This window comes from Drosophila mauritiana, chromosome 3L (genome assembly GCF_004382145.1).
Source record: "Drosophila mauritiana strain mau12 chromosome 3L, ASM438214v1, whole genome shotgun sequence".
Classification (NCBI taxonomy): Eukaryota; Metazoa; Arthropoda; class Insecta; order Diptera; family Drosophilidae; genus Drosophila; species Drosophila mauritiana.
The window spans coordinates 21,262,276-21,384,171 of record NC_046669.1 but is presented as its reverse complement, the minus strand read 5'-3'; the positions used below and the strand labels follow the sequence as shown (position 1 = coordinate 21,384,171).

Genomic DNA, 121,896 nt, shown 5'->3' with positions numbered 1-121,896 from the left:
ACAATCATTAAAATCACGTGCACCACTGTGTGGACTTTGTAACAAATTTAAAATTGGTCTGCAATTAATTAAAAAATGTTTGCTAAAGAAATGCTATAAGGTATTTTGGTCTTAAATCAATACGTTGAGACTGGCGATTTATATATTGCATTTAATCATGACGACCTTTAAAGCTCGTCAATGGGTCAGTGTCCATTTTTTTTTGCGATCCAGATCGCTCAACTTTGACAGCTTGGCGACCGCTCTCCATTAATTCTCCTTCCTTGAGGGAAAGGAAAACCGACCTGCACCTGCTGGGCATTAATTGGATCCAAGTTTAAATTACTATCAACTAAGACAAGCGAGTGTGATGGAGTCGCATGTGCGTGTGCTAAAGTTTTTCCTTTTTCGGGAGCGTGTCAGTGGCAGCCATTTGGCGTATAAATTTAAATTTGCAGCAGTCGGCAGAAATTGATGGTGATGGCCAAGATGTTGATGGAGTCGCCTCAATTACGAGGAGGTCTGCGGCGGTCAGTTAAGCTCAAAGGATGCGGAGGAGGGCCATTAGGTGGCCAGCAGGATGTGAGGAAAACGCCTAGGCTGATGAAGATTGAGGGGACTGGTATCATGGTGGAGCCCTTTTCTTTATTAATTTCCTGTCCGCATGTGGTGCACCTCCAGCCAGGGAAAACAATTTGTTAGCTTGTCAAAACCATCGACCATCAAGTCCAAGTTTTTGTGGGCCTCCAACCCTTTTCCCCCACGACTCACGCCCACAGCTCTCGGCAGACGAGAGATAACTCGTTAACTTTGGGCTTTAATTCCAGCTTGTTTGTTTTGCGCCTGGGCAAATCTGCATAATGAAAATGGCAAATACATTGAAGTATTTGCCTTCGGAATTAACACCAAATTATAATGGTATCAATGGGGCGGCGATAGGGCGAGTGCATTAAATTAGCATAAAATAAACAGGGCGCACACAGAACTTGCAGCTCGGTGTTGCAGTTGCAGTTGCAATGCCAGCAAATGCAAAATGCAAAACAATTTCCGCAAGCTGAAACCGACAGACAAACAAACAATCGACGCAGCATTACTCCGAGGATGAGGATGACTCCGGGGGAGAACGAAAACCCTGGCCGGCCTGTAATTAAATTCAATTTGATGTACAGACAAGTGCAGCAAACATAACAATACGAAACCAGAGAACGGATTTTGGCCCACTGTTCGACCTCCTGGTATCCTGCACTAAAAAAAGAAAATACTACTAAAATTATCTGCAAAAATTTTATTGTTAAGTTTAACTGTGCTATCGGTTAAAGAATTGTTCTTCCTAACTTAAGTTCACTAAACCACGGAAATATATAAAAAATACAGCCAGGAATCAAAAATGTCCTTTCTAGTGACTTCTCTCAGTGTGGGCCAAATGGACCCATTAGCTGCGTAACCCATTTCAACCCCTCAGTTGTGGGGCTTTATGGCCAAATTTGTTGACCTGCTGCGTCCACTGATTGATTGAGTAGCGATTTCCAGCCAGGCCTTTCCAATCATTTCGGACCAGTCAGTCCTCAAAACATTTAGTTGTACTCTAACGGGCCGCACTAATTTCTCTGTTTCCGCGCTCCCTGCCTGGACGGCGGATAATGAACCGCACTTGGACCCAATGACCCATGGACCACTGAGCAGCGGCGTTGGTGCAGGAACTATGGAACAAAAGTTCAATTGCGTGGGTCAATTGATATCTACACGTGCCAGAAGCCCCAGGACTGCATCTCTGAAATCATAATTGGCATTTGTTTGGGGCAAGATTTTGGGTGGCCAAAATCATCAGGAATGCAAGTGTTGCTCCCTAGTCATTAGAACAGTTTCCGTGTTGCTGACGACTTAGCAGCAGACATTAGACCAATAAACCCAGTTAGACTCTTTTCTTTGGCGACTCCAGCAAGTTTGGCCCTAACTAATTAAGCAACAGTTTTCGGCACCTGGTTTATGCATAGTTTGGCGAAACCTGAAAAGTTTGCAGCCAAAAGTTGAGCACAAACATTTATGTTGGCGGAAAGTTCTGTGAGCAGTTGGGCGCCAGTTAAGACTGTCGCTGCTCCTTGTATTTCCGACTTCTGTCCCCCAGAAGTCATTCCTCGCAACCTCGCCGCGTGTGGGAAATCCATCTGGATTTGTGGAAAATGTGACAGAAGAGCATGCGGGGAGATAGACGCACAGATACAGATACAAGCCCAGATACAGATACAGATACCCGCACTGGGAGATTGCCATGGCAGCTGTTCGAGAATAAAAGTTTGTGCCGGCCAAGTGCCTGATTGACATTCGCCGAGGCCTAATTAGAAAAGTTTCCCCAGCACGCATTCCTGCTGCTCCTGTGACGTTCGACTTGGGTTCGATTCACATGGGTTATTGGTTTTTATTGTACGTACAACCGATTGTTTTGGCCACTTTACGCGCTGGCAAGCGAGTCAAGCAGTACAAATTCCGAGTCAAATCAAATAAAAATAGCAATAATAATAAAAAAGAAGGCGTTGCCGCTCGTTTCCGGTCTTTTCTCGTCTCTTTCTCTTGTTCTCTCTATCTATGTTAAAACTTCTTCATCAACTAAATGTAATTTAAAGATACTTTTCACTGAACTGCGTCCTCATCCTTGGCGCCGGTGCCTGGTCGGATGTCTTACGCTGGAGACAAACACCAGAGCCGCGCTCGAGGAGATGTTGATCTGGTTGGTGGCTTGGGTGCTTAGAAGCACTTGCGGTGGACGATGCCGGGGCCGGACTCGTCGTACTCCTGCTTGGAGATCCACATCTGCTGGAAGGTGGACAACGAAGCCAGGATGGAGCCACCGATCCAGACGGAGTACTTGCGCTCGGGCGGGGCGATGATCTTGATCTTGATGGTGGACGGGGCCAGTGCGGTGATTTCCTTCTGCATACGATCAGCGATACCTGACGAGATCAGAAATAGAATCCATTAGTGGTGCTACAGAACCGAGGAGCTTGGGTGTACTCATTACATGACATTTTAATAATAGCATGCATGAATATGAAATATCGGGAAAGGATATATCCTTTTATATGGTTTATAAACCATTCTGTGAATTCTTCTTTTTTTGTAATAATGCGTGCATTAAATACTTTTTTTTTAAATATCTTGCATGGTTTCGATCCCATTCCCTCGGAAGAATTTCCTCTGATCTTTATGGTCCTAATTAAAAGACTACGCACCTGGATACATGGTGGTGCCGCCGGACAGCACGTTGTTGGCATACAGATCCTTGCGGATGTCCACGTCGCACTTCATGATGGACTGGTAGACGGTCTCGTGGATGCCGCAGGACTCCATGCCCAAGAACGAGGGCTGGAAAAGGGCCTCTGGGGTGCGGAAGCGCTCGTTGCCAATGGTGATCACCTGACCATCGGGCAGCTCGTAGGACTTCTCCAGGGAGGTGGAGGCGGCGGCGGTGGCCATCTCCTGCTCGAAGTCCAGGGCGACGTAGCACAGCTTCTCCTTGATGTCGCGCACAATCTCACGCTCGGCGGTGGTGGTGAAGCTGTAGCCACGCTCGGTGAGGATCTTCATCAGGTAGTCGGTCAGATCGCGACCGGCCAGATCCAGACGCAGGATGGCGTGGGGCAGGGCATAGCCCTCATAGATGGGCACGGTGTGGGAGACACCGTCACCGGAGTCCAGGACGATACCGGTGGTACGGCCGGAGGCGTACAGGGAGAGCACGGCCTGGATGGCCACGTACATGGCCGGGGAGTTGAAGGTCTCGAACATGATCTGGGTCATCTTCTCTCGGTTGGCCTTGGGGTTCAAGGGAGCCTCGGTCAGCAGGACGGGGTGCTCCTCGGGGGCCACACGCAGCTCATTGTAGAAGGTGTGGTGCCAGACCTTCTCCATGTCATCCCAGTTGGTGATAATGCCGTGCTCGATGGGGTACTTCAGCGACAGGATACCGCGCTTGCTCTGCGCCTCGTCACCCACGTAGCAGTCCTTCTGACCCATACCCACCATCACGCCCTGGTGACGGGGACGGCCTACGATCGAGGGGAATACGGCGCGGGGCGCGTCGTCTCCGGCGAATCCGGCCTTGCACATGCCGGAGCCGTTGTCTACGACCAGGGCTGATGCTTCTTCGTCACACATGTTTGGTTAGTTTGGTGCGGGCGGCACTACAAGGATACAGACAGAACGGTTATCCCTTATGCGGGTTACGGATTTAGGATGGGCGGACAAGGCGACACTCACGACGTGTAAATCCAACAGCGACAGCGATCAGAGTGATTCGTTCTGCGCTCCGGCAGCTGCATTTAAATAAGTTCTGTCCCGCCCCGCCGGCCCCACGCCCATGTCCCTGTCATCTTGAACAATTGTTCATCTAGTAACATGTTGATGAATTCCGCGATATGCTACGCTGGCTGGGGATCAGGCGTTTCCGGGGAGGGTGGCGAACCGGAGGGTCGGATGCACATCATTTCGATTTCACAAAAGTGTTCTGATTTCGGGTATTGCGCCTACGACAACAAATTGGATTACGTATTAAAGAATCCTAGCTTAGCCGCAACATAGAGCAGAGAAATGGGTACTACGTTTTGGAGAGTTACAAATCAAAAGTCGATTTCAATCTAAAATAAGCTTTTTTGGTTTATTCTTAGAATTTTAATCCGCAGCTTGTGAAATTTGGGAAAATAAGGGTTGTTCTGGTCTCAAATTGTTAACAAATCAAAAAAGGCTCATGGAAAAGGCGGTCTTCGTTGTTATATCAAAGATATTTAAGCCCTTAAAATTGTAGAACGCTGAGTTTTAGCTAGTTAGTATTGATAAATATGAAATATAATATATTTTTTAGAAATACAATATAAATATAAGTATAAATATACATAATATATATATTTTTTTGACAAATAGCAAAATTGGGTATTCCAATTACTTTTAATTTAAGCATCAAATGACAAAAACAAAGCTGACAAATGGACTTATCTAACGAGCTTCGATTAAAGCTCTGACAATAGGCTCCCCGTTTTTTGATAGAATAATTTATTTCCATCAGGCCCTAAGTCTTATTAGTCAGAGCATTATCGGGATTTTGCGCTCGTTCAGAGTATTCAATTTGCTCCATTCCCAAATACCATTTATCACTTAGTTTCATTTCGTTTTCGCTAAATTATGTCTGGCTGCCAACTTTGCTATGACTTCGACAAAGAACAGAGGAGAGAACATATCGAAATATGCGCCAGGACTTGTATAGGCATCTGTAGATATATTTTTAAGTTTTTATATAAATAAACCCCCGCAAAACGGCGGCGGCAGCAACAAGAACAACCCGTGAACAATGCAATGCAGTGGCCAGCCTTTCCCCCAAGTTCTTGTTCTTGGTCTTGTGGGCAGCTTTTCCCTGCTCGAGTAAGAGAAATTGGTGCCAATGCTCTTCGGGGCCCCCACTCAGTCCATAGATGGTGTGGCCCGAATGTTGTCACACTCAAAAATGCAGCCAAAGCACTTGCGTTTATACATCTTATAAATGTTGACGCTGTCGTGTGGATTTCATTGAAATCAAATTGAAAAAATAGAATCAAATAATTTTGTACGGCTATGCACGGCACATAGCCCTGGGAGCCCAAAAGGGAAGCGACGTTGGGGGGATAGCGTAGCGAGTGCATGCGGCCAACAGCAATTTTGCGCCTGTCCACCGATATCGCTCGATCTCATCGTGGCATTAGCCACAAGATTAATGCCCGCTATTCTAATTAAGTGTGCCCCATCCGAGGAGCTGCATGCACTCTGCTTCCACTGCAGCGAGTGCATTCCCCAAAGGAGCAAACTTCTGAGCTCCAACTTTGGCCCGTTAACTTTGCCAAGTGCTCGCCAACTGCGGAACACTACGTGACCACCCAGCGGATCAGGTACAGACACCATCCACGTATCATTGGCCGTACGCGCGTAGAGCAGTTGAAAGAGGTAAAAATAATGCCCGCCAGCAGGGACTTGTGGTTCCTCCGACTCAGTAGATAACTGCAACCAGGGGTGGTGGAGCACTGAATACTTCGATATATTGCAACTTTTTCAGTTCACAGCTTAATGTGGCAAGGGATCGGATCAATTGGGTGGGCAGATAGAATTTGTAATCAGTGCTAAGTAAGTCTTAATTAGTGCTTAGAAGGTCTTGTTTCGATTAACGATTACCTCTTAGGACATCACATTCTAGTTATTTCTCTTTTTAATAGATAGTTTTCTTAAAGTAGATATAGGCAGATATACCTCCATTCTGCGCTTTTGGTACTGCTCAATCTTCCCTTGCACCCTTACGGGCTGACCCCAACATCAATTTAGCTTGAAGTTTCAAAAGGAAAATTCGGCGAAAAAGTTGGCGCGTTGACAGGACGAAGGAGCCACCTTTGGTGGCAGAACCAAATGGCACGCCCTGCCCGTCCACAGCTCCACCTGCTGCTCCTCCACGCCTCCTCCGGCCAGCACGCAATGCAAAAAGTTTTTGGGCGGAGAAAGGGGGCGAGGGGAGCTGAGCTGGCCTAAGAAACTTGCCCCAGTGCACAGAAAAATTAAAATACTTGCCACGCGGTTGCATTCCAAGCTGGAGGCGCCTCCGAGTAGCCGCGGTGCAGAACTATGCTTAGCTGCATTTCACGTTCCATGGCTAATTTATGATTTGTAATAGGAATACGCGTTTATATAGTACATAATACTTGCGAGAGATTGAAACTTAAAGCGCAATTCCTCCAGCTTTCTTCCAGTTAATTTTATTTTCTTGTATCCTCCATCTGCAGCGCGGAACTTTCGCTGCAAACTTTGCGGGCCCAAGACAAGGGCTGACAGTTTTAACAACCTTCGCCCACTTTCCCCCCTCACTTTATTAATTACACAAGTTGTCTCGGCAAATATTTTTCACTCAAATTAATATATCCCATGTGGCCACGACGGCAGCTGTCATCGGAGCTGCACATCCTCGTCCTCGCCCTCATCCACATTCGGATCCGTATCCGGATCCACCTATCCCCACGTAATTACCCTTCGCTCAAAATGCACTCCTCTAAAAGATGACGAAAGAGCAATCTACTTCGGAACGCGATTCGGTATGCTACATCTAAGTACAGTTCAGTTTAAGGTTATTTAGTCCAACGGCAGGGTCTCGTGCAGCCACGTGCGGCCACCTCCCTCGGCAAAGTCGGCGGCGGCGTGGTCCTGCCCCTCGAGGATCCACTTGGTGGTCAGCAGCCCCTCCACGCCCACTGGCCCGCGGGCGTGGATCCTGGCGGTGGAGATGCCCACCTCGGCGCCAAGGCCGAACCGGAAGCCGTCCGCGAACCGGGAGCTGGCGTTGTGGAACACACAGGCGCTGTCCACGCTGCCCAGGAACTGCTTGGCCGCCGCATCTGCGAATGGAAATGGAAAGCGGGGGAGAGTGTGTGTGGAAATTTAGAAACTGCACAAATTGTGGCACTACGGCACTTGGAAGTATGGAAGTGCGGCAGTGTGGCAGTGCGGCGGGGAAAAGTGTTGAATAAAATTAATTTCCCAAATGATTTAAATTTGTTGTGGTGAGCTGCGGGGAATGGGTAGAATGGCTGAGAATGCATGCATGCAAAAGTTTGCACGCTAAACTTGCCCGACTTGAATTAGGATTCGGCTTTGGTTTCGGTTTCAAGTCGGAATGGCTGAATCGCTGAAGAAGTGCCTGGTTGCATGGCATTGAGGGCCAAATTGAATTACTGGTGGCGGTATGAAGTGGTCATGCCATCCCCCACACGAAAATGTACGCTCAAGTAAACACTGGCATTTAGAATAATAGCACTGGAATTCTTGAAAACAAAATTAAATATTAATTTAACACTGTCGTGCATTACGGACCTTCAAACTATTGCATAAGGTTGTGATGAGAAATAGTAAAAATTCAAAAGATGCACTTATAAGCGGATACATTACCGCAAGTAAGTTTGAGTACCACAACTACGTGCTAAGGAATTTCATAAGCAGTTAGCACGCTATTTCCTATACTATCTCATAGGTGGTGTGACACTTTTTACAGACACTCTGTGCCCTGGTGCATGTCACATAGATACAAACACATTTTCAGATGCAATTTTAGTTGTTAAAAACCCCGCCTGTCTGTCACACATAAAATCGGACATTCTACCTACTAACGCGCAACTGCAGCAATAGCCATTATGATGACCATCCCGACAGCCGTTTGCGATTCTCATTACCCCACAAAGCCCCAATCAAATCGGAGTGGAATGAGCGCAACAAGGGCTCAAAATGGGGGCTCGCAATGGGGGAGACCATTTTTCAACTTCGATTGCCGGCAATCGAAATTAATTTTCAATTTTCGAACATTTCGTTACCATTTTCCGTAACAATGACATCCGTGTGGCTGCTGCCGTACGTATGGATGTGATTAATGGCCTCGTCCAGGCTGGGCACCACCTCGATGCAGCACTCGAGGGCGCCGTACTCGTGCTTCAGGCTCTTGGCCGCCGGCGGGCCAAAGGTCAGCTGCTGGTTCAGCCGGGGTCCGGCATAGATTTTGACGCCCTCACGTTTCAGCATGTTGCAGACATCGCCGAAGATTGCGCCACTCATCAGGTCCTCATGGATCAGCAGGGTCTCCATGGCGTTGCAGGCTGAAACGAAGGACAGCTGCAGCCGGCTTTATGGGTTAATTGAGTGGGTGGTGGCCTACCAGCCGGATAGTCGCACTTGGCGTCGCGTGCAATGCGCAGGGCCTTCTCCAAATCCGCATCCCTGTCAATATAGACGTGGCAGACGCCTTCGGCGTGGCCCAGCACGGGGATGTGCAGCGACTGCTGCTGGATGCTGCGCACCAAGTCGGAGGAGCCGCGCGGGATGATCAGGTCGATGTGGTTCTCCATGGACAGCAGATCACTGATCTCCTCGCGCGTGGAAACCTTTAATGGAAAAGCAAAATTAATTGAAATATAAGTCATATTCATAATCAAGTATATAAGTTTGAAGTTATTTTAAACAAAAACGAGTTATCTTGTCTTAATCCCAATCGATCTCACCAGTGAGACAGCGTGCTCCGCTCCCACGGTGGCCAGCGCCTCCTTGACCAGCTCCATGAGAGCCTTGTTGCTGTGTGCCGCCTCCTTGCCGCCCTTGAGGAGCAGTCCGTTGGCCGAGGCCATTGCCAAGGCGGCCACCTGAGGCAGCGAGTCTGGACGGGATTCGAAGATGACCAGCAGGACGCCTATGGGCACGGAGACCTGCTTGAGCTCCAGCTGATCCGCAAGGCGGGTGCGTCTTAGGACACGGCCAACATTCTGCAAGAAAAGCAAGTCCGGATGAGATACGGAATGAGGGATATATATTATTATTGGGGTGGAGCATGGGATGGCAAAGTCAATTCACAAGTCAGCATAAATCGCATAATGCATACGCCATGTGGGACCGGGCCATAAAAATAACTCGATATTTATGCGACAGTTTCATTCGCAAGGAGAACCGGAAGGTTTCTCCTCCCACCGCATCTCGATTCCCCTGCGTCCATTTTGAGGCGTTACATAAATCAAGTCGCTCAGCGCGTCGTAATCTTTATTTATTTTTAATGGCCTGCTGTCCAACGCCCCCGCACTTCTGCTGACCCGCCCCTTGAGAGGGCCCTTCCTCCTCCTCCTGCCGTCGTGAAAAATCTCTAGAAAATTGGCTGCAGATAACATAAAGAGATTGCGGGTTGGTCTGGGCTGGACGTCTGCCGACAGCAGTTGGCTGGCCTTGTTTACATAGTATGGATGGAATGGATGGGATGAAGTGGTCCTCCTGCTCTTGCTTAGCCATTAAACTCGACTCGGGCCCTGGGTAAATTTGGTTATATGGCCATTATTATTGACTCCGGCATTGCAGGACGTCAAACTTTAAATTATATTTGCAAAGGGCAATTGGATAAGTCAGAGCTTATGTACGAGTAGTGGAGCCAAGCTTAAGTAGAAGTATCCAAAGAAAAGTTTGATGAGGTTATGGGGACCTGAAATATGCTGGAAATACATAGCTTTATGAGAAGTCCTCACTGGAAATGGAAAAATGAGTGAAAAGCAATTTCGTCGAGCCAGCTCAGTATATCCAAAATGCCCCGGCCTAACACTATTAAATTATTCAGTATTTATTGTGTATTAAAACTTTTCGTGCGATGCGTAAGTAGCCCGTAATTGAAACTGAAGCACTGCCAGGACACTCACCTATCCAACATGCGAAGGCTTCTGTGGGCCAGAGGTCAAACAATGTTCGTGGCATTTGTTTGTCGCAGTATAATAAAGGACAAAAAGAGGGACAAAAAACAAACAACACTTTTCGCCATCCGAGCGACATTTATTGAGTGCGTTATGGTTTTTCAGTATTCCCAGTCCGCTTCTTTATGAGTGTGTGCGCGCTCGCCTTTTTATGATTTTTCACGCTGCCGCCATTTTGTGTCACAATTTCGCTTGCCATTTTTACAATAAACTCATGTCCCAGCTCCACGACCCGCCCCTGAACCCAACGGAAAACTTTTTTTCTAGAGAAAAACATGAAGGAAAACTTTCTGCGTTTCCGCACAATCACATCCAATAAAACGGTTGGCTTGGGAGGACCAAACTCGAGCCCCCGGACCTCCAACCTCCATACCTCCCAAGCGATATTCGATCAACTCAGTCTGCTCTAAAAGGGGACAAGAGCAGGGTGATGGCCAGGACCAGGACCAGAAACAGGACCAGGATGCGGGCTAATGTCACTGGCAAGACACCAAACGAGTGCGCATACAAGAAAGTGTCTTTTATCTTTAACTTGCTTAGCTCCAGCCCCATCCCGAAAACTTCCGGGCATTTAAGGCTGCTCCGGTGGCTACTTCCCGGGTGGATTGGTTAGGTCACCAGCAAGTCGAGCATCGCTACCGACTGGGGTGTCAATTTTTGTTGAAGTGTAAAATTGCTCGGAGATTTCATAATGCTGTTAAGGTTTGGAAACTGCATATGGCTCTCCAAGTCCGCCTTTGTTGCAGCTCATGAAATGGCCATTTTGCCAGTTTGCCATCTTGCAGGCAGACAAATCCCAGCCCGGGGCTAACTCAATTTGGGGCTGACTTTTCGACACTGCAACAAATGCAATTTGCTCGAACTCAGGTCCATTTCCAGGTCCAGGTCCAGGGCTGGTCCCTTAGCCACCACTTTGGAAAGTGGCCAGTAATTAAGTTCTCCTACCTTGTGACTGTCCTCGGCGATTTGCTTCAGGCCAACGGAGAGGTTCTTTAGCTTGGCCGGGTTGAGCGAAAGCCGCGACAACAACGGCTTGGCCAGTCCGCTCTTTTGCGCCTCGGCCAGGTCCTTGGCATTGGCGTCCAGGATAAACTTTTCGCGGCTCAACAGCAGATCGGCCAGGGTGTTGACAGCACTGGCCCTCTGAGCGGGCGTGAGGGCTTGCATCTGGCGACTCCCGGTTCGTGCTGAAAAAGGGCGGATACAGGGGGTAAGTCTGGGACAACAAGTTGCATCCGCCTAATTAACAGGCACTTTCGCCCAGCTGCTGCAGTTAGCCCTAATAACAATTAAATTATTTTCGCCCCACTCGAAATAGCAACAGCACCGCACCACCACCTAGGATTCTTTAGCAGACCCAGTTCTGGCTGACCCACTTTCTATTTTTACCACCCCTTACGGCATCCTCCTGCTGGCCTTCTAACGACCATTTGCCTTGTCACTCTCCGTTACCATCTTGCAAGTTGTGCGCCAGTAAACGTTACTATCTGTATGAGCTGATCCGGCTTTGGTCCCCGCTCCGGATGATTGGCCATCGATGTGGTTGGAAGCCCGTTTGCAAAACCGCTAATTATGCGCCCTACTTGAGAGCTGAAAGCCCTTGCTAAACCTCTTTTCATTGTCTGGCCACATCATTCTCCGTCATTATCCTGTCGTCCTATAAGCCATTTGCCCTGCGGTCCACTCACCGTTCTCGGCCATCACCTCGACGGGCACTGCATTGGCGCTCTCGGTGGCCTCCGTGAAGAAGGTGCCCACCTTCCGGCCGCCAATTATGGTCTTGATGGCCTTCTCCTGCATTCCGTTGCAGATGACCACGCTGACGCCCCGGTCCAGGGCCCAGGTGGCCGCCTTCACCTTGGAGTCCATGCCGCCAGTACCCACCTGTGGGTGTTCAGATAAGTGGGTTAAGAACACAGAGGACGAGGCTGGATTACCTTTGACTTTTTGCCAAACTCGATGCTGTTGCTGTCGTCGCTGGTGTAGGTGTGCATCAGCTTCGCCCCGTCCTCCCACGGCGGCTTATTGTAGATACCATCGACGTCCGACATCAGGATTAGCAGATCAGCCTGCACCTCGGCGGCCAGCATGGCAGACAAGCTGTCGTTGTCCTTAATGGGAATACCCTGGAACAAAGGACCTGGTCACACGACGGCATCCCCGCACTCCAGCATCCAACTCACCCTCCTGGCTCCGCCGGCTGGCTCGTCGTCACGTATGAACATCGGCGGGGAGACGGCGTCGTTAGTATTTATGATTGGCACAATATTCAGGCTAATTAATTCGGAGAGCGTGCAGAAGAGATTGTTGCGTGTCTCCTCGTTGTAGAAGTCCGGCTTGGTCACGAGCACCTACACCCAAACAGCCATCATCTCGCTTAAATCTGTGTGTTCTAATTAGCTGCTGGATGTGCACCTAGGCTTACCTGGGCTATCTTGACTCCGTACTGGGCAAACATCGCGTCGTAGAGGGACATCAGACCCGACTGACCCACCGCAGCCGCCGCTCGCGGTTCCAGCGTGGCGCCGTCGAACTAATTTGGGATAGCAAAACATTTGAGTTTATGCTCAAACTTGGCTAATTCCAGCAGATACCTCTTTGCTATCTTTTGGGTTCAGGGTCTCCCGCATGGACAGCGACATGAGCAGCTCCTGGGCGAGCTTCTGCTTTCCGAAGGCCACCGCTCCGCTGGTGACCATCATCACCTCACGTCCCTCCAAATGGCACTCGGCAACCTATCGAGTTGTTGGGTGAAGAATTGAAGAAATTGCGAATGTAATAATATATAAGAATATTACTTTGTGCTAGTTGTAACTTTTACTGGTGAAAATTAAGATATAACAGATATTTAATGCCTACCTGCTCCACAATAGACGCCAGTCGGCCGAGTGCTAGTCCATGGTTGTCCTCTCGAGTAATGACTGCACTGCCCAACTTGACCACCAGCCTCCGGGCGTACTTCAACTGACTCCTTTCCGTGAAGGTGGGATGCGCCTTTTCCAAGCGCCGCTCCGGCGACACCAGCTGAAACAGGTCGAAACATAAGGCAACTTATTCAGGGCCAAATCGGTGTCTTATCGCCTCAATCGGCAAAGCCATAGAACTGAGGGAGCTCATAAATTGCGACAGCAGAAGAGTAAGCCATAAAAACAACAAATCGAGGCATAAATTGCAATCCAATTAATTAAACAGTCCGCGTCGATTGCACCTAATCAGTGCGTAATCAGCTAAACTGAAAACTGCAATCCCGAATTCCCTTCCCCTGTGGCGTGGCTCTTTTCGAATTTCTAATATTCGTTGTGTGTTAATTGGTTTTTTAGCCAGCGGCGTGTGTTCCAGAAGTCAGTTAGCCCCACACGCAGTGCATAATCTATTTTAAATCGCGGCTAATTAAATTGCACAATTGCAACATGGGATCATTACTACATAATCAGATCTTAAACACGACGGCCTCTGATGTGAAGGGCTTTAACCTTAAATTCAAACTTTTTCACCTGCCTTCTGGGTATTCGGTGTTCTGAAAATTAAATGCCGAAAAGAAACCCCAGATTGATTCGTGGAAAATAAACTTAAAAAAGTCTTCTCCAGAGTCCCGAACTGAGGCATAAGAAAAGAGATTATTTTTTAAAAAATTAACGACGAGAAGTCTTAATATGAGACTCGATAGTATTTGTTTAATTTAAAACCTAAAGTTTATATGTATACTCTTTCAGGGAACTTTTCAATTTACTGACCGTGAAATTATTAACAAATATTTGCGGCTGAAATTGGATAATTTTTTAACCTTCGTTCGATTCATCAATTTATTTTTCAAAAGCAAATAAGAAGAAAGCGACTTTCAAAATACCCTTTCAATAGAGTACAGAAGGAGGATAAGATTAGCGCGTTGAAGAGATAACTGCTCAGAAAACAAGAGAATAAACAGCGAATTTGTTTTTCCTACCCCAACAGCTGCAGCTCATCATCCCACCTCGCTCGTCCATCAATCAAAAGTGTTTTTATTAGCTTTTTCTTTTCTTTTTGGCCCCAGCTCCATCGGTTTGTTTGGGCGGTGGCTTTGATTGCCTTTCAGGCGCAATAACATCAAATCGGGGCTTTTTGTACGTAGAACTCGTCGCGTTTGTCGTGTCGATTATTTCAGGAAAAATCAAGTCAAATTGAGGCGTAAATATTTTGATTTCGTTATGTTCGTCAGACAATTCTGATGGCAAGTGTCAAGTGCAGCTCAATAAAAGCAAACGTCGACAATCACGAATGCTCTGTTTGTTAACTTGGTTTAATTGTTCGCCCGCGTCTTATCACAAAACAACTTTTTATCACTATCGCAAAGAAATCCAAAGCAAAACGACCAATAAGTTTTACGACTGCGTCTGCCTGAAAACCGCCGCTGGAACCAATTTTTGTTTTGGCGGCTCTCATGGCCTATGCGTGATACCGAATGCAATTAGTCGAAGGTCAGGAGTCGCCTCGGGCCTCGGCTCCCATTTCGATTGTTTTCTAATCGAAGTGCAGATAGTGACCGGAATCGACTGCCCGCCCCATCTTCTGCCCCTTCCGTCCCGTGTCTGAGGCCTGTCAAATGCGATGACAGTCCGTGTAATTACTGAGCAATTAATGCTGGTGCTGCCACATACATGAGTTGTGGCTCCTCGCGGGCTTCACACTTATCTACAGTCCGGCCCAACCTTGACGATCTCTCGCAGCCCTCGACAGATGTTCGGCAATGATGTTAGTGGATCCCCTGACACGATGTCTCCCCTTCGCTGGCTGCCATTTCTGATGGGCTACACGCATGTTTGCCAGTGCTTCATGTTTACACGACATTTTTTGTTTGACTTATACCTGGTACTCGTACAGCAGTAGATGGGAGTATTAGAGGCAAAGGAACTTATACTGGAACTCTAGAGTTAAACGGGAAATGTGAGTCCCAAAAATAGTTTTAATTCTATTACTAACCAACGACAATGAACTTTGTATATTTGCTACCCATTACCCAAAGAATTTGCTGATTTTGGGAAATACAATGAGCGGAGGCTTGAGTCTAGCACAAAATATAAGTTTAGGTAACCCATTATTGAGTTGAAGTAAAGGGTATTAGCCCTCTTCCTCGTTTAGTTATAATATTACCATTAATTGCCTTGCAATGTAAATAGTAATTGTAAATAGTAATGGTTTATGAGCCATCACAGCCCTGGAAGTTGGAAATTCCACTTATACAGCTCACTAATGGGTAATAAAGGTCGGGAGGGTGGACCCCCAATACAGACTTTCATTCTTTGCAGTCGGTACATTGACAAATGAGATTGAGAAAGTATACGCATTTATTTAACTTAATGTGCACGTTATTTCTAACTGGATTTTGAGAAACTGTTCCTAAACTAAATATTGTGTATATGGGTATGACCACCAGAACCCTAGACTATAAAACACATTTGCTTCCTGTATTTTCAAATAACAGCAACATAAACTAGCTGCCAAAACTATAATGAAATTTTGAAATATATGCATTAGTGCTTAGGCATAAGTCGCAGTGTTCTTTTTTACATTGCTCACATGATTCGAGCGCAGGGTATCTAATAGTCGGGTGCATGTAGCTTGCCTGTTTCGGTAGACTTTTTATGATGTGCCTCACACACGCACAGCTTGAAAGAGAGTCGAGACGAGGACCAAAGGCGCCATAACTGCCAACACGTGTCAAAATGAAGTGAGTCAACGGGGAGGTGGCGCCGCATGGGAATGGTGTGGCATGGAAGGGGTGGCTGGGTGGCCTGGGGTGGCGGGTAAAGGGTGCTCCACGACCCTGACCTAGGCAAATCGTTTTGAGTGTCAAAGGCTGGGCCTGATGTCCGACATATGCAAATGCGGTGGGGAGGGGAAGGGGCAGCCCCAGGGCAGGACACACTCGCAGTCCTTGCCTGAGGCCAAGCGTCACCAGTGTTGTTGCATATTTAAAGGGGTTTTAAGTTTATTGTGAAGCCACCCTGCCTTTCATTTCCCTTTTCCCCCTTCTGTTGTGTGCAAATACAATATTTACACTTTTAGAATTTATTTGAACACGTTTTTGCATTTGCTGACCCAATGGTCCTGGCGGTCCACCAGCTGTCAAGCTGTGACAACATTTTATCAGCTTGTCAGCCACTTTTCCCACTCCCCACCTCTCGACAATCGCCTGGTTTTCATGTCAGTGGAAATCAGACCGAAACTGTAAATGATTTACAGCTCCGATGAGTGGGAGTCCTTCGCCCGATGCTCATTCAATTAGCCTGACTCCCCGCTTTTGACGGCCCATTTGCCCCAGTTTATGACCTGGTTTAGGGTTACTCCGAAACCCTTTCAAGCTGTTGTCGGTCGACCATAAAGAACTTAAAGTTAAATCGCACTATAGTGTTTTGCCGCTTCGATTTGGCTCTGATTAGACATAAGTGGCAGGGAAAATTTTCAGCAGGAAGGCATAGGGTGTCCCCCCAATCAGCAGAAGCTGTTGAAAAGCTTATGCAATCAAAACAAAGCACTAGACTGAGAAGGGCCCCTTTTTGCTCATCATTACTAAAGGCGTGTGTTCGGTGTATCTGGGGAGCCAGAAGCCCCCAGACAATGGCTTCACGTTCAGTCGTCATGACTCGGGCTGTTATAAATTTCTTCACTGAAATGTACATTAATCGACGCTTATCGGTCAATATACTGTCAATTCTTAATAGCAAATAAAATATGTTTCTCTGTGTGTGCAAATGTATGTCTGCTTAATAGGGTGGACCTTAAGGGGCAAATCAAATATACATTTTTCTCAATGTTCCTTTTCATCAGATCAATAATTCTTTCTCTTTTATTAGCATCAATTTTTATGATGGGCAATTTTCCCTTGTGGCTAAGGACAAAGACTCCCACTCTAAACAATTTTCCAAGCAGTTTCGCCACTGCACACATGATTCTCCTGACCTAAACACAAAGAACTGATAAGGATTGATCATCATCCAAAGGTCCATTCCCACTAGAACAAAACCGAGACGGACTTTGCATTCAAGAACTTTTCCATCGCCACCAGACGTATCATTAGGTCGTAAAATCACTGTCATCGCACTGCGGTTATATAAACCTCACTCACTGGCTGCCGGGGTCCGTGGGAGCTGAACGCTCGCCAGGCGTTTCTGGAGAATCCGTTTCGGAGGCTCTGGGCCAGCTTGAAACTGTTTTGCAGCATTTTTGGGAATCAAGTTAGAGGGGAGGTATTTTTAAGGAGCTATTACAAATCACGGAACGCGCACGGAACCGCTCCGTTAAGCCCGACGATTTCTACTGAGGCGAACCAACGGACTGACCGCCTTGGTCGCTGGTCGAGATAATGTGGGGCAAACATGTGTAATTGTAAGTGTTCATTGCGATTGCGATTAAAATTTGGTGTACGGCGGACTCTCTCAAAGTGTTATCAGTCAAGCAGCTATCACTCTCCGGTAGCTTGGACTGGGACAAACATTGAACCGGGGAGAGAACGGGTCTTATCAAGTGGAGCAGGCGGCGGAAAGTGGGCTTATCTGGCGACTGGGTGTTTGCCAGGTCAATGGAGCAGTGCGTTTGGGTAGTGACGATGCAAGGTGTCACACGAAAACCCCTTGATGCAGCCAATCATCGTTGGGCCTCCACTTCAACGCAAACTCAACTTGGTGTTCTTCACAGTAAATTACCCATCAAATATCACTGCCACTCGAGCACTGAAAAGTACTTATAAAAAACGGGCCGTTTCAAATATTAATTAACTGCTGCAAATGTCAACTTGTTTACTTCGATGAAAGCCCCTGACCTTGTGCCCGCAAATTGACAGTCGCAGAATTTCAACGGGCGCATAATCAGTGCACATTGTGCAATCATCCTGCAGCCTTTATTTAATTATTTTCAATGAGCACCAGCACCAGTAATAAGGGAAACGACTGTCAGATTACCTGTGAAATGCAGGCTCTTCTAGCTCAGAACGTCCGGAATGGATTCCGGTGAACAGCAGCAACCAGTCTGGACTGAATGCCCGACTGACACCCGGACGCAGAATTATTTTCATAATTAAGTGACATTAAAAAGTTTTGTTGCAGCTTTGTTCATAGTTGTGTCCCGTCGTGTCCTGTGTCCCGTGTCCTGTGCATTGTCCTCGATTGCCATTGCAGTGCATAGAAAAGCCATAAAGCACAATGCCAAATGGCAACAGGCTTCTGGAGGGGCGGGGTTAGTGCTCTGGATTGTTTTGGGTTGGGCTGCCTGGGGTCAGATAAGTGCTGAATTATGTCCCCGCTTTCTTCAACCCCACAGAATCTGGCACAAGTTTTTCAATCGAATTGTGCCATTGTTTATGACTCGATCTGGGTTGTGTTTGTTGCACCAGCAATCCAAGAACAGTCGCAAGAACACTCTCAATCTATATGCCTCGGAGCGAGTAAAAGGACGAGAACATCACGCATACGCCAAGTAGGCCACAGGAATGCTAAGAATAGCGAAATAATATAGTTCAGTTTCTTCTGTTTTTGCAATACGAGGTCGTCATAACTCATTGCTGCTTTTGTGCTTTTTTGAGCCCTTCTTTGCCAGTAGCTATTCAATTCTGGAGTTCTTTCAAATTAATATGTAAATATCTTATCTGCTTGTTGTATGCAAGTTTCCTCTGGCTGAATGCATTTCGGAGTGCGCTTTCAAAGAGCTTCCCAATTTAAATCCGGTTCTGAATCACAGTATTCGGCAACTGCTATAAAGCCAACAAAGTTGTGCCCACCTTCATGAATATCGGTGCGCCATCGAATCGATGTCTACCTTCCGTTTGACCAACCGAATTCATTACTTAGTCGTGTTCTTCGCCTGTAATCTTGGGTTTCAGCACTTAGCAAACCAGAAGCAGAGCTGGCTGCTGGTACTGCGCTGGTGGAACTGCCGTCTTACCTTCTATCCCTAATGTATGCGCATTGCCAAAGTAAGTCCTGCCAGTCCTTGGCGAAAGGACTCTTCTTACGCCTTGGCTCGCCTGGCCCGCCTGCCTCCTTGCGCCTTTTTTTGCGCAGGCAGTGAAAAATTCACTTACAAAACACTTACGCTGACACCTTGCCACGCCCCCGCGCACACACACCAGCATCGAATGGGCGCGGCTAAGGGAACTTGTGCATTGCTGCAGAAACTTCATCAAATCCAAGCTAATCACACTTTGATTTGCATTTTGTAACGAAGAGGAGCAAGAACTTTCCAAGCAAAAAGCGCATCGCCACCACGAGCACTTAACTCTAAGCGTTGCCCCGACATTGATGAATGAAGTAGCCCCTCCTCTGTCCTGCTCCTCCCCCACCCCCCGACATTGCCGTCGACTGCATCTGGTAATTATGCTAATGAGATGTCTTCAGTTAGAAGGGAAGTAGACTTGGCTGCCTCTGCCACTTCAGTTAAATGCAATTAATTATATTTTTTATGCCACCAAGAAACTTGGGGATTCGATTATATAAGCGCATAAGGATATGCAAATGTAAGGGTGTTTTGATGGCTTTGAACCGTATAATACATATTAATTAGGGTATTATTGATTAATGTGGGTATGTACGGATAAGAAATGTCAGCTTGGCACTCTATTCGTGAAGATTGTTTAACGAGTCCAGAGTGGAAAACACCTAGATATGTACAATAGTACTCTACAAGATTCTCTGGTTAATACTTGGGTCATCCGCTTGATTTTAATCTAGAACTCGGTGTGTTCGTACCCGCCGTTGTCGTAGATAGCCATGCTGTTCTGGTTTGAGGCCGTAAAGCTCACCTTCTTGGCCATCGGCGCCACAGGCGGTCGCTTTCCTGCCTTCGGGGTGGGCGTGCCCTCGGGCGTGGCCGCTGCATTGACCTTGGCCGCCGAGCGACGCGCCTGCAGGAGCTTCACTGACTTCCGGTTGAGTGCCAGATTCTTGAGGTTCAGCTCGTCGTCTCCGAAGAAACGGCGTTCAAAGTTGAACACCAGATTGCTGTAGTCGCTGTGCTGCTTGTCCCGCGTCTCGTGAAGCCGAAAGATCGTCTGCCGTCGCACCATGCTCTCCCTGTGCTCCCCTTCCAAAGAATCCATCATCACCTCGTCGTAGTGGGGGTCCCCGTCCTCGTCGTCGTCGAAGAGCCTCTTGGGTCGCTGCAACTTCCGCGCTATACTGACAGCACTGCCCTTCAGCTCGGTGGCGGCATCCTCGTCAGTAAATTGACCTCCTGTTCGGAACCAGTCCACCTGAGTAGTGGCCAGTAGCTGGCACAGGGTAGCGAAGCGGTGGAAGAACATCGCCAGGAACTGGATGATCAGGATCAGTCCAAAGAAAATCACAAAGCACAGGCCAATGGGATCCAGTTCTTTGTACTGCCTGTAAATGCCAACCATCAGGTTGTCCCTGTCGAAGGACACAAAGTCTGTGGGATCAATAGGCCACTCGAGGTGCAGGAACTCCTTCTTCAGCTGCAGCAGGAACACAATGAGCACAAAGATCGCATTCACCATCACAAAGGCGAAGGCGATCATGTTTCTCAGCTCCTTAAGTCCGTCGGCCATCGCCTGCTTCTGCTCCCTACTCAGTTCTAGTGGCTTCAGATACTGCTTGATCAGATCCTTCCAGAATCTCTGCTCCATCAACGACACTTCGCCCAGCTCCGAATCGATCAATAGCGGATCATTTAGCCAGCCTGGCAGGTAGCTACTCGCTTCATCGGCTGCGTCCTTGCCGTCGTCCTTGAGCACTGGAGCCTCTCGAGTGCCCCACGAAACATCGTTCATGTTGAACACAGAAAAGATCATGAGAAGCATGTACATCGAAGGGATGGTTATGTAGTAGATGACTCCGCAAAGCAATGCCCAGAACTCCTGCGGATGCATAAAACCTGGGAAACCGGGAAACGAAGATTAGAATTGAGAACTTCAAACGAATTGTAATTTCTTAACGTTACTTTTTTTAACATATTATTAATTCAAAATTCTACATGGGCCAATCCCTCACCTGCAATTGTGATCTGCACAGCTACGAGCAGGAAGAACAGCGATGCAGGAGCCAGGGGTCCGTCCTCCAGCATCTGGACAATGATGCCGATGAGGACAGCCATCATGACCAGGCAGTAAACGGAGCTAATGACGAATGCTATCAGCAGTTGAAACTTCTGCTTAAGGTAGACACAGGCCAGAATGAATAAGAGGATCGGAAAGAAATTCCAGAGGAAAGCGGTCCAGATGTCAATGGAAAACACGGCCACCAAGGCGCCCACCATCATGAGGAATATGGTGCCCGGTCCTAGCACGGTTCCGATCATCAGCATTCCCTGATACCACACGTACATCGTTGATATAGAGTTGTTCTTCTTCACTACGGTGTCCGCATCAGCCAGGATATCGAAGATGTTGGCTATGGTGGAGGGCACCCAACGACGTCGTTGGTTGTAGAACTCGTTAAAGCTCTCTGGTGCGTGGGTGTACGCATCCGAGGCGGCGCAGTACTCCACCCGGGAGCCGGCCTTCAAGAGCAGCGTGCACAGCCAGCGGTCCTCGCCCTGGTCGTACTGCACCATCTTCATCGCCTCCGAGCTGATCATCGTGTACCGCTTCATCACACTGTTCTCCATCAGGGCGCTGGCCCGGAACAGACTGAAGCATCCCGGACTGCAGAGCACGCAACCGATGACATGCTCCGTCGCCTTTTGCAGCCAGTGTCCAATGGCGTACTCAAATCTCTGGTACCACACCATCGGACCCCTGCCCACCGGGTGAATCCGACCGCAAGCAGCTCCCAGCTCGTCCACGGCCTTCATTCGATCGATCAGAAGCTGCACAGCTCGCGGCTGGAAGTCTATATCTCCGTCCAGGGCCAAAATAAAGGTGTTCTCTGCAATAACCGCCTTTCGACGGGGCGACAGCTCCTTCGTCTCCATAATCCGATATCCCAGAAGATAGTACATGTACATGACCTGCGACCAGCGCTTCTTGTGCCGGATCTTGTCCTTGTTCTTCAGGTGAGCCACCATTTTAGTACGTCCTGGCAGGGTCCACACCAAGCGGCCTCCGTAGGGAGTCTCGATCTTCAGAGGGGGCTTTATGCGGATGTTCACTCCGTAGACCTCAAAGGCTGCCTTGTCGATGGTTCGGGTTAGGGTCTTTACATACTCGTTGATGGGTGGGTTACGCTTGTTCTGGCACTGACGCGGATCCGAAACGAATGCATCGTCGAAGAAGATGTTGGCTATGAAAATATAGGAAAAATAAAATGTTGAAAAATCTAATCCTTACTGTCACCTCAAGCTAGTTTAAGCTGCAGAAACATTTGGCTTCAAATTAGGTTCTTGTTACAGAATTGATATTCAAAATTTTTTTCAATTCACTTTCCATTTCGACTTTGCGTTATGATCAGATTAGTCCATTTTAAGTAGACGCGCGATATGATTCTCACAGCAGGTTTAAATTAATGCTTTAAATTAAACAAGAAGGGGAGTTAGCTTCGCAGTCAATTTCTATAAGAAAAAGTCTGATTTATACCGAAAAAGGAAAAGAATTGGTTTGGTTTCCAAAAATTCTCAATTACTTTATCATCTGAAATTTTAAAGGCAATAAAATATTGCCATGACTAAAAGCAACTAGCTTTGGTGCACAGACACTATATTTCGTAAGACGGACAGACGGACATGGCTATTTCAACTCGGCTGTTGATACTAATTATGAATATCTATACCAAATCAATATACCCTGTGCAAAGGCATAAGAATTTTCGAGTTATAATCCGTTTTGAATTGAATGTTTGCGTTTAAGCCCATTATTTATTCTCCGTGTAGGGGCGGTGTTACGGAGATCGTAAAGTTGCCGCCGACAGTTGCCGACGCTTGGCTTAAAGCCATTTTGGCAAGCGCGGAAATGAAGTCGCCAAGCGCTATAAATAGAGCTGCAAGCAGCGTGCCGAGCTGCATAAATTCCCACTTTGACACATTTAAATGTGCAATGCAAATGTAGCCAGTGAGGACTGGAGAAGACACCAGCTGCTTCTGCATCAGCATCAGCATCTTCACCCGCAAAGTTTGGCCCATTTACATACTTTCCAATTCATAGTACTCGTCGTCCGCCTTGCCGCCGTTGAGGTGCGTCCTGGCCATGCGGCGGGCGCATTGATCCTCATCCAAGCGGACAATTGACTTGAGGAACTCCATCATCTCGTCCTCGGTCTCGTGCCACATGGTGGCGCACACAATCAGCTGCGGCACCTTGTCCTCCTCCTGGATGTCCCGGCTGGCATTGATGTCGGCTGCCAGAGCCACCACAGGATCCCTCGGCGCGGTTAGGTCGCTCTGCCGGGAGAAACAGATGCAGGTGGGTTTAGTTTAAGCTCCGAATGATTGCAGTGCATACCAAGTGGGTATTTGAGAAATCCAATGCGGTATTTGCGGAGCCTCAAGAGCACGAAAATTCTTGGCAAGGGCTCCGGCATTAATTTGGCAACAGAGCACAACTGCACACAAGATAAACCTCAAAATTCATTTCAAGCTAAGCAACGTATTTGGTATGCAATACAGCAGATTAATCCTAACTAGAATGAAAGTTTTTATTAATATTTCACGGATTTTAAGGAGTTAAAGGTCGGTTCAGCCTGCCTAATGTAGCAAGGCTATTACGAATGCACATAATTCGCATGACCCCTAAATTATGCCCTTAAAATCAACTCGTATGCCCTGATTTTAATTACTTTAATGTCTTTATGCTGGGTAGGCCCCGAAAACATGCGAGTGGAGCTGAAGCACTTTTAATTAAGTTTACACCCACCGAAAACCCATCCCAGTGCTGGCATCCCAGCCGTGCCCCTCCCCGAAAAGGACGAAACGCAAACATTTCCTGAACTTTGCAGTTTCCCCGTCATTTAACTTAATTACATTGCCTGACATTTGAAGCGCACATCAGTAGTGCCGGCAGTCCGGGCCCCTCCGCCGGAATAGTCAAAAATGGATGTGGGTGCACGGATTGGCACAAGAGCTGCAGGAAGCTGCGAACTTGGCGAGATGATTGATGCCAGGCAGGCGCCTGATTACAATAATTCATTAACATGCCCTTAACTTGCCTCGCATCTGATTTGGAGCACTCAATTCTGCAGGCAGCGACCCCCGCTCACCTTGATGGCCAAATACTCCTCGCTCCAGTCCACGATCCGCCGGTTCATCATCGAGCACTGGTCCACCAGCAGGCCGCAGTACCATGGACACACGAAGAGCTTCTCGGTTGGGGCGTTCCTGTCATTGTGGGGCTGCCAGATGTGCAGGCAGGTCCACACCTGGGCCAGCCACCACAGCGGCCACAGCCAGAGGGCGTAGTCGAGGCATCTCTGGCCCAGCTCCTCCACACTCCCGCCCAGCGCCAGGAGCGAGAGGTAGTCCGGCATGAGGCCGTGCAGGGAGCACGGGTCCGAGGCCCGCAGCTGGGCCAGAAAGGTGGCCAGGCAGACGGTGGCGGGTCCTGCCAGGCTGAGGGGCAGCGCGTAGCTGAACTTCTGGATCTTGATTTTGCAGGCGAACTTACCGAAAATGTGGCACAGGTACGCGGCACCCACCTGGGCCGCCAGTGCGTAGAAAACCGCATTCGGACTAGACTGCATGGTGAACAGTGTCCTGCGTGGAGGCGCTGTGATTGATACGTTGGCCTGTGCTGAAAGCAGCGCATCGGGGTCACCATTAGACTGCTAAAAGTTCATAGAAAATGGGAAGCTTAAACACCTCTAGCCTTAAATTTTACTATCTGTATTAAAATGAATGGTAACCTCGGGCCTTAATGACTGGACTACACTTACCACCAGCGTAATGAGATGTGGTCGCCAGGCATCCCGGAACCTACTAAAGTACTCCACAAATTCGTGGCCATGCAGGATGAAGCCCATCCCCGCGAAAACCAACACCTTCAGAGGCGCCAGGTACAGGTAGGTGTGGTATCGGGATCGGGTACAGCGGATGGTGCGAATTATATAGGCTGCCGGAGGAAGAATGTATGAGGAATCAGTACTTTCGCACTTAGAATTCTCTGAACAATTACGCTGAGCCTAATGCATTTTGTGTTGCATAATTTCAAAGGAACAATGCCGCATACAATGGAGTATCCGATGCAATTGCTGACAGTCAAAAACATAACATATAACTACTACGGCTAATGATATTCCATATAATATAATACTAATTAATATTGAGGCATATATGATAACCCCAATCCGGACGAAGTCCCCCGTGGAATTGCGATTATTCGGTCTAACTTTAAATCGGCACTTTACGATGAAAGTAAATGTCATCTCTGACCACTATAATTAATAATAAACTAAGTGCTTAAGAGTCGTTGAGTGATAACTTTCAAAGCGCCTTTGAATACCAAGAGGGCCTAGTAGATATCTATATCTATATATCTATATATGTATGTATCTATATATGTATGTACGTATTGTCGGGAACTAGTCATTGAGCAAGCACATACCGATGGCCTCGTGAGTGTTGGCGAAGTTTTCCCACCAGCGAAACGAGATGAGGAGCAGCGGAATGGCCAGCAGCTGGACCTCCAGACTGTCGCTCAGCGAGGGCCAGACCAGGAAGACGCTGCCCTGCGCCACCAGGGCCAGGATGGAGAGCCCGAGGACCAGGCTGTCCGCCGATCTCCAGTGCACCCGCGTTCCCGTCAGCAGGTCTGAAACGTCGAGCAGCCGGGGCAATCAATTTAATTATTGTCAGTCGGTGCCTAGGCACCGATAACATCTGGGCTCTGGGCTGGTCGGGAGGGGAACTTACTAAGCAGGGCAGGCACGAAGCAGACGCAGCAGCCCAGAATCGCTCCGCGCGTCACATCCAGGGCCGGCAGCACGGTGAAGGTGAGCAGGGCCAGACCAACGACGTGCAGGAGTTCAAAGAGCGTGACCTGATTGGCGGGGGCTTATCAATCAATCTACGTCGGGGTTAGGGTGGCTCGAAGGCTCTAGTGAGTTGGTGGCGCCATTTGAGGGGCTACACTCACTTGGGGTTTTTAAATCTAGTGACTTTTGCAGCTTAATTGTTAGGCGCTGTGATATACTAAACTTGACGATTTAAGACGGCTAAGCTATTTCTTTTATGAAACGAATGATATAGGGGTAATTTGAATCGTATCGAACTTATTATATTATTTAGCTGAATATTGTGATTTGACACTACGAGTATTTAACATTCCAATTTCCTTTAAGTTATGCAACGCACATAAAACAAAATATTTATAAATATTTAACAAAGTACAAAGCTTTTATCTAGCAAAGAGATTAGTCAAAAGTGATTTACTTCACTTCGAACGTATAGGTAAACATATTACTCGGAATCGAGCCACCCTATCTGTACACCCACGGAACAAATACCCACCAGTCCCACTTCCAGTCCGCTGGGTCGCTGCTCGCGCTTGAACATACAGATGCGCAAGGCGCGCAGGAAGGTGAGCAGCTCGGGGGCGGTGAATGCAAAGATCAGGGCCCAGACCCAGGCGATTTGGTCCAGCTCGCTGGCCACCGCCTCCACTTGGCCGTGCCGGAGTACTGCGAAGCGGAAGAAGCGCAGTGTTAGTGCTACTCAAGCAAATAAGTTAACTGTACTCACGATACTTGCTGCACACTTGCACGCGTGGCCCGGTGCCACCTGTGTTTCCGGCCATGTAGAGATAAACCAAGTTGGCGAACACGCTCGTGGCAAGAACGACCGCGAAGACAAGGAGGTAGATGCAGAGCTTGAAGAGCTTAAGGCAGAACTGGAGCTTCTTCCAGTCGGCATCGGATCCGCTCGTCTTCTTGGACGGCGGGTCCTGGAAAGAGTCCCATAGCGACGGCTTGTCCCGCTGCTTCCTGGAAGCAGTCGGAAGCAATGGTTATCGGTGACATCATATCCCGATTGGGGACGGACCCACCGACTGCGCATGAAGTAGTCACCGCTTTCGTAGTCTCCTCCGCTCATGTCTATGTGGTCCCATGGGCACTCCAAAACTGATTGGCACTCGGCATTTGGTTCTCCGGACCTGGCCATCCGATCGGGCGATCGTCAGATCGGAGATAAGGTTGCGATATCATCGATGCAAGGCGCACAAGTTGTCATCGAATCCCGATAAGAAACCTTCCGAAGCCACAGACCCACTGACTATAATTGCAATTACAAATGCCATCAAATCGAATCACAGCAGCGCTAACCATTCATAAAATTCACAAGGCGTGTTTTAGGGTTACTATTGTTCCCATTTATTATAACTCATTGTGGGTTTGGCTTTGTTTGTACTTCTTATTCCGACAAAGAACTCGGTGCATGTGTTCTTCACCCCTGCTATTGGTTACACTTAGTTGTTTGGGTTGTTTATTTGTTGTCCGACATGGCACTTCAAAGTTTCTACTCACCTTCTCCAGTATCTACGATATCAGCGGGCTACAACCGAGACAATGGTGGGCTACTCGAGTTCACTACAAACATTGAATTGTTTGTAAAGTGTGTTTGATCAGTTAAATGATCGTTACATTTACACAGTTTAAAGTGCTTCTCGCCATGAACAGATTACACTGGTGTCATTCATGGCTGAACGGAATTAATATGAAGTCTAATAGTCTGATTTTTGTTGCCAGATCTTTTTATTGCTATGACTTATTGCTATAAAGAAATGTCCAATTTTTATGCAGGTGTAAACCTGATTATTACTTAATAATCTAGGTTGAATGATAATTACGTTGCGATTTCAAATATTTCTATATATTTCAAAAGAATTATTATAGATAAAAACTCTTTGATCGTTTTATTGAAATTATGGTAATTTTTCAGATTGATCGTGCTTCTAGGCATATCAAGATGTCCCTGCGTATGTACTGAACTTTAAAAGCTAGAAAGCTGATATTAAGCATGTATTTTCGAAAGACACAAACTGACCAATATCTTTTATTCATCGTTTGTCTTGCCAATTTTTATCGATTTCGCCGAAAATGTTTTTCTAGCGTCCACAAACCGGTTAAGCTGTCACTTGTGTTTTAAAAAGGAATCAAGAGAATCGAGTTCCCCGACTATCAGATACAAAATGTTTATCAAATTGATAGAAACTTACAAGACTAAAAAAATATAAGAATTTTAAAACATTTGCAGTCTTGGGCGGTTTGTGGGCGTTAGAGTGCGCGTGGCACAACGATTTTAAATAAATAAAAATAATAATAATATATCAAAACATTGCCGTTTTGGGTTGTTTATGGACGTTTGAGTGGGCGTGGCACAACAAACTTCCGCTAAATTGCTAAATCGCAATTCGAAAATAACGTACTTTTGGGCCATCGCATATTTTTGAGTTGCCACCCCGATTTCTACACTTGTGTATTCGATACTAATCGACCATGGATTCTAGTATAAATAGTTCCTCCACCTCCCGTATGGGGGCGCCACAATTCATGTAGATGTTATGTATAACTACACACGCTTACATGTGTTTTTAAGTAAAATATTTTCCATACATTGTTTTAAAATTAAGCACGCAAAAATGCACTAACTTGCAGCCCCGTTTAAAATCTATTCGCTTAAGGTACGCTTACCAGATCCGAGGGGAGTTCAATTTTATTACTTACTCATAAATAAAATAATTGCATTGATCGACAGAGATACTTATGCACGCGCAATAAATTTAAACCTACATACATACATAGATAAGTACAACTTGTGAAAGGAGGAGACTCCCGATGTATACATATAAAACAAACAAACACACTAACAAGACTAAAAAATGGCTTCTAAGACTTTAAAAAGGTTGCTAAATGCTGATAAAAAAATATCACGGATATCACGACGCTTTCTCACCACGCCGCTTGGCCTGGTTCAAGTCGCGTGCCTCCTCCATGGTCGTTGGAAGCACCTTGTCCGCCGTCTCGGGAAAGGCCAGAGTCAGGAAGCCACTGATCAGAGCGAAGGTAGCGAACAGGATCTGCGGGGCGTAAATGTAGTACTTGGCCTGGAAGAAACAAGGGCATAGAATTAACTGATCGAGCCCGTAAAGATAATTCCGTTCTAACCAGTAGAGGGGTTTGTGGGGCCAGCATGGATCCTATGCGTCCCACCATGGAGCAGAGCGACAACAGGGTGTTTCGCACGTTGGTGGGAAAGATCTCCGAGGTGAAGAAGTACAAGATCTGGAAGCTGCAGGTGATGGCCAGCTTTCCAATTAGGAACAGGGTCAGAGAGCCCGCGTAGTTATCTAAGGGGAAATCAGACACATTATAGAAAATTTTTAGCTGGAAGATCATGTTCATTCACCTGCGGGCACTGCGGCAGAGGCGCCCATGCAAATGGCACAGAGCAGCATCGAGGCGCAGAGGGAATGCCTCCTGCCGACGCGGTCCATGATGACCAAGGGGAGCAGCAGGCCAGGGATCTGGATGAAACCGTTCAGCATGAAGTTGGTGTACTTGTTGCCGCCCAAGTTAACCGAGTTCAGGCTAAGACCCAGGGCGATCAGCGTGTGCGTGAACCAGCAAAGGCAACAGTTGGCTATCCGCAGCGAGAAAAAGACCACGGCTCGCATTATTGGATACTGGCTCTCGTTGGCCTGGCTGAGCTTCTGTCGATTGCTGGTCAAGAGATCGTTCACTTGCTCCTCCGGCAGCGGCCGCTTGTTAATCCGCGCCGCCCGTCGCAGCACATTGGACGCCTTCTCCTCGGCACCCTGGCTGAGCAGCCAGCGGACGCTCTCCGGCAAGATCCACAAAAATAGGATCTGCAGCACAGCCGGAGCGTACAGCACCCGGAGCAGCCAGCGCCAGTGCTGCACTTGGGAAGCCAGGAATCCGAGGAAGGCCTCGCCCAGCGCGTAGAAGATAGTGATGATTGTGGCCGCAGCCACTCGCCTCTTCGGACCAACCAGCTCGATTGCCAGCAGGAAGGCGGTGGGGAAGAGGGTGCTACCCACGGCCATGTCCAGGAACTCGAACACCAGGAACATGGAGTAGTTGCTCGACAGCGACCGGATCACGCCCATTAGAGCACTGAGGGATCCGGCTACAGCTAGCATGGTGCGTCGTCCGTATCTGGGGTAGATGAAGATGCTGTTAGACTGCAAATACTCTTACCAAACAGGGACAGGTACTTACCGATCCGCAAAGTATCCTCCCAGGGGTATGCCCACGAATTGGCCCACATTGTTGATAGTGCCCACCATGGAAAGCTTCCACTCGTCCTCACAGTATATTCCAAACTTAGGAGATGGTATGTTAATATTGTTACTTTACTAGTTATAAGGTTTCCACACTTCATTAATTAAATTCATATATGCAAAGAAAATTATATTTATATCAAATACGGAACCAGCCGAAATACGATTAGTTGTGAAAATAATATTTGAATTAAATATACTTTTAATACTTTTAGTTCTTAAACCGCAAATATTATCACGTACATTTATGATACGTGTTTAATTGGGTATAAAGTAATATAGTTACTGAAAATTGCACTATGTGTACAAGATTGAGTTATTTACCTAGCCAGTAATTTGCAATATTCGTTTTAATGATTGACACCGTGTTAATAACTTCCTCCTGAAGATAACCCACTCCAACTTGTTATCAAATTAAAAATCTCACACTGAACTTCCACCAATTGAGTCTATCAACACACCTACGCCCTTATCTTCGTCTACCCACCTCCGTTGATATGGTCTTTTCCTCGTCCCTGAACTTGAAGTCGCGTCCACAGGTCTCCGGCGTAACAGTGAAGTACTCCTTGAGGCAGTATTGTCCAGATGGGTCCGTGTATCCCGAGATAGCCCCCGATAGGTTGGTGGCGTACCGATGACAGTCGTCCCAGGCGGAGTTCTTCTTGGGGATGGTGAAGCCCAGCCAGTCCTCCTCATAGGCGCTGCTGGGACTATCACACTGCGGAACAGTGCACCTGGGACAATTGGGAAATCGGAGATCTTGACCAGCCAATTTATTTGATGAACTTATTACCTACCTGTGCACAACGGTGCTCGCCGTGAAAACATAGGATATGGAGAAGAAGGCGTTGAAGAGCATGGGAACGCAGAGCAGAACATAGTTGATGATCTGATAGCGCCCGAACTGCCCGATTCGGACTAGAATCGCATCCAGAGAGTTGTCGTCATCCCCACCAGCCGTCTGCGTCGCCGCCTCCGCATCCGCATGGCCATTGGTCTTGGGATCGCTCGGCCTGTTTCCATTTCCCTCCTTCTGGCTGGTCATAATGTGTGTGATATTATGTATGTATATCCGTACAATCAATTGACCACCAGCCACGTGGTGGATGCACTTCTTCTAATCGCTGTTTTATAACTCGCGGCGCGCGATCTTTTCGCCCCGTTAGTTCTGCGGTGTATTTATAGACGCTCTGGAGCGTCTCGCTGGGAGCAGTGCCACTCAACGAATGATTTAACCACATCAACAGTGCTGTGTTTTGATTCTGGTCTTTGATTCTCTTCCGATGGCTCGCTCTCGCGTTCTATTTTTAATCCGTCCGCTCTTCTCCATACTGCCCTCTTATCGGGGTCTTATCAGGCCCCAATCCGAAACTATATGCATATGTGTACTTTCATGGGATGGGAGAGCTTCGACTTTTTATACCTGTTACTCGTAGACTGAAAGGGTATACTAGACTCGTTGAAAAGTATGTAACAGGTACAAGGGAGCATTGAGATAATATATGTATATAAATTTTATGCTTAGCAACCAATTGAATGGTTTTATAACATAGAAACTAATAGTAGCAACGAAAATAACATAGAATGATAAAATTACAATTTTTATTAATACTTAGATTGGATGAAAGTTCAGGCTACACTGACGTTCATTGCCTAACTCTTCAAAGATCTCATGGTCGTTGGGTTAGCCAAAGAAGCCGCTAGGTGGCTGGTGTCGCCATCAAATCAGTCGTTGTAGCGACTTGAATTTCGATTGATTGTGGGGATGCTGAGGTCGTTAGAGATCTCGCATAGATTCTCGCATACCAGGCTCAACGCTCGGTTTTTGACCCTTTGCACTCTCATTATGTTGGAACTGTTAGCTGGGACTTATTTCCATTGATAGTCACCTCGCTACAGAGGTCCAAAAAAATTTGGGTTTTACCAGACGCTTCGAATCTACACGTCGAGCAGGCGATAAAGGCTGTGTTAGCCTACGTTTCCAAAGGAGAACCCGGTTCTCTGGGATATGGCATGTCAAAGGTGTAAGGGGTGTATAATTCAGCACCCAAATCACAACCTTGCGGAACGTTAACTCGTCTCTTTCGCCTCTCACTTCCACTATGAATTTTCGCTCATTACAAGAAGACATTACGAGAAGATATTGATCAGGAGGAGGGTTTTTAGCATAAAAGGCAATCTTCCTTCACATCTAAGAAGTTTAGCAGAGCTGTATTGACCGTTTTCAATGGCATCTAGGATATGCTGTGTTACTCGATAAGCCGAGCACTTTAAGTTTTGAATGGGTTAGCAGATATCAATAGATATCAATGGTGCGCAGCTATGGCTTATCTCTCAGACGACGAGACATGGTGTCTGGTTTTGGGTGGTGGGTTGTAGCCAGCAGCTGTTTAGCCTGTTCGCTCCACTGGGTCAACAAGTTGGCCAGCCTGGCACGTTGGCCGCCTTATCTTACGCCATTTGCGCCATGTCATTGACTTTGGGTGTATGATTGCCTTTACACTTGGCTCGCACTACCCGCCCGTGTGGTGATTAAGTGGAGGGGCAGAAACTGTGTACCCAAGACCAGAGCCCGAATGACAGTCTATTCGATCGATCCGCCGATTGTTGACCAGATTGATAAATCAATGATAAGTTTCGACGAAGCCACAGTAAGTGGTAGGTAGCTCGTGAATTATTGGCGCGCTGTAATTGCTTGATAGATGTACGACACAACCCCTCTGAATGGCAGCCATAAATCGAAAATATCTCGCGGAAAGGCTGGTCATCCAGCTGATAAGCCCCGATTCCAAACGGAATTAGATAAATACCCAAAATGAGCAATTGTTGATTTTGTTAAGCCCTTCTACCGTAAGCGCCATTACAATAACAAATTTAGATAACCATTAATTAATATGTATACAAATGTGTTTATGTATAAATATATATATATATGTATAAATATTAATTAGAACAGTGCTGAGGGCCCCGCAATTCTTGGAAGTTGATTCATTCTCGTAGCACGTAAATCAGTTTGAACATTGTAATTGTAACGATTTAACTTGTGGCGCCATCTGTTGGTCATGAAGGCTGTAAGTTGGCTCCTTCCCTCAGCAAATTTCGTAAATGAAGGAGCAGATTCATCAGCGTGAAAAAGTAGACGCGTATTAGTGCATACAGAAAAATGGGGTTTTCTATAAGAAAGGTGCGGGGCGCAAGTTCGTCATTGTAAATAATTGTAGGACCGCAATTCTTTTTGTTATTATATATGTACAAATTCGAGTCCCAATAGGAAAATAGTTTTGTCTCTGCCCCCCATCTTCGAATTTTTTAGGAAACCGCCGCCACACGAGAAAATCGCTTTCGTCGTTGGAAAAGGAAACATTCTGTGAGTCTTGGAAAATTTTAATTGATGTGAAATGAGATAGGGGAAAGGAAGACCTAAATATGAATGGATAAAGAGGTCAGAGAGCAAAGCAAATGAGTTCGATCACACATAGGTCCATCAGACATCCACTCAGTCTTGAAGACGGTGATGTAAATGTTTGTGAAGCCTTGATGTCAGAAGAAAGCATGTAATAAGCCGAAAAGATAAAATTTAATACATGCTTATTATAAAAAAATGTATTTACCCCTCATAAACATATTAGCATTATTAGATTCATGCATATATTCACATAAAGAGAGTGCTTATGTGTAGTGAAAATAGATTAAAATGTTTTAAAAAATTCTCGAGTTGGTCGCGGCTAGCTACATGAACACTTTAATTAGGACTCGCTCGAATCATAGTGCTCGAATCCTAGCGAGCATAAACATCACTTCCATAGCTGGAAGGATCATTGATTTTTCACGTGTACTCGTATTACGTCTCGCCTGAGGATTATGTACAGTGTGACGATTCGTTACATAATATGATTCAAACCTATATATTACTTAAAATACAACATGAAATTCTGCTTTAACTCGGACGACATTATCAGAGGAACAATCAAAACATGACAAGCTAATTAATGGAAAATAAATCGTTGCTCAGTTCTTTTTGGTCATTAAGTGTTCTAATTCAGGTTTAAAATAATATAATTTCTTTTTATTTTGATTTTAATTTTAATTACTTGGAAATAGTACGACTATGTCGCAAATCTGACATAGAAACAGCTGGCAAACAAATTGAAAATATGTTCTTTGCTATATGTAAATAGGTATTTGTATTTAAAACTAACTAAATTCTTGTTTAGTCTGTTTTTACTATATCTATGTCTTTTTACATTATACTTACTAACGTTTTTATTCTTATTCTGCTTGCTTTATTTTATAATCAAAATCAAGACTTAGACTTGATAGACTTAGTAACCAACTTACTATCATTACATCCAATTAAACCGTTTCATTTTTGCACTGCGTTTTTATACTGTTGTGGTCTCTGCTGTAACTGATTTTTACTTTGGTGTATTCCCAAGCACTTAAAAGACATTAAGCTTGGTTTTTTTTTGCTTCCATACAAAATTTAAAGTTTTAGAAGTGCAGTTTTCGCTCCTGTACACAATCAAGCACGTCACATAAAAGTTGAATTTTTTATTTGATTGTTTTTGTATAAGAAATGATAATATATTGCTTAAAGTTTGAACGTAACCTTCGCCACTGTCAAATAACTTATTAATAATTATTAAAAATTATTCTAGTGTCTTTGTTTTTAACCTGTACATAATTTTGGTTCCAAAAACATGAATGTTGTTTGCCCAAACTTGACTTGCAAGTATTTTACTCGAGAAAAACTACAAACTCCAATGTGAGCGACGCGATAATGTCGATTAGTTAGTACTTTTTAAGACTTTTTCCTAGGTATACTCTTGTCCAGGGCGCAAGATTCAGCCAGCGTGGTGGGCAGCACCTTGTTGGTTGTCTCCGGGAAGAACAAAACCAAACCCGAGCAGGTGAAGCCGAATAGGGCGAATAGTAGGTGAGGCGAATATTTATAGTAGGGGATCTGTACGGGGAATTGATTGACACTGGTTGGATATATAACCTCTAAGCGAAGGGTTACTTACCAGTAGAGTAGTCTGGGGGGACAGCATGGAGCCAAAGCGACCCATACTGGAGCAGAAGGAGAGCATGCTGTTCCTGCAGTTGGTGGGGAAGATCTCGGAGGTGAAGAAGTACAGGATCATAAAGCTGCCCGTGGACGTCATTTTGGCAAGGAAGTACAGGGTTGAAGAGGTCACAGGGTACACTAATCCAGCAAACAACATTTTAGTCTCAGTTAACCACGAGTTAGGTCACATGCTTACCTTCATCCGTGGCAGCCACTGCAAGGAGGAGGACTGCACAAGTGAACTGGCAGGAGCTGAGCGCCCGTCGGCGTCCTATCCAGTTCATGAGTGTGGTGGCCATCAGGATACCAGGCAGCTGCATAAGACCCGTCAAGCTGAAGTTCTCGAACTTGCTCCCACTCAACTTGGCTGAATGCAGACTCAGACCGAGGGCGATCAGGGTGTGGGTGAACCACACGAAGCAGCACAGGGTGGTGCGGCAGCCCAAGGCCTGGAAGATCTGACGGAAACTGTAGTGGCCCCCGGTTGCTGCTGGGTCAGCAGCCGGCGGTTTGAGAGTATCATTGCGTTAAGCTGGTGCTCCGGCAGTGCTTTTCGGTTTACTTGCGCCACCCTCCGCAGTGTGGTCTGGGCCTCCATCTCTTTCGACTGGCTGAGCAACCACCGCACGCTCTCCGGTAGGAGGCAAATGAAAATCAGGTGGAGCAGAGCTGGCGTATATAGCACACGTAGGAAGACACGCCAGTCTGTCAGATACTTGGCCACGAGGCCCATAAGGGCCTCTGCCAGGCCGTAGGTCAGGGAGATCACTGTAGCCGCCAACACGCGGTGCTTGGGGCCAACTAGCTCCACGGCGAGAAGGAAGGCGGTGGGGAAGAGCGTGCTCCCCACGACCATGTCCAGGAACTCCAAGCTCAGGAAGCTGTAGTACTCCGGCGCATGCGAGCGAGCCAGTCCAGCAAAGGAACTGAGGATTCCCGAGGCTACCAGTATGAATTTGCGCCCATATCTTAAACAGGAAACGAATTGGGCATCAATTAACAAGTCTTTGGTTACATTTATTTAGCCGTTCAAAAATAAAATTGCATGGCTAGACGGCCGAACTGAATGAACATTTTAGTAACATTTAATTCCGTTTCGATGATACAAAAATAGGTGTAAGCAAAGACATTCGAATTTGCACTTTTTTGGTAACGGCCAAAATTACCCTCTCTCCGCTCACTAAAAACTGAGAGCGTAAGAAATCTAAAAATAGAGCTTACTTGCTTATGTAAAAACAATAAACGAGAACGTGTATATGTGTGCGTACTTGTGGTAAAAGATTTTGGGGCCGAAAAACGAATTTACATATTTTACATATTTACATATTTATTCTAGTGTCTGTGGTATAACCCATTAGAAGCCCCTTAAAATATTTGGTGTTTTGAACATTTTCTGGGGCATAGGAAAAATGATTTAATTTAAATTATCAAACAGTTACCAAAATCTCTTCGATATAATTTTACCAATGATTTTGATATGTGCCAAATTTGTATACTTTTAAGAAAGTTTATTATTGAAGTGAACCCAATCTTATCGTATCACTAAAACTTTAAAATGTGATTTTTTGCTTTATTCTTACCGATCGGCGAGATACCCCCCCAGTGGTATTCCCACAAACTGTCCAATATTGTTGACGGTTCCTACCATTGACAGCTTCCACTGGTCAGCGCAGAAAATGCCAAACTGTGGTAATATAAATTAGATTAGGGTTGCTGGAAGTCACCTTGAATCATACCTCAGTTGCTATTGTCTTTTCGCCGCTCCCCAGCTTATAGCCAGCATCGCAGGGGACACGCTGACCCACATCAAAGCTACTGACATTGCATGAAGGTTCACCCACGAGGTCGGATCGTACGGCGTACTGCTCACATTGAGCCCAGTTGCCGTGGCGCTGGGGAGTGGTGAAATTTAAGAATGGTTCTTCATACCTGGAGTCCAACCCATCGCACAGGGTGATGTTGCACCTATGAAGAACTTCCGACGTAAAAGTACAGCACCATAACCATTTCACTGACCCACCTGTGGGGCACATCGCCAGCGGTGAAAACGTAGGAAATGGAGTAGAAGGCGTTGCAGATAATGGGTAGGCAAAGCAGCAAGTAGTTGAAGACTTGAAAACGTCCGAACTGGCCAATCTCAACGATGATCGCGTCCAGCTGGTTTTCCTCCGACGTCTTCGGTGGGTCTATGTCACCCGGTCCGGATTTAGGCTTCTCCGAAACCGCCTCCGTTTGTTTCAGCTTTAGCATGCTGCTGCCGATATCGCCAAGCGCCGACAAGTGACTGACTTCCGGCTTGGAATGCCACACGCGCGATGTCTAGCTCCCTTAATTGGCTAAGTTATTCACGGCGGAGAAATCTGTCCGCAAGCAGTTCCCCTGGCGCTTTCGCACGTTAAATTACCTTAGCACGGCTACCGAAGTCAGAATTTAGTTGCCAGAATAAGTAGTGACTATGAGCGGCTCCAATGCAGCCGTATTTTAATGCTGGTAGGTGAATAAATTTTCAGGTCATCGGAAAATAGTAGGGCAATTATAATGTAATTATGCTTTATTGTTTAGATTCAATGAAAGAATTAAAAATATCACTAGATCTTGTTGTTTTTGTCGTAAAATGTGCTTTAAGTGGGCAAATAAAACGGTCGAGGAAACCAACGTATAACTAGGTTACAAATACTGCTTAGGTTTTAAAGCAAAGTTTAAAGAAAACTCGGTTAAAGATTTAGTACATTTACAAATGCATGTATGAATGAATTTCTAACAAGTATCGGTCGCACATCTGGTTATATATGGCAACTAAAGCATAAGTGCTAGTTATTTTTACAACCTACAGCTCAGGAGTTTTCCCCGTCAGCTCAGTTCCATAAATCACCGAAAGCTGGAGTATTCGAATGTTGTTTTTTGTGTCAAACATAATTGTCAATAATTAACGCCCTGTATGGGTGTGCCCTAAAATTACAAAATACATTTCGATCGATCTGTGGCAAAAGTGGAAAAGCTTTGTGAGTTGACTACTTTGCTACGTTAATATCAATCTTATCAATTTTCAATATGATAATTTTGGTTTAAACTATTTTAACGAGGAATGTAGATCGCCTACAGGTTATACATGGGATTACTAGTAGCGTCGAACAGCTGGGTTCCTGTTGACTCGATCATGGACCGCAGTGCAATACTCCGCTGCTTGGCCACCGCCTTGCGTAATGTTAACTCAAACACATTTTCCTCGTCTATGTTATCCATCGGCATATGATCCCTGTGACCCTCCTTTCGATCAGGAGTTTTAAAGACAAGCTCCTCGTTTTCATACAAGATACATGTCTCGGCAAATTCCGTGGCGAAATATTGTGCGGTGTTGCGATTTTGAATCGCTTCGCTGGGAAAGCATTGCAAAAGTTCCTCAAAGCTAAGCTCAGCCACCAGATTGTTTAAAATCTCTGCAAAAGTGTAAGCCATTGAATTACGTAAGTAGTTTAACATGGTAAAAGCAACAAACCCGTAATGTGTGCCTTCCAATTGGGCAGCGCCTCCTGCTTGCTTAGTATTTTCCGCAAGAGACTCTCCCAATGCTTTGGCGTAAACCCGCAGGACTGCAAGTAAAGAAATATTTAAAAGTCTTAATATAAGTTAATAACCAAACATTTTGGTTTGTTTAATTTTGATATCCAAACGGCATCATCCTATATACTCTGTTCGGCATTTTTTAATTAACGTTATAAACAGTTTCATTATTTGAATAAGACACTACAAATTTTAGATTGTGAGCCTTACCTTTCCATACTGCCACAAAAAGGCGGGACAGAAACTAAGCAGGTAGTTTATGGCCAAGTTCTTTGGCAACACGATCACCAGAAAACTGTCTATGCCGATTAAATTGGGCGTCTTCTGTATGAAGGCGAGGAACTCCGAAACGATTTCACGATCCACCTTGGTAGAAGCTAACAGACTCTGTATCTTCAGGGTGAGGGTCAGCAACTCGTTATGCCAGCTAAGGAAGCGCACCTCGAACTCTCCGTCATCCTTGTTCGGATAGCTAAAATCGCTACGCTCGAAAGGCGGAAGGCGGTTCAGATATTGCGGTCGCTCCAACAAGCAGGGAATTGGGCGAATGTAGGCCTTGATGTGGCGATCATAATCCTCTCCCTCAGGCAGCTTATAGTCCGGAATTAAGGGCACATAAATAAGCTTGCCGGCCAACGGATCGTTGGGATTCCTTACAATCGGTTTTGGGCTGTAGTTAGGTGCCATTCCCACCATGTAGGAAATGCATTCCATTCGCAGGTTCATAAATTCCTCGCGGCTTGTTTGTTGCTCAACGTCCGCTGATTGCAGATCTGTGATGAGATCACTTAGAGCCTTTAGCCGTCCCATGTACATTCGAAACAGTATCTTGAGACCCTTGAGATTAGTCGCAGCCACATCGTCGTCAGCCTGAGGCTGTGAAAGCGAGGCATTTGAATTGCGCTTTTGAAAAGGCGAGGACTGTTGTTCCTGCAGCTGGTCGTAGACGATTCGCTGCTGCCTGCCACTGATTGACAGGCTTGCCGATCGCTCTTCGTGCGCCGAACTGGCGCAAGAGCTGGACAGTGATTGGGCATCCGCCTCGCTGTGCAGCGAGGGAGCCCGCGAACTGCTGCACTCCTCGTCGTAATCGTCATCCAGTTGTGGCGGCGTTTGCGAACGAATCTCGTGGGGTTGCAAGGATGAGCTAACATCGTAGAGATCATAGAAGTACACTTGCAGAATGTTTACGAACACCTTCTGAGAGGTCTGGTTCCCCTTCTGGCCAATGTGCGAGGCGATGTAGTTAAGAAAGAGCTGCAGAATCACGTCCAGCGTCATGCTGTGCTCGATGCAAAGCGCATGAATAAAAGCATCACTGATAGCTTCAAGCAGTGCTGGCTGCTCGTTGGCCAACAGAATCGTCTCGCAAAAGTCCGAGAAGGATACTATGGTACTCGGAGCTGGCGTTCCGACTGGAGCTGGTTTGCTCTTCGCCGCCATCCGTCGACTTTTTCTAGCTCGCAAACTTAATGCCTGGGAGTCAGCTTGCTGTTGATTGCGTCGCTGATAAATCACAGTACTGTCGTCGAACAGAACGTTTTTGTGCCGTATTAAAGCTGTGGCTAGGTTGCGTCTCGTGGATTTTGAAACTACCTCCTGAGCCAGCAAATAGTTGGACATACGGCACGCAGTCACGGCCAGCAGAAGATTTTCATCGGGAGAACTAAATGGTAAACATATTTATAATTAAAATAACATATTTTTACCGAAATAAGTCTACTTACAGTTTGTCCAAGTATTTCAGGTAGTTTATCAACTCCCCGCTTATTGAGTCCGCTACAATAGGTGAGACTAGCATTATCTGCGGAATTTCCGAGGGTGCATGTTTGATGAACATGTTAAGGAACTCCAGCGAAATTGGAACCTGCTTGTAACCTTGCTGGATCACCCTAGCTGGTGTAAAATACGGACGAACTGTCTGGTTCAAAAAGGCCGACTTCAAACGATCCGTTCCCAGGCAAAGCAGAAACAGCTTAACTGTGTATATCAGACCCGAGAGCTCAAGTGGGGTCACGTTTTCCTCGGTGTCCATTAAATTCTGTACGTAGTTATTGAAAATATCTACAAGATGAAGCTGACACATTCTGTAGAACCCTGTAGCCTGGAGATATACTTCCTTTTTGCTTGAACTGTTCGAAAGTTGAAGGATAAACAATATGAATATATTATGAACAGACAAAGCTATTATTTCTAATAATCAAAGGTTAAAGTCAGAAGAGGCAATTTGTTTATAATTTCAAATTTAATTTACATTAAATAAAAGTCAAAAGAATTTAAATCCAAGCCAGGTTTTTTTGGTGTATCAAATCAATCAATACTGATAAAGAATATACGTACACCACTTATGTGGTTTCTCCGTTACTGCGTTGGAAACTACTGACAGTTTGGGACGGGTTGTAGAAAGACAGACGGACACGCTCAGATCGACTCAGCTAGTAATCCTAATCAAGAATATACATAAACTAATAGGGTCGGAAACGCAATCCACCTGTTACATACTTTTCAACGAATCTAGTAAGCGTTTTGCTCTACGAGTAAGATGTATTAAGCCTAAGAAAGTTATGTTCGGCAAGTCCAAGTGCAGTTAAAACCAGGTGATAAGCCTGCGTGCTGATCCTGATCAACAACATTTTTAATAAGTTTAAGTTTTCGTACCGTATTGAGAAATCCGCTAGTTTTCTGCAGTTTGCCATGAACATTTTCCGAAGCTGCTGCTCCCGGTCCGCTCCCAAGCGCTCGCCCTGCAGTGTGAGACTTAATCGCAGCATGACATGCGCCTCCTCCATGAGATCGAAAAAGTTTGAGCTGCTCGCGCTGCGGTACGATTCCGCAATGCCCTCAAGATCCTCTATGACGCACTCCACCCTAGGTACCTCTAGGTTGTACAGCGTCCACTCGTTGGCCACCGTCGAGGATTGGACTGCACTGCTGCTCCTTAGCAGACTATTGTGTTTCGCCTTCGCTTCGGCCAATAGGCGTGCAGCAATGTTTCTCTTGACAGCTACGACTTGAGTGCCAGGCACTTCGCTCATGCTCCGCCGCTTGTGCTGCTCCAGAGCTGCATTCGTAATAAGCACTAGCTGCTCTCGGTTCACGCAAACGAACTGAACATGCATAAACGCTGCCAGACCCACGACGGCGATGGGGGAACTCACATCCGGAGCGGACTCCTCTGGGAACAAACCTCCAATAGAAGGGTACTCGAAGCGATTGTGAAAGAGCCTGTGACCAATTCGTGAGGTGTGCGTTTCGACAGACTCGGAGGTCACTGCATACATGACATAGTCGTTGATTTGGACCTGGATAACAGGTGCCGTGAAGCTGTAGCTGGCCACTGGCTTTTCGTTCTCACTGTACCACTTTCCTTGCGCAGAGAACTGGTACAGAAAGCCGTCCACACTGCTGGCCACGAGGAGGGCGTGTCCTATGCACCTCTGGTGCTGCGAAGACTTAAGCGTCCGGCGGTTTACGTGCTTAAACGTGGTCACAGCACTGGGCACCTGTTGGTTGCCCATGTCATACTCGTCGTCCACCTGGTCTACTTCCTGGCTGTTCCTTTGGTAAATGGCCTTGAGATCCATGCAACGAAAGATGTCCAGAACGCGCGGTTGATTCTCCGAAGTCTTCATGCAGATCTGCAACAGCTTGCGCACATCATATTGCACCGACGCATCATCCAGATGACTGCTCCCGGCTATGCCCCTCACATTCATTGCCTTGGCCTCGTTAACGAGCTTGATTTTAATGTCTGAGGCGCGTTGAGGACTGATGGTGATATCTAGGTTTTCATCCTGTCCCTTTCCTGCTCCGTAGTCCGTAGTCTCATCCCACTGAGATCGCAGTTCCGGCTCAAATTCCCTGCCGTACGCATTGTTAACCAGCTTGGCCACGTTGAAGTCTAACGGTGACCGTCCAGGCAATGCACCATTCATGACAACCTGTGGTTTTGCACTACTCGTCGATTGTAGGGAATCGCTGTCGCAGCTCTGCTGACTGTGACTGGAACTGACCACGCCCCCACCTGCACCGCTGGCACTGGCCTTACTGCCCAAGCTTAGGGATTCCGAAAGCGGCTCGTCTCCGCCACCGTAGTCGTTATCCAGACAGCTTACATCCTGCCCTCCACTGGCTCTGCTAGTGAGTGCATCCACCACCTTGAAGGCCACGCAGTAGCGATTGCTGAGACAGGCGATTACGTTCTCTGCTAGACATAGACGCACTGGGACGAAGTTTAGTTGCACGAAGAACTTAAAGGGCAGAAAGTCGATGAAAGCGAACCTAGGCTGCGTGTTCTCATGAACGCACTGGGTGTATTCGTAGAGGTAAATCCTGTCACGACTGCTCACAATGATGTTTCCGGATGTCTGGCAGCATTGCACCAGCTCCGGCGGACTGCGCAACGGCAGCTCAATCACATCGATGCTCTCCACCAACGGCGTCTTGGGCGTGGTCATCGATGCTATTCGAATGGTAATGGGCAACTCGTTTAGCCGGCTGTCCGGGAACTTCCAGAAGTTGGCGTAGATGCGTACGAACATCTTCGTGTCGTCCTCAGAGCAGACTGTATTGCTGTTGCTGCTTGATGTGCAGCTAATGGTGGAGGAGGAATGCACCGGACTGCCCGCCTGTTCCTTTTCAAGAGTAAGCAGGTATTTGCCTGAGGAAGATTCAGCTTTAGTAGCGTTTTTAGAAAGATATTGATATATACTCACCAGCTTCACAGTAAATAAGTTGCACCACTTCGCCCACCGTGGCCAGCGTGCTCCTGCTCGGCGTCCTCTCATCACCTGCGGTGGTGGTGGATTCTCCTGCCGTCTCATTGGATTGTCCAACGTCCTCCGGTGCCGTTCTTCTGGAGTCCTCAGATTGAGCCTGCTTGGCACCTATGTCGTAGATGTCGATGAACTGTTCAGCACTGCTGATGGCTATGCGGTTGTTCCCGATCAGGCTGGCCGCCAGGATGTCACCGTTGAGGGCATACGTCTGCTGCCTGGCAAAGTTATAGGCCTGCAGGATCTTCACCATGGTGGCTCACTATAAAAAAGACGAGGGATTCTTTCACTACGGCACTCCAGAATTGCAAACTACGCCCTCAGCTTAGTAAAGTGACTTCATCGCCGGACGTACACAGACTGATGGCCTCACCGTGAATCAGACACTAGAGTAGAGAGTTCTCTAACTGAGCGTGGGACAGAGAAAGGGAGAAGTCCGAGTGACAGTGGATTGGCGGACCGCTTAGCGGGGCTCAAGTGGTTCTTGTTTGGGCATGTGAACCATTAGCATAATTGTGCGCTTATGCTGGGGTCAGGGATCGGAAGAGTGGATAAGCGGATGAGGGCTAAGGCTAGCGCATATGGGGTAGCTAGGCTAGGATAGGCCTTTTAAAGAGAGAAGCAATTAAATTAATTTAGACTTAGCGGTAGAATATTTTGTTATACCCCAATGGTGCTCACAAATATCTTTCGTGATTGCAGATACAGTCGCGATCAAAATGAACAAATGAGTTTGTTACTTCCTTAACTACAAAAAGTAGGGAAACAATAAAAAAACTGTGTGTGATAAACACATTTTGTATTGCATATTCAAAAATATCAGAATTAAAGATGTGCAACCGAACTTTTGATCACCTTTTTTAAAAGATTGAATATACATAAGTGGTACATTTGGTAAAACAAGAACCCGCCCTAACGTCGTTCGGCGTCAAGGATTCCAATAGGTCAGTGCTGCACCTTCACTTCAGGTGGAAGTCCCGCGGTCTCATACGCTTTGACCATAAAGTAAACAGACAAGAAATTAGGTCACGACAGTATACAAAAACACGCCCTTCCTGATTTCCGCCGCCCAATACCACAGGCATACCATGGGCGATTAAAGTGGGCCCGGTATCCCAACCCCGATTCCGAGTAGCTATACGTGAGTTAGCCCAATTAAGCCATTGGACATTCGCTGGACATACACTCGGCGCATCAATCAAAACAGCCGGCCAGGAGGCGGAACACGGAAGCGGCGTAGCCGGAAATAGAGCGCCCCCTACATGGATTGACATTTATTTCTGGTCGCTCGGTCAAATCAATAATTCCCGCGGCCGTAATCCGTGCATTAACCCAAATGAACTTGGGCAATGGAAACGCCAGGATAGGCAAATGGTAGTTGGATAAGGGGGAGGGGGGAGGTAGTCACTAAGAGATGTGTGTGTTTCCAGTTGCATTTTGGCAGCCGCTTATATTGAAAAATCAATATCTAAGCATTTTGTTAGGAGTAGCCGCTGGAAACTTGGCAAATAATTTACACTTTGCAATGTCTTACGTATTAACTTGTTTTAATATTCCATTCAGAAAAACAGAAGACAGGGTTTAAGGATTTTTGAAACGCATCATTCTTCGGGGTAGATGTTCGGACAATGTATGTTACTGTGTAATAGGTGGTAGTTATGCCACGTAAATATAACTTCTAGCCGGACTGCACATAATATTCACTCGTTTGTTTATATTTTTTCCGAGTGAGAAACGATAAACTTAAGAATATTCAATAAAGTGTGGCCAGGTTTTGCTCTCTAGAAAATATTGCGAAGCACGAATTGGGTAAACTACACTAGAGTACAAAGCATCGATACAAAGGAACATTATTTAACATCCTCTAATTTTAAATTTCTAATTAGCTTATTTGTAAGAGAGTCTTTAAATTATAAAGCCCCACTACTATCGAAGATATGTTGTCAACAAAATTCTTTACTTCTATTTATTTGAATATCTAAATAAGAAATGATTTAAATCGAAGAATTGAAACCGCTCTTCACAACTGCTTTAAAATGAGTTATAGAGCACATAATTATTATTATTATTCAAACTTTTTTCAAATTTGAATATGGGAAATACTTTAGTGTATCTAGTATTCAAATGCATCTAATCGGTATTTTAAGAAGTCCCCGCCACGGCCACACTCTTGGCGCGCAGTGAAATTCGCGTAATAATACGAAATGAAATCATGTCCAGCGCACGCAGCCATGTTAGCATGCAGAGCAAGTACGACCGCGTGGTCCTGCTGGTGGACATGGACTGCTTCTTCTGCCAGGTGGAGGAGAAGCAGCTTCCGGAGTACCGCAACCGCCCGCTGGCCGTCGTCCAGTACAATCCCTGGCGAGGTGGAGGCATCATAGCGGTGAACTACGCGGCTCGTGCCAAGGGAGTCACTCGCCACATGCGCGGCGACGAGGCGAAGGACCTGTGTCCGGAGATCGTGCTCTGCCAGGTGCCGAATATACGGGAGAAGGCCGACACCAGCAAGTACCGCGATGCCGGCAAGGAGGTGGCCAACGTGCTGCAGCGCTTTACGCAGCTCCTGGAGCGCGCTTCAGTAGATGAGGCGTACTTGGACATAACGGAGACCGTTAATCATCGCATGCAGCAGATGCAGAGTGTAAGCGCTGGCACAAATTAAAAAACGTTTCCTTATTCTTTTACTCGTTGCAGGGAGCCTTTGCTCTGCAGCCGCAGGAATTGGTAAACACCTTTGCCGTGGGCTACCCCAACATTGGCGACTACGTCAACAAGATAACAAATCGCTTTGCCAATCCCTACATGGACGACGAACGCTACCAGATGTCCTACGACCAAAACGACCTTCCCGCCGTCCGACAGAGCGACATTCGGCTCCTTATTGGCGCCTCTGTGGCGGGCGAAGTCCGTGCGGCTGTAAAAAAAGAGACAGGCTACGAGTGTTCGGCTGGAATAGCTCACAATAAGATCCTGGCCAAGTTGGCAGCTGGAATGAACAAGCCCAACAAGCAGACCATTTTGCCGCTGGCGGAAACCGCCAGCCTCTTCGACTCTTTGCCTGTTGGCAAGATCAAGGGGTTGGGTGGCAAATTCGGTGAGGTGGTGTGTGAGACATTAGGCATAAAGTTCATGGGCCAGGTTGTCAAGTTTTCGGAGGTAGAGCTGCAACGCAAATTTGACGAGAAGAATGGGTGGGTTCCTCAAGAGGAGTAGACCACGTTCAAAGTAACTTATTTCCTCTTGTTCCAGCACCTGGCTATTCAACATCTCTCGCGGCATAGACCTAGAAGCCGTGACTCCCCGCTTTTATTCGAAAAGCATTGGCTGCTGTAAAAAGTTTCCAGGTAGAAATAACATTACGGGATTGAAAACCCTTCAACATTGGCTTGGTGAGCTTTCCTCCGAGATCAACGACCGCCTTGAGAAGGACTTTATCGAGAACAATCGCAGGGCCAAACATATGGTGGTGCAATATGTGCAGGACATTGACGGCGAGGAGGTGGCCAGCTCCCGCTCGACTGCTCTTAAAGATTACGACCAGGAATCCATCGTAAGATTTTCTTTAGACCTAATCAGGGCAAACACTAAAACGTTTCTGCGTCCGGGCAGCGAGTCTGCTTTGAACAATGCTATCAAGTTCCTTGGCATTAGTGTTGGCAAGTTCGAAGGCGTCTCTAGTGCGCAAAACAGGCTGCAGGAGATGTTTGCCAACCAGGCTGCCAAGAAACGAAGGATCAGCGGAGAGGAACCAGGGCAACCGCCTCAAGTTCAAATGGAGAAAAAGCAGAAGCAAACGGAGGAAGTTAAGATGAAGAACTTCTTTGCAAACTATTTGCAAGGAGCTAAGAAAGAGGATGCAAAAGCAGACGGAATTTCTGTGAATCCCTTGGCTGCTGCATCAGCTGCTCCAAAAAAGAATTTCGTAGAGGAGTACAAACAGAAACTTCATGAGGCCGTAAGGACTGAAGCTGCCGCCGAAGGAACTGTTCTCACATCAACACCACCGGAGTTTAAGGAAAGCTTTTTTTCACAGTACCTAAAACAACAAAAAAAGACAGGAGATCAGGGGTCGGTGACATCAAAGGAGGACTCCTTGGATGTGCAGGGGCTGGCCGAGGAATTGGACGCCATTGAGGCTGACAACTCGAAAGATTTTGAAGAAGACACTGAAGAGGAGACGGAGTTAACTAGTGATATCCACATGTCTAAGCCTGAAGGACAGTCATCCGATGCCGGGCAAGAACAGGATCCAAACACCTTGAGTGATTCAACAGGGAAAGACGTATACGTTAAAACTGATATAGTGCCTCCCCCGCTTACTGAAGACGAATTGAAGCCTTCAACGTCAAAAAGAAAGTTCGATGAGATCGAAAGTTCTGGAAGTAATTACAAGGAAAGTTACGTAGAGTTTGCAGTACCCAACCTTCGCATCGATCTTTTGCCTACTATTAAATGCGATCAGTGCGGAGCAAACATTCCCGACGAAGTTAAGTCCCTACAAACCCATAGAGACCATCACTTCGCTCAGGAACTAAGCCGAACGCTGAGAAGCACCGAGCGGGAAGAGAGGACGCAGATCCGACAGAAAATATCTCCTAAGCCGACGCCACCCAAGAAGAGCAAGAAGACGGCTGGTTCTGGTAGCAGTTCCAACAGTACGGCACCACCGAGTAACAGCATAATCAAGTTCTTCAGCGCAAAACCAACTCAGGAGCAAGCGCCCAGTGATCCACAGATGCAGCAGTGCACCGAGTGTAAGGCTTTCATCAAGTGTGTAGACATGCCAGAACACTTAGACTACCACGTAGCCAAAAACCTTCAACGTGAACTAAACCAGCAGGATCTGCGAACTCGAACCGCGGCTCTGAACAATGAAAAAACATCTCCAGCTCAGACAAAGAAACAAACTCAGAAAAAACTGAACTCAACCATTTCTGCCTCTTCAAGCGGAACAAAGACAATTGCCCAGTTTTTCAGCCAAAGCAATTAGAGAAACCCTTACACCGCTCCAAGTATTGGAACCTATATAAGTACCTACAAATGGACCAAGGACAAATTTACTTCACTTTAAGATTTAAACATTTTCTCATTCAATTCCGAATCAAAATCAATAATTTTTTGCTTGCACATATCCTAGTTATTAAAATCTCAATCTGGCTCTGGACAGCAAATTGATTGGACTTGTTCATTTTTTTTTCGAGTAATGAAACTCTTAGATTTAATTTTTTTGTTTTATTTTTCCAATTTTAGGCTTAAGTATTAATGTTGATCATTACCATCCATCCGTTGAATAATAAAACACAATGCTTTGTCAATGCTAAATATTATATATGTATAGTATTGTTTGTTCTTAGAGTTATAACACATTTGAAGAGAAATGTCTTTGTATTTGCAGGCTGCCTTAAAATAAGATTACGTTAGAATTACTGCGCTTGTGTTGCCGTGACGACTAGATCGAGATCCTTGCTCTTCGACTGCTTCTTGACGCCTATGGCGTCCGCTTCCTGCACTGTTGTCGGCAAAACTACGTTGGTGGTCTCTGGGAAGAACAGCGTGAGCAGGCCGCTCACGATGGCGGCGCCGGCGAAGAGCATGGCAGGAGCATTGGCATAATACTTGGCCTGTGGAGAAAGGAAAAGGAAAAAGCAATTAGATACAGGAGGAGATCCTTATAGCATTGAGCACCCACCAGTAGAGGCGTCTGCGGGGCCAGCATGGAACCAAACCTGCCCATCATGGAACAGAAGCTAAGCAGACTGTTCCTCAGATTCGTGGGATAGATCTCTGAGGCGAAGAAATAGAGCACCTGGAAGCTGGCAGTGATGGTCAGTTTGCCAACAAGAAATAGCACCAATTGAAGCACCGGCTGATCCGCGCCGGTGAAGATCGTCCCGATGCAGCAAAGACCGCTGGCCAGCATCAGCCCGCAGAGGGAGTACCGCCGGCCGAAGCGGTCCATGATGAGCAGGGGCATGAAGAAGCCGGGAATCTCAACAAGGGCGATGTAAGCGAAGTTATTGTACTTGTCTCCATCCAGCAGCACAACATTAAGGCTCAATCCGTAGTAGACCAGCACGTGGACAATCCAGCAAAAGGAGCAGTTGGCAATGCGCCACTTGAAGTTCTTGAAAGCCTCGCGGATGGGGAAACGGCTTTCCGACGACTGCTGCAACTTGTCCCGATTGGCCAGCACAAGCTTGTCCAGCATGCTCTCCGGCAGCTCGCGCTGGTTCACATGGGCGGCTCGCCGAAGGATATTCTTGGCCCGCTCCTCCTTGCCCTGACTGAGCAGCCAGCGCACGCTCTCCGGCAGGATCCAAAAGTAGGCCAGCAAGATCAGCGAGGGCCCGTAGGTGATGCGCAGTAGGATCCGCCAATCGTGGAACGCCTTGGCGGACATGGCGAGCAGCACCTCACCCACCGCGTAAAAGACCGTAATCACGCTGCACGCCAGCACGCGTCGCTTGGGTCCCACCAGCTCGATCCCGATCACGAAACAGGTGGAGTACAGCGTACTGCTGGTCATGTTGTCCAGGAACTCGAACACAAGGAACCAACCGTAGCTGGGCGAGAAGGAGCGAATTACGCCAAGCACAGCTCCCAATATTCCGCCCAGAGCGATTGAGAAACTCCGTCCATATCTGTACAAAATTTTGACAATGTGATAATCAAGGAGCATAAAGTTAAGTTGTGGTGTACCCTTACCGATCCGCGACAAAGCCTCCGATGGGAATACCGAAGAATTGTCCCAGGTTGTTTATGGTTCCCACCATAGATAGCTTCCATTCATCATCGCAGAAAATGCCAAACTACAATGGAACTGTTTTTCAAATCTTTTGTCGCCCACACGTACTTAGAACTTAGAATAATTGAATTCGCTCATTTTGAACATTCACGTTCTTAGCAATGGCGTACACGAAATATTTATTAAGCTACGAGAGGTATTTCGAAATTAAATGCTGAACTCAAAATTGTGATATACGTACTGTACAAAATTCCTTTTATGCCGAGCATAAATCAACCTTGTGAAAAATTAATGGAAATTGGATTCAGTCAAAGCTATCAGTCCCACTGAATATTTACCTAAATGGTAACCCAATTTGACAACATGTTTTCATGTTGCAATTGCTGTGCCACAAGCCTGGCAACTGTGGCACTTATCTGCCAGTCACTGTGCTCGCATCTACGTGTCCAATTGTCTGATAAAGAATGTTTTAGCAAGAAAGCTCATCAGGCCACTTAGGCAACAGCTTCCGACATTATCATAGGGCACATAATAAACTGTCCAAAGACCAGGGTAACAGATGTGACCGCGAAAACTAAATTTGTTTACCCTATGGGTGGTAAAATTCCTCGATTATGCCTAAATTGCTGACTAAATATTATGAATTCTGTTTACCTTTGGACCTTCACACTGGTCTTTCTGTTGATTCAGCTGGCATACTGGGCGTATGCGTTATACTCACTACTAAATATCGACTTATAAATACGTTAAGAGTTTTACGACCATTTACTGCAATCCCCTCTTCACTTTCCCAATTCGTTTCAGGCCCCGTCTGAGTGCCCACTATTTGATTACGTTTGTCAACTACTCAATGTCGGTTATCAGTAAAGTATTTACCGCTCAATTTAGTCATTGAACCCGTGTGAATGGACAGGTTTAGTGATCCTAGGTTTGGTTTGCTCCCATTAATCCTAACACAAAAAAACCTACAAAAATCAAGAGAGTTCCTCACTGTCAGGCCAAAGATATTAGAATAATTCTAGTGTCTTTGGTCAGACCCCTTCTATTCATCTCTATTTTCTAACTTTTATAGTTCCCGAGATTTTGAGGTTCATACGGACAGACGGACATGACCGATAATATGTATACTTTATAGGGTAGCAATTACTTTCTTCTTCAAGTCTTGTATACCCGTTACGCGTAGAGAATAATATCTCTGTAGCTACAATGATTGTTTATAAGCCTAATTAAAGAAGACTCAAATTACCAAAACGCGTAACGGCATAATGTGCTAAAATTTTTGAAGAATGAGGAATCTAGTATGTGAGCCCACGTTTTATAAACAAGCACGTTTTTTATACCACTCGGAGTTATTAGCTCCACCAGCGAGCTAATCAATCAGTAATCAATCCAATTTGGGATTTCATTCTGATAGTTCAAAGATAAGAGTTGGTTTGTTGTGATGAAACTCTTTTATGAGTGTGTAGCGGGGCTAATCGGATGACTTATTGACAAAGTCCAACGTCTGCCACATCAAGATTTAGTCGTCTAGCATGCAGTTTTCGTAGCCCCCGATAATAGCACCCCCCTCGGTAGCTTTGGAACTCACGTCATTGGAAATGGTAACTTCATCGTCGCGGAAAACGAACTCGTTGTGGGCGCAGGCCTCCTTGTTTCTTGTGAAGTGGTCGGCCGTGCAGATGTCCACCGAATGGTTCCATTGGGGCAGCTCCGAGTTGGTGTACCGATTGCATGAGTCCAGATCCTTGCCGTTCTTGGGGATACTCCAATCGGTGTGCGGCTCGTAGTAGTTGCTTCCAGGCAAATCGCACTCTGCCACGCTACATCTGTCGGTGAGAGGAGTTCCGTCATTTCGAGTCGCACAATTTAGCCACCAAGGACCCATTAATAGCATTAAATGGCCATTAACTTCACCTGTGCGTCACTGTGGCAGCGGTAAACACGTATGTGACCGAGAACATGGCGTGGAACATCATCGGCAGGCAGATCAGCACAAATATGATCAGCTGGAAGCGCCCGAACTGCCCCAGGTGCTTCAGGATGGCGTCCAGAGTGACGTCTTCCGAGTCCTTCGCCGGTGGCGACACCGCCACCGCCGGGTCTGCGGGTGGCGCTCCGCTGGCTGCCATTTCCCAATCCCTGCCTTCGATAATACGGGGACACAATTAAGGCACACGTTTTCGCTTTATTTATGCACTAGCGCTGCGTTATTTTCATTCACAGAAAATACGTATATATATTTATTTTTACCCTCGCGCCGAGCACTTTGCGATGTGTAGGGCACCGAACCGCGTCTCGGACTGCGACTGGCCTGCTGAGATCTCCGGTTCCACAATGCGAGCAATCAACGAGCGGTCGCGATCGCAGTCCGTCGGCGAATGGGACAGATCGCATACCGACCAACTGTTGATGGGCATGGGCATGGTTATGGGGCGCCTTGATAAGATTGCCGGATTCATGGGGTTCCGAGTTTGGGTAGGCTCGCCTGGAGATTATGCCGCGGTGTGTCGGTCCGGGATTGGCTGTGGTGAAGGTGGATCGCGGGAGTAGGGTGATAGTAGCCAAAGTCCAAAAGACAGATGTCTTGGTCTCAACGGCAAGAGAAAAAATATAGTATTTCATAGAATTTCGTCCTGATGGACTGCGTGCGGACTGCTTCGTCACGTAACTAATACACTCTTAATAGTCAGCTAACTGAATTAGTAGTGCTGTGGAAAATCATATGTGTTAAACTAGTAGCCAATCTAGTCAAATGAATGAAAAATTTCTACTGTATACATACAACTCCTTAATTAACATCAAGTTAATTTACTTAGTTAATTCTGTATTTAATATCAATTCCTGTACTATTTTGGAGGATCCATGTTGAACTTTTTCAACTATTTTAAGCACTTTTATTAGTCACGTTCCGCAAACGTGATACTTCCATAGTTTATATATCATTTCATTTTCCGATTTGGCCAGCAGCCAACCCATTTGGGGAACGCACTTGGTCAGTGGCAGAACATGTATAGAAATCTGTTTTAAAATATATATGTGTTAGGCATTTTTATTATATGTCTACTTCACTCATGTTCATGACCAGGGCTAAATAATTTTATATTAATGCAGCGATAACCATTTTGTACCCTATTAAGAGGTATTCAAACAATTCCAAAGCTTGATACTCCTCCGGATTTTATCTTAATTAAACAATTTTTAATGGTAACAATCTGCATTTTCGAGATCAGCAAGGTCATTTTTTTCGCATTGAAAAGTAGCATAATAAGCTCTCTAAAAGCATTCTGTTTCAATAAGACATACAACCAAATAGTTATGCCTAGATCTGGTTTGGAGGCCATCCATTCAATACCATTACATTACTATCACCTGACCGAATTCGGCAACTTCGACATATTGGCTAGTATCTCGCAGAACTAGTTTTGCCGAGAGCAATACGCTTTACCGATGTAATCCGACTTTGGGACTTTTCCCGATGATATTACCCTTCCACAGGTAATTACTCGTAGTTATTGCGCCACTTATAATGGGACCGACAATAAAGAGAACAGCGAATGAAAATGGAGCGAATACAATTTAATTACCACGCTAATATAAAAAAGCTTAGGATTTGGAAAAAACTAGTCTCTGGAATGTAACAAAATGGGATTTCACTGTACTCCATAATTCTACCTGAACGTCTAGAATTATTAGTTATTCAAAAGTACTTGGAACTGGAAAGCGGAAAGTGATAGCGGGGTTTTCATAGTCGTGCTTGAGTACTAGAATCGTAACTCTAAGCTGTCAAACTAAAATAAATTTTGTCACTGTTCGCAATTAAATCTGCGGTGACGTGAAGTCTAAAATTGTAATATCTTTTTAAGACTTCGCTCAGCCGCTATTCGGCATTTAGTGTTGCTTTTCTAATTTTTCTCGCAGACACATTCGTTTCTGCCCATTCCAATATGTCTTGTTTGTTTTGAATGCTTTTATGAATGAAGCTTGGTGGCCTTTTTGCGACTGGTCCTGCACTTTGTTGACCCCATGCCATTCGAGGTTTCCATCGACGAAATCAAAACGATCGCAATCACATCGTATACGTATTATCTGTGTCATTATTATAGATATCATACGTTTTTGAAAGCCTTCACAGTGTGAATTTAGAGTGTTTTATTAATTCAAAAGGCGTAGCTGACAAGGTTAATATACTTATGAGACACTAGAAAACGGTATTGTCGGTTTGTCGACTATGAAATACCCATTACTCCCAAGAAATTGACTAAAAGTATATTTTGCCTAGAAATCCCAACTCGGTCTATACGGGATATTGTAACTGGTTGAGTGTGTGCCAAAATCGATGCATCCCGAGTTATAATGAAATAAAAAAAAAAACACTTTTTTAAAAAGTGTGTGGGTGACAATTTCAGCCATTTCGTGATCAATATAATTTTGGATATTGATCCTGATCGAAGATATACATTTGACGGCTTGGGTCGAAAACGATTCATTCTACCCCATACACTCTTTTCCGCGAATCTGGTATACCCTTTTAATGTACGAGTAATGAGTATAACAAGCCGACCAGCTGTGCAACCCACAAAAAAGTAAAACAACATATCTGGTTTGTTTTGAATATATCTAAACACATACCTTTATTTAATGAATTCAAAAATTGTGTTAAATTCTTTTTTTGTTTCTGTTCTTTATATCTTGCTTTTTCCTTAGACAAGTGGTACATTTTTATGATCAATTTTTCTGCAATACTGCACGATTTTTACACAGATACTCTGTAAGAATGTATCTAGCTTAACGTTCTTATGTTTATGCCTGTGTGTCTTGCTTTCTATTAATTATGTTACTTTTTAAGACTTTATTTGTTTTCGAAGTAAAAATTTGACTCAAAAACATTTATTCAAAGAACGCAACACATTTACGTAGCTTTCAAAAATCGATCTTGATTTCCTACAATTTCTTTTGGTTGGGTAAACTTGCAGTAATGTTTGTGTTCGATATGATGTGGTATATGATAACTTATAATTTATTTGCTTATATGGATTGTTTGATCAACGAAAATATTCTTCAGCGATATATGCCATGTATATAGATATATATATATATTTATATATAGGTGTGTATATGAGTTGTGAGTAAATGCGTATGCATCGTTAATAATAATCATAATCAGTTAATCAGTTTAAATAATTCCACTTAGTAGCTTCGTTTAGCTCTATAAATTCAATTATAATGCACTTAACTTTGCGTGTGACTGTGTGTTCGAGTCTGTCGTATTGCACATCTGTGTGTCTAATGCTTTTTCTAGGGTATCTGAGTGTCGGAGTAATCAGAGAAGGCAGTCCCAGAGTGCCGCTCTCCTGCTCGCTCGTCCTGTACCGTTACACCCTGATGGCGATGCCTGCGTATGCGTGAGTGGTGTAGATGTGGTGTTGATGTGTGTGTGTGTGTGTGAGACCGTGTTCTCTTTGGGTTCGTTTGCACTCTTTGTGGGGTCGCACGTACTTACACATTGAGTTTGTTCTTGGTATATATGTAAATACTTTTAAATATAATTTATAGAATTGTAAATATGTTGTAAATAATGTTTGCTTTTCGAGTTTTGTTTCACATTACTTTGCTTTGTTTATTTTAACTCGCTATTCCGCTCGCTATATTTTCTTGTACATTTCGCCATTATTTAAGAATTTTATACTGTGATTAAGTTCTGTGTGTTCGGGCCTGTGGATAACATGTGAAGAGCATCGTCTATAGGGCTGTCCGGGTCTGAAATCAAACCAATCCGTCACTGATCGTGGGGTTTCGACTCTGATCGAATCTGCCCCAGGTCCCTTTCGATATAGCCGTGTGTCAATGGGTTCAGTTGAGTGTGGTTCGGTTTGGCTTGTTCTCTTTAGAGTCATAATACACATTTAAGAATTATTTAAATATTATTGTTGTACACAGATAAACAATATTCATTTCACTTATGGCTTAATTTTAATCTATATCTGAGATAGCCGCTCTAACATTGCATCGGTTCTCCTTACAGGCTTATGTATGTATGTATGTATGTTCCATAGTTTTGTTTTGAGTGTACTGTAACGCAAGAGTTCCTGTTCGGCTGATGCCTGCCAAGTGTACCCTGGAACCTATGGGTGCAAAGTGGAGTGGTGACGATGTTATGTATCTAAACGTATTTGGGTTGGTTAGCCTCTACACTACACTACACACTTTGGTTCAGATCGAAAACTATGCGGTGCTGGTGCTACGTGTGGGTTTGCGTTTGCCTTACGTTAGTCCGACGTCCTGGTCGGTCCTTTTTTAGGTCCGCGGTGTCTGTGATTTGAAAGTCTCCCAAAAATTGGTGGTTCTGAAACCAACTGTTCGTTTGCATTTACTTCTTTTTTACTGTGGAGTATCTTAAATAACGTTGAAATTAAAACAATTACGCAAAAATTTGCACTAAAAATTGGCACTAACTTTTGGTTTTGTTCTTTAACCCTTCTTTTTTTACTTTGCTTTAACCACAATAACAACGCAAGTAGCTTAATTCATTTGTGAGTATTGCTCAAATATATATTCATCCAAAACACTCTCTAGGCATTTTCAACTGGGTTCATAGCCATAATTACTCCCCGTTATGACTTTTGTCCTTTTTTTATTATTGAAGCTCTAGTTATATGATTGCCTTGCAGTTTTCTTCAACTTGTAAATATGTCTAGTTAGTTTTTGCTTTGTTTACTTTTAATTTACCCATTTCCTCGGTAATTTACTTAAGGTGCGACTGTGTTGCCTTTTGCCCCTTCGTCTTGAGTCTGCAGAAGAGCAACAAAATCTCAGGGTTAACCGAAGTGCAACGCAAGTCTGAACGCCTCAAAGTTTCGCCTAAAAGTATGCAACGAAACCAATGGGGAATGAACTGCCGTCCAACTTAGCTTTGGTTCATCTGGGATCTTTGGCACCTTCTAGCAATAAAACTGCGAGTACAGCCAGATTGAATGTTATTTACTATGTGGAAATGATTACGCACATCTATATGAATTAGTATTCGTTTGGTTTTGGTTTGGTTTTTGTTAAATAAGCTCCTTTAAGTGCTTTGCATTGAGCAAATGTGAACATTTAAATACTTTTGCGAGTAGCTTTCTGTTTCTGTCGACTGTGAATCCATTGAAATTCGTATAATTCCTCTGTGTTGTTCCCCGAAAAAAGCAAAGAATTACATTTACTTTGTGTTCTCGTTTGTGGCTGCTGTTGCGCTTTTGGCCAGTTCAAGTTGGTTTCTATTCGTCTTCTACCTCACTGTTTTGGCACAAATTGTGTGATTCTCCTCTACGTTTTTGACGTGCTAGATTTACGTAACTTCTACAAACTCCGGGGCTTAATTAAGGGGTTGCCTAGGTTTGTTTGTTGTTTTTCTTGTTTACAATTTAATCTTATATTTAAAATATAAGTTGATCCCAATTGTTCAGTTTTATCAATTTAATGCTGCTTATTCATTCTTTTCGTCTTCTCCAAAGGTGAGAGTAAGAGAGAGTACGACGTGGCGGCAAATAGTTTGCCCCCTTCATAATCCACATGCTGATTAACAAGGGAATGCAGTGACCTTCTTGGTTTTCGGTTCCCATATTTGGATTGAGAGATCTTCAACTATATATAGTTTATGTAACTATATTATAGTTACACATATATAAACACACACATATATATAAACATATGCTTATTTCATTGAAAACCCCCACTGAAGTTGAAGTGTTTCCATCCGATTCCAATACCGAATACCCTATACCCAGTAACCAGGGATACGGGCAAATACCTATGGATATTGTCTGAAGAAGCTACGGGGCCCTGTCTATGTGTATGCATGCATGTGATGTGTCCAGTGGTTAAGTTGTGACTCTACGTACATAGGGCTATAAGATATTATGAACGATATTTGCTTTTGCTTTGATTCACTTTGTTATGCTGAGAAACCTTAGATGTTTCGTATATTTCTAGTGGCAAGTGGCCGTAGCGCTATGCTTGCCTAGGTGTTCTATTAATTCTTCAATTGCTTTGATGAATTGGAATACACGTAGTTATATTTCCCCATCTGTCTTTGTGTATGCGACTCATACGCGAAAATGTGGCAACTAAAATGGATACTCGTATGTAATTAACTGATTCGACTAACAGGATTGGTAGCATTCTTCTGCGGGAATTATTGGTAGGGCAGACCCTAATACACTCCCCCGTTCCTTGCGTTCCAGCTTCCTCTCTCAGATCCTATCGGAGTTCCTTAACAATTCTAACACCGATATTTAGTTAGTTAAATACACGTATATTTGTTCATTACTTAGACCCGATCTCCCATTTCTCTCTCCATAACTCTGCGCCTAAATTAAAACTTCGCTCGTATAATTTCTTGTCTTTTTTCTGGATATTAAATAAGAATATCTAAAATACCTTAATGTTAAGTTTCATTTTTGCTTTATATTTGTATATAAATATGTTTTTGGATTGGTTTTCCTTTATACTGCTTTTCATACTCCTAGACTCTTTTCCTACAGTTGTGTTTCCTTTAACAATGACCTTGCATCCATCCAACGATCCATCATTCATTCATTCGACCGACCGACCGATCAAGTGCCTTAAATGCTTTTACGTTTGTTGCTTATTGTGTAGAGTTCTTCGACATGTATTGTAAAAATGTGAGCAAATACATTCAAGTGATTTGTAATTACACTGAGAGAAACATTAATATGTGTGTTTTTGCTGTATATGTATTTGCTGTATAAGTTTAATAATATGTTCTTGTTTGCTTGTGTTCTGGGTAATCATTTGTTCGGGCTAGTTGTCAATATTCTCCTGGGCCTCAGTGTCCTAATCGTATCCACTACGTGCACTTGAAGCTCAGTTCGCTTCTCGACCGAATCCAAGTGGAGCTCGGACTCAAATTCGCATTCGGATTGATGTGTTACGGGCAACTGCGCACAGACTCGGATAGCTTTGAGCAATTGTGGGTCACCATGTGTCGCTAAAAGGGATAAGTTCTTATGTCGAAACGGTAACAAGTTTTTTTTGTTTTGACTTTGCATATCGCACGATATCGGCGGGCTCTCCCAATTGATCTGACCCGATCTGATCCGATCGATCAAGGATGAGCTAGAGCTCCTGGGAAGTACCGAGAAGAGTGGGAGAAAGGAGTGGAAAACTCACATGCCATCCAGTTGAGTACTGAGTTCGCTGAGGGGGGGCAGGCAAGGCAGGCTAGAAGAAATTTGCTTGGTTGGTTTTTAAGGCACCATTAAAATTGCTTTTCTTACACGTATTTTTCCTTTGCAAATTTACAAGTTATCAACAAAATGTCGTTAATAATTACATTAATTACACGCATATTTAGTAAAAATTGTTTGTGAAATCTTTTGAGCTACTCCTCTTATACACACATACACATAAATTAATTATCCCTTTCATTTAGTTTATTTTACAAATAATCCCAGTTAGCCACTGTTGACCCGTCTATCTCCGTAGCCGCCCTCACCTTTTTTTAGTGTTTTTGTTTGTTGTTTTTTTTCTGTGTAACTTGCGCAAAAAATTTACTAAATATTTCAAATACATTTAAATACAAGTGTACATAATAAGTATATATTTAATTTATGTATATTTATATATATATATATCATTTATTTATATATAGATATACGGTTTCTTGACTGATTTACCATTTCTGTTTCTCAATATTCTCTTTCTTTTTTTCTTCCGGTTCACCTTAAGCTGGGAACCGAAGTTCTTGATTTCAAAATGATTGCTTCAAATTGTTTGTCGTCAGCGAAATATATTTGTCACTAAAATCACGAAATAGTTTCGCCATACTCGTATGATATCATTTATCCACCGCCTGCCTGGTACTTGATCCTCAAATAGTTCATCGGTTTTTCAAGAAGAGGAGCTAGGGCTAGCTTTGGGCTAGGCTCGTCCTATTGTTTAAATTGGTTTATATGCTCATTTATTTATACTTTTACACTTTACGCTATTAACAATTTCCTGTAATCAAGTTTTGTTGTTCATAAGTTTGTCTTTCTTGTGTGAGCGGAAGATGTAAAATTGTGAATGACTGATGAAACTTATGTTCAATTTCGAGGGTTGACAAGTGAAGTTGTTCAGGGTAAAAAAAAAAACACTTTTGAGTGGTTTTTTAGTCAATTCCTCACGTCAAAACAAATACCGCGATAAAATTTTGAAAATTTATAAATCATAGACATCTATAAAGATTCATTCATTGCGTTCTCTGGGATATGTTTGCCTATATATGTATGCATTGTTCGGTTTCATAATGTCATCTTTCTGTATTTTGTGTTGGTTAATATAATAAGTTGTGGTTAGATTGGTTTTCGTTTGCAGTGGATATGTTTTTTGTTTTCTTTTATGCTTTGATAATTCCTCTTACTAAATAATTAATATGTATAATAAAATTTGACACATTTTGCCATTTGCAAACTGATTCTATCGCTTTCACCTTCGGCTTTCAAAACCGTTTAGCTCATATTCAGAGGCTTTATTGTGAATTAGTGTGTATAAGTAACTAAACGTTTTAGTGTGTCTTAAAGTAATTACCACTCTTGTGTTTTTGTTGTTTTTTTTTTTGGTTTTAACTGCCCAGCCTATAAACTAAATTAGAATAAAATTAATTTAATTGTAACATTGAAAATCAATTTATTTTTGATGTTCTCTTTTGTTGTGGTTCTTTTTTGTTTTGTTTTTAAGTTTCGATTTGCATATAAATTTAACAGCTAATAAATTTAAATTATACTTTAATTTAAGCATAATTGTAATATAATATTTAAATCCATTTCTCGTTTTTTCCACGCTTCAAAAAGTCTTTTTAATCGCCGCAAAAGTGCTTAAAAAATATTATTGTAACTCGAATTGTTTTCGCTAATTTGTATGTAAATTTAATGTGGTCACCAATAGCAGGCATTTTCACTAGAAACCAATCAAAAGAAACTACAACGTTTTGATATGAAATTCAATTGTAAATCCCTTTGCTAGTTAGATAGATGTTCGTTTATCGAGTTGGTTGCTGCCAACAAATTAAGTCTAATTTTGAATAAATGAGTAATTTGATTAGAATATAGAACGAAGGAGAAAGATATCTAGTAATTAGTCCATAATTGTTTATATGTATGTAGTTTACTTGTAATTAATAAACAGAATCAATTTTGCACATCAGTCTAAACATATTCAAAAATCACAAATACAATTTCGATAACAATTACCATAATAGAAATAATAAAATAAAAATTATCATATCAATACATCGCCGTGTCTATATATAATATATATGTATACATATAAACAAACTAACAAACGCAAACATCAAGCTAGATGCAATTTGCAGTAAATATTTAAATTTATGTGGTGTCTGTGATCATCTTCTTTCTGTCTGTCTGTCTTTGCTTGCTTGGTTTGTTTGCTGCTTGTCTGTTCAATGTCTCATTCATATCCGTTCTTTTAGTGCTCAAACATTTTGTTTCCTCGTGTTTGTCGCTCCTTTTTGGTCATGCTCGTGCACAAGTGATTGATTAGCTTACAATTAACTGCATTCTGAAAGTTCTGCCTTTTCGTTTGTTTTCTCGTATGTTAATTGTATGTGGTTAATTGATTCTTATACTTTTTATTTTGTCTTCATTTTGACTAATCTTACAATTAATTGCTGTTCTGTTCTTACTTCGGGTGGCCCCACGTTATCCGCTGGGCCCCTTGAAAACGGTTTAACATAAAAGTTCTTGTATTTGTTTGCCCTTGCATTTAAAACTTAATGAAAGTATCATAATTAATAAGAATCAATGAATAAATATAACGTGTATGTATGCTTCTCTTCGAGTCTGTCTGTGAGTGTGTCCGTGGGTATGAGTGTATTCAGTAATGTATTCAATGTGTGATTGCCGACAGTGTCAAATGTATGAGCTAAGTTCTCCTTCATTTGCCGCTTCTGTTATATTGCTTATGAATTAACATTTGACGTTCATGTTACTGCTGCTCCTTCTTCCTCTCCTGTTTCTGCTCCTACTCCCGCTCCTGCTCCTGATGCACCGGTGTCCTCCTACGGCTTCGGATTGATGCTGTGGCTGTTGCTTAGCTTGCGGTTGATTGTTGCATTTAGTGAATGGGTGTTTTAACAATTGCACTGGGCGCAATGTAGTGATAACCAGGTATGGGCAGACCAGCAGTCTCCATTGATATTCTGAAAGGAGAAAGGAAGAGTTGCATTAAGAGATTGTGATTGGACACCTCCACAAAACGTTCTGCCACAACGGTAACTCCCCTCCCACGACTAAGAAGATTTTGGGGCGCCCCTTTGGAATTCGTTTAGTATTCATTTTTCACTTTATTACAAACTCATGTGTCTTCCATCATGTTTTCTTGCATATAAACTGTTTTGCTTTGTTACCGACGCTGTTGCAGTTCCTACTGCTGTTGTTGTTCTACAGGTAAGCCTTTTCTAGTTGTGCCTATTTTCGTTAATACCAAAAGTATTATAATTAATTATACGATTTAATGTTTATACGCTTCTTCTTCACTTTTTAACTACATTGTGTTAATGAGCCATAATAAGTATGTTCGCATATAAGTTTAGTTTATGTATGCATGGGTATGTATGTATGTAGATGTATGTATGAATATTTAGGAATATAATTTGGTTATAAAATCGTAAGCCCGCTTAGCTGAATGCGATACATAATAATGTGTCATTCTTCTTAGAACTACCGGTAAATATAATAATAAGAAAATCATATCAAGTTCCATTAAAATAGCTACAGTAATTTCGTGTACTTTAAGGTAGAGAAAATCAAATTTCCAAATACTTTTCAACATTATTTTTGACCAATTCAAAAGTGTTTTGGTTACAAATAATAACAAAAATTTACAATCGCGTAATAAATACAAAATTGGGGTTGGGAAAATTGGTAAAACCAACAAATAAAATTCCATAAACAATCGAAGACTTAAAGTCTAATACAATATAACGTTCTCTTCAATTCTTTTCAAAAATTCTCCTTTTGCAAAACATACGCCTTGAATATGATTCTCTGACCGCCATTTCTAAGCGTTTTCATGTGTTTCTCAGTGTGTTCGTTTTTCTATTCAAATAGTTGGTTTTTGTACGCTCATTGCGTGGATTGCGTCAATTAGAGCGAATTGGTCCATAAAGGTCGTTGATCCCCCGCGCTCAGAGCTCAAATCTCATCGTTTCCTCTTGGCTCGGGGGCTTTACGCATTGGAATTTCTATTTGTAAACTTCTTATAGAAGGTTCTTTTTTATTTCATCATCTGTCTGTTTCACTTTCTTTGCTGCTGCTTCCTTAGTCGGAAAATGGCTTTTGGGTCTTTATGCTTAATGTTTAAATAATATAATCGTATATATAGGAAAAATACGTTAGTGCTTACGATCTAAGAGAGTACAATGGATTATAAGTATTGGATCGTGTTTTATGTTACAATGAATGGATTGGGTAAAGATTGTTGGCTGTTGAGGATAAATTTATGCTCGGTACCTGCTCTATATCCGATATTCGGTATTCGAATCCGATAAACGCGATCTAATCTAATCTAAAGCTTCGAAGAACGCTACTAGGGGATGCGCTAAAATTTGGCAAATTCTGTTATGTTCGATACATTTCTATGTACCGGTGTATATAAGTCATACTAGGCATTTATCAAAAGTTTTGGGGTCCAAAATCTATAGCGCCCACTAGGGTCCTTGGTCACTTGGTCAAAATATTTCAATCGGGCCATACACAGATGACCCTGTCCCTACGTATTCGATACACAAAATGGTTTAAGTGCTTGATTTTCGATTCTGATCCATTATTCAAATCTCTAGCTGCCCTATGCGGCTGATCTAAGTGTGACTTCTTATTGTTGTGGTTAGATTGTTTTTCAAAAACGTTGATAAATATTGCGTAGGTTCTGTCTACATATAACTGGGATGATACTGTGCTTTAACTAGATGTAAGAATTGTCTTGAAACTTCGAATACGAATCTCAATACAATATGAATACGTTTGCAGTTTGTACGCATACCACATAAGTTTAAAACGAATTTTATACAATTTTTCTTCTTCAAGAATCTAAAGACTAAAGCTTTCGCAACGCTAACATGGAAATCCTATATAACTACGGGACTATAACTCCACTGCTCTCCAGCTGACGCAGCTGCAGCCCTACCCCTAGTACGGATTAAACTTGTTGCGCGGCTTCTCCGCCTCGCCGCCAGTCTCCGTCTGGTGCTGCCGGAACCGGGAGGTGGCATAGTGACCCTTGGCCCGATTTACGCCCGTCGTCTGCACTGGCGGTCCGCCCGGATTGGCTCCGGCCCCATTAGTGTTTCCCAGCGTGGTTAGGTTGAGCAGGTCGAGGGCGCTCAGGTTGGACAGAGCGCTTAGGGCTCCCGGCTTGGTCAGCAGCTGAAGGGCCGAGGCCAGAGGACTGGACAGGGCGGCGGCCGCTGCCGGGTTTACTGCGACAGATCCATTTGTGGCCTGTCCGCCATTGGCACTGGCGTATCCGGTGGCAGAGATGGTACCATTGCTGCCGCCGCCGTTGGCCGCCGGAGTTGCGCCATTGGCAACCCCGGTGGCTCCTGCAGCACCGGCTCCCACGACACCAGTGCCGCTGGTGAGGGTCACCGTCGTGATAGCTCCGTTTGTGGCCGAGGTCGGAGCTGCTGCTCCGGCGACTGCCGCCACTCCGGCAGCAGCAGCTCCGGGAGCTGCGGCAGCACCTCCATTCTGCTGGGCCTGGGCCTGCTCCAGGAGATTGGCCTTCTGCAGCTCAACACTGTGGACGAGGTTCGGTTAAGGTAGATAGAAAGAGAGAGAGAAAGAAAGGAACAAATTGGGATATTGTTGGTATTTGTTTCGGTTTCTTTTTTGCTTTTTGGCAGGGTATAGGTATTTTCAAAACATTTGGTTCTTTTTCGATTTTGTGGAATTGAGTTGGTTTCATTTGATCTTCTCTTGATTCTTTTCGTGTTTTGTTATGCAAAAGGTTAAGGAGGTTTTGTGTGGAGGAACGGTTCGGAGTTGACGGAGAGAGAGATAAAAAAGAAGTGCTTTTTTTTAGCCATTTTGGGGGGGTTTTGGTGGGAGAGCGGCGTTCAAATTTTGGATGGTAGGAGTAGAAAACTTTTGGTGAGCTGTTTGCTTTTAATGGGGAGGCATGGACCGAAAGAGTATCATTGACTTGGAGGATGAACTAGGTGGTAGTGGGATTCGGCTGGGTCGGTTTGTTTTTTGGACGGGAGGTGAGGTTTTGGATCGTTTTGGAGTTGAACTGCAGTTTGAAGTACCAATTGGATCAGGTCCAGTTTCATTTTTTTATTGTCATTTTCAGTTGTGTGAAAAGTGTGCGATGCGTAGATTAATTCGGTGCAGGCCTCATCCTCCTCATAATCATTCGCCTCCTGCTCATCCTCGGATTTGGCCGGGGCCTGCTGAACTTTTATATTATACATGGTTGGTTGGTAAGACTAGATGCTAGGTTTATACAGTTAGATATTTATAGTTTTCTATTAGCTAGAACAGTTGGTTAGGCTAGCGTTCGATGCGAACTACGATCTAGGGGTGTGAGGGTGGAAAATTATACGATTTGTGGTGCTAGTTTGGGCATTGGCAATGGCAATGGCAATGGCATTGGCTTTTGGCCGGGCTTACGACTTACAGGCTAGGACATGTGTGTGGCTTAGGCTACGTACGGAACTGTGTTAATGACTCGACCGTCGCCCGCCCGCTTTACCGCTGCACCGTTTTGCACTTCAGCCCACCCACCCACCTCCCCGCAACTCATCATGGGCTGTACATATGAACGCACCGCCACTCCGCCTCTGAGAGTTGGCCTATACCCTACGAACTACCACCTACGACCGACGACCTCCTTATACCTTCTTTCTTCTTTGTCAATTAGCAAGTCAATTCGACAAAATTGATGTTAGACAACAACACAAGCAACAAACGCTCACACATACAGATAGAGAGAGAGAGATAGCTGATGGAAGGCTGAACAAGATCGAGCCACTCACCTCATATTGATTAAGTATTGGGCCAGGGCCACCGAGTCCGGATTGCCGCTGATGGTGATGGTGCGGTCGGTATTGCCGCCCTCGCGCTCCTCGCAGTTGGAGATCCGGATCATGGCGCCGGATATTTGGCGAATCTCGGCGATCTTGGTGCCACCCTTGCCGATGATGCAGCCAATCAGGTCGTTTGAGACGGTCATCTCGTGCTGCTGCTGCTGGGCTCGGTTCGCGGGATTCGCTGTACGCAGTTGCGACCCGGCCAGTGCAGCCAAGGCTGCTGGGGCAGAGCCTAGATTAGATTGGAAATCTGTCTGGCATCTGGCCGCAGAAGCGCTCAACTCACCTGTGTGGTTGATGCCCCCAGTGCTGGCCGGATTCATCCCAGCCAGGCCCAAGGCGGCCAGACTGGCCAGCGGGTTCTTGGCCACCTGTTCGCAGAGCGGGACAAAAGTACGAAACGGATTAGATTGGATTAGATTCGGAGTGCACCTTCTTCGTTGGGGCTCCGGGGCTTCGTGGGTTAAGGTGTGTGTGTATGTATACAGTTGGGTTAATTATCATCTATTTTTCTGGGGGCGGGGCTGTTTTCGGGGAAGGGAAAGATCACAAGATCACAACACAACGCGCGTCAACTTCCAGTAACAGGTAACGCAGATGGAACATAACAAAAGGGAAGTGGTTGGAACGGAAACGGAAAAGCGTCAAACAAATAGATACAAGAACAGAATGCAATAGGAAAAGCAAACGGGATACAAGATTATGCTCCATCCTCAGCTCTTTTTACAAACACCATGAGGTTGGTTGTAGTGGGATCGTATTTCTCTTTGTACATGGATCCAGGAGTTCGGTAACGAGTGTATGTAAGTATTTATTGTGCGGTGTAAGCTGATGTGTATGTATGTATCTGGCTTTCCGCAGTCTAAAGCCTCAATTCGAGTGTTGCTCTGGATAATGGTTCTACACAATTTACAAGTTGGCTATACGAAATATAATAATAGATACGGAGGCAAATAGATGGATGGACAAGGATAGAGAGAGATAGACAAAAAAGTGGACACATTGAATAGCTTTACAGGGAATACACCTAGAGGAAGCTTGGGCTTGAGTTCTTCTCACACAAATTACTGAATCCATTAGGATTTAGGGCGACGTGTCCTAAATATCTTTGATGTTTATGCTTGATTTTACTCCGAAAAGTATGCTAGTGCTTTTGTAAATGATTTCCGTTTTATTTATGTTAATCTGGGTTAGGTTGCCCTTCCTTGAGGCGAAATTCAGTGCTTCCTCGAGTATTTTTTGTTTTCCTCTTTTCACCAATAACACCTACAGCAAATAACATACACACACTGGCACGCACGCACGCACACATGTGCATGTAAACTAGGACTCGAAAGGGTGAAGATTCGGGGTGACTTTGGGGCTCGAAAAATGGGGACTCTGCACGCGCTCCATAAATTAATCAAATCAAATGCAACACTTGCAAATATGTTTCAAATAATTGCATCTGAATGCTGCGGGGAGGAAAAGGGAAAATGGTGGCAGATGATTCACTAGAGAGGAGCGCACAAAAAAGGATAGAGAAAATCTCAAATAAATCATACAATATTCAAATGCTTTGTGTGCTTTTATTTCTGTGTGCATGTGTGAGTTGGCAGATGCATCTGGGTGGGTGTGTGTGTGTGCCTGAGTGGGAGGCGTGTTTGCGTGAGAGCTTAGGAAACGAGAACTGAAATATTTATCAAAATGCAATACGAATTTCAAATGAAACAAATAAAACATGCGCATGGAAATATTTTATGACCCAAAAATGAATCGCAACTCAATAAAGTTCAGTGACAGAGCGGTGGGAGGGGACGGAAAGGGGGAAACTACAATGGATTATCTAGCAAAAACTGTCATACAAACTTGCGTGTGTTGGCATATTAACAAACACTTCTTGCCAAGCACAGACAGTACATATAAGAACGCTAACACACAGATACAGATATAGATAGAAAACAAGTTGAAACAATTTCCAAAACTACGAAAAACTTTAGCTTTAGCGAGGAAAGAGAGGCGGGATGGGACCATAAGTGCATTTTTTGATGACTTTTGGCTGGGATGAGGGGTTTGCTTTCCAAGTCCCCTCGGTCTGATTTTTACTGTGACTTCGGCCAACGACTCTGTGGCGACAACAACTTCAGGGACCTGGACTTGGCCAAGGAGCTGCAGTTTGGCCCAATGTCATTGAAATGCGGCCAGCGGTTGCGCCGCCTGGGGATCGTAAAAGAAATGCCAAAGGTAGTAAACTGGGTATACAAGCTACAAAAACCGGAACTGGGGGCTACTGAGGAGGGTAGAATTACAACAGCAACATATGAACACAACTATGTACACTCAGAAAAATAATCAACAGCGATCAGCATTAAGTTTTCCCAAAGCCGATTCAGTTATTTAAACCGATAATAGAAATGAACGTATTTGAACTAATTAAAATGAACTTCAATGGAAAATACAATGAATGGATAATTTAGTTAATCTATAGAATGTTATAGTTTAACACACAGATATAATTGGTAACCTTTCAGCACTAGGAATTTATTAGCCTACATTTGACTGTTTTTCTGAGTGCCCAATAGTGTGATGTGAGGGAGTGCAGGCAGGTGACTGGGCAGGGGACGGCACATCATCATGCTCTGCCTGGCGGAGTTGGGTTCTCGAGTCATGTTGCGTTTGATTATATTGGTTAAACGAGTACAGTTTCTTTCAAGAGTCTGGTGGAGATATTCGTGTTCTTGAACCGAATCGCATCGATAGCTTAAAACTCACATCGGGCATTTGCTGTAGGTGATGGTGGTGTGCTGGTATCGCTCCTTGTAAATGTGCCCCCTTTAACAAAGGATCCGCCAAGCCTGAGATACCAGCATGTAGGCCGCCGGTAGCCAGGGCAAGTGGAAATACTGGACAGGTCTATGTTCGATTGATTGATTGATTGATCATTACGGTTGTGTGTGTGTGTTTGGTGTGCGTGTGTGGAATTACAATTGTGTTTCGTGTGTTATTGCGATTCAAATTATGTGGCCAAGGAAGAAAGAAAAGTAGAAGAACGAATATTGTATACCACAAATAAATGTCTTTCAGAGCAAGTTGGTTAAGATCTTAACTTTGTAGTTGCTATGGAGAGATGTAAGCTTATCAGATACATGTTTAAATATAGACGTATCGCTAGAGAAACTCTTGTAGAAAGCTTTCGAGACGTGTGTGCAGTTTCTGGTGTGGAGGCGGGGATTCTCAACGGGGTTCGTTGCAACGCAGAACAATGTTAAATGATACCAGGGGGGGATGGACATACTAAAAACAAATGAAGACATCTAAGAAGGTTTGTACTTTGATTTCGAGGGTCCGGTTTTAGGGCTCGGATGATCCCAGGGTTTTAAGGTTCATACAACAACCAATGCCGACAGATTCGCAAGGGATGAGGTACAGTTGCCAACTGACTAAACTGCTATTGCAATGTAACATCACATTGGGTACTCTATTATATAGAAATACATTTTACCGCAGCTCAAAAAGTTAACCCTGGAAAACAGTACCCATTGTGAACGAAATTGACAACTGTGGGGGCTTTGCACACTACTGCCTGCATTAGGCTAACGAATTGTAAACCAACACCGACAATAACCAGGACCAGGAGGAGAGAGTGAGAAAGAGAGCGATTTGTGGAAGAGAGACGGAGAGATATCGCAAATGGATGGTACAACTAGTTTTTGATTTATTACATTTTTTCTGGACATTAATTGAATTTGATGCGACAACAAAAACTTTGTCTGTTTTAGTTTTGAGAAACTTTTATTTTTCGTTGGGGCAATGGCTGGCGAGGGGGCTCTGAAGGTCGGAGAACTGAACTGAACTTTACTGTGCTGTACTGTTGTACTGTACTGTACTCTAGTGGACGAGACTGACTGTACTGGGGCCTGAATTGGATTGCGTGGAATTTAATTTGTTTGCTGTTTGTTTTAGCTGTTGTTTGCTGTTTCCTGCGGTTCTGTAGAGCACAAAATTCGATTTTGACATGGGATTTTGAACAGAGTTATAAACAATATTTGTAGATTAGGATGGAAAGAGAGAAGCGAGAGAGTATAAGAGTGTAAGAGATGTAGGGCTCGGGCAGGATGGTATTGGATCAGTATGCTGTTGTTAAAATGGCTTTTGGCATTGTGGTTCTGGTGACAACTCATCTAAATATGCATATGCGCTTAAATTGTTTTAAAGGTGAATTCCGCAGTTTTGTTGACTATTCATATGGATTAGTCCTTTGTAGAGAGAGCTAAATCTTAATGATTGACTGTACTACACGAAAATCATGAGAGACATCAAGAGAACGCAGGTCGTTGGCAAATAAGTGAATATAGTAATATAAAGATGGGAGTTGAATTACTTAATATTCGATACGATACGATTAGTTAGCTGGCGCTCAAAGAGTTTATAGGAGTTTATATTTTTGTGGATCTTGTCGTGTGTCGAGGATTTGATTAATAGATGTTTACTTTCGGTTCGGGTTGGATAGTTATGGCGGATATATGTACGTAGATGGGGTTTGGAGAGAAAGGTGGACTAGTGTAGTTTGAACATACTTCTTAACACACGCTGCCAGCGAGCCCTCTTCAGAACAGAACTTAGAGACACAGAGAGACTGAGCAGAGAGTGAAGAGAAAGAGTTCGAGCCCCCGCTCCCCGCGAGCCTTTCTTTCTTTCTTTCACACGAACTCACTCGCCTCGCCTCGCCACGCCTTGAACACTTTTCACTGAGGCGGAAGAAACCCAAGGCTTCTCCCCTCAGGATGCTGCGGATGCGATTCTCGGAGATCGGAGATTCCCGGAGACTCTCGCAGACTCTCACAGTGAGACAGAGACAGGTGCCGGGGCAGACTGAGAGAGAGACCGAACGCGCACGCACTCTCCTCGCAGACACACGCTCTTAACCTGAGAGAAGAGAGTGCAAAAGAAACTAAAAGCAAAACAAAAGTACATATTTTAAAGTTTAATTCAAATATTTTCGTTAATTATAATCGTCGATTCGATGGCTGTAAAGTTTGTTAACACATTAGTTCACTGTTCGGGGTCACCACTTGGACTTGAAAATAGATGAATCTCATGGGTACGACGAGTGGGAGCGGTAATCGGTTCGGTATCGGTTTTGGAATCGGTAACTTTAACGGTAATCGGTACAGTAGATTGTGAGGTTGGGTTCAGAAGGGTCAGAAATGGGTCACAAATCGCAGGAGGTGTTCTATGGACGGCAATCAGGGTCTCCAAGTAAAGAGATTACGGAGAAAGAGATTACGGAGAAATGATAATCGGGGTCTATAGAGCAAGGTAACTGGCACTGGATAATCGGCGGAAACACAAGAGAAATAGAAAGAGAGAGAAATACGGACAGAGAAATATAATAACATAAAATGAAGAAATATTAAGAGGATAAACAGAAAGTGAAGTCGCGCAATAACCAAAAAGATAGTTGGGCTAGGTCGGGGCAAACTCAAATAGATACGAAATTGTTTAGCTGGACTCATGTGGGGTCGGTTAAGATAGAGACAGAGCGAGATATATAGCTGCGGTGGCTAGCAATAGAGTACACAACACTGTTCACTGATCTTAACAACACGTATAGCCTAGTTTTCTGGGTGAGAATTCGGCCAGACGTCCACCTACATACCTCTTGTGTGGGCACCGCGTAGTTTCCTTGGATGGTGAAAGCCTGTCCATTAGCCAGGATGACGGGGCCAGTAACCTGTGGTTTTGGTCGGTACGGGATGGTAGCACCGCGTGGCGGGGACTGTTTGGAAAGAAATTATTAATTTGCGGACATAATAGGGGAATTCCAACAAACTTAGTCGACTGAAACTCTACTCAAGGTAGTTTCCCGAATAGTGTAAAGCAAACTCACCTCCAACATGACAAGACATATCTGATAGATGCACTGGGTGATCTGCTCGGCACTGCCGCTCAAGGTAACCGCCCGCTCTGTGGAGTTGGGTAGCATTTCACTGGCCACTTGAATGGAGCAGCCCGTGGTCTGACGAATTTCCTTGATCTTTGAACCACTCTTGCCTGTCCCGAGTGTGAATTGATGGCATTAGTGGTGTGGTGACTATTTACATTTTCAATCCGCTTACCAATTAACGATCCACATTGACTGGCGGGCACAATCAATCGAATGGGTATTTGAGTTTTGCCAACTTTGCCTACATCATTGAACTGCGAGCACCACTGAAACGGGTCAGAAGTTAGTAATGTGAACCGGGAACGCTAGGGCATGGGGGCGACTATGATAGGGAATGGCCAATTGTACCGCACACATACCTCTTCGAACTTCTTTGTAATGAGCGTGAACGCCGAAAAGATTGCATTAGTTGTACCAGACACAGTCACAATACGTTCCGGGCATGAGCCATCCGAAATGTTGATTTTGGCACCAGACTAGTGAAGAATACCGAATTAGTTGCTGACATCTGAAAGCTCTTATGATGAGTGACTTACCTCTTCACGAAATCTGTTGACAATTTCACCCTTTTTACCAATAATACTACCAACCTCCTGCAAAAAGAGAAAAATAACGATTATATGTTGAGTACTATAGTTGGGAAACACGGTGCAAAGAAACTCTTAAATGCTTTTAAGATGTATCTGGCTCGAGCCACCCCGGCACTTTGTGGACATCGAAAAACCTTTAAGTGAGTTTCGTATTTTTGTTTTCTGTCTGATACTGTCAGCGACGATGCTCAAATTTGATTAAATATTAAGTGATATTATGCCGGAGCATACAACGTAAGAGCGATGGCTCTGCGTATGTGTGTAACTACTTTTGCATATTTAATTGCCACAAAAAGCATTTCACACGCGCCGCACCCGCGTCACCCACAGTGGCAGCCAGAAAACCAGCCCAACCAGCCCGAAGCGATCCCATTTCCCTTTCACAGTCAGTCGCCTGTCGTCGCTGGAAACTGTCGCACGTAATGAAATTTGCGGCCAGCGCGTTTTACGCGTTTTAATTGATTGTAAATATCAGCACTGCCACAGCCAGTAACTCAGTTTTTAACCAAAAACCATTGCGAAAATTGAAAGCGCAGTGTCGACGACAGGAGCTGAGCTACAAAGAGGGAATGGTCAAAAGATATCCTCCTTTTGGGTAGCAATTGTGTCGCAGCAAGAGCATGGTTCCCACCTTGCGGCTAGGGTAATCAATTGCCACATATCAAGGAGTTCAACAAGGGAAGCTTCGTCGTTGAAATGAAAGCTAAATGCATTGCTATCAGTAAACTTAAAATATGTTGTGTAGAAATTTAAAGGATTAGATATAAATCTAGTTAGAATAGCACATTCATTTACGGATTTCAAGCCGACTACTGGCTGATTGCCTATGTTCAATGTGTGCACCCCATTTATATTTCAAGCCATTTATTTGGTCGTTTTAAAATGTTGCCCCTCGCAGCCATTCAATTTGCTGGCCATAAACCATAGAACAACCTTCACAAACCCAAAGTGCAGCAATCCATTGTGCCAGACTGAAAGACCAAAAGAGCGCAGCCAGAGTCAGCAAATACATCTTTATACGGGCAGCTTGCCAGACAAAATGCAATCTGGGCAAAACAATGTGCGAGGGAAAACTGCCTCCGCCTTCGAGCGAGCCCCTTCTCTCACTTTCCCCTCACATCATCTGGTTTTTTATGCGCTGCTTGCGTTCTGGCCACTCTTCGCCAGAATATTTATGCCCACGAGAGCGAAATGGATGCAGGCAGTTCATTGGGCAGTATAGATATTTATTGTACACAAATGTCAGAGCGAATTGGCATAATTATTGGCGTAATTATCGTCGAACCCAACTCAGATGCGTTCTACGCCTGTCTGCACTCATAGACGAATTTCTCGGCGACCAGTGTAATTTATAGGACAAGTTAGCTGCCCCAGATATGTTTATGTATGTAAATTGTATCTGCGCCACGACATCTAAGTGCGGAGTGGCCTAGAGACTACGCACTTTCGGTGGCCCTCGTAGCCATTCAGGTTGATGGCTGCTCATCAGCGCCTCGGCCTCGTCATCATCATCATTAATAATGTGGGCAAAAGCCGCTCAGATGCCCCATCCGACCGTTGCGTAGCTTCCATTCAATTATCCCGCTGCGATTGCGGGCCAGTTCAGTTCCGCTCCGCTCAGAAGTTTGCGCAATTTGCATAAATCGGATCTCATCCCCATACCTTTCCTATCGTCCGTCCTAAATCCGCGGACGCCGTTTTATTACAGTGAATAGAGCGAAATTCGGGACTTTCACTTGATTGCATTGATTTGGCCTTTGCGCACTTCACCCGCCTCATCCATACAAACACCAAAACCAACCCACCCACCAACATCCCGCTGCTCGACTGTGCGAATGGCTTCCCTGCCGGCAATTAAATTCACAGCATTCCTCCGCACAGCTCAGCTCCTGCTGCAACAATGAACCAGCGCATTTGGCATTTGCCATTTTCGCATTTTCCGATTTCCACATGCGTGCGACTCTCGTATGCGAAAAACACTTTGCGGTTCGGCCCGGCTGGAGCATTTCGACTGCCTTTTGTCGGATTGAATGTTTTGGGTTCGGGCCACACAGCTCGTTGGGCTCAGACCGATTCTGGCTGGGATTGCTTGCATAAAATATGCATAGGAAAGTTGACATGCAGGCGGCGGGCAGCCATTTCACATTCACATGTCCACATTCCGTCCTGTGGTCAGGAAATAAGATTTGATTGTTCGTTGTTATTGATTTCGCTTTGTTTTTCAGCTCAAGGGACTATTACAACTTGGATGCTTGGTCTCTCGCCAACATAAGCCTTGGAATAACAATGTTAAAACTGTGGATGGGACTAGACTGTATGTGAGCTTTTGATAAACTGAATACATAACGAGGATGAAAACCAATAAATGATCCCAAATTCAAAGTACCAAACCCCGAAGCAATGCAGCATGTTATTTTATGAATATAGAATATATATATATATAAGTATAGTATTTGACACTATCGAAAAACCCATTCTGGTTCATATACACTGGTAGATACATTGGTTGCATAATCATCGTATTTAGATCGGCAAACCCATCTTAAATTGTTCGCGCACATCTCTTTGTGTTTTCCCACACAATATCCAGCCAAGCACAACATTTGGCTAGTTCCATTTATTACCAAAGGGCGAAACATGGACTGTCCGCCCTAAAGATTATGGCAATAACAATGGCATCGGAGGAGAGAAACAAACAATAACTGAAAACGCATTAAAGCTAAGGCCCGAAGAATGGACAACGCTAATTGCGGGCCACAATAAAAGCGGCTGAATGGGGGAGTTGGGGCAAAGAGTTTTTGATGTTAGTGGAGCAGACAGTAAAAAGACGGAGAAAATAACGAGAAAAAGCAAACAATCCCAAGCAGCTTTGGCCTTAACTTTAACTCAGACAACAACCGAAAATAGTTGGAGTAGCATGACTTGTCCCATGTTTTTCCCCCTTCCGATCTCTGCGATTTTTGGTCTTAATGTGTGGCGGCGTTGAAAATTGTATAAAAATAAGCGAGTTGCAGCAACAAAGCAGCAGCCACACTAGCAACACCATCAGCGGCACAAAAAATCTGCGACAGCCATTGCGAAACCGTGAGAACCATTTATGGGAGCTGCAGTTTGCTGTTGCAAAGGAAAAATGCAAGAAAAACTTGCCACAAATGCTGGAAAATGCAATCTGGCAGAGGGTGGGGGAGCTCACATATGGCCTGCTGTGGCACACATGTGCCACTTCCCCTCCCGCTCCTCCTCCTTCCACACCACCACCTCCTTCCCCACCACCTCATCCAATAAATCATCCAGCGCATTTGTCGCCCTGCAAACTTTTCAATTCGCATTTTTGGCTGTAGTCTTTTACTGTTGCACTGTTGTTTGTTGCTGCTCCTGCTGCAGGCAGTCGAAACGCAAAAAATTGTACAATTAAATTATTTACAATTTGCCAGGGCCAGATGCTGGATGCTGGACAGGGCCATGCCACGCAGCAAGTGGAACATTTTTAATTTGATTAAATAACGAAAACAACGCACGGCGAATGAGAAATGTCTCCTGCAGGCGAAGGGATACTGAATTGCACTCCGGGAGAGCTCAGAGCCCTAATTTAGGTAATTGAGTTGCAAAATATACGTAGTTGTGAGTTGTGGCGAGGAAAACAAGAGCTCTAATATCGAACGTATTGAAATCCATTGCACAACGCACAACCAAGCCCCGAAGTTAGACGGACGCTTCGGAAAATAGTTAATTAAAATTAGACAAGTGCTTGGGAAATGTGGCAGACTGCGATGAAAATTCGCATAAAGGTGCCGTCCGTCGACGGCGTCGTGCAATTTCACTAATTAAAAATGCATGATTCAGAAATAAGAACAACTGCAAACTGCAACAAATATCTCTGTCTACTGCCCTGACAATTCTAGGCGAGAGAGCAACCCACATTTCGGTTTCTTTCTATGCAATTTGCGTATGGCTGCCAAGAAATAAAAAGGTGTACAGAAAAACGAGCAATTTGAAGAAAACCCAACAGCCGGGCCCAAAAACAAAGGAAAAGGTGCTCCTCCTCTGCGCACTCCGTCGCTCGATTGCATGGCTGGGCAAAGTTGTTTGTTTTTCCCTCCCGGTTTCCAGTTTTCATTTTTCATAAATTAATTAACTGCATCACGACTTTGGACGCGACTGCAACTGCGATTTTGACTCAGACCCAGACTCTGAGTGCGACTTTCGTCATGGAAATAATGAGCCAAAGTTAATTAGAGACGCTGGAAAATATCAAAAAATATATATACTTGCGAAACAATGGCAACTCTGGCCTTGCACTACTCCCTGCCCTGAAAGTGCATACGATTGCGTCGCTGACTGTACCTACCACACAGAGATTATATACTCAATATTTCATTAATGAATAATTGCAATTATGCCCGGCTTGCAGATTTATGCGATGATGACTCGCATTAATCACAAAAGGCAATCGAGTTCAATATTATTTAACTCGTTTTGTATGTATGTACATATTAAATATTGAAAATTCAGCGCAAATTCATGGTGATGTACTGTTTTAAAGTATGGTTACAAACAAGAATCCCCTCTTGTGAAACCAAACCTATCCCAACAATACATTAGTTATATCTCATCTCATCTTATAGCAACAATAATAAAATACAGTCTTCCCTATTTAAAGGCAATTAAGCTACATATATCGATAAGGCTGTCGAGATTTGTGTTCAATTCATTTCCAAGCCAACCGAGTTGACATTTCTTGGCTGTTTATACGCCGCGCTGAGCTGGCGTTTCGTTGGCTCGTTTTCCTGCTCGCCACTTGATTTGCATTGCGCTTCAAATTTATTCACATCTGCGCGGCTGTTGAAAAAATCGCATAAATCATGCTAATCTATAACTATCGATCAAAGGCAACCAGCAACAACGACGGGCGACAGCCTCAGTCTCTATGTCGGCGCCGCACAAAAGTGTCTTGTGAATTTATTGCCCGAATCCTTGTGATGGCGCGCGGAAAGGAAAAGAAAATCTCGGCGAGTGTGCAGAATTCGCATTTGCATTTACACAATATCTATTCAGCCATATTGTGTAAAAGCCCAAAAGTGCGCAATTACTCACGAGCTCCGCGATCGGCGAAGGGATTCCACACCAGGTAGCCAAATCTCTGCCAGAAACACACTACCCCCACTCCATTTTGGCTTAATTTGCTTCTTTGTGTGCTTGGCTGCTGCTGCTTTTGCTATAAATTGTCGCGTCTAAACATATTTCTGGCCTTTTTGCCAATTTTCGACGGCACATCATGTAACGAGCCCCTTCCCCACACCTCGCTGCACTCCGGCCGGCTGTCGCCTTATCTGCACCTGTCTCGGCCCCTCAAATCTTGGTGGGATAAAAATAATATTCAACGACGACCAAAGACTTATAATTAAATCGATGCCTGGGCAACTGAAAACCCGCTGCAAATCAACTTCAGCCGGGCTGAACGAACTGAAAAAGACAAATGACGGCTTTGCCTGCCCAACACGTGCTGGGGGAGTTGGGCTCCCTCGCCCCCTCCAATCTTCTGGCCAAGATCTCTCAAGTGGCAAGCCTCTCATCGCATCGCATCTTAACTCAACTCAACTTGAGAAGCAACGACGATGCTGCGGATTTGCGTGACAGCCTTTTCTGGATTGTTGTTGGCGGCTAATGTCGTTGAATAATAGTTTTTAATGGCTGTTGACTGTTATTAAATAAATAAGCAGCTATTTAGTGTCTGCTTATCTAGCTCTTTGTTTAAAGCCGCTCATAGCTGACTACTTTGACTGCAGCAAATAAGTCAGTGGAATAAAGAGGCTGCAGTTCAATAGATATCTTCGCTCTTTGGCAATCTTGAATAAATCCAAAATCAAGACCAGCGCAATAATTGCTGTCGCCGTACTTTGATAAATATTGATTAAACAATATTTGAATGCAACTATTATCGCATCATTTACGTCAATTGAACCCTGCGCAATTCACATACATTTTTTTTTCCAGCCAGAGAAGAGATTCGCTTCGGGGTATTTGCGCTGAGCAATTGCTATCAAAAAATGTCCCTTGATTAAAGCACACACACAATGCGCTGCTGTCCTCGATTTGTGGTTAATTTCGTACCGGTAAATATTTAAATATTTATTTTTATATGCCATCTTTTTGCGACTGGTTTAACCTGTCGTCCCGCGGGGCGAGTGAGTTGCTATGCTGGTCCTGAATGTCCGTTTCTCCGCTCAGCATTCACATATGATATGTTCGAATTTTGTTATTGTGGGCAATGAAAACAATTTATAAAGAGGTGTATTTTATTTGTTTCTGTTTTTTGTTTTTATAGCTCATATCTGGGAGCCGTAATGATTGTTTAATAGCCAGTGCCTTACTTCGCCTCGTTTTTATGGCCCTGTGTATAAATGTGTATCTCTACACATACATATTTCCCCGACTCCCGCTCCGACTTTTCACTCACTGCCCCCCATTTCATCTACCTTAAATGCGTGACATGGCGCGTATTTAATTGTAATTTGCATACAAAATTCACGCGTTAATGTGTAATTTTTTCATTAATGTTTGCTCTGCCCGCGATGCCCTTCGTTTGCCCTCCCATCGCAGTTGTGTATTGATTTTGTGCGAATTGAAAAAGAGTTCCATAAATATTTAAGATGTCAGAGCTCAATGGTGTGCATAAAAGCGTTTATATTACGGGTTTGCCCACTTTGATTGGACGTCGCAGGGAGTGGAGTGGCTTCAAAGAGATTGCTTTCTTTTTACATACCTACACATGAAATCTATAAGCATATATACTTATATAGACTATATATGCAGGTGCGCCAGTCTTAATGGTGCATTTCTAAAATACCTTAGGCTTAAGTCCACTTAGCTTACCTTTCCTTGCATAATCAGCCTTATTGTGAGTGTCACCGATGGATCCTCGTGTTTGATGGACGCACCGCCCGCACTGCTGCTCGTGTTATTGTCTTCCATGGTATCTATTTTGCTGGCTTTGTCTTAACTCGGTTTGGATGAAAGTGTATGTGGATCTGACCGAACTCGGCGGTCGGTATCGCAGCAGTTGTTGTCTTTGCGGGCTCACTTGCGATTATGTTGTGGGATTTGTAAATATAACTTTGCTATGCGAGTATATCAATCATAAATGAGCGATACACGTACTAAACATATAGATATTTTGGCTACTTTGCTTGCGTATGCGTATTGTATGTTTCTCTAGATAAAATTAAATTGGTGGTGTCTTTTGCTAGTCGTACTACGTTGTTGGCTTAAGCTCGCTGCGTTCTGACTGCTGACCGTATCTTCGAAGTTCTTATTCAAATGCAACAAATAATCACGGCTACGGAAATATTTCTTGTATTTACGCGTTCACAGTTTTCGTATATTTATTGTTGAGCAAGAATACTGTTGCTTAGCTGATGCATTTAGAGATGTATATTTGTTGGGTGCCTAAGCTGCAAAGAGACAGAAGAGTATTGAAACGGTTAGTTTGGCACGCATAAATCATTTTGGGCATTTCTAAAGTGTAATTGCCATTAAGAAATTTTTAATTTTCCACTCGGCCCAATAAATCACGAAATTAGTCAAATTAGTATATGCACACAGTGCCAGCAATGCATTTAATCACATTCCCATGCAGAGTTCGCGACTTCCGGCACTTTTGGCCAAGCTGAACAACGACAATGCGAACGGGACAGAGGTCCCCCAGCCGGACTCGTTCATCATCCACATTTTTCTGGCGGAGAGTTGGCCACTGTCCTGGGCCTGTTTGTAATTTTGATATGAAATTCTTCATGTTTTTGTTCTCTTGTTTTTCGGACTTTTTTTTTTGAACCTGCGCCAAGTTTTTCCGCATATTCCAAACGCTGCGCCCCATATGGGTGTGTACTCGAGATACAGATATATACATATTGTACATATAATATTGATGTACTCCCGCTGCCGTCGCTGGGACATTTCTTACGCTTGAAATCACTTCATATGCAATTTAGTACAGATACTCGTACTCGTACAAATTTTCGCCGGCTCCCTCCCCTCCCCTGTCCACGAATTCCCAGCATAACTCGATGTACCCCGTGTTCACATGCACACGAGTATGAGTATGTACGGATATGTACGATGTTGCCGGCAACATCGGCATCAGGCAAAAATGATTCCCGGGGGGCACAAGAAATATTTGCGCAGCGACCAACGCGATGACTACCAAAAGCTTCCTGTCATTTCCCTTGGCTCCACTCCCCACTCCCTGCACCACACATCCCCATACCCATGCCCATCCCCATCAGGGATGCCTGATGGCAGAGTTGTTTATGAAATTATGCGCACTAATTCCCCATGTAACGGTGGCTCAGCTCAGCTCACCTAGACGGAAAGAGGAATACCATTCTGGAGCTCGGACTCCCCACCGAAAATGCGCATAATTTGTCCGAGTTCGCTGCACTTAACTTTTGCCAGGATAACTGGCAAAATAGAAAAAGCTGCTCCAGGGCCATGCCCAATTTGAATGTTCAGAGGTAATTCTCCTCCTATCCGAAAGTCCAGCTTAAGTGGTTATTAATGCCAGACCAACTGCGATGCTGCCTATGCAAATGAGTAGAAGTTTGATGAACGATACACCACGTAGCACTATTCTTCCACTCTGGAATTGCGAGCTGCGTCCTGCCTAACTGAGCTGGGAGTATGTAAATTGCACCCCAGGTATGACAATAGGGCCACCATTGGAAACCAGTCGTTTTCCCTCCCACTCCATCCCGGCCACCGAACAAACCCATGCTAATATCTATTGCTCGACTCTGGGGAACGCCCGCAGCGATGTCTTAAGGTTGCACACCGGGGAATACCGCAGTTGAAGGTCGGCGGCGGAGGAGAAGGAGTTACGCAGCAGGAGCCGGCAGGACAACAACAATGACAGTTCTGGTTTCACACAATGGGGGATTCTATGGGAGAAGGATTAGGAGAGAGAACCGCGAGCGTCCGAGTGCCAAGTGCAATAAAAAAATTGGTTTCGCTGCAAGAAATGTGCATTCTTGGCATTGGCCAGACAGGATGGGCTGAGAAAAATGAAGATGCCTCAACAAAACGCTATTCTTCCGCCCCATCCAACTCGTTTCCGTCTCTCAACTCATTATCAATCATACGCACTGTGTGACAGACACACGAAGTCTGGCTACGACTCCGACTCCATTCCCACTTTTTAATGACTTTTTCTTGGTGGAGAAGGAGCCGTACACTAGCATAACTAGTTTTCTTTTAATTAACTCGACATAAAAATGCCAATGTCTGTAATGGCAACCAAACCAGTTTGCTTTCTAATTTTCTTTGGCTTTCCACACACACACACACACACACACACACACACCGAGGACGTCAGAGATGGTAAATGTGGCTTGGCTGTGGCTTGGCTGTGTGAAAAGATTTCTAATTTCCTGCAAGACAAAAACAAAGCCACAAATCACAAAAGAATCTGCTCATCCGTCCTCTGCTCTTGTTGTTCACCCCAGCCAACTTCATCAGAGTTGGCAAATAGGAGTAACGCAGACATAACTTTGGTTTCTAACTCATTTACGTTTCATTTCAATTCAACTTAATTTAAAATTCTGGCAAGCGGGCAGCGAGTTATGTTTTAATATTCCGAAGGACAATCGCCGTAGTCGACTTCAGGTCTCCCCAACCGGGAGAGCTCTCCTAGGCACCTTTCGGCCAGTTTTTCAATTCAATTTTGGGCCATCTCGAAAATAGAAAACAAATACACAGATACAGACACAATAAATGCTAAATGCTGAACGTGACACACACATGTCTCAAAAGTGCTGTCATGTGCTCGGCGATGAGTTGGGAAAAACGGAAAAGCGGAGTGGAAGAGCGACTTTGTTGACGCCGTTGACTTTATACGTCAATTTCATCGCCGTCGTGAGGAGTTTTCGTTTCGTTTATGGCAGCCAAGGGAAAACGAGAGGAGGCACTGTGGCAGGCACCCGGGGTTTGGGCTGCAAGCAAACATCAACAGCAGGCGGAGGAGGCTGTTACTCGGCGCGGAGGCTTTCACCCCGGCTGTCTCTCCTAGTCACCAGACCTGGCTTCCATGTCAAGTTGTCGTTGCCGCCGACGTCGTTGTTGTGGCCAAGTCAACCGCATCATCATCGTCATCGCCGCCGTCATCTGCCTTTAACAACATTTTCGTTACACTGCTCTTGGCTGACTATATGTTTCGCTATTCTGCAAAAATGTTGCCATTTAAAAACTCCTGGAATATGGTTTATTTACCTAATTGTCATTTAAAGCTTTCACAAGGCATTACAAAAAGTAATATCTGACTTGTTCTTAATGGGTAGCATACACATAAGCTCATTCCCATGACTTGAAGTATACGTAGGAATATGTTGGATTGCATGAAAAAATGAAGCCCAGCACTTTCGAAAATCATTTCGGCGCACCGAAGGCTACACGCCTTTAAAAGCCGACATCTTCTGTATACAGAATTAATTTTTCAAATTAATTATGCACATGTGCAGTTGTCCTAGCAAAGGGGCTGGAGTTGTGGACGGGGTGGGTATATCTGTGGAAAGGATGAAGGTAGAGTAGCCTGGGGGCTGCGACAGCAAAGAGAAAACTCATTAAATTGCATAATTATGTGTACACACACGGCCTGAACCACATGCCAAAACTTGTGTCGTCTCCTGTAATAATATTAATATTTATAACGTAAAATACTCAAACAAACTTTGCAGTCGAAAGTGGTCAAGGGTTTTAGGATAGCTCGACGTTCTTGGGCCCGAGTTCTGGGCCTCTTGCTTTGGTCCCTTGGCTGCACTTAATAACATTTCGGTCATGATTCCCGCTTCTCGTCAGGTCGTCATAATTTGATTTATGATGCGGTGGATGCCACTCACACGCAGTCCCAGGAACTTTAAACATTTCCCACTTGCCACTTGAAGGGTTTCCTCTCGAAAGGCTGGTTCCTTCTTTCCTTTTTGCCCTACTCAAAGTGGCATTCTTCTTTGCTACCTAACCCAACCAATGCGGAGCAGCAAGTGTTGCAGAAATATTTAATTACCCGAGAACAGAGTTTAGGGGAAAATTATAGCATACTTTCGTGGATTCGACACGGTCGCTCGGAAAGGGGAAGCAAATGGCGAGTGCCATATTAATTTGTGTCAAATAAGTAAAACGCAATTAAACGCACATGTCATCGCGTGGGCAAATGGGCAATAACCATGCGGAGAAATGGATGGAACATGGGCGCAAAGTGGGTGGAAAGTGGGTGGCAGCCAGCATCCGTAGCCAACCACACAATCGATACACAAACAAAGCGGCCCCACTCCGGGAATAACAACTAAAACCATAACCAGAAAGCGAACGAATTGCCCGGGAATCCCTTAATATGATGACCTATTAAAATTACTCTATGCCATAACCATAGAGCCCCCACTCACCAGAAAAAGCAATCTTTTTCCGTGCCTATTACAGCATTTATATGTGTATTGTATAGTTTTCTATTCCAGAAAGGATTCCCCCTTGCTACTCCATTAATGGTAAAATGATATTCTCCGCTAGTCAGTGCGCCATGATAAAGCAATTATTGGCCATCAACATGGAGCAGCCGCTGGATCCAAAAAGCCAGCAATGAGTACGTGAGTCGTGAGTGGGTTACGGCTTTGATTGTCACGTGGCTGTCACTTCCACTCACGCAAATCCCCCAATTTAATTTCCAATTACTTTGGCTTATGACCGGTCCCTTTACAATCTGTTGCCTAAGCTTCTGCCTTCATGTTGGGCAAAGGATTTGCATATTTAGGAGAAACAGTCCCTCATGCCGATTCCCTTTTAATGACTAAGACTAAACTGCTGGATTAATAAATAGAGCTGCACGAGTAAAATAAACATGTTCATTCAGAGTGCCAAAGAGTGCATTTCATGAGTTGAGTTTTGACTTGATTGTGTCAAATACAAAACAGTCTCCGGAGGCTAGAACATCCGGTGACCTACATAGTTGAAATAGCCACCCACTTGGGTGTGTGTCTTTCTTGGCTGCTGCTTGCTTAAAAGGCTGCTGTTTGTTATTATGATTCTTGACCCGGTCGGTCATCAGTTTGGGACAGTCTAATTAAATGTCACTTCGCATTGCCTGACGTCTAGGTATCCAAATACTTTGAATGTGCGAGGGGGGCTTGCTTCTGGCTGTGTCACATATATCATCGTTTTGTCTTCCTTTTTGACAAAGCCATGTCCACATCACCGTCATCATCATCCACACGAGGATGTATGATAAAGGATGCTGAGATGTGCTGATGCCAGGCAGAATGAAAAAGTTAAAACAGGGCAGGGGAAACCTGTGCGAACATTTTTGTCACCCCTGTCATTGTTTGTTGCATTGTCTCTCTGTGTATCCACTCCACCTCCCCACTTCTCCATTGATGTGTGTGGCTGTGACATAATCCTTAATCCTTCTACTTTATTGTGCATTTACGTTTCCATTCCGCCAGTCGGTCCAAATCATATCCAGCTCGAGCTCCTCGTTTCGACATCAAAATCCCCCCGATAGCTCTTTGTTGTGGCTGCCCGGCCACACGCACAGTGTCAGCAAAAAGTTTAACAACAGCCTGAGCGCTCGGCATCCTGATAATAACTTTAATGAGGCCACTCATGCCGCCAAACTGTCCGAATGCATGTTTAAATTTGACTTTCGGACGGATTTAGAGAGCGGTTCATCATTTTAGGGGTAGTTAACTGAGAACTATTTGCCATTTGAATGCTTGTGTGCGGAAATGAAGGAATGCTTACTGAGGGAGTTTAACTAAATTTGGTAAATGTTAATTACGTACGGGTTGTTATGTTTAAGGCAAAAATAGTTGTTTGCTTTAATTGTTGCGTAACATTTTGTTTGGTACACGATTTGAAACAATAACTGAAATTATGTAAAGTATTTTATGAATTGTGGGCACTGCTAATCATGTTAATGGGTTATTTAGTAAGAAATTGAACATCTTTCATCTTTCTTTTCTGTATTCCATTAAATTATCCGTAAAGTTTCCTGCCGATTCCTATTTACCCCCGATGCATTTCATCACCTTAGCTCCCGTGAGGAATCATCCATTTGCACAGCTCTCATTTTGCTCCTCATTTATTTGCCCTAACGCGGTCAATCACACCATGTTCGCCATGGCTTTCTGCAAATTATCTGCTGTGTTCCGTTCTATTCTGTTCCGTTGTCGCTGCTTGTCGCCTGCGAGGCACTAAGTATCTGCCAGATACATTTTCTTTGGCTGCAGATTCACGCTCTGCACCCTGCACTAATTACGAAGTGCAAATCCCCCCCACAGCTCCATCCTTCTTTTCCTCAGTGCAACGAATTCTCGCGTCTCATAAATTAAGTAGGCCACCCATAGACAAGTGAATACGGACGCCACCTAGCTTTTGCTGCAGCTCAGCGGACTTAGGTCCAAGATGGAGGCGCATCTTTATTAACGCCGTCGACGTCAACGGGGCGAAACATTACAAATGTTGCCTCGCAAAAAAGAACAGAAAAAGAAGACGCACACGCACGGGGAAGCAGCATATGGACTTGCACCTGTGTGGCATGTACACCTGTCTTGAGACATCGTCATCGTCTGCTTGAAGAAATCTTATTAAAAACAAGAGGAGAAAACTAGAAAAATAGGGAGAAAAAACAAGCGACTGAAAAATATGGCCCAGGCCATGTTTGTTTCTATCTTTGTTTGTTTTGTTGCAGTAGCGGAAGGCACCGTTGCAAGTCGCATAAATTACAGGCACCACCCTCCGCCCCAAGCCACCCCCCTGGGCGCCTTCACTCTTCAGGGGGCATTCGCCTTTTTAGCACCCAAAGATGATTATGCCAAAGCATGAAATGCGATTTGGCGTGCCATCATCATCATTATCGTCCATCTTCATCATCATCGCCAGACATCAGCCATCAAAGGCGGCGTTAATTTCTTAAACAAGATTTGTTTCCCATTGAATACAACAAAGTCTCTCTCAGCCATTTCTATCTGGGTGAAGTGTAATGGAGATAGAATTCGAGTTGGCACAGAAAATGATTTTAAAATTCCATCGAGTACGATGAATACTTTTAGATAATTCGCAAAGAAAATGTCGAGAATTGAAAAATAATTACATTAAATATAAGTAGACTTAATACTGCTCAGATCCTCACAGATAACGTGCACTATATGTTCATTAAAGTGCCCATTTCAATTGACCCTAAATTTAAGTTCAATTGAAATGTAATCGCAATGCAACCACAAGTAGCCCTCCAGTAATTTTAAGTCTGGGATTTCGAAACCAATTAAGGCTAAGAGGGAACCCCTTCAGGCCTGGCCATTAATTAGCTAATTGAATATAACTGACCGATCTCGTTATCCTTTCGCTAATTAGAAGCGGATGTGCAGGATGTTGCTGCTGCAAGCGTTGCAACGCCGAGCGGAAAACGGGAAAATATTTTTGGAAAAAGCCCAGCTCATGTCGTCTCAATCCCTTTTCTCCCACTCGCTCTTTGATATATCCACACACATCTTTGGTAACAAACATTTGTCGGTCAAATGTCAACGGATACAATCTGAGAGGCGTGGCGATTTCAACTTTTTCGACTGGTATTAGCTTACATGGTAACTGACGTAAAAGTTGGCCATTGAAGGGGTAGTGACCGAAGGGGAGCTTTTCGCTCTCGGCTTTTATGCAACAGTGCACTTCGAAAAGTATCTGACAGTGCAAGTCTAAGCCACCCATTCACTGGGTGCCTAGTATGGTTTCGCAACAACAATAGCAACTAGAACATGAACCCAGTCAGCATATGAAAGTCGCTTTAAAGGGCATTAAAATTCATTTAGGTTGCCCCCACACCCCAGCACCCGCACAAAACGCCCCAGGGAACTGGGAATGGGAAAACAGACGGGGAAACGATAAGATTACCGCACCGATATTGAAATTTTTGCTACAGATTTAACTAATAATGCAGTTAAATCCTGTCAGACCAGACCATACCATACCATACCAGACCATCTTGGAACGGAGCAGTAAGTAAAGCAATCACACGCTTCATAAGCCAAGGCAGACGCGACTTTGTGTCCCGAAGAAGTAGAAGGAGTAGGAGGTGGGAGGTTTAGCCCACCCGACTGGTTTAGTGGGGATTGGAGGAGCATCGAAGGTGTGGGATACAACAAACACAATTGAATAAGCGAGGCAATCAATCAAAATACAAAATCTATTAAGGAGCAGGAAGACGCAGACATTCGCCCGAAGGAAGTTTTCCGATGTCAGACACAGTGGGACAAAGTCAAAAAATAAGCAACCAAAATTGTGGTGAAAATACGAACAACTTATGCAAAAAAATATTCATATAAATTCATTGAGAAGAACATAAATGTTGTTTCGAGATAGCGTTAAAATATATTTTTAATGTTTATAGTAGGAAAGTATACTTTTCTATATATTGATTTCGTTGAAAACATTAATTGATATCAATTTAAATGGTAATTTCTTTATTAGAAATTAAAAGAATTTCCATGTTAGGCCATTTGGTCCATGGTTACATTCGACTCCAACTAACTATAACCCCTAATGAGCTTGGCGCTTTGCAGGCGGACCGAAACTCAATTCCAATTATAGAGCGTTAGAAAATCTCTTCCGTTCATTTTAATAAAACGTCGGGGCTAATTTAAAAATGTTACAGCTCCGAGTAAGTAAATGACATAAATTAATAATTTCATCGCTTTTGTGCCCAAAGAGGGAAGTGGAGCGCTCTGAAATGAAGTCTGAAACAAAGTGCTTTCCATTTTAATTTATTAATTTAATGATGGGCCAATGGCAAGGGCGGCTTGCTGTCGATGCCGTCGAGAGGAGAAAGAAATTGCCCTGCCAGAGCAAATTTTGAATTTTTAATTCAATAAAGCGACAAAAATGTTTCCCACTTCGCATTGCAGAAAGAGCTCTTCTCCTCTTCCAGAAGGGCGTCACAGGCGGGCCAAGGATCTGGACCAGGAGCTCGGATATTTAGTGCGACAGTCGTTGAGGCCATAAAATTGAAGGCGGGCCAAAAAGTTTTCTTTCGTGCTATTTTTAGACACAAAATATGGGCAGTACATTAAATTTTCCGGGCGCTGTGTGCCGGGGCGGATTTCGGGCGGAGGCCAGGACAAACGATGTCTTGAGGGCACTGCGAGAGCGGCAAGTCATAATGCTTATTGGATTTGAGATGGCCAGAAATATAATTATGGCTTAGCGAAATAAAAAAAAACCTGTGGGCAAAATAACGCAATGGAAAAGGAATTTCAATTAAAGTAGCAACGCTGTGTACGGGAAAATAAATCAGAGTCTCGGGTCTTTTGTTGCGGCAAATAAATGTTTAAAAATTTAATTAAAACAGAGCATAAATAACAAATTGGTTCCCAATAAAGAGCACTTTTAGGCGCTCAACCCGAGCTTTCGCATAATGGAAAGGCTGCCCACAGCATTTCGCCAACCCTTTGTTACCCTGCCCCCTTCCCCTGGCTCTACCCACTCTCTATACTTTCCCGTGGTAAAAGTTTGCTTTGCCTAATGAAACCTGAGCAAAACGCTTAAGGAAATGCTTGAAAAATGCTTTTGTTCAGGCTTTACTTTTATTTTGTATTTTCTCTCCGTTTGAAGATCTTCATGTAGCGCCAGAGGCCACCTGGAAGATATGTTCTGACTCTGGTGCTGGTTCTGAGATAGCCAAATGAAACTTTTGTGATTGATGGTCCAGTCTCCGGCTCCATCTCCATTGCCTCCACTCTGGTTCGGTTTCGGTGCAAATTGGTTAGCAAACAAAGTTGGACAAGAAGCCGCTGATGAAGTTGGCAGGCGAGAAAGCAAACATTTCAAGTGCCGTTTAGCGGCCTCTTTCAACGATAATCCACAATCGCAATCTCGAATCGGGCCAAGGAAATGACAGAAACGCCAGTTCTTAAAGGTTAACTAAGGCTGAATTTGAAATCCGCACCAAAACAACTCCTTCAGAAGTGCCCCAGTCCCCGGTTGCAGCTTTTCCCTGAAATTCATACATTTTTCCGAGCCAAAAAAGGGAAATAAAAATCAAAACAAATACCGCACAAAGTTTAGGACGGGCAACAGGGGGATACCCGAAACGAACCGAACCAAACCAAGCCAAGCCAACCAAACCATATTCCAGCCCAACCCACACTCGCAGCTCATACCACCAGCAGAGCAGTTATGCAATATTTTTGTATAACGAAAATCACTTTTTGAAATAATTGCCAGAGCCAAAGCTCTGCGGTAATGTGTGGGTAGCTGGAAGCTGCTGAAAATATGCCAAGCGGCCGGTAAAGAAGAGCTCTAGAACGGGAGATATGCGAGTCATGCACATAAACGTACATATGTACAGGTGTACAGATGGTGTGCAGCTTGTTTTGCAAAAGAGAACCATTTCGGTCAGTCCATACCCTACATACTTTAGACAAAGTACTATGCTTGGATCATTGCATTGAACCATTTATAGACAATTTATACACACGTTCAGCGTTGGTCAGAAGAAACTAGAAATAATTTCAAAATACGTAATATAGTTGATGGATGAGAAATGATCCTTTGATTTAATTTTGATTAGTATTTTTCCGTTTTTACGAACTACTTCTGCACTCGCCACTCAAATTGATATACCAATTAAGCAAACGGAAAGCAAAACTATCCCAATCCCAGTATATCCTATTTGCATTTTTGGATGCAGTCGAGAGCATTTTTAATTTGTTTACCCCCTTTTCAGAAAAAGATCCCGAGAACTAATGCTGCTTCACCGCCCAGAAACATACACTCGCACACACACAGATACAGGCGAAAAGGAATAAATAGCATTTAGTGCACATTTAGTACAAGCAACGACAACGTGGAAAGCCATTCCGAAAAAAGAGAAAGAAAGCGAACCTAACCGAACCGAGCCGAGCCGAAACAGACCAGAGACCAGACCAGGCCAGACCGGGCCAACATACCTGCAGAAAAGAGAAAAACGGCAGGGCCCCGCCCTCCTCTTGGCCACAACTGGCCGTTGTTAGCAAGAAAAATGCATCAATGCATGCTGCAGTGGGCAAAAAGCGACGAGAAACAAAAAGAAGCCAAAGCCACATAAAGTGCAGGGGAGAATGGAGCGACGGGAAGCGCGGAAATCGGGGCTGCTGCCAGCAGAAAATGGCCAAACATGTTCTATGAATAAACGGGGACCGTGGCTGGTTTGGCCAGGAAAACTTGGCGTTTGGCGTGCCTCCTCCTCACCATCCGATCCGATCCGCACCGAGCCGAGCAGTCAAAGTTGTGGAACCTGCAGGTTTTTCTGCTCTTTGTCTTCGCTTTTTCCAGCAGTTTTCATTGCCACCTAGCTGGAGTTGCAAACATGTTTTCCTGGTTCAAGTTGAGTCCCAATCTTGGCTCGGCCAAAACAGCAAAGATATCCGGATTCGAAGCCACCGCACACATCAGTCGGTCGGCCATCCAAGTCTGGCCAAGTCTCTGGTTTTGGCCACAGAAAATCCTTCAAGGGTATTATGATGGGTTCAGTTTGGGTTGGTTTTGGTGCAAGTAGCTGGTAGCTTACTACATGCCCCAGATGAACCCGAGAACATGCAACGTGCAGCAATTAGGAACAGCTAAAAGAGCTGGAAGAGGAAGCTCAAGAGTTTCCCGCAGAAATCCCAAAAACTTCTGGTTGAACTTAAAGTTGCGGTTTCTTCCCAACTTGCGTCAAACTTTGGAGCAGTCTTGGGTGGATGAGGATGCAACTTTGATGGGTGGATACATTTCCGCGAATGCTATATATTGAACTTTCAATCAATATGCAGGCACAGCAAGCCCATGAACACTGAATTTTCCCAGTTGTAGTTCACTTCATTCGAAACACTTGGCCAAACTTCGCCGTCGCGGGGGCTAATATCTTTTTATCAATTTTAAATGTTTTTCGCCCACTTCATCTGGAACCAAGTAAGGGTAACCCAGAGTACAAAAAAAAGTATTCACTTCAGCATGGCTAAACGATATAAAAAGTTAATATTGTGTTCGATGTAGGATAATGTATAGCAATGGAGTCGGCAGAGGTCTGAGCTTATAAAGAATTTTAGGTCTGGTCTGTATTGACTCCGCTGAATTTAGATGCATGATTTTGTGTGAATTTCAATACGTATTATGACAATGATTTACAAACACTATGAATGGTATTCAGTGTGGACAAGTCATGGTAGCGTGGATTTGAATTTAAACTGTTCCAACCAGGGGTTCCTCCGATGGCAATATAACCTCTGGTTAAGTGTATATTTTAAACATACTTTCAACGCACTTACATTTGCATCTTAAAAGAGCTTAAAGGAGTACAGCGAACTAATAGATTTCTGGGAAATTAGTTTCCCGGGTGCATTTTAACTCCGCTTCGCCACCACTATATGCACACAAAATCGACGCGCGAAACTTTAAAGAGGAATTTAATTATAGCTAAAGCTCCTACTCTCCATCTCTTTCTGGCCCGTCCTCATCTCTCTCTTTCGCACTGTTATCTACTTTTTAGCTTGGAGGGAGGATGAAATAAAAATTAAAATCAGCAACACCAAGTACCGGGTCCACTTCCCTTCCTTTCCTCCCCACCAAACGGATCCCCCTTGAGGCCCAAAAGTCCGCCTACGGTGGTTCTCCACTCGCTGTTGCCGTCTCATTCAGGGGGAGTACTTTCCTCTCTTTCCGCCCCACACTGCTTCTGCGGCTGCTGCTGCTGCCGCTGCTGTCGGGTTTAATGAACGGAAATCTCTTGCAAATATTCAATTGCTATACAACTCTGAAGCGCAGACAGTCGCAATATACACACACCGATATGTACATATCGTACCGAGTGGAGTATGCCCATGCCCGGTATATACATACGTATATACACATGTGTGTATATATGCATACTTGTAGGCACATTGATGCACCCAGTGGAAGTCAACAGACAAAAGAGGCTCATGTCGGCGTTGCCCACGAGCAACGTGCAATGTGCAATGCGCTCTGTCCGATATGCGTTCTCTGCCAAGACGATGATGATGTTTTGATACCGATAACGACGTTGCCCTACGGCTGAGAGCACCGGAGGAGCAGAGCTGGAGCTATGGAGCGCTGACTCCACGCAAGAAGCGCCATTATTTCTAGCAATCAACAGATCATCTGCAATCTCGGTTGCGTGGAAAGTCTAAAATCTTAATCCACGTTCGCTTTTTAAAAATTCAAGAAAACTTCGTATTATTAAATATAGTTATCGTGTTGTATTTGTAGTAACTCTTAAGGCATTCCTTTATAAAATACCCAATCCTTTGTATACATACTAAAACCGAAGAAGTTTTGACACTTATTTTACTCATGATACTTATGCGCTTGGCTCTACCTCAACAAATCGAAATAGCCATTAAAAATATGTGGCAAGATTAAACCCGTTAATGAGCTCAAGTTTAATGGTACAGACTTGAAGCTGTAACCTAAAGATAGCCGAAACCCCCAAAAGGGGCCCGACTTCTGAGCACCTCCATTTCAACCGGTTCCTTACCGATTATCTCCCTGCATCTGCGAGCCACTCGCCTAGCCTAATCCACCCCGAAATGCCATCTTAGAGGCAGATAAACCCATAGTCCTAATGCCAAGTCACATTTATAGGCTCGGATGCTCAGTCGCCGCTCGCCATCCACATCCACATCCACACCGCCATCGCCATCTCCGCTCCGCCCTGCTCCGCACACATTTGCAATATTAATAATCTGCTTGCCATTGAAAGCCATACAAGGCGCGACTTCGTCGTACGTGTCAACATTCGACGCCGACTGAGGCAGCGACTGCATGCGCGACGGCGCATATAAATTTTGTGCTTTTTATTTCTCTCTTTTTTGGAGTGGTCTAGGAACTTTTGCGCCGTTGCGAGTGGCATGCAACCCACCAACAGCAACAGCGACTACGAAACTCATTTGGCAGCCAGGCAAGCGGGCAGGGGGGCCAGGGGGAAAGGGAGCCAGAGCTGGCACAGTGGTGGCCATAACCATAAACCATCAGGTGTGGGAAGCTTTTGTGGTCGAAACGGGGATTGCGGCGTAATTCCCAATTGAAGTTAAATTATTTATTTCTTGAAAATTGTGTCAAGTCATGTAGTGGAAGAGAAATGGATCTGGGATTGTTAGCACAACGTATTTCCCATGCTGACCTTAATAAGTCGCTGACTACAAGAAATTCACACCTGATTAAGTTGTCCCGACTATTAAGTCGAAGAAAGAAACGATCAGTTGTCCGCAGTTAGTTAAACCACAAAAAAACACAAAGACTAAGTGCAAGTATTTCCATTATAATAATCAGTTTGCATTCAATATTATAGAGGGTTCCCTATAGAGGTGATGTAAAGACTGATATTCGATTGTTTTCCATAAGCAATTATTGTTTTCTCAGAAACAACCACTTAGTTGCATTCCTATTGTATTACATTTCTATTTAAATATATTTATGCAAGATCCGTCAGAGTCTACCTTTTTTAATTTAATTTAATTTAACTTTTTATTAGAACTCGCTTGCATTTTGATCACATTTCTGCGCGCTTGGCCCACTGTAACCGCAAAAATGCCTAGGCTCCTTCAGTCTAGTGCTAGAAATGCCGGACGGGCTGCCTTCCCATTGGCCTTTGTCTGGCCCCTCGGCGCGCCCCTTGCCCCGTACCCCTGCTATTTTGCAGTATACCCGCTTTTGTGGATCCTGGTACACCTCGCTCCCCGCTCCACGTCGCGCTTCTCCTGGCTTTCCCGCCTCTCCTGGCGGCTTTGGCGTCGAGTGCACAACAAATATTGTCGCCGGCTAGGTCGGGAAATCAACGCACTAAGCCCTCCGCTCCGCCCCCCTGCCACGCCCCTTGCAAATGCCGGCGGGGACAGTGAGCGACAACAACACAAAGTAAATAGTAAACAAAAATAGTTGGCAGGCCAAAGTAAAAATGTGAAGCAAAAGGCAGCAGCAAAAACAAAGCAAAAAAGCGGCCAGCAAAACGCATGGGCAAGTGAATAAAAATAGAATTTCAAATAAAATGCGAAACAGCTTGTACCGCCCGCCTCTCTTTCCCGCTGCATTGTGACTGCGATTCAGTTAAATTAAAGCAGCACATTAAGTATTAAGTACAGCAGCGAGTAAATGTGGCCCTTTCCACGCGGAGCTCTCTAAGTACAAAATGCACATTCGTATACGTTTAACCGGCTGATTGGGTGACTGAGTCCAACGGCAGGGCAAAAAAAATGCGACTACGACCATAAATTGATAAGCAATCGGCTGTAGCGATTATCAGCCATCAAAAGGCGGGGGAGGGGTGGGGAAGTGGGGTACTAGCGCCATAAAAATGTAGTAATAGGCCCCCAAATCGAGGCGATTAGAACACTATAAAAACCATTACAATTATGTATTAAGTTTTAGTTTAGAGAGGATCACGTTTGACTTTTAACACGCCTGTTTGTAATTAAAGAAACAATATATTTGGTATTATTCGTAATATTTATCACTTAGACCATTGTGTAAAAACCCTAACTTTTCGTTCAGTGTGGGTAAACTTTTGAGCAAGAAATTTATAATCGGTCGTATTCTAACGATAACAGAAAATAGCACGATCTAATGCGAAATACCTGAAATCTATGAAGACAGATTACATAGGAAGTACAAATTATTATTGCCACATAATTGATCTCCTCAGCTATTAATCGATGGTAGATTTCACTTTAAGTTCAACTTATTTTCTAGCCACCGCAGAAGAGATGAGTATTTGTAAGAGTGTTGAGTAACCTTGAAGGCGTCGATTGCTAACCCAACACCCATCTAGCATTTCTAGCATAGAAGTATGTGTGTATATCTGACTGGATCCTAACAAAATGCAAAATTATGCGAATTAAAAATAAAAACAGAAGAGCACAGCGAGGCAGATTAACAAATTGTGTGTGCGTTAAAAATAAAATAAAATCAAAATGCAGCAAAGCCAAAGCAATACAAACAGCAGGGCGAGAAAAAAAGCAGAAACAGCAAATCGCGGGCAATGAACGCTCGACATACGCAAAAAAATAAAAACAGGCAACCGACCGCCGAAGAAAAAGCAAGAAGAGGAAGAGCGCAAGTAGCCAACGGATCGCAAAACACACACATGCACATGCGATTTCGCTGCACATGCACTGAAATAAAAAATGATGTACCTCCAGAACTAACCTCTTCCATTGGAACTTTAAAAATGTAGAATTTACATACATTTAATATATAATGTCTGAATATTTTACAAGTATGCTTTGAATGGTTAGATAAAACCTCTGTAATATTCTAGCTATCTAAGGCTAGTTCCAAATATGCCTCCGCGATTCAAGCAACTTGTTTGCAGTGTATCAAGCGAGCGGGATAAGAACTTAAACATTTGATTGAGTTTGCGATAGAATAACAACAAAAACGGATAAGGAAGAGGAGAATGAACCTCTTTTCCCGCTCTCACATTTCAAATGCACATAATTTGGCGAAGAACTGAGCTATTCTCCGGAGAGAAGTGCTAATGTTCCACTTGGCGTATGAGTAATGTCGCGCACTGTGGAGGAAAACTGGTTTGCAAAGGTCTGATGCGGAAAATATCACAGTTCAAGTGATTCAAGCGATGGCGTCCCGAGTCAAGCTGAAGGTCTTTGGGTTGGACTATTTTCGTACATTCGTACTTTCGTAGCTATCCAATTACCCTGTCAGAGGAACAACAACGGAGAAGCAGAGCCGTAAACAGAGCCCTTAACTAATGCACAATGCAGGCGACTCTCTCTCTTTCCCGCTTAGTAAAAGTCAAACTATCAATTACAATTATGTGCGCAAACGAGACAACAATGCAATGGCAAATAGATACTCGATACTCACAGATACATCCACTTACTCGCTCAGATAGATACTGCCAACAGCAATAACAAAGCGGCAGCAAACAATTAGCCAGAAGTCAGTAGAGCACAATGCCTTATACTCGCACCAAATCGAAAAGAGCGAGCGAGAGACTCATGTGCCAATTTCGAAAAACGAGATACTTAGATGCATTGGAAAGACGAGGGCTTTGGGGGCTTCAGGGTTCAACATGGCTTGACCCAAGCATCCCAATCCCCAGCCAAATTGAGAGCTGGGAATTCGGCCCCAAGATGACTAAGCAGGTCAGTCGAAAGTTGATTAGTTCGATATTTCTGTAGGGCAAATCATTCGTAAGGTGATATACAGATTGATATATAGTCGGTAAGGCAAATCGTTGCTGGCGTTATATGAGTAATAATAGTAGGATAAACCTGAAATTATTACCCTTGGTCAGGGATGTTTTTATTCTAAGCCTCAAGAACTAAATAAGTGTTCCCAGTCTATGCGAATATTAATACTAAATAGTATGCTATATTAGGAATATCTCATATATTTGTGATCCATAAGTTATCAAACGAAATAACGAAGAACTTCTTTGAAAAATGCAACGCTAAGCTCAAGTTCTCCACGTATTTAATCTTTAGTTGCAAAGCACCTCTTGCCCATTCCATTTGTTGCCGTAGAGGAGAAATCATTTCCCGTCGTTTGCGATGTAAAGAACATTGCCCTTTGTTTGATAAATACGCTGTAACCTTCGCTTCTGGGCGAAACCAATAGCTTTCTTGTTTTTGTCCAATACTATTAACAAGCTCAACAAGACTGCACTGCCAGGCGATGGGCGACAGCAGCGGGTGCAGAGAGGGCATTGGAATAGGTAAAAGCAATTACGCTTCAGTGCATCTTTAAGATATTGTATCTACAGAATGCATGTGCCTGTGGGCTGTATCTATATCTGCGAAGCTTTTGTGTGTGTACTCTCTCTCTCTTTGTGTACGTATTTCGATAGCTTTTGCTTGTAGAAGAAACTCGTGCACGGTGCCGTCTATGCGTTTGTATCCGCTGCGGAGGCTACACACATACTCGAAGCCGGACGAAACGCAGATGCATCCGCAGCCCAGACTATGCAAAAGACAGGCTGCAGAAAGTTGCAACTGCACATCCCCCCGTTTTGCACTGATAAGATAAGCGCGACTGACAGACGCCTCTGCCCCTCTACGCCATCTGAAAAACATTGACAACTTTTCTATTAACGGCCCGGCCCGCTCAACAAATGCGAAGAGGAAAGGCAATGGCAGAAGCAGAGGCTGAAGCACTGGCAAAGGAAAAGTATCTCTCTGTTCGTTCTGTATCTACACAAAGAAATCTTGCACAGATATGGGCGGAGAACCGCCTGAGAGGAGGCTGTGTAGAATGCAATGAGGCGGCACAACGCTGCTACAAAAGTCTGCAATTGATTGCAGCAAAAGTTAAGTAGATTATGATGGAAAAGTTTCTGGTCCAGGCCGGGCACAGAGCAATCGGATGGAGGCGAACGCTTCTCGGCCATGATACGAGTTTTTGCTACTGGATAACCGCCAGCCAGCTGCCCGGGCTGGGAAAACTTTTCATAACCCGAAAAAAGAGGCAGAAGAAATGCAGGAATAACTAGTTTTCCTCCTTGCCGGAGAAAAATGAGTTTTCAACAATTTCTCTGATACTTATTTGTCAGCCATCAAACTTATACGCCGTTCTTAGAAGCCACTCCCGAACCGACCGCAAATGAAACTGATTGAAAGCGGGGATCAGAAGTCCGCACTGCGAAATAAGCAACTTCCTCCCTGGCCCGGAAATTGTTAACCATTCTTGGGGGCGCCCCGGGTCCATAAGCCTAATTGTTCAAATATTGATGTGCTACTAATTATAGCAAGTTTTTGTTGCCACATATCTAATTCAGTTAAAAAGTCTACAGTAGCAAATTGCAGATAGCCAGAAATGCAGCGCTATTAGCAGAAATGCACGATATCAAGGGTTTGTCTTGATATCATCGATTTTCGGCCTATTAAAATAATCACCACGCGATTGTCTTCCCTTAATCTGCACCACTTTGTTCCCATTATTAATCCTAATTTGTTGATGGCTAAATCGCTTGCGAGCCAACTAGACTGATGAATGCCGTAATTACTAAAACATCTGCTACTGGAAAAAGTCCATTCCGAGAAATCTATTCACAGCCAGACATTTTATCGGCGGGGAAAAGACCTTACACGAAACGGGAGATGTATTCAAAAATCGCTGGCACAAAATTCAATGCATGGACACGTACCTGAAACGAGAGAAAACAGTGATTTTAATGAACATACGCTGTTGGGCAAGTGGAAAGCAAAATAGTTTAAATCATTGAAGTAATAAATCAGAATCTCCACCGGAAACATTTGCATATGGAATTTGCCTCACTAAAACTTCTAATTCACTAGCATCTCAGGTAAAGTAAATAATTTTAAAGCGGAAAACTAAATGAGCTAGGGAGAGTATCTCTAGGATAAACAAACTTGGCCGCTAAAAGATGAATTTATTGGATTTCTCTCTTGGGGCAAAGTTACTTTGGCAACCAGCTGTTGGAAAACACATTCGAAATGTTTATTTTTGGCCAGGAAACGGAAAATTACTCCTCGGTCACTGCAAACGCATCATAGAGAAGACATTACGTTCAATTTATAAATTCCGTTCAAGTTAAACATGCAAATAAATAATCTGATTTAATCTACTGTCTTGCGTGAGACAGTAGATTCTTAGCATCAGGAAGCTACCAGATATTGAATTCGGCTTGATTTCTATGCTGGTTTTATTGAACCGGTACTATACACACTTGTACCCTTGACTTGGATTCAAAAGCGGGTGTCATGCTTATCCTCAACGGCGATTCGCACGAATATTATGACTGATATGGCATAATCTATTGTTGTCCCATAGTCAGGTGCTCAACTTTGCCTAGCCTCTTCTGGTTTTTAATCATTGTGACGTCATTTTGGACTACGAAACGGAACTGGTACTGCTAACCCCTAAACATACAGTTGTTAAAAGCTAAAGTAAACCAGCTCAGCAGGTAGCTAGTCAGTCAGTCAGTCAGTTGGACAGCCGGTCAGTCAGTGTCTCCATCAGTTGGTGAAGTGGGGCAGCAACAGCTAATCAACGACAAGTCCAAAAATTAAAACCGGACACAACTTTGTCTGGGCCTTCTTAATTGCTTGGTCAAACTTTTATTTGGTAGCTAGCATGTCAAACATAAATAGGAAATTATGGAGAAGAAATGCTCAGCTCACACCGCCGCATATGGGTCAGTGTGGATCGAGAGAATCCGAGAAAGAGAATGAGAACGAGAAATAAACAAAGTATAGACAGAAGTTATGTGCACATAATCCGGGCATATAAAATAATAATTAAAAAATCGCATGTCTGACAGAATTTTTGACAAATTGTTGCCCCCGCGCACAATTCAAAAGTTAATGAACTTGCCTGAGGAGGAGAACGAAAATTCCCAAGAGCTAATGATAATGCCGTAACACACAGAGCACACATTTTCACCTACAGATACATGTGCACATACTCAGATACAGATACAGACCGTGATGAGTGTTTGGTATGAAAAAATAGCGCGTGCTGCCCCTCGCATAAAAAGATTTATCATCTAAAACTGTCCGACCGACTATGAATGAAAATGCTGACACATAAACAAAGTCCAAGCCAACAACTGTGACACACACACTCACACCTCTTTGGTTCACTTGATTAAAACGAACAAGCAAAAATATTTAAAACCAAATAAACACAAACAGTAGGCGTTTTTAGAGAGCGTTTTTTCATAATTGTTTATCAAACGCCGAGCTGGAGAGCATTTCCACACGAAGCGAGAGCAACAAATAGCTTCTCTCGCTATGCGTCACGTTTAAAATAATTAATTGCCGGACAAAATGTTTACACGAAATCAGCAAAAAAAACCATTTGCCGTCGAAAAGCTAATCTCAGAACGCGCGGGAAAAACGTATAAATATTTTACAAATTCAGGAATGGCCTTTATATTGGCAGAATAACACACCTTCATGATTAGGTTACATTGTCTTTCTTTAAATCTATTACTTTAGATTTTAGATAGAGCAAAGTTCGCAAAGGTGTGCTCGTACAATTGTATATAATCGAAGGTTTTAGCGAAATTTTTCAATTTACAGGGACTGGGATCGACTAAAGGCTTCTCATGAAATATTTCAAATTATAGACCACGAATTCACTAAACGATTTTCGCTTTAAAGTAGGGTCGCTATAAGCTTAGGGCTCTGTAAAAAAAAACTAAATTCCGTTCCAAGCCAATCATGCGCAATCTCTGATACGCTTCCATTACTACGAGCTCAAGTATTAATCATCAAATTGCCTTAATAATCTCGTACGCCCCGCAATTGAAATGCTCCCCCCACTTTCCGCCCCTCCTGCTTTTCTGCTCGTTGAAAGCCTTTATAGGCCAGCAGCCCACACATTGCAGGCAGTTTAACTCAATAAAAATGTTTTTACTTTTTTCTCGCCTTTGTATATTTTTGATGAACTTTTGAATAGAAATTCGCGAACAAGATATTCTCGGCCGCTCGCCTGATTTGCATAAACAGGTCGTAGTCTCTGTCGATGTCGACCCGTTTAGAATTGTTCGCATTGCCGCCGTGCCATAAGATTTGTAGCCGTATCGGCGTATCTCAGAGATACATATGTATCTTAGCTGCGAGTGGAATTGATATGTTGACATTTGGCATCGGGGAAGCAAGGCAGCTTACATGCGCTAATGGTTCGGAGCTGGAGCTGGCTGGCAAGGTAAAAACTATCTAGGCAATGCGACTCCGACAAATTGGGCAACTTTTTGCTGCAGTTTCTTGGGAATGAAAGATCTTTTTGCCCTGGCCAAATATGGCCCAGCGACGACACCAATATGGTCAAGTGGTTAAAGCCGCCTCGACGTCTTTGGAAAATCAATGTTTATTGCAGTTTCTCTGGCCTGCCTTTTTGCGATTCGGTATTTGGCTGTGTGGTAATTAGCAACAACAACATGGAAAGACAGCTGCTGCGGCGGCTCAAAAAGTTCCTAGAAATGGTCAAAGCCCATGATTGAGTAGACGGATGAATGTCTGACCAGACACATGCCCCACGAGATGCCACATGGCAACAGGGGGCATCGGGCGGAGTAGTGCGTTTATGATTCGGAAAAAAGATTGCCAGGCCATCGGACGGGCTGCACCATGATGCAGTTTAGCCAACTGGCCGATACATTTTGCAACTGTCAGCAGCATTGATGAAACATCGGCTACTTTCGGCTTAATGTGCCCACCCAACTGGTTATCCGCTCTGCAGACACACATTTCGAGATGCAAATCGAACTGGTTGAGATTGCGAATATTTTTCAGTTTAACCAGATACCATTTTGATTTGATAAATACTTCCTGGACAACGGGTTTAATCGAATATGGGTACAGGAGAAAATATGTATCCGGAATGCATTCGAAGATAACTAAAGTCTATCAAACTTGCTATCACTGGAAAAATATACATTTCCTTAGTTTTTGCTATTATTATAAAAGGGAATGAAAAGCATCAAACAATTGATTTTAAATATATATTTTTTGATGGTTTGAAATGTATTAAGTTTAGTTAAGCAAATCTTATAATTAAAAACAAAAGAAAATAAAACTAGTTATTAAATACGAAACAAGTTGACTGAGATTTCAGTGTCAATTAAAAAGCTTACTTAGATGTATTACATAAATAAATGTATTACATAAATATTTATGTATTACATAAATAAATTACATAAATGCTTTTCAAAGATTTCTTTATCGTCTAGAATAAGGTTCCTATCCAAATTCAGTGAATAATGGTTGTGCCATGTATTTGCAGATTGCAAAACCAAGGAGCAAGCGAGGGATACTTGAATTTCCAGCTTTACCCTTCGCGTGCAATTATGAAGATTGATAGATACATTCCCTTCGAATCCAGAACCACCCCCCAACCCCGCCCGCCTTCAAAAAAGCTCATGCATTTCCCCCACCCGTTGGTTGTGCCGCCAAAGCAACTTCCTGCCACACAAGCTGCCCCAAGTCGCTCGAGTCCTTCACTCCTTTGACAAATCTGACAGCTGGCCCGAAAAATAAGCGAGTGTTTCTGTTCCTCCAACCCCCAAAAGGAGCTGAACAACATAAAGCTTATGCTGGCAACAAAGGGGGTGAATGGAAGGGATGGGCTGGTTTGTTAGAGAGGCGGCAGTCATTATCAAGCCCTTCAAGGTCTCTCAAGGCAAGCGTCTGCTTTTCAGATTTTTATGTTCACGACACGCACACACTCGAGTGGGGGTGGTGGTCTCATATATTTTATGAAAATTAGGAGAGCCTGACTGAGTGCGAGGGAAGTCGGAATGTGGCCATAAATAAATGGTCTCCTTTACGACTTTGGACATTAACCTGTTAAATTTCTAATGTGTGTGACGGGTCCTTGGTCTCCTTAGGCGCCCCCATCCATTCGACTGCCCTCTGCTCCTCCACACCGCTCCGCCGAAGGATCGTCAACGGCTTACATATTTAAGCAGCCTCAGCAGCAAACGGCTGGGATAATCTAACATACTAATGTGTGCGAATGCCCAGTCAGCCCCCTCCTTTCCGGGCCGGTTCAGCTCAGTTCAGTTCAGTTCCGAGTTCTCCCTTCCAGAGAGACCACAAAATCAATAATGATTACATTTGCCTTGCATATTTCACCAGCCAAGAGAGCGGACTGGGGTGGAATGGGTGGACTGAGTGGGCTCGGGTGGGTTAAATGACATTTGGTGGCATACGCCAATTGGTTGGCAGGTCAGGTGGTTGCTCCTACACCGAGTTCCCCGCTTCATCCATTCGGCGGAGAGTGTGAAAAGACAAAAGCCAAAAGACGGAAAAGCGGTTAAGTGGCAAGGTAGCAGCAGCACCACCAGCCAAAAGCCCTTACAGAAAGAGCCTATGCCTATGCCCACTTCTGCACGACAGGGCGGACTCGATATGACCACTCATTTGGCATTCCGCATTGACATATTTGTCTGGCATCGCTAAAAATAACATATATAGACTGAAAACTTAGAAGACTCCATCAAAATTCTGAGTAATAAGTAATGCTCATACATTATATCATCAGATAATAATGGTGCTGAGATAAGGCCTCAACAGATTCTATCAAGCCAAAAAAGCATTTACTTAATTATTAATTAATTAATCACATAAGATATCTGGGCCGAATCACCCCGTCTTAGTGTACTGTCCTTACTAAAGTCCACGCCAAGTTCTCTAACGGAGTGCTCACTGTACCCCAACTTAGCCACCACCAACGGGGTTGAGTGCTCGGCTCTGGTGGGGCTTCGAAGCAAAAGAAATGCACTGCACTGCCGCCGAAGCAGCAGAAATCAGAAGATGCAGGCGAAGAGGAACGCAATAAGTGGCGCGCAGGGTCAACGATAAGCGTCGGCATAGGGGGTGGCGGAGTGACAAGCGGGCGAAGGGGCCAAAAGGGGCGGCGGCGGCAGGAAGGCGACGCCACTCGATGCAGTCAACGGCCTACAGAATGCAGAATGCACTGTGCAACGGCGATGGGTCCTAGCCCAACCAGTTAGAAAATGCAACAAAGTACAGGCCTCAATCTGCAGTTCAGCCAACGTACACACAGCTACTAAAACACCGTCGCACCGCCGCTCCACCCACCGCCCCCTTTCGCCCGCTTGACAGGTTGAAATCCAACGCAGCAGAACGAACGAGCGAGCAAAGCGACGGGGGAAAAGTAAATGGAAAACGGCAAGGAAAATGCACACAACAAAGGCGAAACGCTGATGACGTTGACGACGAAGACGATGGCGAAGAGGAAAACGACGGCCACGGCGACGGCGACAAAGCGATTGCACAAAACAGGCCGAGTGCGAAAAGTTCGCAGAAAAGAAAATGCAACAAAAGCATGAAAAGCGTGCAAAGAAAAGCGGCACGGGAAACTGGCTGGGAATGAGCCTAACAAGAAGTTTGGATACCTGTGTACCTACAATGAAAAACAGCAATTTATCTTTAGAATGCAAAAAAGTGGTTAGTTTTTTAGCCAGCTAACTGGTGGGAAATGTAAATCATACCATTCACTATAATTCACTTAAACTGAATGGGATTCTAATTCTTTTTCTTTATTTTTTAAATTTTAATTTGATTATGAACTTTTAATAACTTAAATACAAGAAATGGTCCATTATGTAACTTGCATACCGCTTTAAAATTTCTAACTAATAATTAACTAACAGGATAATATAGAAGTTCATTATGTATTAATCTAATGCGTGCCTTTATAGTAAAAACTGCTAATTTGTTTATTAATATTTTTCAGTATAAGCTTTTACTTTCTTTTGTGTAACTTCATTCTTAAATTCACGTGAAATCGAAATTGTTGCGCATGTATAATAACAAAATTAACTTCAGTTAAATAATGTCTCCGCCGACTCCATGTAATGCAATAAAAAATTGTTTCAGCTCCAATTGGTGGCTATGAATAGCCGATGGAAATAATTGCAGTGGGCCGAGTTCGCAAAAGTTCCTCCCCCATTATTCGTAGATATAGTAAATGATATTACCCAACAATAACAAGGGAAATCAGGGGGTGGGGAAAGATAGTTTAGGCGCCGCACTGAAAAAAAAACAGACGTAAGAATAACTTGGCATTTACCAGACGTAACTGATAAAATATTACAAAATGTTCGGTATTTATATTTGAATTTTACAATCAGCTCGGTGCTAAAAATGTTGAATTAAATGCTTGCCTTGTCCAAATCACATTTTTCATTGAACTTACTACAATTAGCAATTTGTTCAAGTGATAAGTAATCAACACCATATTAAAAGTTTCGAATTTCATAATCGAGGTCTCTGCTATAGGAAAACATCCAATTGCAACTTTACGGTAATAAAAGTAACAAGTACATATGAGATTTTAAATATTTTCGATGTCGTATCATTAGATTCTTTTAGGACCAAGTTCAGTTCCTTCCCACAGCAACTTAATTAGATCTGAAAATACCTCTTAACTTGGGGTTTATTTTCATTTTTTGGCACGTTTAAAGTTTCAAAATCGTTTTCGAGTGCAGCGAGGCGATGAAGGGTTCGCCTTCAGAAGTAATCACAATTGAGTTTTCCAGCTGGGATGAATTTGCTGCTTGGCAGGGTCTGATAAGACTTATATTTCGTTCGTATTATAAATATGTACCGAAAAGGAGCCCAGGCAACGCCTTTTTGCAAGTCAAACGTTTGGCGACGCGGAAGTGATTAAACACCACGGAAAATGGAAATGGGGAAAAGGGCTGGCTGCCAAAATTGATTCTTAGACCTGGAGATTGGCGAATCTCGTTTATATTGTTTGGCCAAGCGTCAGCCGACTTTTCCACGAAAACGATAGCTTATTTGGCTTTTATGCGCAACTTAACTTACAATGCGTAACAAATGGAATTGAATATTCAATGGTGAATACTTGTTTAACCGCTTATTAAATTAGTGACGGTTGACCAAAAATTGTTGTCAGAAACAAATATTTGGGATCGGCTGCTGTAATGATCACCTTGAAGAATGATACGTTATAACCATATTCCAAAAACTGATTCTTCAATCCAATTCTCTCATGCTCATTAATTTGCTTTACATACCTATAGAAATACGATTTTAAACTAAACACCTCGAAGATTCAATAAAATATAATTTCTACTAAAACAACGGAACTGATATGGATATACAATGTACGACTTGATAGCAATCTGCATACACAAAAAGAAATCGAATGGAAAAGTTCCATAATAACAGCTTTGAAACTGAGTTCGAAAAATAAATAAAAACGGTATTCTCGACTTGTTTGATGGCGCGTTTCAAGCATAATTGTCCAAATATTTCCATACAGGTCGGAAATCTCCCATTTCTTCCTATTAAAATTTAGGTGTAAGGGATACTTTAAGCTAGAATAAAAGTCCAAAGTGTGCTGAAGACAAGTACGAAAAACGCGCGTTTTGCTCGAGTCGCTGCCCACGCCAATTAGAATTTTTAAGTCCAACTGGACGGCGCTTTGCAACACTGGCCGACGCCACTCGCACACACACCAATGCACCCAGAGCCAGTTTGTCTGGCAATTGAACAATTGAGCGAGAAGAACGACTTGCGCTCAGAGCGCGAGAGACAAAGGAAGGGAGAGAGCGGGAGAAAGACGCGCGTTTATTCGTTTTCTTTGCCAGGGTATAGAGAGCGTATTGGGACTGGTTTGTGGATTTCTGATTACTTGGGCAGCAGGAATGCAGAACTCGTTACGGAAATGGGAGCACAATGCTTGCGCCTCCCTTAAAGAGGAGTAAATAGGGGTGGTTCGGCACCAAAACAATCTGGGCTCATCACATTCCTGGCCGTTCCCGGATTTTACAGGGTAGCACGGCGAATGCAGGCACAAAGGCAATCGGCAATGACAACAAAGAGCGGAGAACGCGAGAAGGCAAATAGGAAAAATAACGACGGAGAACAAAAATCAATTTGAGTGGATGCTGGACTTATTTTGTTCGTTCGTTTGTTCCACCTCTTCCTTTACTTTTCGTTTTTGCACAAAGTTTAAAAAGCTGTATGCAATGCACACACACACACACACATGTATACACACACACGCAACGCAGGCAAACACACAGACAGCAACACGCGACGGCTTTTTTTGCCGGTTGGAGTAAAGTAAACTACGGAGAAAAAGCGCTTTACGGCGAGAGAACGCTTTAATTATGCTTAATTTGTTGTTAATCAAACGCACAGAGCACACAACACAGAACACAAAACACCGCTTGGGAAAAATCTGTAGGTAGAGGAAAGGAGCTCACGTTTTTCTGATGCAGATCGGAATCGGTATCGGGTTTATTCGCTTTGCCGGATTGTTACTTCACGTTTGTTAATTGCGTTTCTTTGTTTCTTATTCGCCTGCGCACACTTTGATTTGCATTTGCAACTCGCAATTCGCAATTGGCATTTGCTATGCGACAACTGCCGTTATTTCGGTCGTTACTTTTCGATGGCTTGCCTACACACCGAAAACTTGGCTGAACTTGGATATTGGTTGCCGATTTTCTGAGATGTATTCTTAGCTCTGCGAGACTCTAGAGACTGTGCCTTGCGCGACGTAGAACCGAACACCACCATTAATTTTCGCCGAATGAGTGGCCAAAGCAGGGGCAAAGCAGATACACCGATGAACAACGGTGCAGGCGGCGCTCGGGGTGGGTGTTTGCGCTCAACGGGAGAGAGAGAGCGCGATACCAGGGAAATTCTGGTACTTCCGCGGTATTTTCGTTCTGCGCACGCGTGGTCACACCGCAGCATGGTAGCTACTCAAGGCGCCCACGCCACTATGGTCATCTCACTCGCACCAGTAACTGATTGAGTTGAGTGGACCACAGAGTTGACTCCACTCGAGAGAAATCCCAATGTTAAGCTTAACAGAAGCAGAAATTCTGATTCGACTCCCGATCACTGCAGTTTGGGAAATTGTGTGTGCACTATGGGAAATTTAACCACTTTTTTGGACCAAAACATATTTGATGAAAGTCGGTCGATTAAGATAATATTAAATGCATAAATTCATAATTAATCAATGTTTAGTATGCAGATACCAGAAATAAATATAAATATGGCGCCACAACTAAGAAATCAGCTGTTGCACGCACAATAAATGGTTGTCTGCAACGTATACTCAATTAACAGTATTCAATTTATATTTTTTTTGTTGCTTTTTTTATAATTTAAATTAAATTTATTATTTTAGGCACTTGCCTTTTTCTGATTGTTTGTCTTCTCTATACTCCGTTGTGAGTGGCGAGTGTGATCGGCACACCCGGTTGCTTGCCTTCACATGCAGATTTCGACTGGGTGTTTGAAGTACACGCGATGTGAGTGGCACCCGAACTCAAAATTATTGAGTGTGAGTCGAGTGGCAAAAAATGGCACCCTTGCAGTTCTCTGCATCCAACCCCTCCCATCACACATACACACTCACACATTTCACACCAGCATTCTGGCTCCAATTAATGCAAGGGATTATGGCCAACAACAACAATACGCAAATGCAAGTGTAATGAATTGCTTTTCAAATTAAATTATGTAATTAATTTTATGCCAAAACAGCGACAAAGGATTACACAAATATTTTCAGTTCATTATAAATGGACGAGCCACAATAACAGCCCGATTCCAATTAGAACGCGGTGGGCGTTTGCATTTCTGATTGGATTCCGCAATTTCTTTTCAACGTCCCTAACGACCTTCAAAACTGCTACAACTACAAATGATGGTAAAATCGCCGTTCCTATTAAAGTAAAATAATAACTTAACTTTTAGAAGACTCTTAAAACATAGCTCCAAAGCTACAAAACATCATTATTAATAATTAGATTACCGAATATAATACTTTATTAAAATTATTTTTCTTAATTTTCAAAGCTACAAACACCTTATGGGGAAACCAGGTCAGCTGATTAGAAAAACATAAAAATATTCCATAGTCGCTAGTAAACGTATTCCCGAAAATGGTACTTAAGCTTAAAAACAAAATTTTAATAAAAAATTACAAAATTTTGCTTACTAAAGCACTCCACCTCGAAAAGTTATTATTGAAATTTGGAAAGCTATAATAATATTTGATAAACATCTTGATATTCTTACATACAGCTGCGGTTAAAATAATAGCACTACTGCAGGTGGAAAGTTGATTTCCTAAAAAAAGGTATTGAATGTTTATTTTTTTAAAAGTCTGATTGCATGAATAACAAGTACCATATGTTGTCTCTCTAAGCAAGAAATTTTGACTCTCTCAATGTAACGGTTCTTTTTGTTTTTGGGCACTTTCTGCAAAAGGGCGCTAAATGAGGCGGTAACAAAAATAGCACTGACCACGTTTTTGCTGAATAAAATTAATAGGAGTGATTGCTTTGGGTTTTTTTTCGACATATTTTGAAAAGAGGAGTTGCATTAAAGGTTTTAATTGAATTTTTTTCAAAAGAAGACCAAAAATTCTCTAGTTATGGGTCGGGGAAAGCATTCTACCGTCGAAAAAAGGAATTTGATTAAAAACATGATCTCTGAAGGTAAAACCTACGCTAAAATGGGACGGTTTGTTGGTTTTTCAAACAAAATGATCCGCAACGCACTTCTGTTTGTCGAAAATAACGAAAAACGTGGAAGAAAGCCCTCTATGTCCAACGTGGAGATCAAGCGCTTGGTTCGGCAAAGCAAGAAGGAGCCTTTTAAGCCGGCGACGAAACTGAAGAAGGAGCTTCAGATAGCTGAAAGCGTGGAAACAGTTCGCAAACACTTTAGACAAAACAACCATAATGTGTGCAGTCCCAGAAAAGTCCCGCTTCTGACTGCGAAGCATGTGGCAAAGCGAATCGAATATGCCAAGATACGCAAGGACTGGCCTGTGGAGAAGTGGCGCCACATTTTTGTGGTCAGATGAGAGCAAAATTGTGTTTTTTGGTTGGAAAGGCTCTCGGTCTTATGTTCCGCGTCCACCACGAACTGAAAAAAATCCTCGCTTCACCTTTAAGACGGTAAATCACGGAGATCCAACATCACGGTATGGGCGTGCTTTTCATACTATGGAGTAGATCCGATTCATATGATTCAAGGCATCATGGATCAGCACATTTACACAGATATCCCGGAAAATGTGATGGCGACATATGCCGAGGATGAAATGCCTTTTTTTTGGACATTTCAACAGGATAACGACCCAAAACACACGAGGAAGAAGGCTCGAAAGTGGTTTGAGCAGAAATCGATCCGAGGAATGAAATGGCCTGCTCAGTCACCCGACTTGAATCCAATCGAAAAACTTTGTGCGGACGTGAAAAAAAGGTTTCTGAAGCCGAACCCAACCATAACGAGGAACTTTGGATTCATGGGGGATCGAGGATCAAGGATTCATGGAGCAAAATTCCTCAAAAACGGTACCAGGACTTGGTGGACTCCATGCCAAGAGGATGCGCAGCTGTCATTGCCAGAATGGTCACGCAACCAAATATTAATATTCTTTAAACATAGTTCTTAAGATATAATCCATTTGTTGAACTCTTATTTTATTTTTTTAGTTAGTTTTAGCAAAATACGAGAAACAGTGCTATTTTTGTTACCGCCTAAATTTGGAGGTTTTTTTTTGTTTTACCAATTATTTTTTAAATATCCATTAGATCTGTTACCAATTTTATTATTTCGATTGAAAATCATTGTAGTATTTAAGATTAGTGGAAAAAATGATGAAAAAATGTCAGAAAATAGAGAAACGCTGGGGCAAACACGAAATGTGCTTTTGGTGCTATTATTGTTACCGCAACTGTACGTAAAAACTTTTAGAATGAAAGCTATGGTTAATGGAAGGGAAAATGTATGCACACAGTGATTTATTTACTTAATTGAGAGTAATTTGTTTTAAACAATAATCATGGTGTGTATATTATATACGTTATAATACAAGGGTATATACATTATATACGTTATAATACATAGACTACAAGGGTATACAGATCGTTGAAAAGTACGTAACAGCTAGAAGAAGGCGTTTCCGACCATACACAGTATATATATTCTTGATCACGATCAATAACCGATTCGATCTGGCCGTATGAACTCAGGAACTTTAAAAGCTAGAAAGTTGAGATCAGGCATGCAGTTCGTTTACTGATGTGGCCACGCCCACGCTAACCACCACAAACCGCTCAAAATGCAATGCCCAAGAATTTTTTTAATTTTTACCATTAATTATATTTTCCCAATTTCTATAGATGCACTCACTAAAGCTTTCTAGCCATATCATCCGTCCGTTAAAATGTTGAGATTTGGAAACTATGTCAAAGCATGCAGATTCTGTTTTCATCTACGATTTTCTGAATAACGCCATTAACATGCGTGGAATTTGATATATATAAAGTGAAGATAATGTTAATATAAGTATAATATAATAGTTTTTATACAAAGTGAACTTTTTCAAGGTGTATACAAAATCTGGATTAATAAATGCTTAGTGTTAATAAAAAGAAAGACGAAAGATGGGGCGTTAAAAAGATACTTTATGGAGCGAAATCGGTAAACATTCCAAATAATTAAGCTTAGAGAATATAAGAAGAGATAATGATCAATAATAAAATTAATTTTTTACATTTTTTTTATGAGCTTACAATGAATATCGATAATAATGGGCATAATAAATTCATCATTACGTATGAATGACAATTATTGTGATCATAACTATAACTAGCGCGTTTAAAAATTCGAATTTATAGGTTTTTAGGACATTTTCTAAGGACATTTTTTCTATAACACAGGTAAATTTTGCGCTGGCGGTATTTCAAAGAAGCTGCTACACGTTTATTGGTCAGAAACGTACTAGCCATCATTGCCAAGGGCTATATTTGAAAACGTAAAAAAAGGGGCCTTATTTGAAAAACAAAATTGCTAGTTAGGCAGTCAATTTATATATTTACTTCATGAATCTGTTAGTTGAATTTTAAAAATTCCGAGGGATTTCTATCGGAAAAATATTGTGGCTGCAGCACCTGACTGACCTAAACCACTAGCCCATCGGAAAAGTCAATTAATTGATTCGAAACAAGAGAACACTAAAGAAAAACATTTCATAAAAAACTGGCAGAAAAGAGGGCCTGCATTCTAGCAACAAAAAAAAGATGTCAAAACTGCATGGACTTTGGCCGTGCATTCGAATGGCAGCCCAACTTCCGTTTGAAGCCTTTGTCCGTGTGGGTTGTGTAAAAGCGATAAGTGCAAAATTTAATTAAATTTCATTTCAGGCACAAAAACCCTAGAAAAGGAAAGCATTGCGCATTGCGCGGGAGTCTGCATTGAAGTCCGTTACAAGCGAAATGCATTAAGCCCACGAGTTTTAATTAAATTATTATTAATCTCATTTGACTGCGTGCATGTGTGGGTTAAGTCCGGCCGCACCTGGCTCCACCTGATAAAAAACAGAAATTGAATTCCGCACACAAACGAACCGAACCGAAGTGAAGTAAAGTGAAGGAAATCAGGAGGCAAAAACTTTGACATGTCCCACAAAATATTCCTATCTGTGCCAAAAAGTTAACTGCCTGTGGTCGGCGGTTGGTGGGTTGTGGGTGGGTGGTTGGGTGGGTTGGGCTGGTTGGGTGGTCCTGGGCTAGCTGTCGAACTGGCTGACATATGAAATTAGGTCGTCTGAATTTTGAATAAACTCTAATTGTCATGAAATGCGGCTGAAATTGTCAATACAGCCGATTGCCACCGATTCAGTGGTATGCCCACTCCGCCCACTTATAAGCTGCACAATCCACTCATTATCGATTTGGATTATGCAAATCGTCGCTGGGCCAGTCCATAATCAATTTGCTCCTGGATTGGCAGTAACTTTTGCTGGAATATATCCATTGGATGGCTGGATTACGCCTAAGAAGCCATATCATTTGATATAAATTCAAAATAATAACTTAGTTAAAGGAGTTGCAATTATTCACTGATAGATACAAAACCACGACCAGATGCTTTGGTTTTTCACAAAAGATGGCCATAGATTAAGATATGACTAAGCTGCATCAAACACAGAAGTGGTGAATTACTAAGAATATGCTATCTATCGATATTATCACACTTCTTGAGCACACAGGTCCTTCCATGTCCTTCGGTCCCTCATTCTCAATATTTCAATTTGCCTCCTCCATTCGTTGAATCATTCACCTTTCATAAGCTTAAATTCTTAGCAACATTTAAATGTAAATCTATTCGAGTTGGCCTCTTCCGGTGGCTTAGTGGTTGCCAACTGAAACGGTAAAGCCGTGCTCGAGCCAGAAAGCGGCAAGTTCATTTAACTAATAGCCAACAATTTATAACTAGCTTCAGTTGCTCGCCATCCTCTGCAACTGCAAAAAGCCGGCGACGACACACAACTAATGGCCTCTGCCCACCTGAATGCCCACCGATGTGCCGCCCGATTCCTGGGCAGGAAAACTAATCCGCTTAATGTTTTGCCTATCTCCTAAACTATGGCCCTGCAGGACGAGACAGCCTCCTTATGGCTTGTGTGTGTGAGCCGGACCTTACTTCCTCCATCGATAAGACGAAACAAGTCCAAATGGAATCCTTCTAGACGGAGAAATGGAGTAGAAACGCTCGGGAGAAGACTGGAGTAAAAGTGTTGTACAAGTGCGTGAAGAAACTTTTCTAGAGAAAACTTAAATAGCACCAAAGTTGATAATGTGATAGGCATTTCGTGCTGGGAAATGGAGAAAAGCGGGACAAGAGTCTACATGTGAGCCTGCTAATTAACTAAATTGAAGACAAAACTTTTGGCTCTCTGCGACTCAAAGGACAATGCCGGAAACTGCACGGAAATAGGATAACAATAGAAAGAGCCAATACCCGGATAAATTAAAAAAAAACTTTTTATGCGTGTCGGTGCTATTAAAATAATAAAAACATTTATGAGGAAAAAACTTACTTGCCGTCGAAATTGATTTCGTTTTTATCCTGGAAAGTAAATGAAAATGTATTGATAAAATAGGAAGCTTGCATTCTATTATTAATAACTTGGGCTTTTCAGCTTTTAATTTGAGATTTAAAAATACATCAATTGAATTTTTTACAACAGTTTTTAGCAACGAGTAAGGCTAAGGGACTTCTGATTGAAGAATAGTAGCGTGTAGTTCCACGACTAATAATCACGTCAGCTTCGATTTATCAGGTTATTCTTCTAATACATACGTTATGTATCATAATTCAGCTTACCTACTTACATATATACAACAACAGACAAGGTTTCTGGGAAAGTTTTATGTATTGATATTAATAATGATCTTCATTCAGAAAAGTAAGGGTAAAGACAAGATTGTATTTTTATACTATTTTTATACTCTTTACTATATAGTCTTCCGATTCTTAAAATTAATATTAGTTTTGTGATATTCATGACAAAAGTAGCTATGGTTAAAACTTATAATGAAGATCCTGAATTTCGGCTTGACAAACAATGAACAAAATACCTATTTTTATAGCCACAAGTATTTATCATACTTCTAAGCTCATTCAGACTGTTTGAGTTTCATCGTATTAAAAAAAGAACAGCTTATCTCATCATTTTCCTGATTGACTACTGAGACCGTAACCCGCTAATCCAGACCCAAATTTTTCCACATGATGTGCTCACAGACTGGCAAACTCACTTCCGGCAGCCCTTCTCGGAAAAGGACATCCTGACGCACGCACACCACCTTAAAGCTGAGCAGCTTGTTAAGCTTTAAATGCGGCACGAAAAGCGCGGTTCCGAAATTTGTGTTGCATACTTTGCTGGGCTCCGACTCGCAGCGAGGTGTTTTTTAATGCACACATGTACGTAAATGGTTGTTTCAGGGTTTATGTATGGGTGCATAAACGCTTCGCTTGCTTATTTAATTTGCCACAAAATTGTAGACACATAGCCAAAAAAGCCGAACCGGAAAGTTGAAAGGCTATGAAAGCAAATTAAAAACTTTTTATTTCGCAACTGAGCGAAGTCAAAACCAAAAGTGGAATAATAACAGTTATAGTTTTTGCTGGCGACTTTCGCTCTAAAGCACTCAGGATATTTATTTTACGCTACCGGCTAATGGAATGACTTGACACAACGGCTCAATAAATGCAAGTGACGAGGACTGAGATAAATAAATATATTTATTTACTTAAAATATATTTAATTATTCAAATGTAGCGAAGAGAAACGTAAAAAATATGAATAAAATACAGGGTTGATATCTTTATTTTATTTCGGACCAAAAAGCTGTACGAAGATAAATATTTGCATTATATCTGTATGCATTCATTTTGTGGGTACATTTATCTCCAAAAACTATCTTGCAACTACGTCTAACTTTTTTCGTTTCTTGTGCGTCAGAGGTCATGAATAACTTTACAGGTGTCCCGTTGGAATTCCGAGCGGGCTGAAACATTTAGTCTCAAAATTTGACTTCACCTCTGGACAATCCAATGCGAAGTCAGTTCATTAATATTTATGATTTCGTTTCATAAACACACACACATACGAACATGTGGCGAAGGAGCCTCAAATCGACAAACCACCGTGCTTTGCACCCTGCTCTAATAAAAAGGAACCTCAAAAGCAAATTCAATTAACCCTACAGACCGTAGAGAGCATAAGCAAATACACTCAACCAATGCAAATACGACGACCGAGACAGACAAACCAAACTCCCTGCAAGTAGGATCTCCTCATCCTTCTCCCGCAACTCCATTCCGGGCCTCCGTTGGACTAAGGCACGCGCCAACTACAAATCCGCCCATCAGACACTGGCGCCCCGAGCGGGGTGGTGGGGTTGGATTGGCTGACCAACCGCAAGGACACAAAGTAACTAATTATCTCGCCTTAACCCCTTACCAACAGCTTCCTGCTGTGTTTACTTAGCACGCCACCCTTCCAAAGTTCTCCTGCAGCTTCATCGCACGTGGCTGGGAAATGGACCCGAAAAATAAAAAGAAAGCTGGGGAAAATCGAATGCAAACCCGATATGTTTTTCACATTTAAATGGACAATGGGCAGCAGGCCGGGAAAGGGAAAACAGGAAAAAATGTAAATGAAATGTGTCAAATGCTGACACATGCCGCGTCTGAAACTGGAAACTGGAACTCTTTGGGTTAGGCGAAAGAGAGGGACTCAAAGGATGCGGTGATGCAGGGTTGCAGAGTTGCCCGAGGAAACGAGGGAGTTCCCGCCTGGTACAGGGACCTTGTCCGGCTGAGTGAATATTTATCGATAACAAACTGAAAACATCTCACCCCGACCCCAGTCGGCAATTCCATTTCCACTCAACACAACGTCAAACAAGCGAGATTGGGTTCGGAGTAAGGAGTAGCCTTCCATCGGCTTTGCAGGATACCGCCTGCCAGGATACCCGGGACTGGCCAGACTTTCATCTGCAATCTCGAACCGGGATGGATGGATGTGTGCCAGCTATTATTTGGACAGCACTCGTGGCGCGTACACGAAATGAACATGGCCAACTACATCGCAGGGGTGGCGCGGGTCTGATTTAGGAGGATTCCACGTTGGCAAATGGCACGAGTCATTGAGCTAACGATCGAAATTGTATCTCGCACGCATGTTTTGTATCTGCAACTCCAAGCGCAGCACTGAAAGAAGCCACTTTCGTGATTGGCGCAGATAAATGCTTGCAAACTGCACTTGGGTTGATTTGAAGTTAACAAGTTCTGAAGCTGAAGGCTAAACAGTTTGAAATCCAAAAGGGCAGTTAATTCATAATTAAAACAAATACAACGTGTGTCCAGTCACTACTTTCATTTATAAGATTAATTCTTGTCTTATTTAAACAAATACCAGCTCGGGCACTTTTGTTTAAAAAACCATAGAGCAAAATCCAAAAGGGTTTTCAAAACAATGGCATATTTTCCTAAAAGTCTAATTACTGTTTTTATAACATGTAAATGAATATTCATTTTTTAACTAGGTAATGTGCTTGATTTAGTAATTTCGACAAAAGAAATATTTAAATTTACAGACTTATTAAAATTAAATACTTTGTGCCTTTCCATATAAGTGAAGTATTACGTTTTCATCGCAGTGTACTACTGCACACTTCGACAATCGAATCTGAAGTCCCGAGCGTTTAACGTCAAATAAAACCGAGTAAATAATTTAGCAGCCAAGGCAGCTCAGCGAAGTGCCCGATGCGAAGTAGGAAAACTTTAGCGTATTTATTTGCAATTTTCGCATTTTAAGCCGATAAAAGCAGGGCAGCGTGTGTGTGTGTGCCCAAGTGTGGGAGGTGTTGGGTGTTCCGGGCATGTCGGTGAGACGCCGGGGGTAGTGACCGTATAAAATGACAAGCGTTTGACACAAGCACCGGAATATCCGTCAGTGCGGCGACGGAGCGGACGACACTGCGTCCTGCGTCCTGCGTCCTGGACAAGGGAGCTCCGTGAAAACGACAGGATGGCGAAGATGAGGCCGGAGGAGAGCGGTGAACGGTGTAGATGTGTGTCCTGCGCGTGCAGTGTTTGCTAGCGTGTTACGGCCACATCCATAATACAAAAGGATGCTCCGGCCAAACCGAGCGAGCATCATTTCCCGGTGCCATTTCTAGTTGTGTGTCAACTATTCTAATAGTTCCCGCTTGAGTGGGTCGGAGTGGGGGTATGGGGTATGGGGGCATGGCTCTGTGTGTAAGGGTGTGTGTGTGTGATTTACAGTTGCGCTGATTGCAAGGATAATGCCAAAGTACTCGCCGCTCTGGCAGGAAGTCTCTGGCGCGCTTTCATTCCTCGGTAGCCAAGCAAGTCGCTGCCAAAGCGGATGTTAACTTAAAGGTATTAAGAAATTGAATCAAAGTGGAAATATAAGAAAAAATACGTACTTCAATGGCAGATAGAAAGCGAGAAAGTGGATGCAGCTAGGAAAATTGCGCATTCGAATTGGCTTGGTTTTATAAATTTAAATGTATAAATCATTGTATATTTATCAACGAAGGGAATTTATCAAAGAAGGGAATCAAACCCGTGAACTTCTCGGATCAACTAGTTTTTAATACCTTCGAACTTTTCCAATTCATAATTTTTCTTCAAGTGTATATTGAAGTGGTTGGGGTGGTGGACTGAAGCAATGGAGTGGGGGGTGCTGCAGTTGAACTTGCCGTTGCCTAAGTGCCGCTCCGACTTTGAACTATGACGTTGGCTTTTAGTGTATTAAGAAAATGTCAAAGGAGCTGACAGCCCAGGCTCCGGCTCCAGTCGAAGCTGAACCAGGTGCCTGGCTGCGAATTCGGAGGGGATCAGGGCAGGGGAACTAATACATAATAATGCAATTTTGCCAAGGACAACGGCAATGAGGAGGGCGGATTCATTTGGCTTAGGCCAAATGCCGAGCTGAGTTTAAAATCTAAAAAGCAGGAGAAAAGTAATTGGGAAAAGTGGAGGAGCTGAAATGAGGGGAAACGCGGTGCTTACAGGATTATAATTTTCTGCAACCATTCCGGGCGTTCTCTCGAACAAAAATGTATGCAGCATTGCCGGCACTCAATAAACAGAATAAGCAAAGCAGAATATACGTTCAGCCCAGCAAAATTCCATAAGCCCAACATAACAATTACTGCCATGTTGGAACACATAAAAGTTGTAAAGGCCCTTAGTCCCAGGGATCCCCGTCCGGGCATCCACCTGTTTGTACACACCCACACACACACATAATTCTGCCACCTATGTAAAACCACTGGCAGCCCCAAGTGTCCTGACTGCACTTAATCTCAATTTGATGCCTACGCATACCCTGTAATCGGGTAAGGAGTGTGGTGTAGCAAGACCATAAATGCGTGTTTACAAGGGGTTTCATTTAGATGGTGGATAATAATGATAATGCATATAAGAAGAATAAACTTACTTATTTAAGGCAAGTAATTAACTTCAAGCACGGCGGCATTGAAAAGTAAGGCATCAGAAATACTTATTTAATAGAGCTATTCCTGTTTAAAGATACACGGAAGAATCACTATAAGACTCCTCTCAGATTCTTACAGGGGGTTTTGTTTTGGCAATTTATTACAAAGCCCCAGCCTTGGCAAAACACAGGATATATCCCCTGGCCCTCCAATAATCGTATATGCCATAAGCGTATTAACGCAATTCAATTTCGAGCCATTCTGCCTCCCTCCAAAGGCAAAAAAGCAGTAACAGCAACGATAGGAATAACTACAGCAATAAGAGCTGGTCGAAACAATGTAGATTGCGCCACCTGCGCTGAGCTGGCGGCCCAGAACGAATCTCAGATGTCCTTTAGGGCCTAGTTTATTTGAATCGAAGAATATAGATATATATCTGAAATGATATAAGTACATTCAATATAACAAATGGATTTATAAAGACGTCTAATAGGAAACCATTTTCATTTAATTTTGCTTGTATTTGGACTTATTGGTGCTGAGGGACTGGTGGTGCCATATGCCGTGCTACCTAAGATAGGGTATCAACCGGTAAACGTATTAACTTCCGTTCACTTTTATAGGCACAGACAAACACACCTACACGGCCACCAGGACCCATTGCGGCACACATATGCCAAACTGAACTCTATGATGACCAAAGGACACGTATGGGCACCGCCTCCTGGACAGAAAGGGGGAGAGTTCCGGTCCTGGGAGACCGGAGGCCGAGGCAGGTCGCTACTACATCGCGTGTTTGTCCCAGCTCACATGCACATAGATACATACATCTGGATGTATTTGTGGCGGGACGAGGGGATCGGCAAACAATTGGATGCTGTGGGTGAAAGTTGGCGTTGGTATTTTGCACATCACGGAGTACAGAGCACCAGTGAGTTGTATACCCACGCCTTTTGCTTTCTCACTCAAAAAACTTATGGACTTTGCAACTAACCTTTTAGCTGTATTAAGAAGTTGCAGAGTTGCATTAACAATAATTGTATTTCCTAGAGGTACACTAAAAGTATGATGACAAGTGATTATAATCTTAATGTTGAATAATTTTTACATCATTTTAAGAACCCAAGTACAGTACGTCAATAACCAAACCTTCCTAAGTTTTAAACGAAAAGTAACCTTCAAGCCAGCCTTATACTTTTGTATCATTATATTCTAAATAGAATCAATTATACCCTATAATAATAATCTCGGAAATATCAGGTATTAAAATTCCCAGATGGTTCCAGAATATGACTGCTTCTATAGTCATTTTGACCACTGTATCTAAGGTTGTTGCCTGCCGCTGGTGGCCACGAGACTGTTCAGTTTTGCATGGCCACCTTCTTGGTCAACACACGGATGTCGACCTGTACGTGCATTGCCCTTAGCTATTTGGACGTTTTTTGTGGATTTTGCCTATTCCTTTTCCCCGATTGTGATTCCGGTTCTTCGTTTTTTATGGGTCACCAGAGCGAGTGATCACGGACAAAGCGAAAAGAAAATATTTGCCTGTTGTGCGTTAGACATTTTCGATTGTGTCCTGGATTTGGAATATGTGCTTAAAAAGGGTCAAGCGGCGAGTGGTATAGGTGCAGTGGGTCTTGAACGAAGATTGGGCACAGATGACTAGTGTTTTCCTGCAGATGTTCCATTATGGGAGAATCATTTATACTTCAGTCCCCTTTGTGCCGATGAGAAGTGTGTCAACTATATCTTAATCAAAAGATATTAAGGACGGATCAACTGTTAACACTTTTCAACGAATCTAGTATACCCTTTTACACTACGAGATACTAGTATAGTAATCTTATAGACACAGATAGAAAACTATCTTTTAAAGATAAATAATCAATAAGTAATAATTGAATATGTTCGCCAACCACTTACGACAAATGTTGATTAATAAAGCACTCAACTATCATTCATATTCATGGAATATATAAATCATAAGATAAATATCAAATTCATGCTCTTCGTGCTGCTACAAACTGAAGATCGGCGACACCCTTTTGAAGGACCTAAGATTTAAATGGTTTAAAGCCGTTCAGTTGGTTAGACATGAGAATGGAGAGACGCAGGGTACGACAGGACGTGCCACCCGAACTTATCAGTCGACATCCGGTGTGTGTCCCACAACAAGACAAGACAACAAACCAGCTACCAGCAACCAGCAACCAGAAACCAGCAAGCCGGCAACCAACAGCAGTGGCAACGAGCCACCCACATGCACATCCCCAGCCTCATCACATTTACACCCACACAGAATGCCAGCCAATATCCTGCACAACATGGCGATACAGTGCAAACAATCCTGGCCCTCTCCCTTTCGGCCATGTAAACCAACTAATGAAACTGTCAACTGGCCAC

The 121,896-nt window shown here is 43.7% G+C and overlaps 9 protein-coding genes and 1 long non-coding RNA gene across 27 annotated transcripts; 2 read left to right on the top strand and 8 right to left on the bottom strand.

The window, feature by feature from the left end:
* Window positions 1-2,375: 2,375 nt before the first annotated feature.
* Window positions 2,376-4,319, bottom strand: LOC117140134 (actin, larval muscle). The gene is made up of 3 exons (XM_033302900.1): window positions 4,234-4,319; window positions 3,207-4,157; window positions 2,376-2,927 (listed from the first exon to the last, which is right to left on the bottom strand). Exons 2-3 carry the CDS (start codon window positions 4,129-4,131, stop codon window positions 2,722-2,724), a joined length of 1,131 nt encoding a protein of 376 aa, XP_033158791.1. The 5' UTR covers window positions 4,132-4,157; window positions 4,234-4,319; the 3' UTR covers window positions 2,376-2,721.
* Window positions 4,320-6,724: 2,405 nt separating this feature from the next.
* Window positions 6,725-17,548, bottom strand: LOC117140804 (delta-1-pyrroline-5-carboxylate synthase). The gene is made up of 12 exons (XM_033303903.1): window positions 17,347-17,548; window positions 13,104-13,268; window positions 12,839-12,979; window positions 12,670-12,777; window positions 12,428-12,595; window positions 12,182-12,370; window positions 11,933-12,128; window positions 11,190-11,431; window positions 9,024-9,281; window positions 8,681-8,906; window positions 8,343-8,621; window positions 6,725-7,373 (listed from the first exon to the last, which is right to left on the bottom strand). Exons 1-12 carry the CDS (start codon window positions 17,440-17,442, stop codon window positions 7,111-7,113), a joined length of 2,331 nt encoding a protein of 776 aa, XP_033159794.1. The 5' UTR covers window positions 17,443-17,548; the 3' UTR covers window positions 6,725-7,110.
* A 2,138-nt stretch (window positions 17,549-19,686) lies between these two features.
* LOC117141352 (chitin synthase chs-2) lies at window positions 19,687-27,198 on the bottom strand. The gene is made up of 10 exons (XM_033304757.1): window positions 27,139-27,198; window positions 26,835-27,076; window positions 26,604-26,773; window positions 26,007-26,133; window positions 25,699-25,905; window positions 25,031-25,206; window positions 24,359-24,922; window positions 23,294-23,543; window positions 21,221-22,450; window positions 19,687-21,104 (listed from the first exon to the last, which is right to left on the bottom strand). Exons 1-10 carry the CDS (start codon window positions 27,183-27,185, stop codon window positions 19,939-19,941), a joined length of 4,179 nt encoding a protein of 1,392 aa, XP_033160648.1. The 5' UTR covers window positions 27,186-27,198; the 3' UTR covers window positions 19,687-19,938.
* A 1,592-nt stretch (window positions 27,199-28,790) lies between these two features.
* On the bottom strand, window positions 28,791-31,693 carry LOC117141365 (solute carrier family 22 member 3-like). Its single transcript, XM_033304772.1, has 6 exons — window positions 31,191-31,693; window positions 30,881-31,127; window positions 30,332-30,435; window positions 29,499-30,268; window positions 29,258-29,439; window positions 28,791-29,196 (listed from the first exon to the last, which is right to left on the bottom strand). The coding sequence occupies exons 1-6, from the start codon at window positions 31,436-31,438 to the stop codon at window positions 29,029-29,031; spliced, it is 1,719 nt and encodes a 572-aa protein (XP_033160663.1). The 5' UTR covers window positions 31,439-31,693; the 3' UTR covers window positions 28,791-29,028.
* A 4,066-nt stretch (window positions 31,694-35,759) lies between these two features.
* Window positions 35,760-37,898, bottom strand: LOC117142080 (solute carrier family 22 member 1-like). The gene is made up of 4 exons (XM_033305962.1): window positions 37,482-37,898; window positions 37,198-37,426; window positions 37,042-37,145; window positions 35,760-36,429 (listed from the first exon to the last, which is right to left on the bottom strand). The coding sequence occupies exons 1-4, from the start codon at window positions 37,709-37,711 to the stop codon at window positions 35,856-35,858; spliced, it is 1,137 nt and encodes a 378-aa protein (XP_033161853.1). The 5' UTR covers window positions 37,712-37,898; the 3' UTR covers window positions 35,760-35,855.
* Window positions 37,899-37,994: 96 nt separating this feature from the next.
* On the bottom strand, window positions 37,995-45,569 carry LOC117142077. Of its 2 annotated transcripts, XM_033305957.1 has the most exons (7): window positions 45,332-45,569; window positions 43,738-44,059; window positions 41,681-43,682; window positions 40,750-41,154; window positions 39,233-40,688; window positions 38,958-39,051; window positions 37,995-38,898 (listed from the first exon to the last, which is right to left on the bottom strand). In XM_033305957.1, the coding sequence occupies exons 2-7, from the start codon at window positions 44,048-44,050 to the stop codon at window positions 38,558-38,560; spliced, it is 4,611 nt and encodes a 1,536-aa protein (XP_033161848.1). In that variant the 5' UTR covers window positions 44,051-44,059; window positions 45,332-45,569; the 3' UTR covers window positions 37,995-38,557. The 2 variants fall into 2 exon arrangements, with proteins under 2 accessions (XP_033161848.1, XP_033161849.1); XM_033305958.1 differs by lacking the exon at window positions 45,332-45,569 and having other exon boundaries at window positions 43,738-44,552.
* Window positions 45,570-45,958: 389 nt separating this feature from the next.
* LOC117142078 (DNA polymerase eta) lies at window positions 45,959-49,127 on the top strand. Its single transcript, XM_033305959.1, has 3 exons — window positions 45,959-46,441; window positions 46,495-46,991; window positions 47,050-49,127. Exons 1-3 carry the CDS (start codon window positions 46,010-46,012, stop codon window positions 48,788-48,790), a joined length of 2,670 nt encoding a protein of 889 aa, XP_033161850.1. The 5' UTR covers window positions 45,959-46,009; the 3' UTR covers window positions 48,791-49,127.
* On the bottom strand, window positions 49,121-52,674 carry LOC117142079 (organic cation transporter protein). Of its 2 annotated transcripts, XM_033305960.1 has the most exons (5): window positions 52,460-52,674; window positions 52,134-52,371; window positions 50,506-50,609; window positions 49,490-50,441; window positions 49,121-49,421 (listed from the first exon to the last, which is right to left on the bottom strand). In XM_033305960.1, the coding sequence occupies exons 1-5, from the start codon at window positions 52,672-52,674 to the stop codon at window positions 49,224-49,226; spliced, it is 1,707 nt and encodes a 568-aa protein (XP_033161851.1). In that variant the 3' UTR covers window positions 49,121-49,223. The 2 variants fall into 2 exon arrangements, with proteins under 2 accessions (XP_033161851.1, XP_033161852.1); XM_033305961.1 differs by lacking the exon at window positions 52,460-52,674 and having other exon boundaries at window positions 49,123-49,421; window positions 50,506-50,620; window positions 52,134-52,155.
* Window positions 52,675-62,088: 9,414 nt separating this feature from the next.
* LOC117140838 (poly(rC)-binding protein 3) lies at window positions 62,089-108,078 on the bottom strand. 16 transcript variants are annotated; one of them, XM_033303959.1, is made up of 11 exons: window positions 107,899-108,078; window positions 80,022-80,599; window positions 73,095-73,151; window positions 72,918-73,034; window positions 72,731-72,824; window positions 72,502-72,665; window positions 72,271-72,390; window positions 69,384-69,524; window positions 66,919-67,003; window positions 66,579-66,864; window positions 62,089-62,741 (listed from the first exon to the last, which is right to left on the bottom strand). In XM_033303959.1, exons 2-11 carry the CDS (start codon window positions 80,118-80,120, stop codon window positions 62,657-62,659), a joined length of 1,248 nt encoding a protein of 415 aa, XP_033159850.1. In that variant the 5' UTR covers window positions 80,121-80,599; window positions 107,899-108,078; the 3' UTR covers window positions 62,089-62,656. The 16 variants fall into 16 exon arrangements, with proteins under 16 accessions (XP_033159850.1, XP_033159849.1, XP_033159852.1 ...); XM_033303948.1 differs by lacking the exon at window positions 62,089-62,741 and adding an exon at window positions 62,862-65,338; XM_033303950.1 differs by lacking the exon at window positions 62,089-62,741 and adding an exon at window positions 62,862-65,338 and having other exon boundaries at window positions 66,579-66,852.
* Window positions 73,454-75,545, top strand: LOC117140840. The gene is made up of 2 exons (XR_004459438.1): window positions 73,454-73,612; window positions 75,374-75,545. It is a non-coding gene; the product is annotated as an uncharacterized LOC117140840 (long non-coding RNA).
* Window positions 108,079-121,896: the final 13,818 nt, after the last annotated feature.

Coding starts and splice junctions, on each gene's coding strand:
- LOC117141352 (XM_033304757.1), bottom strand. CDS start 27,185: ATGAGCGGAGGAGACTACGAAAGCGGTGACTACTTCATGCGCAGTCG. Junction 27,077..27,138: donor GACTACTTCATGCGCAGTCG/GTGGGTCCGTCC, acceptor GACTGCTTCCAG/GAAGCAGCGGGACAAGCCGT. Junction 25,207..25,698: donor CAACACTCACGAGGCCATCG/GTATGTGCTTGC, acceptor TTCCTCCGGCAG/CCTATATAATTCGCACCATC.
- LOC117142077 (XM_033305957.1), bottom strand. CDS start 44,050: ATGGTGAAGATCCTGCAGGCCTATAACTTTGCCAGGCAGCAGACGTAT. Junction 41,155..41,680: donor CTAGCGGATTTCTCAATACG/GTACGAAAACTT, acceptor ACTTTCGAACAG/TTCAAGCAAAAAGGAAGTAT. Junction 38,899..38,957: donor TTGGAAGGCACACATTACGG/GTTTGTTGCTTT, acceptor ACACTTTTGCAG/AGATTTTAAACAATCTGGTG.
- LOC117142080 (XM_033305962.1), bottom strand. CDS start 37,711: ATGCTAAAGCTGAAACAAACGGAGGCGGTTTCGGAGAAGCCTAAATCC. Junction 37,146..37,197: donor AAAAGACAATAGCAACTGAG/GTATGATTCAAG, acceptor ATATTACCACAG/TTTGGCATTTTCTGCGCTGA. Junction 36,430..37,041: donor GGGGGGTATCTCGCCGATCG/GTAAGAATAAAG, acceptor TTCCTGTTTAAG/ATATGGGCGCAAATTCATAC.
- LOC117140804 (XM_033303903.1), bottom strand. CDS start 17,442: ATGCTGCAAAACAGTTTCAAGCTGGCCCAGAGCCTCCGAAACGGATTC. Junction 8,907..9,023: donor CGGAGCACGCTGTCTCACTG/GTGAGATCGATT, acceptor TTTCCATTAAAG/GTTTCCACGCGCGAGGAGAT. Junction 7,374..8,342: donor TGTCATTGTTACGGAAAATG/GTAACGAAATGT, acceptor TTCCATTCGCAG/ATGCGGCGGCCAAGCAGTTC.
- LOC117141365 (XM_033304772.1), bottom strand. CDS start 31,438: ATGACCAGCCAGAAGGAGGGAAATGGAAACAGGCCGAGCGATCCCAAG. Junction 30,269..30,331: donor GGAGGATACTTTGCGGATCG/GTAAGTACCTGT, acceptor CATCTACCCCAG/ATACGGACGACGCACCATGC. Junction 29,440..29,498: donor CTCTGCCGCAGTGCCCGCAG/GTGAATGAACAT, acceptor ATTTCCCCTTAG/ATAACTACGCGGGCTCTCTG.
- LOC117140838 (XM_033303946.1), bottom strand. CDS start 80,120: ATGGAAGACAATAACACGAGCAGCAGTGCGGGCGGTGCGTCCATCAAA. Junction 73,152..80,021: donor GGCTGATTATGCAAGGAAAG/GTAAGCTAAGTG, acceptor CTCTTTTTGCAG/GAGGTTGGTAGTATTATTGG. Junction 67,004..69,383: donor ACCTACAGCAAATGCCCGAT/GTGAGTTTTAAG, acceptor CTCTGCGAACAG/GTGGCCAAGAACCCGCTGGC.
- LOC117140134 (XM_033302900.1), bottom strand. CDS start 4,131: ATGTGTGACGAAGAAGCATCAGCCCTGGTCGTAGACAACGGCTCCGGC. Junction 2,928..3,206: donor CGGCACCACCATGTATCCAG/GTGCGTAGTCTT, acceptor TGATCTCGTCAG/GTATCGCTGATCGTATGCAG.
- LOC117142078 (XM_033305959.1), top strand. CDS start 46,010: ATGTCCAGCGCACGCAGCCATGTTAGCATGCAGAGCAAGTACGACCGC. Junction 46,442..46,494: donor GCATGCAGCAGATGCAGAGT/GTAAGCGCTGGC, acceptor TACTCGTTGCAG/GGAGCCTTTGCTCTGCAGCC. Junction 46,992..47,049: donor AAATTTGACGAGAAGAATGG/GTGGGTTCCTCA, acceptor CTCTTGTTCCAG/CACCTGGCTATTCAACATCT.
- LOC117142079 (XM_033305960.1), bottom strand. CDS start 52,674: ATGGCAGCCAGCGGAGCGCCACCCGCAGACCCGGCGGTGGCGGTGTCG. Junction 52,372..52,459: donor GCTGCCACAGTGACGCACAG/GTGAAGTTAATG, acceptor TCTCACCGACAG/ATGTAGCGTGGCAGAGTGCG. Junction 49,422..49,489: donor CCCCGCAGACGCCTCTACTG/GTGGGTGCTCAA, acceptor CTTTCTCCACAG/GCCAAGTATTATGCCAATGC.